General features: G+C 54.4%; 4 protein-coding genes across 8 annotated transcripts; all 4 read right to left on the reverse strand.

Moving 5' to 3' along the window:
* Nucleotides 1-11,940: 11,940 nt before the first annotated feature.
* C1QB (complement C1q B chain) lies at nt 11,941-15,166 on the reverse strand. 2 transcript variants are annotated; one of them, XM_030463730.1, is made up of 3 exons: nt 15,070-15,166; nt 13,470-13,629; nt 11,941-12,647 (listed from the first exon to the last, which is right to left on the reverse strand). In XM_030463730.1, the coding sequence occupies exons 2-3, from the start codon at nt 13,627-13,629 to the stop codon at nt 12,073-12,075; spliced, it is 735 nt and encodes a 244-aa protein (XP_030319590.1). In that variant the 5' UTR covers nt 15,070-15,166; the 3' UTR covers nt 11,941-12,072. The 2 variants fall into 2 exon arrangements, with proteins under 2 accessions (XP_030319590.1, XP_030319589.1); XM_030463729.1 differs by having other exon boundaries at nt 13,470-13,632; nt 15,070-15,124.
* Nucleotides 15,167-16,112: 946 nt separating this feature from the next.
* On the reverse strand, nt 16,113-22,301 carry C1QC (complement C1q C chain). Of its 3 annotated transcripts, XM_030463728.1 has the most exons (4): nt 17,773-17,881; nt 17,259-17,448; nt 16,618-17,039; nt 16,113-16,487 (listed from the first exon to the last, which is right to left on the reverse strand). In XM_030463728.1, the coding sequence occupies exons 2-4, from the start codon at nt 17,437-17,439 to the stop codon at nt 16,431-16,433; spliced, it is 660 nt and encodes a 219-aa protein (XP_030319588.1). In that variant the 5' UTR covers nt 17,440-17,448; nt 17,773-17,881; the 3' UTR covers nt 16,113-16,430. The 3 variants fall into 3 exon arrangements, with proteins under 3 accessions (XP_030319588.1, XP_030319587.1, XP_008489391.1); XM_030463727.1 differs by lacking the exon at nt 17,773-17,881 and adding an exon at nt 22,224-22,301 and having other exon boundaries at nt 16,113-17,039; XM_008491169.2 differs by having other exon boundaries at nt 16,113-17,039.
* Nucleotides 19,781-22,315, reverse strand: C1QA (complement C1q A chain). 2 transcript variants are annotated; one of them, XM_030463732.1, is made up of 3 exons: nt 22,224-22,315; nt 20,891-21,118; nt 19,781-20,774 (listed from the first exon to the last, which is right to left on the reverse strand). In XM_030463732.1, the coding sequence occupies exons 2-3, from the start codon at nt 21,051-21,053 to the stop codon at nt 20,206-20,208; spliced, it is 732 nt and encodes a 243-aa protein (XP_030319592.1). In that variant the 5' UTR covers nt 21,054-21,118; nt 22,224-22,315; the 3' UTR covers nt 19,781-20,205. The 2 variants fall into 2 exon arrangements, with proteins under 2 accessions (XP_030319592.1, XP_008489426.2); XM_008491204.2 differs by having other exon boundaries at nt 20,891-21,067; nt 22,224-22,303.
* A 35,059-nt stretch (nt 22,316-57,374) lies between these two features.
* Nucleotides 57,375-104,465, reverse strand: EPHA8 (EPH receptor A8). Its single transcript, XM_030463511.1, has 17 exons — nt 104,350-104,465; nt 89,070-89,134; nt 78,408-79,071; nt 70,098-70,253; nt 68,879-69,214; nt 67,055-67,179; nt 66,098-66,260; nt 65,531-65,627; nt 64,977-65,044; nt 64,419-64,544; nt 63,212-63,397; nt 62,548-62,609; nt 62,031-62,240; nt 61,427-61,576; nt 59,705-59,895; nt 59,015-59,170; nt 57,375-57,489 (listed from the first exon to the last, which is right to left on the reverse strand). The coding sequence occupies exons 1-17, from the start codon at nt 104,432-104,434 to the stop codon at nt 57,375-57,377; spliced, it is 2,955 nt and encodes a 984-aa protein (XP_030319371.1). The 5' UTR covers nt 104,435-104,465.
* Between the last annotated feature and the right edge of the window lie 34,728 nt (nt 104,466-139,193).

The following is a 139,193-nucleotide window of genomic DNA, read 5'->3' on the forward strand; positions in this document are numbered from 1 at the left end:
CTCCTGCTGACCCTCAGTGCTGTCACTTGTCACCCCAGCTCTGCACACAGAGAGAGCTCTGCTGGAGGTCACTGGGAGTACTGGGTCCAGTTCTGGGGTCCCCATCAGCAGAAGGACACGGAGCTGTTGGAGCCAGTCCAGAGGAGGCCCTGGAGCTGCTGGGAGGGCTGGAGCAGCTCTGCTCTGGAGCCAGGCTGAGAGAGTTGGGGGTGTTGAGGCTGGAGAAGAGAAGGCTGCAATGGGGAGACCTTAGAGCACCTTCCAGTGCCTGAAGGGGCTCCAGGAAAGCTGGGGAGGGACTTGGGACAAGGGCCTGGAGGGATGGGATGAGGGGGAATGGCTTGGAAGTGGGAGAGAGAGGGGAGATTGAGGTTGGAGATGGGGCAGAAATTGTTTGGGGTGAGGGTGCTGAGCCCCTGGCCCAGGTTTCCCAGAGAAGCTGTGGCTGCCCCATCCCTGGCAGTGCTGAAGGTTGGATGGGGCTTGGAGCACCCTGGGCTGGTGGGAGGTGTCCCTGAGCATGGAACAGGGGTTGGGATGAGATGATCCTGAAGGTCCCTCCCAACCCAACCCATTCCATGGATCTATGATTCTCCCCAGCAGCTTTGCTCCCAGAAGAGAGACATCCATGTGTATGGAAAGCCAGGAAAATGGGGTGGCCTGAGCACAGCATGGCCCCCAAGGGCTTCTCTCTGCCTCCAGGCTTTGGGGTGCTCATCTCCTGGGGCCAGGTTTCCCAGGGAAGTTGTGGAAGCTCCATCCTTGGAAACATTCCAGACCAGGTTGGATGGGGCTTGGAGCACCCTGGGCTGGTGGAAGGTGTCCCTGAGCATGGCAGGGGGGCACGGGATCATCATTAATGCCTCTTCCTTTCTGAACTAATCTGGGATTCTCTGCTTCTGTGATCACCCAGCAGCTGAGCAATGGTAGGGGAGCAAACTGGAAGGCTCCATCCTCTTCCTTCAGGTGAGTGGTGGTCATGCTCCCAGAAAACAGTGGAAAACAGGGCTTACACCTCCTCCTGGGATAGGCTGTGGTGTAGGAGAACCCTCAGAGCTGACAGAAGCAAAGACATCTCTGGACACATTTCCAGAGGTGGTGTTGGGTGAGTGGGAAGGGGGCACTGGCACAAGCTGAGGGTTTTGCTCTCTGGCTTCACTTGCTTCACTTCTCTGGATCCCCAGCAGACAGAGTGAGCAATCATGTTCTCCCACCCCTCCTTCCTCCTGCACACCTCACACAATTTTTCGTGATAACCAGGCAGAACAACCAGAACTTGTTCTCCTACCTGGGGAAGAACTGCTCCAGCTGGCTCCTCCAACTCCATCCTGGGCAGTCAAAACTCCGAGTTATCTGATGGTCAAATTCAGCAGCTAAATGGAGCTTGTGCAGGAGTCCTCACAGACCTTGCCTTCCACCATTTGAATGGACCAGGCTGTGCCATGACCCAGCTGGCTCTCTAGATGGATGCCAAGGTAGATGGATCCCCAGGGTCTGACACAGTGCTCTGGAGGCTCAGTTAAGTGTTGTGCAGCCCTTTGTGTCAGCATCACTCATCAGGCTGGGGTGGGTGGCATCTGGTGCCCTCCTTCATCTTCCTTATCTCCTCCAGTCCATCAGTGTTTGTACCTCAGGCTGTCTCACACACACACACACACACACAGACTGTCTGACCTCCATCACCAGCTTGGCACCAGGACTTACCCAACCTGCTCCTGAGTCATTTCTGCACGCAGCATCCTCCAGATAAAGGACAAACGTGTTGCTATCCACCTCTGCTCACAAGACTTTGGAGCTCCTCAGCTGCTTCACCCCTGGATGCTTTGTTCAGCCACAGGTTTGGAAGCCTCAGAGACTGCCCCAAGCAGCCACATCACAACCTCAGCTCCAGTCCTGCTCGTATCTCTGCTCCACCACCTGCCCAGGACACCCTGAGGCACCCTGAGGCTCTTTACTTCTCCAGCACTTTGTCCTCCCCTCCCTGACATCCCCACCCAGCTGCAGAAAAGAGATGTTCTCGCAGTACATGACCCAACCACATCAGAGCCAAATTGGAAGGACTCCTGGAGCACTGGCTCTGGGCCACCAGAGAGGAAGGACCACTCCCTGGACTGGACTGCTGCCAGGCTAGAAAGAGACACAAGCTGCTTTAGCTGGAGTAATTAAACTCTTGGCCCACACGAGAGGGAACATCACGTCTTCCCCCACTCTCTCCATCTTCCTGCAGTGCGTGCAAGCCACTGGCCTCACTAGACAAGCACATCAGCCCTCCCCAGGAGAGGCAGATAACTTAGGTTAGCTTGGGCTCTGTTCCTTGCTCTGCTTTCCAAAAAACATCCCCGTGGCTGTGACCTCCTTGATCTGCTCACCCGTGTCCGAGCACTGCAGAGCAGCTGCCTGGGGGGATCAGATCCTGGGGGTGGATGGACTCGGTGCAGACACATTCCTGAGCTCACTAATACTCAATGCAAAGAGAGATGAGGCTGCAGGACGTGTAGGAAAAAAGAAAAGGTTCAGCAGGTGCAAAGCCATGGGACACATGGATGTTTGCTGTCCTGCAGCACCCAGGAGTGAGTATCAACTTGTGTCATCTACTGTGTCACCTTCATCCTCTGCCTCTGGGGAGGGAGGGATGGATGGTTTCTCTAGACTGGACTTAGAGCATCCCTGGCTTTCCCCTGTCTTGGCAAGCAGTACAAGTCCTGTTGCCCGTGTTTGATCTCCATAGAAGCTGAAAGTGCCCTTGAACTAAAGCACTGCCTTGGCACTCCTGGGAATTTCCTTCTCCTGCCCCTCTCCAGGTCTGAAAGCTGCTGGCCACCTCCTCCTGTGGCCCATGAATGGTTCCTCTGGTCCTGACAAGTGATGCTTTTGCTTCAGGCATCTGCTCCCACCCTGGTGATGGGCAGATAGGATCCTCATGGCCTCATTCCCATGAAAGGTGCCATTCCTTGGGTGATGCCCATGAGCCTGCCCAGAGTTGTGCAGCAGGACTACAATGTCCCCCGTGCCTTGGATCCTCTGGCCCAAGCACCATCATCAGGATACCACTTTCCCAGTCAACTTCACCCCTCTGCAGCCCCCACCAGTCCCCCCACTCCACTAAACCCACAGAGGGTGCCAGGGTGGCTCTTCTGGAGTCTCCAGACTCTCCCATTCCACTGGGAAGGCTCCCCCTGTGCCCATCACATCCCTGGGGGGCTCAGGGGGGCCAGCACTCACACAACCTCCACCAAACCTGCCTCCTCCTTCCCCCAGGAGGCTGACCCCCTCCCCACAGCCTCACCAGAGCTCCATTTACCACCGTGCCTTTTTTTTTTCCCCCTTTTCATCCTTTTTCTCCCTCCCTGAATGCACTTCTCTTGCTTTGGCGGGCAGGGAGAGCCCCGTTTCCATCCCCCCCCCCTCTCCATCCCCCTTACCTCCCCTCCCCTTGCTCCCGGGGATCCCCCCCCCCCAGCAGATGGGGCCAGGAGCTGAATGTACCCAAACCCAAGCCCCCTCTAAGCGGATTTGCTGCCGCCCCTTTCATCCCCCTCCTTTGTGCGCTGCTCCGCGGCGCTGGGACGCCCCCCGAGTTCTACCCCCGGCTTCTTTTCCCTTCCACTCCAAGAAGAAAAGAGGAAAAAAAAAAAAGAAAAAAAAAGTGCCTATAAAGGGCTTGTTTGTCCCACTTGTTTGAGGGGACCATATTGCTGTAGGTGCCGAGGGTCCCGGTGTGACAGCGTCGCCCCTTTGAGAGAAAGGGTGACGGGCGGCTCCCCCCTGGGAGGGTCCGGATCGGCGGCTTAGCCAGGCTCTGGGAAAGGGAAAAAAAAGAAAAAAAAAGAAAAAAAAAAAAGGTTTCAGTTGCATTTCAATGTCCATTGAACCCTGAATCCCCGGCGATGGTTTTTCCAGAGGCTCGGCAAGCAGACAAAGCCCTTGCAAGGGCCACCGAGGTGGAGGCTGGGAAGATGCTGCGTGGCCGGTGGTGGGAGAAGGGCCCTAAAACCCCCCCAAAATCCCACCCCAAGAGGGCCGGCAATGTTGCTTTTCCTGTGACATCTAGTGGTAAAGGCAGGGAAAAAGGAAAATGTCGGCTGGGTATTCCTGTCCTGAGCATGGGCAGTCTCCTAGTGGGCATTTTGCCCTTTGTATGGCAACAGACAGTCCCCAGCTAAGAGGGAAAATAAAAAAAAAATAAAATTAAACACAGTGGTAGTGGATTAAGGGTTGGACTTGATCTCAGAAGTCCCATCCAAAGTGGATGATTCTGTGATTCTGCTGCACGACAGCCCCAAACAGCTCAGGGATGTCCCAAACAGCTCACCCCAAAACCTCTGCTCGCCCCACGCCTTGCTGTGGATTTTCAGGGCTCACAAGGCCCTGAAACCTTGGCTGGGGCTGGAAATGGAAGCAAACACACACACACACACACACACACACCTCTAAGCCTCCTCGCTGTGCTCTCTGCTCCAACATGTCCCTCGGCTGCTCGCCAGATGCTCCAAGGCACTTCCATGACATCTGTGTCAGGTTCAGGAACGTTTCCAGCTGAGTGTAGGGCAGGCACCGGGGCTGGCAAAGCAGGAAAAGGTTTGGAGCAGCCAGAGAGGGGCTTTCCAGATGAGTGTCCAGTGACAGAACAAGGGGAAATGCTTGGAAACTGAAGGAGAAGAGGTTCAGACTGGATCTTGGGAAGAAATTCCTTGGTGTGAGGGTGCTGAGCCCCAGGTTTCCCAGAGAAGCTGTGGCTGCCCCATCCCTGGCAGTGTTGAAGGTTGGATGGGGCTTGGAGCACCCTGGGCTGGTGGGAGGTGTCCCTGAGCATGGCAGGGGTGGCACTGGATCATCATTAATGTCCCTTCCTTTCTGAAATAACCTGGGATTCTGTGCTTCTGTGATCAGTCAGCAGCTGGGGAGGGACTTGGGACAAGGGCCTGGAGGGATGGGATGAGGGGGAATGGCTTGGAAGTGGGAGAGAGAGGGGAGATTGAGGTTGGAGATGGGGCAGAAATTGTTTGGGGTGAGGGTGCTGAGCCCCTGGCCCAGGTTTCCCAGAGAAGCTGTGGCTGCCCCATCCCTGGCAGTGCTGAAGGTTGGATGGGGCTTGGAGCACCCTGGGCTGGTGGGAGGTGTCCCTGAGCATGGCAGGGGGGGCACTGGGTGGGATTTAAGGTCACTGCAACCCAAAACAGTCTGGGATTTTGTGACTGGGCAAACGGTGCATACAGGAAGGACACTCCTGCAGATCCATCAGGGCATGAGGACTTCAGGAGAACACTAACAGTGGGACTAAAGAGACCAGGAGTAAGGATGAGGGAGGATTTGGGGCTCCTGGGCAGGGGTACAGCAGCTGTAACCTTCACTGAAGCTCAGAGGTGAGGCTGGGATCCCCAAGGATGGATCCCTGGAACTGGGGTCACCTCACACCACAGATGTCACCTCTCCAGGCAGCCCATGGGGGGTGTTCAGCTCCAGCCCAGCACTGCTGCCCCTGGGGATGTGCTGCTTGTCCTGGGATTTCTCTCCTTCTCCCTCCCCCTCTTCTCTGGGCAGTACCAAGGATGAGCTGCCCCTGTCCCCATCTCCTTGGTGACCACACATGGCAGCAGCCCCAGGCAGAAGCTCTCCTGGCACATCCTGGGGACAGGGGACAGTGACATTCAGCTCACCCAAGGGCTCTTTCTGAGTCCCCCAGGGCTGCTGGCTCACAGCAAATCCCCCTGGGCCTTTCAGGTTTGTGTCCCTGCCTGTCACAGACATTTTCCTGGGGACCTTTCCATGGAGCAGCAGCCCTGGTGATGCCCCACATAGCAGTGTCTCTCTCTGCTGTGCTCTCCTTGCTGGATTACTGGGTTTTTAGTATTTAATTTTAATTTCAGTATTTAATTTTCCCCTCTGCATGATGTCAATGGAAGATTTAGGGCAATGGGAGGCTGGGGAGGGCAACCTTGGACTCTTCCATCCCCAACTTTAGTGCCCACCCTGCTCCTACCTACTCCTGGTTGGGTGCTGGGACCTCTTTGTGCCCATGGGGTTGGGGTTTGGTGCCTGTGCCCACGGTGGACCCCACGTGTGACTCCACATGAGCCCCTGACATGTGTGGCACATGGTTACACACATGAGGAGTGTGGGGCTGGGGGCTCCTCTGCCTGATGTGTGCTGCAAAATGAGGGCTTGAGACCCAAATACTTCTCCAGAGAGGCTGGAAACACAGCTGGGGCTGTCCCTGTGGGGAAACTGAGGCATTCAGGGGGCTTTGTCACTCCCAGGAGTGGAAGGAAAGCAAAACCTTTGCTTTTTTTCTTGCAAAATACAGAAAGCCCTGGAGGGGAGAGTGGGACTGTGTGTGGGGCTCTCCCAGCCCCGTGGGGGTCACATCTTCAGTACTGGTTTTGGGGTCTTCCCATCAGCCTGGTCCCCAGCACCTCCTCATCCTGCATGTAGGGGGTGGGGGGCAAACCCCATCCCAAATCCCCCCCTCTGCCCTCGCAGGGGTGCAGGTCAGGGGAGATGCTGGAGCTCAGGGTGGGTGGGAGACAGTGGGAAGTGGAGTGGAAGGAGGCAAAGCTGAGGTGGGAGCTGTGCTTGGAGCTGAACAGGGGCCAGGCTTCCATCCCCTCCCACCCCCATGGAAACCTGGTCCCACCCCTTGGAACCCAGGCCGGATTGCAGGGCATCCCTGACCACCAGGGACCCTCCCACGGGGGACCAAGTCCCCCCTGACCACCCAGAGCTGCAAAACCTCCCAAGGGACAAGGGGCTGACCCTTTGCCCACCCCCCAGCCGTGGGGTTGGGAATATTGGAGCATCTTTTTCCTCCCCACAGCATCCCCTCCCCCAGCAGCAGCATCCCACCCACCCACCCATCCCTTCTGGTCCTTCCCCCCTCTCCCCTCCCGGCCCTGCTCTCCCTTCCCTGCACGAATCCCTTGAATGCTCCATTTGAAGCTAATTCCGGCTGAAATCTGGTTTGCTTTCCAACGTTGCTGCTTTAAATTGGAGAGATTGACCTTGTAGCAGGAGGTGACATGCAGATGCACATCAGCAGCCCCGGCAGAGGGGATGGGGAAGGGGGAGGAGGGATGGTGCGGGAGGTTGGGGGGGGGGGGGGGCTGCGGAGCTGCCTCGGGGCCAGGCCAACTATTTTATGAGTAATTTAATATCTGGAACACAGACTTTTCATTCCCATAGATCTGCAGGGGAAAGAAAGAGCCTTTCTGCAGCCCCGCAAAGGCTGTTCCTCATAAGGAGGCAGAGCAGAAAGGGAAAAAAAAAAGAAGAAGGAGAAGAAGAAAAAAAAAAAAGCACAACACAGGGCTGAGATTTAACCCCTTGGTGACCAGCATAGAACAAACACTTCTGTAGCTCCTGGACCCTGCAGAGGAAAAGCAGGAATTCCCTCTGCAGGTCCAAGTAGGAGCCAGGCCAGCCCCTGAGTTGCTCCAGGCAGAAAAACAATTGGTTTCTTGTTCTAATTCCAATTCAAGCCTGAGTGAGAATGGGGGAAACAAACTTCTGTGAAGCCCTAAGGTTAGATTTGGGGTTGGAGGTGCTGTCTGCACTCCCTTCCCTGTCTCAGATGGGTTCCAGGGATATCAAGCTCCTCAGGAGTTCCAGTGCAACCAGTCCCATCACCTAATGGAACCACTGCCCTCCTGACAGCCATAGAAGCCCACACTGGTTTGGAGGGGATGAAACCTTCAAGCTCACCCAGTCCCATGGCCAGGGACACCTCCCACCAGTCCAGGGTGCTCCAAGCCCCATCCAACCTGGTCTGGAATGTTGACCACCACTCATCTGAAGGAAGAGGATGGAGCCTTCCAGTTTGCTCCCCTACCATTGCTCAGCTGCTGGGTGATCACAGAAGCAGAGAGTCCCAGATTAGTTCAGAAAGAAAGGGGCATTAATGATGATCCCGTGCCCCCCTGCCATGCTCAGGGACACCTTCCACCAGCCCAGGGTGCTCCAAGCCCCATCCAACCTGGTCTGGAATGTTTCCAAGGATGGAGCTTCCACAACTTCCCTGGGAAACCTGGCCCCAGGAGATGAGCACCCCAAAGCCTGGAGGCAGAGAGAAGCCCTTGGGGGCCATGCTGTGCTCAGGCCACCCCATTTTCCTGGCTTTCCATACACATGGATGTCTCTCTTCTGGGAGCAAAGCTGCTGGGGAGAATCATAGATCCATGGAATGGGTTGGGTTGGGAGGGACCTTCAGGATCATCTCATCCCAACCCCTGTTCCATGCTCAGGGACACCTCCCAGCAGCCCAGGGTGCTCCAAGCCCCATCCAACCTTCAGCACTGCCAGGGATGGGGCAGCCACAGCTTCTCTGGGAAACCTGGGCCAGGGGCTCAGCACCCTCACCCCAAACAATTTCTGCCCCATCTCCAACCTCAATCTCCCCTCTCTCTCCCACTTCCAAGCCATTCCCCCTCATCCCATCCCTCCAGGCCCTTGTCCCAAGTCCCTGCCCAGCTTTCCTGGAGCCCCTTCAGGCACTGGAAGGTGCTCTAAGGTCTCCCCATTGCAGCCTTCTCTTCTCCAGCCTCAACACCTCCAACTCTCTCAGCCTGGCTCCAGAGCAGAGCTGCTCCAGCCCTCCCAGCAGCTCCAGGGCCTCCTCTGGACTGGCTCCAACAGCTCCGTGTCCTTCTGCTGATGGGGACCCCAGAACTGGACCCAGCACTGGAGGTGTTGGAGCTGTCAGGGAGTTGTAGAGAGCAATCAACCTCCTCTTCTCCAACTCCAACAATCCCAATTCCTCATTTTCTTGCAGGCTGTTTGGAAGGGCAAAGGAGAAGCATCCCTGGTTTTGGGATAATGTCCCACCCATCCCTGGGTGAGGGAAGGGTGTTGGGCAGGGTTTTCTTGGGTGACTGTGCTGGGAAGGACCCATCAGGCTGGGTGGGTGCTGACAGCAGGGAGTGGGTCCAGCCCAGGATGGTTTGGGGAGGGCAGCAAGAGCTGGGGACTCAGCACAAATGCACCAACATCTCTGAAGGTGAAGGTGGAGCTTCCCCTGTCCTCACCAACCTCTGGCACAGGTTTCTCCCCACCCCTCCTTCTCATGCTCCTGTTACTCCAACACTTTGTTTGCCATGGAATCATTCATTCCTTCCCAGAGTGCAGGGTGGGTGGAGGGTTGGGAGCAGGGCTGGGGCAGTCCTGCCTTTCCTGGGCTCCAGAGCAGCTCTTGGCTACCAAACTCAGTGTTGATTCCTCTTTTGGTAGCCCTTCTGGCACAGGGCCTGTCCCTAGGAGGGGACATCTGCTTCCTGGCTCAGCCCCAGGGGGGGCTGCAAAGAGAGGGGGGGCTCTGGGGTGTCCTGCAAGCTCAGGAGCACACTGAGCACATTGAGCAGACCAGGAGGATGATGAAGGGTGATGAAGGGTGTCACCACCCCCTCCAGCTGCTTGTGGGCCTCTTTTCTCATTGATTTTGGACCCCTGAGCTCATTGCTGCTCCATGGCAGCTCCAGGGGAGCAGAGCTGCTGTCCCATGAGCTGGAGCCTCAGGTGGCCTTGCCAGGTGGTGGAGGGGGATCAGAGGAGGACACCATGCCCTGTGCTTTTGTTTTTTGGCTCAAGAAGCATCTCAGAGGGAGTTGGTACCTGCATTGCCCTCTGACTCCCTCCAGGTACAGTCAAGACCTGGAAACCCTTTGGCTTTTGCTGGCGTTAGGTCAGATGTTAGTCCTAAAAATAAAGACACACCAGAGGGGTCCTAACAAAGACCTTTTGAAAAGTCCAAAGTGATTATTCTGATTATTCAGCAAGGCAGAAAGCTTCAACCTGCTGTCCAGGAGCATCCCAGATCTCCTGAAAAGCTTCCCCCTGGTCCTGTCCTGTGGGGTCACCCCATGCCAGAGGAAGGGATGCATTTGGCTCCATGAAATGGCAGCAGGTTCCTGCCAGCTCCTTTCTCCAGCCTGCCAAGCCCTGACCCCAGCACAGCCACTGCCCCTTGGTTTGGAGGGTTCAGGAAAATTCCCTGCTTTGTGCTGCTCAGCCTCTGGGGTTTTTTTTTTTTTTGGGGGGGGTCGAATCTTTCCTTCTTCCTGCCCTGCAGACCCCGTTTTATTGGGGATGCCACCTGCAAACTGGCCTGGGAATTGTGGCTGCGTTTTCAGAGCAGCTTTGGGAGGCACCTCCCAAAATATCTGCTCCTATTTCCTGAAGGGTCTGGGGACAGGGGGTGTCTGCACTGGGTCTGGGGACAGGGGACACAGGGTCTGCTGGGGACACGGGACACGGGTTCTGATGGGGACAGGGGACAGGGGTTCTGATGGGGACAGGGGACACAGGTTCTGATGGGGACAGGGGACACAGGTTCTGATGGGGACAGGGGTTCTGATGGGGACAGGGGACAGGGGTTCTGATGGGGACAGGGGACACGGGTTCTGATGGGGACAGAGGACACGGGTTCTGATGGGGACAGGGGACACAGGGTCTGATGGGGACAGGGGACACAGGGTCTGTTGGGGACAGGGGACACGGGTTCTGATGGGGACAGGGGACACAGGGTCTGATGGGACAGGGGACACGGGTTCTGATGGGGACAGGGGACAGGGGTTCTGATGGGGACAGGGGACAGGGGTTCTGATGGGGACAGGGGACACAGGGTCTGATGGGGACAGAGGACACAGGGTCTGTTGGGGACAGGGGACACGGGTTCTGATGGGAACAGAGGACACGGGTTCTGCTGGGGACAGGGGACACAGGGTCTGCTGGGGACAGGGGACAGGGGTTCTGATGGGGACAGGGGACACAGGGTCTGATGGGTAAAAGCCCAAAGTGGGGAGGAGGAGGAGAAGGAGGCACCAACCCTGCCCCTGCCTCCTCCCAAACCTGAGCCCTCCCCCCCCCAGCCCAGGTCCTGCCAGCTCTGCCCTCCCCGTCGGGCGTTCAGGGGTGGTCCTGCTGGGGACGTGGGGACTGAGCCAGTCTCCGGTGCCACCTGCTGGCAGATCAGCCCGGACACAAACCAGAGCCACCAGTACGGTCCTCTGTCCTGCACTGGGCCAGGGGGACCTGCCCCCAGGACCAGCTCAGTGATGATGCTCCATAAAAGCCACCTCCCCACACCTCGGGGGACCAGGACCCTGTCCCTGCAACCAGTCCTTGTCAAATCCCAAATCCCCCCAAAACCTCTCCTGAGCATCCCATGTCCACCCTCAAGGTTTCTCATCCTGCAGCCCTTGCTTGGGATGGGGGCTGTAGGCAAACCCCCCCCGAGGTGCAATGCAGTATTGTCACCTGCTCTGGGGACATGGACATCCTTGGGGTCCATCTTTGGGCCCTGGGGTCTTCAGTAGGGCTTGCCTGGGCTATGGGATTTGCACAAATCCTCTGCTGGGTTTTGGGGCTGCTCTGGACTCTGCCAAGTGGCACCAGAGGACATCTGTGTGTGCCACACCAGGGGACAACCATGTCCCCCACACCTCTTCCACCACAGCACCAAGCTCTTCCGAAGGCACACGTGGCTCATCCTGGCAAAACTTTGACAAGATTCTCTGGATACTGTTGTCATCAGCAGCTAAAAAAAATAAAATAATAATAATAAAAAAAAATTCAAAAATGTCTAAGAGGAATTGGTGTTCCCAGATCCCACCAAACTGGGGTCTCTCCAGTGCAGCACCATCTCCAGGATCTCCCTGTTTACCCCCAGTCCCACGTGGATGGTTTTCCCACTGTGTTGTGTGTCCTGCTCCCAACCAGAGGCTGGGTGGCCTCTCCACGTTTTCCTAACCCTGTGCTGGGACTTTTACTGGGTGGCTCTGGAAGGAGATGCTCAGCCTGGGCTGCAGCAGGAGCTGAATGAATTATCTGGCTTTGCTCTTCCCTAATGAGATGCTAATGAGCCCAGGGGTGTGGGAGCCAATGCCTGAGGTGTCTGAGCATTATCTGGGGGGGGAAGAGGCAAGACCTAGGCAGGAAGGAACCAGCAACAGGAGGAGATTTCATTTAATGTGCAAGATGAGTAGCGCTGGGCTTGGGGCACCACGTTTGGAGTGAGAGGTCATCTCCTGGGGCCACCTCAGCCCCGTGTGGGCCAGGCAGCAGCAAGGAAGGGCTGCAGAGAGCTTAAGCCTCGGGGAAGATGAGGAAACCAGAGAAGATGCTGTCAGAGCCTTCAATCCCCACCACCGAGTTCTTCTCAGTGGGCTCCAGCCAGACGGACTCGTTGGCTGCCACGGCGAGGACCACGCCACCCGTGGTGACCTGGTAGCTGCCGTGGACATAGTCACAGAAGGTCACCACCTTCTCCCCTCTGCTGCCACCTTGTCCCTTTTTCACACTGAGGCAGAGGTTGGCCCTGGAGGTGATGTGGTAGGTGAAGTAGTAGATGCCCGGGACCCTGCAGAGGAAGCGGCCGTAGCGGCTCTCGTAGTGCCCGTCCCTGGGGGTGAGGATGCGGTCGAAATGGATGGGTTGGTCCCGGCGTGGGTAGGAGCTGATGGTCCTGGCAGCTGAAAAGGCAGACCTGATGGTGGCCTTGTAGTCCCCAAAGTCCCCCCGAGGGCCGGGAGGTCCCATGAGACCCGGTAAGCCAGGGGGACCAGGGGGACCTCTGGGGCCGCTCTTGCCAGGATAGCCTGGATCTCCCGGGGCTCCTTTCTCCCCCACTTCTCCTTCCTGCTCCACCTGGCCAGGGGGACCTGGGGAGAGGGAGGAAGAGTCACTGTGATCACAGCTGAGCCCCATGGGTCTGCAGAGGGGGCACTGGTCTGGGACTACTGGGACCACTGGGACCGCTGGGACAGCTCCAGGTGCCAAGACAGGATGGGGGGTGAAGGGATGAAGAGGTGGCCCTGAGTCCTGCAAAGGGGGACAGGAGGAAGCCCTGTGCCTGTGTGCATGGCAGAAGCCAAGCATCTACCAGGCTGCATCACCAACAGGGAGAGGCAGGGGATTGTCCCCCTCTGTTCCCCTGGCGTGCTGGGTCCAGTTCTGGGGTCTCCATCAGCAGAAGGACACGGAGCTGTTGGAGCCAGTCCAGAGGAGGCCCTGGAGCTGCTGGGAGGGCTGGAGCAGCTCTGCTCTGGAGCCAGGCTGAGAGAGTTGGGGGTGTTGAGGCTGGAGAGGAGAAGGCTGCAATGGGGACACTTTATTGTCACCTTTCAGTGTTTAAAGGAGGCTTCTAAAAAAAATCAGGACAGCTTTTCACCGGGGCTGGTGTGACAGGACAAGGGGTGATGGTTTAAAATTGAAAGAGAGGAGATTTAGATATTAGGAAAGAATTATTTACAATGATGGTGGTCAAACACTGGTCAAGGTTGCCCAGAGAGGTGAGTTCCCCATCCCTGGAAACATTCCAGATCAGGGTGATGGGGATCTGAGCTACCTGGGATAGCTGAAGATATCTCTACCTTTGGAAGGGGGCTGGGACTTGATGGCTTTAAAGGTCCCTTCCAGTGACCATCCTCTGAACTGTTTTTCCCTCTCTCTGTGTTCCCAAGATGATGCAGTCTCCTCCTTACCTCTCTCACCCTTTGGGCCATCCTCCCCATCTCTGCCATTGCTGCCAGGCTGTCCTGGTTTCCCTGGGATCCCTGGGATGCTGCCATAGGTCTTGCAGAGGGTGGCACTTGCCAGCTGTCCCCCAGCCAGGCAGATCAGCATTGCCCACAGGGGCTGCATCTGCTGGAGCACAGAAGATGTTGAGGGGTTGGCCTTGGGCATCAAGAGGGAAAATATCCTGCTCCAGAGCCAAATTACCCACCCTGGGGCACCCCTGGGGCATCTCCCACCTTGGAGCCCCTTGGGGCATCATGTCAGTCTCTTCCCACTCCCAAGTTATCAGTTTATAAGTGCTCAGAGCTTCAGCACCTGAGGATTTGGGGACAGGCTGTGCTGTCCCAGAGGTTTGGTGTCCACCCTGGCTGTGCTACTGCCCTGGACATCTCCCTGCTGTCCTCGAAAGAGGAGAAATTCTCCATCACAACCTAATCCCACAGCTGTAAGGTAAAATCTTTCCCCAGGTCAGCTCAGTGGTGCCATCTGCTCTTGCTTCCTACCAGCACACCTGAGGGGCAGTTTTAGTCCTTGCAGATGCTGATGGAATCTCCAAAACTACCCCTATGGGGTCCCCTTGTGCCCTGCCCCATTCCTGCCTTCATCCCAGGAGCATTCCTGGATCCAACCACCCAACTCAGGTGGGACACTCACCTGAGCTCCCACGATCTTCCTGCCCTCCCTGCATCCCACAGCTCAGTTCCTTCCCCCCATTTCTTGGTGCAGGGGGATGTGGGGTGAGCCCTGGGCATTTGGGGGACTGTAGCTGCATAACCACATCACCCCAACCCCACTCCCTGGCCTGGGGTGGGATTTCCCAGCACAGACACATGGGGGGCAGCAAAAAAAGAGGTCTGTGAGTTGGATCCTCCAGCTCTGATTGGGATGTCACAGGTACAAGGACCACTCTGGAGGCTTCCAACCCAGCTCCAGGCAGGTGACAAGAGCATCCCAGGGCTGGAGAACACCCCAGGACACCCTTTGCATTGATGGTCACTCCCTGATCACCTCTCTGCCCTTTTCCCATCTCCTCATTCCACCTCCCACTTCCCCCAGGTGGAGCAGGAGGGGTCAGGGTCCCACCACATCACCCCAACCCCACTCCCTGGCCTGGGGTGTTATTTCCCAGCACAGACACACGGGGAGCAGCAAGAAAAGAGGTCTGTGAGTTGGATCCTCCAGCTCTGATTGGGATGTCACAGGTACAAGGACCACTCCGGAGGCTTCCAACCCAACTCCAGCTCCAGCTCCAACTCCAGGCAGGTGACAAGAGCATCTCAGGGCAGGAGAACACCCCAGGGCACCCTTTTCAGTGGTGCTCACTCCCTGATCACTGCTCTGCCTGCTCTGCCCTTTTCCCATCTCCTCATTCCACCTCCCACTTCCCCCAGGTGGAGCAGGAGGGGTCAGGGTCCCCCTGGGGATCACCCCCAGCCCAGCAGCCTCCTTGCTTTGCTTCCCCAAGGCCCAGGCAAGTGCCAGTGCTGCAGAAGGTGACTGTCACCCTGCTGTCTTCCCTGCCTGCTCCTAACTCCAGGGAGGAGCTGGGGCTCTGCTTGCTCTTACCTTGAGCTTCTCCTTGCACAGATGGGGAGCTGGAGCAGGAGACACCAGTGCCCTGCCTAGAAATGGCCCTGGAGAGAAGCAGAAGTTTGCTCCAAGGCTTGTTGTGAAAGGCTGTGGGCCACATCCCTTTTTTTTTTTTTTTTTCTTTAGCTCCTGCCCTTCCTTCAGTGTCACTTTCATATCCTCCACCAAGGCTCTGGTGACCATCAGCTCAGCAGATGTTGTCCCCCAGCACCCCAACAGCACCCTGGGGTGTGCTCCTTGGGGATCAGAGGGTTGTCTGCTCTGTCCTGCAGGCTCCCTGTGTGTTCTTGCCATGGGGAATTCTCCAGACACCCCCTCAGCACTTCAGAAATGGGAATGCACTCAGCTGGCACCTCCCAGGCTCCTCTGTCCATCCCCAGCTCCCTTGGGAAGCATCAAGCCCAGAAGGGGCTGCAGGCTCTCAGCAGGCATCACTTTGCAGCTCTCCCCCAGGATCTCCTAAACCTCTGCTGGGAAGGAGGTGATTTCACCACTCAATAAAATATTTCCAGTCCTGGTTTCTGCTCACGAGGATGTTCTGGGGAGATGATCTTTTAGTGTGTGGCACCAAGGGGAATCTCCATTGGGTTTTGGTGGGTTCTGTAGCCACCAGAGCCACCAACTCCTTTGGTTTTGCTGTCCCAGGTGAGGTTGGGACCCTGGGGGTGTCCCAGCTGCCATGGCTGTGGCCATGAGGTCTGCATCCTCTGCAGCTGAGTTGTGTCCACTTGGAGAAGGGGAGCACCAGAGCTCCTGCCTGGAGCATCTCCCCCTTGGTGGGAGTTTTGTGCTTGGGAACCATCCCCTCCCTGCAGGCTCTGCCTGTCCCAGGGTGTGTGGGGCTACTGAGCATGGTTGAGCCAACAAGGATGTGGGGACCTCCTGGTGTCACCCAGATGTCCAGATGTTGTGCACACACTCGTGCCAGCACACCAGGGCAGTTCAGCCACCTGTGGGCTCCACCTGCAGAAAGGCAAATGATGGAGGGCACAACACACTGAGCCAGGTGCAATGGGAAAGGTTTTATTGACTTTTTTTTTTTTACAGTTGGGTGATGGTGAAGGTGCTGCTGCAATCCTGTGCTCCAGGTCACCTCTGTGTCCCTGGCAGCACCCAGGTGGGAAGGGAGAGAAGCAGAGAGACATCAGGCTCTGCCAGCAGAAGGTGATGTGAGCTTATCCAGATGGGCGCAGGTGGCAGTACCAGCAGGACCTGGGGGCTTGGCAGCATCACCTGTGGGGATCCAGAGGGTCCTGTGCTCCTTGGGCAGTGGTTGCTGCACTCAGGGCTTGGGTCCCCTCACTGGAGCTTCCCACATAGCAGAGAAATCCGGAGAATCAGCAGCAGGAGGGGTTGGTGTGCTGGGGGATGGGATGCTCTGGTGGTCCTCTAGTCTGGGAAGAGCAGAAAGCCTGAGAAGATGCTGTCAGAGTTGGCCATGCCCACCATGCCATTGTAATCATTGACCTCCAGCCAGACCTGGTCCCCAGCAGCCAGCTGGAGGAGGCTCCCCCCAGAGCTGACCTGGAGGCTGCTGGTTTTGTGGTCACAGAAGCTGGCCATCCTCTCCCTGTTCTTGGAGAGGATGACACAGAGGTTGGCTGTCTGTGAGGTGTGGAAGACAAAGTAGTAGAGGCCAGGGAGGCTGCAGGTGAAAATGCCCGTGGTGGTGTTGTAGTCCTGGTTGGTGTTGGTGATGATGTGGTTGAACACCACGGGGATGAACTTGGGGGGATGCTCTGCTGTCTGCCTGGTCACCGAGAAGGCTGATTGGTGGTTCTGCTTGTAGCTGCCTGGCAGACCTGGCTCTCCAAGCATTCCCACCATCCCAGGCTCTCCAGGGGCACCAGGGGGACCCATGGGACCAGTCTTCCCAGGCAAGCCAGGGATACCTGGTTCCCCTTTGATGCCTTTGGGTCCTTGTGTTGCCGGAGTGGCCGGGATGCCTGTGGGGCAGTGGGGAGTGAGAGAGAATCAGCATCAATGGCAAAACGTGGGGAGAGGCCCCTCCAGCCCTTTCCTTGGAGCAGGAGAAGATGTTTGCCACTCTCCAGCTTCCTCTCCACCTGGATGCTCTCCAGGGCCTGCAAACCAAGGCAGAGAAGCCATGGAGGACCCAAATCCCCCCACAGCATCCCTCCTGGTTACCCCACTTGCTGACTCACCTGGGTCACCCTTGGCTCCCTTCATCCCATCCCGACCATCCTTGCCTGGCACACCTGGCAGTCCTGGCAGGCCTGGAACCCCATAGCAGCTGTGAGGGGCATCTCTGGTCACAGCTGAGCCCAAATTCTGGAGTAGGAGGGCAAGAACCAGCCCGAGCTGCTCCCAGAAGCTCTGCCTCATTTTGGTGCCCTGGAGGATGGAAAGGGAAAGAGAAACAAACGACGGGGTGAGGGGCCACAACTTCCAGGCTGGGGGGCAGAGGAGATGCTGTGCTGGGGGCTGATGGCTGATTGCTCCCTGGCTCCAACCTCCTCTCAGGGGGTTGCAGAGAGCCAGAAGGTCTCCCCTCAGCCTCCTCTGCTCCAGGATCAGCACACACAGCTCCCTCAGATGCTTCCCGACTTGTTCTCTACTCCTCCTCCTCCTTCTCTCCCACAGCCCAGCCCTCTGCCACTGCTGTGGGACCCCCAAGCAGCCCACCCCAAGAGATGTGCCCTGCAGCACCCGCATTACCTCTGAGAGGAAGAGCAGGGGGTCCCCGAGTCCCCTGGCTGTGGTGTCACTGCCTCCCTGCTCAGCACAGCCTGGGTGACTCCCTGGGACACCTCCTGGAGGAAGTCAACGAGTTGAGACAGGACTTTTGGGGACCCGGAACCCCCATCTGGCCCCAACCCAGTTTCACATCCTCCTGCCTGATGGTTCCCTCTGAGAAAATCCTTCCCTGGCTGTGCAGGGAGGGCTGTGCTGGTGCCACTGCAGGAGCAGGGGCTGCAGGGACAGAGGTGGGGACAGCCCCTGGCAAGAGATGTGCCACAACCCCTCCTTCATCAGCCATGGAAGTGTCACTGCCAGTTCCTCATCCCCAACTCACTGCTGGGCAGGAGGGCACCAAGGGGATGGGGAGCAGAGCTTCCTGCAAGCTGTGCAAGGAGGGAATCCTGTAGGGCTCAGTTCTGGGCTCCTCGGGAGCAGAAGGAGATTGAGGGGATGGAGAGTGTGCAGAGAAAGGAATGGAGCTGGGGAAGGGTCTGGAGAGCATGGAGAAAGGTCTGGAGAGCATGGATGAGGGTCTGGAGAACATGGAGAGGGGTCTGGAAAGCAAGGAGAAGGGTCTGGAGAAGGGTCTGCTCAGGCTTTCCTCACCTCTTTCTTTTCATCAGGGGCTTCTCTGTCAGCACTGGGGTGAGGGACACAGAAACGTCTTCATCCAATCCCCCCTCCCAAGGATGATGCGCCCTGGGCTGGGCACTGTGGAGGCTGCACCCCAAATCCTGGGGTCAGTTCTGGGACCCTCAGGAGCAGAAGGAGATTGAGGGGATGGAGAGTGTCCAGAGAAGGGAATGGAGCTGGGGAAGGGTCTGGAGAAGTTGTGAGGAGCATCTGAGGGCCCTGGGGATCCTGGAGCAGAGGAGGCTGAGGGGAGACCTTGTGGCTCTCTGCAACCCCCTGAGAGGAGGTTGGAGCCAGGGGGGGTCGGGCTCTGCTCCCAAGGAACAAGGGATGGGACAAGAGGAACTTTTGGCACAACTCAAGTTGTGCCAGGGGAGGTTTAGGTTGGAGCTGGGGAAGAATTTCTCCCTGGAAAGGGTTGTCAGGGCCTGGCCCAGGCTGCCCAGGGCAGGGCTGGAGTCCCCATCATCCCTGGAGGGGTTTCAGAGCCCCAGAGATGTGGGGATGAGGGACATGGGACAGTGCTGGGTTACTGGTTGGACTGGGTGATCTTAAAGCTCTTTTCCAGCCAGAATGATTCAACAGTTCTATGATTCCGAGGTAATTTCCTGGCTCTGGAAGGAGATGCTGCAGCCCCAGGCAATGGGACAGGACATTCCTTCTCAAGGGTTTCTGCCCTACAGGATGGATCCCCCCCTGCTCCATCAGCTCTGCAGGGTGCTGTGTGTGCACTGGGGCCCCACCAGCTCTGCTTGGTGTTTTGCCCCTCACAGATGACCTGGCCTCCCCCTTACTGCTCCAGAAATGAAGATATTTGGCTATCCAGCCCTCCAGGAGCAGCAGTCCCAGGCTATGGCACCTTCCTGGCTTCCCTGCTGCTCTTTGTCTGCCTGATACCTGACCTGCTCTGCTCCCCACTAATCTCACCTCAAGCTGAAAAGAGAAAATCCATCACCCCACAACCATCACCCCACCACCCTGATGTCCCCTTCCTTCTTTCCTGAAAGGCTGGAGGACCACACCAGCTCTTCATCTTTTGAGGAAGAGTTGGGGAACCAAGAAAGGAGCATGCTGGTGAAACCACCATCTCCTCCCTGTATTTATCCACCCACAGGTCACCTGGCCTGGCCTCAGCAGGGGAAGGGGACACAGAGGTGACACAAAGTCCCAGAGATTTCCCATTTCTGGAAGTTCCAGCTCTGCTTGCACGCTCAGCTCCCTCCTCTCCTTCTGCCTTTGCAGATGGGCTTGGCCAGGGATAAAGAGGGAATTACTGCTCTGAAAGGGACCCAGGAACCATTGATGGTTTGGGAAAGAGACAGGAATAAGACTGAAAAACCAGGCTGCTGTTATGGAAGAGGTTTTTATTTACAGTGCTGTGGGATGGGATGGTGTGAGGAGGACGTGAGAGGTATCCAAAAGGTGGGTGCAGTGGTGGCAGGAGTGGGGACACACAGGGGGGTTTCTTCTTCAGGAATAAAGACCCCAAAGTGGTGAATGGCCCCAGGCCCAACTCTTCCCCTCTGCTGTGGGGTTTGAGTGCCCAGGGACACAAAAGGTTGCTGGGACCTGGGGTCCTCCATCTCCAGGATGGGGTGGGCAGGCTCAGCATCAGTGGGGTGTCCCCCCTGAGACATCAGGGGAAGCACAGGGACCACTTTGGGGCCATTTCCATTTGTTTTGGTAGCAAACCATCCCACGCACTGACAGAGAGGAGCAAACACCCTGCTGACAGCTATGCCAGGATGCTCTGGTGCTGAGTCCCCCAGGGTCCCCTCAGCCCCTCTGAGGGAAGAGCATGAAGCCACTGAAGACACTGTCTGCCTCGGAGCCCCTGGAGATGCTGCTGCCACCGGCAGGGTCGGTGGTCAGGGCCACTCTGTCCCCCGGGGCCAGGCTGAGGACGGTGCTGCCCGAGTTGACCTGCAGCACCTTGTGGCTGTTGTAGTCGCAGAATCCGACCACGTCCTCCTGGTTCTTGGTGATGCTGAGACAGAGGTCCCCGCTGGACACCACCTGGTAGGCGAAGTAGTAGATGCCGGGGGTGGTGCAGGTGAACACCCCCGTCTGGGGGTTGTAGGAGTCCTCCTGGTTGGTGATGATGTGGTCGAACACCACGGTCCTGCCCCCGGGGGGTGGGGATCTCCGGGCGGCAGAGAAAGCGGGACGAGGCTGCTCCTGGCTGCCACCGGCTTCACCCTTGGTCCCTTTTGGCCCCGGTGGTCCTGGGAGCCCGGGGGAGCCGCTCAGGCCCTGGTGACCCCGGTTCCCAGGGATTCCGGGGAGCCCTGGCTCCCCGGAGTCCCCTTTGGGTCCCTGGATGCCCGCACCCCGCGCTGATTTCCCTGGGGAGAGGAGAAGCAGCTGATGCTCATCTGCCAGCCCAGCTGCTCCCACAGCCCCTCAAGCTCCTTCCAAGGGGCTCCCACATCCTCCCTCAACCCACCCGACTCCCACTCACCTGGCTCTCCTGTGTCACCTTTCTGTCCTGGCCTCCCATCCAGGCCAGGGACTCCCGGGAAGCCGTCCTGACCATCGGGAGCCCTGCACATCCCCTCCTCCAGCAGAGCCCTGCCCAGCACTGCTGCCAGGGTGGTGGGAAACAGCCAAAACCCAGGTTTCATCCTGCTTCCCTGGGCTGAGGGGGTTTGGGGATGGAGAGAAGCAGACAGCAAGCCCAGGGATGCACCTTGGACATGAGACATGCAAATGCTCTCATCAGAGCTACCCAGAGAATCACTGAAGGGTTTGGGTTGGAAGGGACCTTCAGGATCATCTCATCCCAACCCCCTGCCATGCTCAGGGACACCTCCCACCAGCCCAGGGTGCTCCAAGCCCCATCCAACCTTCAGCACTGCCAGGGATGGGGCAGCCACAGCTTCTCTGGGAAACCTGGGCCAGGGGCTCAGCACCCTCACCCCAAACAATTTCTGCCCCATCTCCAACCTCAATCTCCCCTCTCTCTCCCACTTCCAAGCCATTCCCCCTCATCCCATCCCTCCAGGCCCTTGTCCCAAGTCCCTCCCCAGCTTTCCTGGAGCCCCTTCAGGCACTGGAAGGTGCTCTAAGGTCTCCCCATTGCAGCCTTCTCTTCTCCAGCCTCAACACCCCCAACTCTCTCAGCCTGGCTCCAGAGCAGAGCTGCTCCAGCCCTCCCAGCAGCTCCAGGGCCTCCTCTGCACTGGCTCCAACAGCTCAAAAACCTTCCCATCAAAGGTCTGTCCACTGCAGGTCCCGACCTCACAAGCAGTGGGGAAAATAACATCAAAAAGAAGATTTTTGTGTCATCTGAAATCGTTGACAATACAGAAGGTCTCTGACAGCTGCCCATGGCCCTCCTATGGGACTGGAAAACCCAGGACATGGAGCAGGACATGACCTCTGTGTCCTGGGGAGGGATGGTGGCACAGAGGATGCTCCTTCCAGTGCCAGGGGATCAGGCAGTGGGGTACAGGGCTGGGGCCTCATGGAGAGCACGAGTGGGGAAAGGATGCAAAAAGGCACAACAAGAGGAGGGCTGGACAGGAAAAGGATAAAGGGGATCCAGATCTCCAACAGACAGAGCTGGGAGAGAAGAGGGATGGCCTGAGCACACAGACCTACCCCAGAACCTGAGGTATCTCAGCCCAGAGATGTCCTCAGCAAAGCCAGGTTCCTGCAGCCCTTTACAAACCCACTCCCTGCAGCATCCTCTCTCCTTTTTATTCACTTTAAACCCTTATGGAGGAGGAAAGGGAAGAAAGGGAAGGGAATAAGGCCTGGAGACATATCCCCAGCTGTTTGGGGTGACTTACCTCTCTGCTGGGGGTGAAGAGAGATGCTTTGCTGGGAGCTCTGCTTTGCTAGGAGCTCCTCCTTGGGAAGAGGGAGGAAGAGGAGCAGGGTGGGGGATGTGTTTGCACACACAGAGGTTTTCCTGGGTGGGGAAGGGAAGCACAAAGTTTTGCTTTCTCTGCACGTTTTTCTCTGTTCCTCTTCCCACTCTCTGCTGGTGACAGTCAGGGAACAGAAGCCCCATCTGGGTGCCACATCCTGATGCAGCTGAGCTCCAGCAAAGTGCTCGAGTGGCTCAGCAGGGCCTTGAGCTTCTTTGATGAGACATCTGCTTCCTCCTGTCCTCCCTTCAGGGTCTTGGGGGCCTTCTCTGTGTAATAGAAAGAGAGAAAATGGGGTTCTCTGGCACCCAGGATGCTCCTGCTCCCCTTTGGGTGGCTGTGCCTCACACCAGCCAGACCTGGGCAACCCCATGGCCTCACCCAGACCTGCAAAATGAAAAAGCCAATCCCTCAACACCAAGGAGCCCAGGGAAGGTGCCCATGGATGAGCAGACAGCTCTGCCAGGAAGGAGAGGCAGCACATAGATGTGCTGCAATGACCCCAGCAGGTGAACACCCTTGGGATGCTGGGGACCCCTCACACCACCCCGTGGGTGTCCTGGAGGGGCTTTCTGACCCATATCCACCTGGACCCTCCTTTCAGAATTCCTGTGACAGGAAAAGAGGCATTGGGGTCCCCAGGGTAAGGGCAGCAGCAGCTGGAGTTGGAGGGGAGGATGCTCATGGAAAGGGGATGCTGTGCAGGCCTGGGGTCACTGATTCCAAAGCCAAGGAAAGCTGGCAAACCTTCCCTTCATCTTGTCTGCTGCTTCTAGGAGTCCCAAGGATGCTGTGGCTTCCGAAACAGCTGGAAAAGGGAATGGCTGGTGGGAAAGGAGAAGTCAGCAGAGAGACCCTTGCCAAGGCAGAAGTTTGCTCATCAGTGCCTCTCCACTAACAATTACCTTTGGAGATCTGTCACCAAGCTGCTCTTTAATTCCTTGAATATATGCCCCCTTAATGCAATATAATACCCATTTTTAATCAGAATGTCTCCCTGTAATAAATCAGATGCCCAGAAGAAAAAGCAATTTGATTTTCTCAGCAGAGTTCCTCTATCAAGCAGACCTGTAAGCACATCAGGAACAGATGACAGGTGAGTTGGAGAAGCTCTGCCTTCCACACAGCACTGCTCCTGGACACAAATTGTATTTCTGCCCTATTGCCCTTTTTTAATACACAGCCCAAAGGAGGCCACTCCATCACTGCACTCAGGAGTGATCGATGGCAGTGTCCTCCTGCTCCTGTCTCCTTTGGTGGTCCCCTGAACCCCCTTTAAAATCTGAATGATGGGGGAGCTGCCTACAGGGTCCCAGCATCCCCTGGAAGTTGGGTTTGGTCCAGGCAGCACCTCATCCAGGGTCTTGAGACCTCTGAGCAGAACTTTGCCCCATGTGCTTGTCTTTCAGTGTTACTGCCTTCAAGCCAAGCCTTCCTCTTCCCTCCTCTGAGCATCTCCTCCTCCTCCTCCTCCTCCTCCTCCTCCTCCTCCTCCTCCTCCTCCTCCTCCTCCTCCTCCTCCTCCTCCTCCTCCTCCTCCTCCTCCTCCTCCTCCTCCTCCTCCTCTTCCTTTTCCTCCTCCTCCTCCTCTTCCTCCTCCTCCTCTCCTCATTCTCTTCTTCTTCTTCTTCCTCTTCTTCTTCCTCTTCTTCTTCCTCCTGCTCCTCCTGCTCCTGCTCCTGCTCCTGCTCCTGCTCCTGCTCCTCCTCCTCCTCCTCCTCCTCCTCCTCCTCCTCCTCCTCCTCCTCCGCCTGGGCATCGCACCCAGGGGCTTCTGCAGACCTCATCTGGCAGCAAAAAAAAGATAAAAATAAAATAAAAAACAAAGTGGCAGACTCTTTTTCGGGACCCTCCGGGATGTGGCAGTCCGGGGGACACAGGCAGGGATGTGACACACCACGAGATGGCACTGCTGCCTCAGCCATGCCCGATGTCCCCTGCCCATCAGCGCTCCTCTTCCTCCTTCCCAGAAGGAAAACGTTGCGATCCCTCCGGCCATCCCCGTGTCCTCAGACCCCCTCAGACCGATGCAGCCTCAAGGACAGCTCGGTGAGGCCACCAAGGTCCCTCCCCAGGGGACAGCCTGGCACCCCTGAGGCTGGAGGAGAAGTGGTGGGTGCTGAGGGAGCAGCAGATGATGGATGGGGTGAGGGTGCTGTGGCCCTGAGGTTGTCCCTGCTGCCACGGGACACATCCCAACCCCTTTGCTCCTCTGCAGAGCTGCTCCAGCCCTCCCAGCAGCTCCAGGGCCTCCTTTGGACTGGTTCCAACACCTCCCTGTCCTTCTGCTGATGGGGACCCCAGAACTGGACCCAGCTTTACCTCCCAGTACCCCCACCTGCAGGGCTGGCATGGAGAAGGGACAAGGACAGCAAAGGTGACCCTGGGGTGACATGAGATGTGCCCATGGCCAAGGCAGGGTGCAGGCTGGAGTAGGCAGAGGATGTGGGTGCTCTGCAGAACCCCAGGGAACACCAAACCCAGTCCCAAAGAGGACTCTTGGGGCAGGGAGCAAACCTGACCCCTCTGATGAGCACCCACACCTTGCAGGGCACCTCCCATGGCCCTGCTGCACATCCAGGGACAGCCTCACTCCAGATTGTACCCTGCACATCCCTTCTCCTTCCAGGATGGGCCAGGAGGCAGCTCCTTCACCACCTTGTGGTGCCAGGCAAGCCAGGTGACACTCACAGACCCTTCCTACACCCCCAATCCCTGAGGGCTGCAGGATCCAACGGGATGAGGTTCAACATTCCAAGTGCCGGGTCCTGCACTTTGGCCACAACAACCCCATGGGGAGCTCCAGGCTGGGCACAGAGTGGTTGGAGAAAGGGAGCTGGGAGTCTGGATTGCCAGGAAGGTGACCATGAGCCAGCAGTGTGCCCAGGTGGCCAAGAAGGCCAATGGCATCCTGGGCTGGCTCAGGAAGAGCGTGGCCAGCAGGTCCAGGGAAGGGATTCTGCCCCTGTGCTCAGCTCTGGGGAGGCCACAGCTTGAGTCCTGTGTCCAGTTCTGGGCCCCTCAGCCCCTCAGGAAGGAGCTTGAGGTGCTGGAGCAGGTCCAGAGAAGAGCAAGGAGGCTGTGAAGGGATCCAGCAGAATTGCTGTGAGGAAGGGCTGAGGGAGCTGGGGGTGTTGAGGCTGGAGAAGAGGAGGCTCAGGGGAGACCTCATCACTCTCTGCAACTCCCTGAAAGGAGGTTGGAGCCAGGGGGGGGTTGGGCTCTTTTCCCAGGCAACTCTCAGCAAGACAAGAGGGCAGGGTCTCAAGTTGTGCCAGGGGAGGTTTAGGTTGGAGATGAGAAAGAATTTCTTTCTGGAGAGGGTGATCAGGCATTGGAATGGGCTGCCCAGGGAAGTAGTGGATTCTCCGTGTCTGGAGAGATTTCCAAAGAGCCTGGATGTGGCACTGAGTGCCATGGGCTGGGAACCACGGGGGGAGTGGAGCAAGGGTTGGACTTGATGAGCTCTCAGGTCCCTTCCAACCCAGCCCATTCTATGATCTCTCTGCTCTCTCTGCCATGGGCAGCTTTCCCTGACACAATGCTCTGAAAATGGAGTGGAAGTTTCCTGCAGGGAGGTGTCAGTGCTAAGTGGGTCAGTGGCAGCTGGAAGCCTGGGCTGGCTGCAGACTATTACAGCTCATTTCCATCACAACTCCCTTTCCACAGGGGCTTCTCCAGGAATTCAGCTTCCCTCCCGGTGACCTTGGCTGATGGATCGATCCCAAGCTGCAAGCTCCCTACTCACATCTGCCTCATTTAGAGAGGGTCTGATTGCTGCCTGGGAGGTGCTGATTGCTCCAGTTTAGGGGCTTTGCTGGGGCACATCCCAGCCAGGAGGCAGTGACTCTGCAGAGTGATTTCAAGGCAGGTGGCAGGCTGGAGGTCATGGAATCAGAGCACTGTCCTGCTTGGACATTTAAGATCCCCCAGTCCAACCCAGCACTGCCAAGGACACCACTAAACCATGTTTCTCTGCACCACATCTACAGGTTTTCTTTTTTAAAAATCCCTGCAGGGATGGGGACACCACAAAGCCCCAGGCAGCCTGGATGCCTCCTGGTCCCTCTGGATGCTGCTTGAGCTCCTTGGCAGCATAAAAAAGGTTTGAATGTTGGTTCTGGGTGTCCTGGCAGGCAGAAGGCAGCAGTGCTGGTATCAGCACACATATCAGGTGTTTTCTTTAGCTCAGGAGCTCATTGCACTTCCTGGGCACATCCCAACCCCTTTGCTCCTGCTGTGCTCTCTCTGGCTCCAGAGCAGAGCTGCCCCAGCCCTCCCAGCAGCTCCAGGGCCTCCTCTGGACTGGCTCCAACACCTCCTTGTCCTTCTGCTGATGGGGACCCCAGAACTGGACCCAGCTTTACCCCAGAGCAGAGGGGGACAATCCCCTCCCTGTCCCTGCTGCTCACACTGCTGGGATGCAGCCCAGGACAGGTATGGGGAGGTTGCAGCCTATGGTGATTTTTTTCACCTACCAGCACCTTAAATGCTGCAGAGTTGTTCTCAACCTCTTCACGCCCCCCCAGTTCCTCCCAATAAATCTGCAGCACTCACTCCCTGTGCCCTGTGGCTCAACTCTGCACCTGATCCCAAATGGTCCTTTGTGGGGTGAGCCCTATCAGGGGCAAATTCTCCCTCCAGGGTCCTAAACCCAGAGTCTGGAAGGAGGAGGTGGTCAGGCTGAGGGGATGGTGTTTGGATCAGGCTGAGGACAGACAAATCATCTGCATGCAAAGTGCCTCCTGCAGCCCCAGCTGGCTCACGGGGCAGACAGGGGGATGGGGACTGGGGAGGGTTTGTTATACCTGGGATTAGAGCAGTGTCTGACAACTGCTTGCTGCCAGCCAGCCAGAGGAGCTTGCTCTGCATTTCGATGAGGACCCTGCAGGAGGGAGCAGCAGGAGGTGGGATTGTGTCTCTCCTTGTGGACCCCCCAGGACCCTGCAGCACCCATGGGACATTCCCCAGGGGATGCTGAGGGATAAGCAGGGCTGGGGGGGCTCTGGAGGAGGGGATGGAGCACATACCTCCCAGCCTCTCCTGGGGATGCCATGTGGGGACATGGGGGACATGGCTGTGTCCCCTCCTCTGGGCTTGGTGGGGGGCTCTTACCTGGGCTACAAAAGCCATGGCAGACACAGAGCTCTTTGCTTGAACCTCCATCTCTGCACAGGAAGGGCAAGAGGTTCATATTCCACAGGACAAGCTCGGTTTCCTGAAGTGCAAGAGCTGCTTTTCTGCCCCAAATCAGACCAGAGAGCTGAGCAGCTCCCTGGGAAGCCAGGATTGGGGTTGTTCAGCCGGGAGAAGAGGAGGCTCCCAGGTGAGCTCAGAGCAACCTTCCAATATCTGAAGGGGCTCCAAGAAAGCTGGGGAAGGGCTTTGGACATGGGGGAGTAGGGAGAGGACAAGGGAAATGGGTTAAAACTTGGAGAGGGGAGATTGAGGTTGGAGATGGGGAAGAGATTGTTTAATTTGAGGGTGCTGAGCCCCTGGCCCAGGTTTCCCAGAGAAGCTGTGGCTGCCCCATCCCTGGCAGTGCTGAAGGTTGGATGGGGCTTGGAGCACCCTGGGCTGGTGGGAGGTGTCCCTGAGCATGGCAGGGGTGGCACTGGATCATCATTAATGTCTCTTCCTTTCCAAAATAATCTGGGATTCTGTGCTTCTGTGATCAGTCACCAGCTGAGCAGCTGGGGAGGGACTTGGGACAAGGGCCTGGAGGGATGGGATGAGGGGGAATGGCTTGGAACTGGGAGAGAGGAGATTGAGATGAGATCTTAGGAAGAAATTGTTTGGGGTGAGGGTGCTGAGCCCCTGGCCCAGGTTTCCCAGAGAAGCTGTGGCTGCCCCATCCCTGGCAGTGCTGAAGGTTGGATGGGGCTTGGAGCACCCTGGGCTGGTGGGAGGTGTCCCTGAGAATGGCAGCGGGGGCACAGGATGGGATTTAAAGTCCCTTCCAACCCAAAGCATTCTATGAAAATTGTGAGAAAGAACTTTACCATTATTCTAGCACTCCAGGCCTGGTTAACCAGTTCCTCACTTCCACTGAAAATGGCAATGCTCAAAAACCTCACCATGCTCAAAGAGTCAGGGGTTTTGTATTAGCAGGAGTCCCTCTAGCCTGTGGGAGGGTATTTTAGTGTGCTAATCGCTCATTAATATGCTAATCATATGTTAATACAGTTAATCCAATTAATGGTTTTCTCCCCAGTGCTCAGGGCTGTGACCAAGCTCAGTTGTGGGGAGCTGTGGGCAGTGCTCCTTCCCATCCCATCCTGCTCTCTTGCAGGTGTCATGCAGGCCTGTCTCAGGGCCAGGCTTGACTCCTTGGGATGTTTTTTTCTCTAATCTAAATCTAATTTTATCTAATTCTTACTATTTCACTCTTAGGTGAGCCCCATTTTTAATCTCCACATTTCTTTTGTTCTCTTTTCTGGGATTTTTTTCCCCCCAAATATGGTTTTTTTCCCCCTTAAATTTTTACCTATTTCCATTACTAGCTGACACCAGAGGCATTTGGCTGCTCACCCCTTTCCTGGGCATCCCAAACCTTCTCAGTGAGCTCCCTCCTTGCCTCCTCTGGCCCTGCAGCATCCCCCTCACCCTGCAAGGGATGCAGCTGCATCCTCTGCAGTGGCAGCAGGCAGGGAGCAGAGCCAGCTGCAGCTGGGTGAAGGCAGCTGGAAATAGCCTTTTCTGAACCATTTTTAGCTGCCCAGTAGTTGTCTTTTGCCAGCAAACCTTCCGTGTGCTGTTTCCCTCCTTTAGGGGAAGGTTGGGATCAGTGCAGGGCTGGGGTCACTGATGCAGCAGGAGGGACACAGGAGGAGCCCAGGGAGTGGCTTCCAAGTGCCATTAGTGACTGGCACTGACATTTATTTTAATAACACCTTGAATTGTGGTTAATTTGGCTGGTGGTAAGGACTCAGTGCAAGCTGAGGCTTTGCAGGGGCACCAGATGTGCAAATGCAGCCCTAGGCTTGCCCAGTAGAGCAAGAGTACTGGTTTGACTGGGTCCCTGGCAGTGGTGGTGGTTTTGCTTCTCATCAGCAGCTCAGACCCCAAGAGCTTCCCCTGAGCAGGCACAGAGGTGACATCCTGAGCTGCCATCCTGTGGGCTGTGGACAAAGATCTTCATGGGATGTCTGGGATCATCTCCCAGACTTTGATCCTCTCCTGGCTCTCGTTTCATTTATAGGTTCATAGAAATCACAGAAAAGTTGGTCTGGAGTCCCCAAAACAAGGACACAGAGCTCCTGGAAGGTGTCCAGAGGAGCCACTGGAATGCTCAGAGGGCTGAGCAGCTCCCTGTGAAGCCAGGCTGAGGGATTGGGGTTGTTCAGACTGGAGAAGAGGAGGCTCCCAGGTGAGCTCAGAGCAACCTTCCAATATCTGAAGGGGCTACAAGAAAGCTGGGGGAGGGCTTTGGACATGGGGGGGTAGGGAGAGGACAAGGGAAATGGGTTAAAACTTGGAGAGGGGAGATTTAGGCTGGAATTTAGGAAGAAATGCTCTGCTCTGGAGCCAGGCTGAGATCCATTCCATGGATCTATGATTCTCCCCAGCAGCTTTGCTCCCAGAAGAGAGACATCCATGTGTATGGAAAGCCAGGAAAATGGGGTGGCCTGAGCACAGCATGGCCCCCAAGGGCTTATCTCTGCCTCCAGGCTTTGGGGGTGTTGAGGCTGGAGAAGAGAAGGCTGCAATGGGGAGACCTTAGAGCACCTTCCAGTGCCTGAAGGGGCTCCAGGAAAGCTGGGCAGGGACTTGGGACAAGGGTCTGGAGGGATGGGATGAGGGGGAATGGCTTGGAAGTGGGAGAGAGAGGGGAGATTGAGGTTGGAGATGGGGCAGAAATTGTTTGGGGTGAGGGTGCTGAGCCCCTGGCCCAGGTTTCCCAGAGAAGCTGTGGCTGCCCCATCCCTGGCAGTGCTGAAGGTTGGATGGGGCTTGGAGCACCCTGGGCTGGTGGGAGGTGTCCCTGAGCATGGATCAGGCTTGGAATTGGATGAGCTTTAAGGTCCAACCCAAACCATCCTGTGGTTCCCTTGTTTAGCATCCCCACGTATGTAGCAGGATGAGCCTTTCTTGCTCCTGAGGCTCCACGAGCTGCTGATCTCTCCACTGCCTCACACCAGAGTGAGCTTCTCTCTGTGGGTGTGTGTCCCACCTTTATTGGCCCCCTGGTAATAGGGGGCCTGCCCTAACCAGGCACAGGTGGACTCACACCCACTCTTTGGCAACTCCAGGCACCTGGTTTATCTTGTTTCTCTACACATGTAGGTGACTCCTCTCTCAGACCTCAGTTTCTTGCTCCATGAACTCTGCAGAGCTCCAGGTCCCCCTGCCCAGCCTGGCAGAGCTGCACAAGTGCTGGCTTTCCTGGAGCCACTAATTTAATGATGATTAATGACAGGTACACTGCCCTTCCCTTCCTCCTTTTATCGACGGGGGAAAGAAAAGAAACCCAGAGCTGGGCCAGAGATTAATTAATTCTCTCAAGTAGAGGGGAAGTAATCAGACTGAAATCAGATCAAATGCAGGGCTCGTGGGTGGGCAGGGGGTGTGCTGAGTGACGTGGACAGGAGACAATCCCCAACCCCTCTGCCAGATCAGGGGTGATGTCCCAGATGGCCCAGGAAGGGCAGGAGGGACAGAGGAGCCAGGCTGAGCCTGGAGCATCCAGCCAGGCCCCTTCTCCTGCTTTGGGCCAAGATAAAACTGATTTTCTGTCTTGTAATTTTACTTTCAGTCTCTTCTAAGCAGCTGCCCCTGCTGGAATGAACTCTCAGTGTCCCAGCCAGTGTCTGTGTCACATTCCCAAGGCTGGAATTGTGGAGGTTCCTCTTGGATCCCACCATGGCAAAGCAAAGAGAAAAAAAACTTTGGGTGTGATTACACAGATTTATTGGACAGAGCTGGGAGTCTCTTCTAAGCAGCTGCACTTGCTGGAATGATCAGTGGCAGTGGTAATATTCCATGTTTATGGCTCCTGCTTGGGGCTGTGGGGCATTTTGTGCTCTGGAAAGAGAAAAGGGGGTAAAAGGATCTGTCAGAGTTTAATGCTGGAATGGCAATTCATTGAATGACAGATGCTCCCTATTAATCCCCTTCCCTGATAAAGAAAGGAGAGAGAATAAGGACTTAGGGGTTGGAAAGTAAACTACCCAGCTTTAATGAAACAGTGATGATGAAAAGGAGAAAAAATATTAAATCAATACAAATATACAGGAAAATTGATCCCAGGTTCCTCCCCCCTTTCCCCCAATAACTCTCCCATCCCCACCAAGGCTGCAGGGCAGCCCTGGGACAGTCCAGGCTGGAATCCTGGGGTCAGGAGCAGTTGGGAGCTGGAGGCAGAACACAGAGGTTCAGGCTGGGATGGATCAGGAGCACAGGGAGAGGAAGGGATGGAATCCTCCCAGGATGCTGAAGCAAAGAGGGGAAGAAGGGGAATGCCCACTGGAACCTCACCTCCTCCTGCCTCTCAGAGCCCAGGGGTCCAGGCAGGGCTGGGCTCCCAAAATTTCTCTTCCCAGGGCTCAGTTCCTGGGGTTTGGCAGAGGAGCCTTGGCCCTGCTCAGGAGGAGGAGTTTATCATTTATTATTGATTGTCAGGAGTGGGGAGTGCCCTGCTGGGCAGGGACATTGCCTCTCCCAGCACCTCTGCAGCACGGCTGCTTTGTGATAAAAGTTTAATAAATTGAAAGACACAGTTTCCATTCCACTGGTAATTAACTTCTGCTGCTGTGTTCACTCCTAATTGTCTCTATTACTCCAGATAAAACTGAGATCAATAGAAACCAAAGTCTGGATGCTGGGAAAGTCACAATTAATTAATGATCTCTCTCTGGTGTGCATCCTCCATCTGCTGGTAATCAAACAGGATTCACACAGGTCCTGGGCACTCCATGGCTCCTGGCCTCTTGTAGAAGCTCACAGTGGGCTGAGCAGAGGGTCTTAGGATCACAGAATGGTTTGGGCTGCAGGAACCTTAAAATTCATCCAATTCCAACCCTGATCCATGCTCAGGGACACCTCCCAGCAGCCCAGGGTGCTCCAAGACCCATCCAACCTTCAACAGAACCTCCCTGCCTGCACGCAGGGGATGCTCGCATGGAATTTGTGCTCTCAGCAGCACCAAAATCCATCCTGCTCCTCTCCAAGGACTGGGTGAGAGAACAAGCTTAGGAGATGGGTTTCTTCCCCTGAGTGGACCTGACACCAACTTTTGCTCCAGGGGCTTCAGCTCTCCCAGACCTGTGTGAACCTGGCCCTGAGAATGTGTCCATGCACTGAGTCACCAAACCCCAGACTGGTTTGGGTTGGAGGGACCTTAAATCCCATCCAGTGCCCCCCCTGCCATGGTCAGGGACACCTCCCACCAGCCCAGGGTGCTCCAAGCCCCATCCAACCTTCAGCACTGCCAGGGATGGGGCAGCCACAGCTTCTCTGGGAAACCTGGGCCAGGGGCTCAGCACCCTCACCCCAAACAATTTCTGCCCCATCTCCAACCTCAATCTCCCCTCTCTCTCCCACTTCCAAGCCATTCCCCCTCATCCCATCCCTCCAGGCCCTTGTCCCAAGTCCCTCCCCAGCTTTCCTGGAGCCCCTTCAGGAACTGGAAGGTGTTCTAAGGTCTCCCCATTGCAGCCTTCTCTTCTCCAGCCTCAACACCCCCAACTCTCTCAGCCTGGCTCCAGAGCAGAGCTGCTCCAGCCCTCCCAGCAGCTCCAGGGCCTCCTCTGCACTGGCTCCAACAGCTCCGTGTCCTTCTGCTGATGAGGACCCCAGAACTGGACCCAGCACCCCAGGGGACCTCCCAGAGTGGAGCAGAGGGGGACAATCCCCTCCCTGTCCCTGCTGCTCACACTGCTGGGATGCAGCCCAGCTCAGGGGGGTTTCTGGGCTGTCAGTTCATGTACCTGGAGCAGGGGCTCAAGGAGAGATGGACCAAGTGAGTTAGAGCCATCACTTCCCAGTCATCCTCATCACCAACCCTCACACATTCCCTGCCCATTCCCAAGGTCTGTAAAACATCAAGGCAAAGGCAGAATGGGTTTGAAATGCCAGACAGGTAACTGACAGCAGGTAATCTGTCTGGGGAAAATTCCAGCTAATCCTGGGAGAATCCTGGGCAAAAGGTATCATCTGGAGGGAAAACCAGCAGTGTCCCTGCCTCTCTGGCTGGGGGATCTTCCTTTCTGACCTCAGTTGTGGTGACAGATGTGTCAGGCCTGGCTGCTCTTCTCTTGTGCAGCATTCCAGCTGTTTCAGTGCTCCTGCAGGGAAGAGAAGCAAGAGGCTGAGTTATGAAGGAGAAAAACCCCACAAACAACCAAACAAGAAAACACAAAAACAAAGGAGAAAAATGGTTTCTGGCCCTGCAGGTGGTGAGCAGGACCTGGCAGATGCTGATGGGACCATCTTTTCCAGCCTGTCTGGGGGATGCTGTTATTTTGGGGATGCATCCCTGCCTTCCCAGCCCCAGGCTCTCTGCTGCTCTGCCCCAGTGTCAATCCCAAACCCTTTGTCCTCTTCTTGGGAACCTTTTCCCCTTTGTGTCCTTCTGAATCTCTTCATTTCCTATGTTGCCGTGGTGCCAGGCAGTTTATGCAGATTTTTCTGCCCCAACCAGAACTGTCACTGGAATGGGATTTAATCCCTTTTCCATATTTCAAAGGTCTCCACCCTCCCCTCTTGACCCTGGCTGCGTCAGGCCAAGCTTTCCATGCTCCTCCACTCCCCCAAATCCTTCCAGAACCCCTGGCAGCTGCCATGGGTGGAGAGAATGATGTGAGCAAGATCTGAAGACCCCGTGTACATCCCTGCCTCTTCATTGTGTGCCTGCATTAGCCACAGCCTCCTGGGAATCAAATTAGATTAGAGACAAAAAAAAAAAAAAAAAGGAGATATCAGCTCCCCTTGATCTCTGAGGTTTGAGACCAATTGTTTGTGACTCAGATCTTCACTAAGCCTGATTGGAGAGGCACACATAATTTGCCTGGAGTGAAACAAATTAATGGAAAAGCCTCTCAAATGAGGGAAATCTATTTTGGGGGGGGTTTGGTTGTGCTTGGTAGTCTGTAACTGCCTCTGTTTTCTTCCAGTCTGATAAAGCAGGATTTTAGGGCACTGCTTGATGACTTGGCAAAAAAGTCATAAAACCCTAAAAGGGTGGGTAGTGTTTTAAACTTGGAAAACCTCTGTGGTTCCACCAGCTGTGTAGGAGGGTGGGGAAATGTTCTTTGAGCCCCCTCCAGCATCACTGATGGGTTGCAAAAGGTTAAACTGCAAAGTGGAACAGTGGCTCAGAAACAAAATCGTGTCCAAATGCAGAAAACCAGAAACGTGCCCAGATTCCAACAAATTCAGTGGAAAACCTTCATAAATCAGATTAAATAGTTTTCAGAGTGACTTGCTAGCAGCTTCAAAGCTCAGGATGCAACTTTTGGTCACACTTTCTGAGGCCAGGTCACCAGGAGGCTGTCGGCTCCCCTTGATGAGAGTGGATAAAAGGGGGATGGGGAGGAGAATCCATGAAAAATAAAATTCCATTTTTGCAGGATTTTTTTTTTCTGCACATCAAGGAGGTTTCCACACCAGGGGATAAACCTGAGCAATTGCCTCAAAGGGAAGGGCTGGAGGAAGTGTTGGGCAAAGCCAGCACCAGATCTCCAGGTGGCTCTACAGGACTCCCCTGGAAGATCCAAATCCTCTTCAAGGTCCAACCTGGAGCCTCAAATTGGTTTGGAAAGTGACAGGATGTGACCCAAACTCTGGAAAACTCTCTGGGGCCATCTGAACAGCACAGGGGCAGCTGGTCTGAGGGCTACAACAAAAAACTGAGAGAAACTACAGGGAAGAACAGACCCAACAGGCACCCAGATAAATAGCATTTCTTAAGGAAGCGCCCTGAGATTTTCTGCAAAGGGAAATCAGATCTCCCAGACCCCAGAGACATCTTTGTAGAGGTCAAAAAGGACATGGAGAAGGACCAGAGGGTGAACATCATGGACTTGGGTCTCAAAAGGTGATGTTTGATGTCCTTCAGGCTCTTAGAGATGCTAAGGTGCCATGGTTCAGTCCTCTGACAGCTTCCAGGAGAGAAAAAACAAAAAGCCAGGAATAAATGCCCAGATTTCCTAGTGGGAAAGCTCATCACCAAAGGCCCAGGAGTTCAGGCAGAGTCCTGGGTTTGTTTGGGTGTTTGTAGCACCCAGAAAACCAGCAATGCAAACCTAGTCAGAACGTGCAGCTCTGGAAGCTGCAAACAAAAGGTGCAAACTGATGGTGGGTTGGGAGACATCATGGCACCCTGGGTCTATGTCAAAAGATTTAAATAATTCAGGTAGAAAAGCAACCCAAGCTGAACACATGGAGTGGCTCCAAATTAGCAATATTAATATAAAAAGGATTTGCAGGTCCCTGATAGTGCCTTGAAACTGTGCCCAGCAGCCAAGAGAAAGGCAAATTCATGAAAGGAAATATTGAGAACAACACAGAAACTTGGGTGCAGCTCCCCCGAGTTGAAGAGCGTGGGCAGCTCATTTTCTGCACCCCAAAAAATGTCTTACAACTAAGAAAGAGGGCCAAAGGAGAGAGGTGGGGTGATGGGTGAGACAGAAGAGCTACAGGAGGAGATCATAGAATCACAGAATGGGCTGGGTTGGAAGGGAGCTCAGAGCTCATCAGCTCCAACCCTTGCTCCACTCCCCCCGTGGTTCCCAGCCCATGGCACTCAGTGCCACATCCAGGCTCTTTGGAAATCTCTCCAGACACGGAGAATCCACTACTTCCCTGGGCAGCCCATTCCAATGCCTGATCACCCTCTCCAGAAAGAAATTCTTTCTCAGCTCCAACCTAAACCTCCCCTGGCACAACTTGAGACCCTGCCCTCTTGTCTTGCTGAGAGTTGCCTGGGAAAAGAGCCCAACCCCCCCCTGGCTCCAACCTCCTTTCAGGGAGTTGCAGAGAGTGATGAGGTCTCCCCTGAGCCTCCTCTTCTCCAGCCTCAACACCCCCAGCTCCCTCAGCCCTTCCTCACAGCAATTCTGCTGGATCCCTTCACAGCCTCCTTGCTCTTCTCTGGACCTGCTCCAGCACCTCAAGCTCCTTCCTGAGGGGCTGAGGGGCCCAGAACTGGACACAGGACTCAAGCTGTGGCCTCCCCAGAGCTGAGCACAGGGGCAGAATCCCTTCCCTGGACCTGCTGGCCACGCTCTTCCTGAGCCAGCCCAGGATGCCATTGGCCTTCTTGGCCACCTGGGCACACTGCTGGCTCATGGTCACCTTCCTGGCAATCCAGACTCCCAGCTCCCTTTCTCCAACCACTCTGTGCCCAGCCTGGAGCTCCCCATGGGGTTGTTGTGGCCAAAGTGCAGGACCCGGCACTTGGAATGTTGAACCTCATCCCCTTGGGATCATCCCAACTCTCCAGTCTCTCCAGGTCCCTCTGCAGAGCCCTCCTGCCTTCCAGCTGATCCACACTCCCCCCAGCTTGGTGTCATCTGTGAATTTGCTGATGATGGACTCAATCCCCTCATCTAAATCATCAATGAAGATATTGAACAGCACTGGGCCCAACACTGATCCCTGGGGGACACCACAGCCGCCATTTTGGACACCACAGCCGCCATTTTGATGCAGCCCCGTTCAGCACCACTCTCTGGGCCCGTTCCAGCCAGTTCCTAACCCAGCACAGAGTGCTCCTGGCTGAGCCATGGGCTGACAGCTTTTCCAGGAGGATGCTGTGGGAGACGGTGTCAAAGGCTTTGCTGAAGTGTTTGCTGAAGCGTTTGCTGAAGATGTTCATCCAGGGGAGATGGAAGTGAGAGGGATGTGCTGGCTGCAGGGATGAAGGGCTGGGAGATGGGAAGGGATGGGGACATGTCAGTGGGAAGGGGTTCCCTGGTCCCCAGGTACCATGACAGAGTGGTGACATCTCCTCTTGGTGCTGAGCAAGGCTGGGGAAGGGCAGGAGCTCCCAGCCAACCCTCCTGTGCTGGGGGTGCAACCTCTGCAGCAGAACCAGGGCTGTTTGTTCACAAATATCCCACCAGGTTCTGCTTTTGCAAAGGAGCTGAGCAGGGGGTGGGGGTGGGAGTACTTGAAAAGCAACTGAACTGATGTTTTATGCTTTTTAAGACATCTAACCGAGTACAAAAGTTCATCTTTAATAGGAGGGCAACACGGAGTGCTTAGAGCTGCGGTTTGACACAGATACAGAGCTCAAATGCCTTTGAAGTAGCTTCTGATTCCTCATTCTGCCTGAAGTAACTTTAGATTTATGCAGCAGATGGGAAATAGTCCCTGGTTACGTGGCTCTCTACTCCAGCACTGACTCCAAGATAAGGCAGCCCCGTCACATCTGCACGCCTTAGAAGAGCTCTTAGACAGAGCTTTAGTCTTCAGGGGCCTGAGTCTGTAGTTTGCATATTTTTTTTCTGTTGTTTTTTTTATTTTTTTTTTTCTTTTTTTTTTTTTTTTTTCCCTCTCTAAAATTAGTCTTGATAAGTCCAACATGTTGTGAGTATCTTCAAAGGGGAAGGAGGGGGAGAAAAGTTTTTCTGTGGAGTAGAGGTGATTCATTTAAATCCCTTTGAAAACAGCTCGGGGTGTTTGGGGGAAGAGCTGATGGAGAAGTGACAGGGAATGGCCTCCCAGTGACCCCAGCCTCCACCACTCTGCCTTTGAAGAAGTCACTCAAAAAGCTTCCCTGCCACTCTCAGAACTCCAATCCCCACCTCCTGGGTCCCTGCCAGGGGCTCTGAGGTGGGGATGCTCCCAGAGGGGGCTGCAGGGAGAGGCCAGCAGGTGCTGGGGATGGAGTTGGGGATGGGTTGGGCACGGGGAGGAGATGAAACTTTTTCAGCTTGGATGAGCCCCAGGCCCAGCTGCCAGCAGCAGAACCTCCCTGCCAGCAGCAGAACCTCCCTGCCAGCAGCAGAACCTCCCTGCCTGCACGCAGGGGATGCTCACACGGAATTTGTGCTCTCAGCAGCACCAAAATCCATCCTGCTCCTCTCCAAGGACTGGGTGAGAGAACAAGCTTAGGAGATGGGTTTCTCCCCCTGAGTGGACCTGACACCAACCTTTGCTCCAGGGGCTTCAGCTCTCCCAGACCTGGGTATGATGAAGCCCCTCACTCCCCACCTGTGTGAACCTGGCCCTGAGAATGTGTCCATGCACTGAGTCACCAAACCCCAGACTGGTTTGGGTTGGAGGGACCTAAAATCCCATCCAGTGCCCCCCCTGCCATGGTCAGGGACACCTCCCACCAGCCCAGGGTGCTCCAAGTCCCATCCAACCTTCAGCACTGCCAGGGATGGGGCAGCCACAGCTTCTCTGGGAAACCTGGGCCAGGGGCTCAGCACCCTCACCCCAAACAATTTCTTCCTAAGATCTCATCTCAATCTCCCCTCTCTCTCCCACTTCCAAGCCATTCCCCCTCATCCCATCCCTCCAGGCCCTTGTCCCAAGTCCCTCCCCAGCTGCTCAGCTGCTGAGTGATCACAGAAGCACAGAATCCCAGATTATTTTGGAAAGGAAGGGACATTAATGATGATCCAGTGCCCCCCCTGCCATGGTCAGGGACACCTCCCACCAGCCCAGGGTGCTCCAAGCCCCATCCAACCTTCAGCACTGCCAGGGATGGGGCAGCCACAGCTTCTCTGGGAAACCTGGGCCAGGGGCTCAGCACCCTCACCCCAAAGAACTTCTTCCCCATCTCCAGCCTCCATCAAAGATCCATCCTCTGCAGTGTTTCTGCCTCCCACTTTGTGTCCCACGTTCAGAGCAAGCTGAGAGCCACAGCATTAATTACTTGTTTGTAACAGTAATTGCTGCTGGAGATAAATGATTCATCTAAGTCCTACCTCAGCCTTGGGGATGGTGTGACCAGGGAGAGCAATGGGAGGGCAGCAGGAGGATGCTAATGAGGGACCACCCTGGGGAGAGAAATTGATGAAGAGTGAGGAGGAGGGGGATTAATCCAACCCCAGGGCTGGAGAGCATCCCACCTGCAGTGCTCACCTGCAGCACAGGGCAGAGCCCCAGCTGGCTGGGCAAGCAGGGCAAATGGTCTGAAGTAAGGTCTGGATAAAGGGAATTTTGGTTACCTGGTTTGGGCCAGGATAAAGGGGATTTTCTGTCTAATTTTGCTTTCAGCTCAGTCTCTCAGAAGGAGCTGCACTGCTGAAATGAACAGCAAGGTTCTCAGTGGCAGCTGCTGGGACTGATCCCACTCCATGGTTATAGTTACTGCTGGAGAATGGGCTGCAGAACCAAAGCACTGCTCGGCTCTGAGGAACATTTTGCCCTCCAGAAGGAGAAAATGAGTCAAGAGCTCACACCTGAAACCCTCCTTTGGGGAGGAAGGGACAAGAGAAATGACCAAAACTGACCAAACAGAGGATTCCATCCCATGCACCTCATCCTCAGGATAAATTGGAGGGATCACCAGGGTCAAACCCCTTCCTGCTTCCCCTTCTTTGCCTGTCCCTGTTTGCTTCAGCACCCTGGGAGGATTCCATCCCTTCCTCTCCCTGTGCTCCTGATCCATCCCAGCCTGAATCTCTGTGTTCTGCCTCCAGCTCCCAACTGCTCCTGACCCCAGGATTCCAGCCTGGACTTTCCCAGGGCTGCCCTGCAGCCTCGGTGGGGATGGGAGAGTTATTGGGGGAGAGGGGGGAGGAACCTGGGATCAATTTTCTGTATATTTGTATAGATTTAGTAATTTTTCTCCTTTTCATCATCACCGTTTCATTAAAGCTGGGTAGTTTAGCTTCCATCCCAGGACTCTTCAAGTGCTGGATCTGGCTGAGCTTTCAGGTGTGCCCAGAGAGCCACCAGCATTTGTCCCAAGAGGAACAGCCTGAGCATCATGCCTAGCAGAGGCTCTGCTGATCCCCAGGAGCTTTGGGACGAAGCAAATGACAGACTAGGGGGAAATTAATAGAGCAGAAAATTTGAAATGATGTGGAAGTAATTTCCCCCAGCTTAAAGGGAGCTCCCTGTCTGCCTAATTTCAGAACGCAACAGTTTTCCTGGTGCTAAATTACAGGATCAAAGCAATGGGCCTGGGGTGGAGCTTCTGGGACATGGGGACACTTCCATGTGGGTGGTGAGCTCTCCCAGATGGGTCAGGGGAAAGGCTGGGGTGACCTTCGTGTGTCACAGAGCTGGGGAAGTGGTGGCTGTGTTGGGAAAACCAGTGTGCTGCTGGGCACAGCTCCACGATTCATCCCGTTACCTTTTCACCCTTAATTTGGGTCTCTCGTCAGCAGCTGGTGGGTAAACATGGGAATAGGGGGGGTCTGTGAAATGTCTGCTTATCCTTTGCCCTTCCCCCCCACTTCCAAACCCTTCTCACTGAGTTTTGTGTCCCTTCTGCTGTGCCAAGCAAAGAGGATGAGGCAGAGCCAAGCACAGGAGCAGAATGGGATGGGAGGGATGGAAGAGGCAGCTGCAATGGGAAGGGGAGAGGGACACTCCTGTTCCATGGGAATCTCCTAGATTCTCCTGCTCTGCAGGGATCCCAGTGATGATCTGAGCTGTCTCCTTTGGCTGACACCAGGGACAGGTGAGGGTAGAGCTGACCCTGCAAAGAATCATGGAATGAGTTGGGTTGGGAGAGACCTTAAAGCTCATCCAGCTCCAACTCCCTCCCATGCTCAGGGACACCTCCCACCAGCCCAGGGTGCTCCAAGCCCCATCCAACCTTCAGCACTGCCAGGGATGGGGCAGCCACAGCTTCTCTGGGAAACCTGGGCCAGGGGCTCAGCACCCTCACCCCAAACAATTTCTGCCCCATCTCCAACCTCAATCTCCCCTCTCTCTCCCACTTCCAAGCCATTCCCCCTCATCCCATCCCTCCAGGCCCTTGTCCCAAGTCCCTCCACAGCTTTCCTGGAGCCCCTTCAGGCCCTGGGGGTGCTTTAAGCTGAGCTGAAGGCAGCTCTGAGATGCTCCATCACTTACAGGTGTCTGCAGGATTGAGTTTGTGTGGCTGAGCCTAAGAGGGAGTGAGCATCAGAGACCAACCTGTGCCAGGAGCTGTAGGACTGAGATGTAACTCTCTCACTGGCACCTACCCCATCCAGGGAGATGTGAGAGATGTCCCAGAGAGAAGAAACTGCAAGGATCCTGGGGATAAACCTGCATCCATGGTTCCCTCTACTCAGCAGCAGCCCCTGGGCATGCCGTGCTGGAGGTTGTCAGGGGAGGTGGCACAGGGAAGATGCTCTCTTAGATGCTGGAAATCTGTTGGGAAGTCCCCAAGGAGCCCTAGGGAGAGAGAAATCATCTTCTTTCCTGACAAAAGAAGTTTTCAAGGTGTCCTTTAGGCTTCAGAGAGCACATTGAGATTGATCTGTGCTCAGCCCCCCAGAGAAAATCACCAGTCTCTATTTTCTCTTTTCTCAGAAATAAGTGGGCAGGAGCTGTTCCTCCCTTCCCTGCCAGCAGAGTCAGGAGCAGAAGGGAGCAGGAGGAACAAGCTGGGTCCCCCACAGCCACCAGGGTCACATCCAGCCCTGCCCCAAGGCTTCCCCCTCTCCTTGCAGCACCCACAGAAAGAGGGGACAGACCCAGCCCTGGGGGGTGGGCAGAGGAGCAGGGACATTGCACCTGGCCACACCAACCCTAACCACCTCTTGGAACCCCAGGAAGGGGGAAAAGAGGTTTTTTTGCTGCTACAGCACTGCAGGCACATCCTGTGCATCCTCTGGTGCATGGCCCTGCAGAGCTGCATCCCTGATGGGACATTTCCAGTGAGGAAACTGGGGTGGCAGCTCCTTTGCTCCATGGCTCTGGGCATCCACCCAGGACAAACTCCCAGGTATCAGGGGGACACTGCAAAAATGTTGCTGCTGGTCCAGCTGAGTGGAGGTTTCAGCTTTTCCTGGGAAACACCCAAATTCTCAAGGCTGCATCCATAGCCCAGTTCATCTCTGCCTGCCCTGGTCTCCTCCTTCCCAGTGCTGAGCACCAGCAGTGCATCCCCCCAGCACAGCCAGCTCGGGGAAATTCCACTTTTATTTCAGCAGGTGGAGTCTGGAGCCTGATGTCCAGGAGATGAGAACCTCACCAAGCATCCCCTGCAGCCCCAGCCTGCACAGCACTGCCATGCCACCCCACAGAGCCCCCCCAAAGCATCCCTGGGCTTGGGGACATCCTTCTGCATGGCCCTGAGGACAATGTCACCGCTCTGGTGGCACTGAGAGGGGCAACCAGAGGTCCCCCATAACCAGCTCCTTGCACACTCTTGGTGAAGCAGCATGGGACAGGGCTTCTCCTGGGCTTGGGTGGGATATTCCTATTTCCAAACCCCTTCCATTTCCCACCTGGAATGGACCCTCAGGGGCAGCTCCTGTGCTTGGGTGTCCCCTGTTGGTGTTGCCTGTACAGTGTGCCTGCTGTCCTGCCCCTGGGGACAATGTCACTGTTCTGGTGGCACTGACAGAGACAACCAGAGGTCCCCCATAACCAGCTCCTTGCACACTCTTGGTGAAGCAGCATGGGACAGGGCTTCTCGTGGGTTTAGGACATTCCTATTTCCAACCCCCCTCCATTTCCCACCTGGAATGGACCCTCAGGGGCAGCTCCTGTGCTTGGGTGTCCCCTGGTATTGCCTCAAGAGTGTGTCTCCTGTCCTGACCTTCCAGTGACAGATTCACTCCCCATCACCCCCAGGGCCTCCTTCCCTCTTTCCTGAAGCCTTGAGCCCCAGGTGAGGCTTGGTCAGGGGCTGAGTGGGGTTCCTGGCTAAAGCTACAACAGATAAACTTCACAGGAGATGAAGACTGAGACACAGTTGGATGAAGACTGAGACAGAGTGGCCAGAAGAGCCATAATGAATGATAATTTCAGCTTGAAAAATAATCTGTTCACCACACTGGAGTGGTGGGGTGGTGAATTGCTTGCTGTGGCTGGGATGGTCACCTCCCACCAGTGACTGCTGTGGGAAGGTGTCCCCAGCCCTGCTACAGCATCACCAGGGACAGCCAGGCAGGGACAGGCAAAGCAAAGGGAAGGGTTCCCCTGGGGCTTCCCCTGGGCTCTGCTGAGACCTCTGCTTCTGGAGCAGCACCCAGGGGTGCCCATCCTCTGGAATATCTGGAATATTGAGTCCAGTTCTGAGCCCCTCAGCTCAGGAAGGAGATTGAGGTGCTGGAGCAGGTCCAAAGCAGGCAACTGGGCTGGTGAAGGGATCCAGCAGAATTCCTGTGAAGAAGGGCTGAGGGAGCTGGGGGTGTTGAGGCTGGAGAAGAGGAGGCTCAGGGGAGACCTCATCACTCTCTGCAGCTCCCTGAAAGGAGGTTGGAGCCAGGGGGGGGTTGGGCTCTTTTCCCAGGCAACTCTCAGCAAGACAAGAGGGCAGGGTCTCAAGTTGTGCCAGGGGAGGTTTAGGTTGGAGATGAGAAAGAATTTCTTTCTGGAGAGGGTGATCAGGCATTGGAATGGGCTGCCCAGGGAAGTAGTGGATTCTCCGTGTCTGGAGAGATTTCCAAAGAGCCTGGATGTGGCACTGAGTGCCATGGGCTGGGAACCACGGGGGGAGTGGAGCAAGGGTTGGAGCTGATGAGCTCTGAGCTCCCTTCCAACCCAGCCCATTCTAGGATTCTATGATAACAACCCCTCAAACCTACAAGGAACCCATCCTGCACCATGCCCAGGGGGTGAGGTCTGCACTGGAGCTGGTTCTTGTCCCTCTAGAATGTCACAGCCAGGGAAAAAGGAGCTGTGTGCTGGGCAGGCATAGCCCAGCCTGGTGACCCAACTGGCCAGGGTTGACCTGGGAGGAATCTCAGGGTTTGTAGAGATGGAAGAGGAGCTCCCCAGGCAGCATGGGCTGGGAACTGCAGCAGCGGTGGATCAAGGGTTGGACTTGATGAGCTCTGAGCTCCCTTCCAACCCAGCCCATTCTGTTATTCTATGATTCTATGATCCCCTTGGTCCGGTGGCCAGGAAAAGGAGAAGCCAGGGAGCTGGAGCCTGTGTCAGAGCAAGCCCGTGCTGCTGGCTGTGTTGTGGCAGCACTGGCGTGTAAAGCGTGGACTGTGGGGGAGGAATCGCGTGTCAAGTGCTCCCCAGGGCCATGGGATCACTGCTCGGATGCCTCCATCCCTGCTTTCCCCCTGCTGAAGCCAAAGGCAGAGCCGTGGAAGCTGTCTGGAAGCAGCAAGGCAGCAAAAAGCCTCACCTTGGCTGGGCAGAGGGGCAGCCAAAGCTGGGGAAGAGCAGGAATCACAAACGCTCCTGAGCTGGGGAGCTGCTTCCCAAAACCTCAGGATAAGGTGGGATTGGGGGGTTGGGAGTGGGTCAGTCCTTCAGAGGCTGAAACACCCATGTCTGTGCTTTTGGACTGCTCTGTCCCATCACTACTCCGTCTATTCCAGCAGGCTAATCAAACCCTGGAGGCTGTTCCTGCTCCATCCCATTGATTCCCCCCTCAGAGTGTGGGCAGAAGAACATGGAAAGCCCTTGGCTTTGGGGCAGGGAGCTGGCCTGAGCATTCCAGCCACATGGAATGGTAGAATCATAGAATCCTAGAATGGGCTGGGTTGGAAGGGACTCAGCCAAAGATTGAGGTTGGGAGGGCTCTCTGGAGATCCACAGTCCAGCTCCAAGCACAGCTAACTCCAAAGTCAGATCAGTTTGCCCTTGACCAACCTGAGAGCTGAAAATCTTCACAGATGGAGGTTTTTTTGGTGCCCACTGGTACTGCCTGGGACATTTTTATGCATGCACATCATTAACAGCAGAGATGCAACCCAGGGATGCAAAAGGCAGAGGGAAAGTTTTCAGCTGCAGAATTACTCAACCCTTTCCAGATCATCAAATATTTAATTCTTGTGCAAAGTCCTGGTGCTTTTGATGCCTCCTGCAGCTGGTCATCTGGGAAAGGGGCAACCAAGACCTTGCTGAGTGTAAGGCAGGTGTGAGATCATGGGATCACAGAAAGTCAGGGGTTGGAAGGGACCTTGAAAGATCATCAAGTCCAAACCCCTGCCAGAGCAGGGTCACCTCCAGGAGGTCACACAGGGACACATCCAGATGGATTTTGAATATCTGCAGAGAAGGAGACTCCACAACCTCCCTAGGAAGCCTGGGCCAGGGCTCCCTCACCCTCACAGGGAAAAAATTCTTCCTAATATTTCTATGGAACTGCCCATGCTCCAGTTTATAACCATTGCCCCTTGTCCTCAGGTCACCCCTGAGAAAATCTTGACTCCATCCTCCTGGCACTCACCCCTTACAGATTTATAAACATCACTGAGCTCACCCCTCATTCTCCTCCTCTCCCCAGCTCCCTCAGCCTTTCCACTCCCTCCATCACCTTGCTGCCTCTGCTCTGGACTCTCTCCAGCAGTTCCCTGTCCTGCTGGAACTGAGAGGCCCAGAACTGGACACAACATTCCAGATGTGACCTTCCCAGGGCAGAGCAGAGGAGGAGGAGAACCTCTCTCTCTACTGACCACCCCCTCCTGATGCCCCCCAGGTGCCACTGGGCTTCTTGGCCACCAGGACACGTTGTTGGCTCCTGGGCACCCTTCCATCCACCCACCAGCACCCCCAGGTCCTTTTCCCCTCTGCTGCTCTCCAACAGCTCAGTCCCCAGCCTATACTGGTACCTGGGGTTGTTCTTTCCCAGATGTCAGACTTTACTCTTGCCCTCATTGTAATACATTAAATTTCTCCCTGCCCAACTCTCCAGCCTGCCCAGGTCCCTCTGGATGGCAGCACAGCCTCCTGGGGGGGTCAGCCACTCCTCCCAGCTTTCTGTCATCAGCAAACTCTGTTCCCTCATCCAGGTCATCAATAAATATACTGAATAGGACTGGTCCCAGTACTGACCCTTGAAGGACCCCACTAGAAACACTTCCAACTGGATTCCATCCCAGTGACTCCACCTCTCTGGCTTTTATCCTTCCCCCAGCTCCTGATCCACCTCACTCCCCCATCATCCAGCCCCCACTTCTTCAGTTCAGCTCCAAGGATGCTGTGGGAGAGGGTGTCCAATAAAATCAAGATAAAACCCATGTTTCCTGCTCTGCCACCACCCAACCACCCAGTTACATCCCCATGGAGGAGATGGAGCTGGGGAGGAGTGACTGCTGTGCAGGAAAAAAACCTGAGGCAATTTGGGATGCACAAAGTTTTCAAACCTTTCCAGCTTCAAGGTGACCTTACAAAAGGACAGAGAGAGGGGGGAATTATGATCCTTGCTGTGTCCCCTTCCCCCTGCCCCACAGGGCAGGCTGTTAGCACTCACCTGGCCCCAGAAAACTGCAGAATCTGACCAGTGGGAAGGTCCTTGCTAGGCACAATTAGCTGCCTGAAATAACCCAGCTGAATCCTCAGGAGCCAGGCTTATTTTGCAGGCCTGGCCATTAGGAAAATCATCAAGGTTTTGCATTTATCAGCCTGCTGAGGAGAATCTCTAGAGCAGGAGCTGTGTCCTTCATGGAGGAGGTAACAGCTTTGCACCCCTCCACACCAAGAACCTCTTCCCCCAGAGCTGCTCTGTGTCCAGCTATGTCCAGACCCATCCCTACAGGCAGACAACTCTGCATTTGACACAGGAATTCGAGCATTGTTTTGGTTGGAAAAGACCTTTAAAGATCATCTAGCCTGACTGCTACCCCAACACCATCCCATATCCCTCAGCACCATCCCATATCCCTCAGCACCACCTCTCTCCAGTTCTGAAACCCCTCCAGGATCAGGAATTCCACCCCAGCTCTGCACATCCTGACTCAGAGACTGGAAATCCCTTTCAGGCAGAAATTGCTCCCAAATTCCTATCTAACCCAACCCCGGGCAACCCAAGGCCATTTATTTCCTCTTGTTCTGTCCATGGCATTAAAACCCAAAGCTGGCAGTAGGGTGAGGGTGGGCTCTGGAGTGGTGTGGGGTGTTGGGGGACAGGGACAGAAGGGAGGGACTGGAGGTCTGGCAGGCAGGGAGGAGCAGAGCCAAGCAGTGGGTGGTTAATCAGCCGTCTGCTTCCGTGACTGAGCTTGGTGTTTGTGGAGGAGAAGCTGGGGAGAGGAGAAAAACCTCTCACTCATGAAAGAAACATCAGCACTAATCGAGTCAGGGTCCAGCCCAGCAGCACGCGACAGACCGAGGAGCCTCATTCATATTTCATGTTCTGCTCCACTTCAGCAAGGAGAAAAAAAAAAAACAAAACAAAAAAACCCGGTGGGAAAGGTTGGGGAAGCACAGCTGGGAAGCCAGAACCATGGCAGGAAACCAGGGGAGAGGAAAACCAGGGTTGGGACAGCGCTGGGGAAGGGCTCAGGGGGGGACTGGGCTCCCCGATGCTTCCACATTGTCCCAGGGAAGCTCCAAGTCACCTGCAGGCTCTGAAGGTCATCAGAGCAGTGGGTTGTATGGGGCTTTTCTGTCTTTTCTGTGTCTGGAGGGTTTTCTTGGTCCCTGACTGTGAGGTGGTTGCTCCTTGGTGCTGGTTGGGATGGGTGGGAGCCCAGGTTTGGACGTGACAGGCAAGATGAGGAGATGCAGCACAGGGAGCAGGCAGCAAGTGTGCTCTGGTTGCCCCCAAAAAGAATCTATTCAGGGGTTTTGCCTTTGTATACGAGACCTTAGAGCACCTTCCAGTGCCTGAAGGGGCTCCAGGAAAGCTGGGGAGGGACTTGGGACAAGGGCCTGGAGGGATGGGATGAGGGGGAATGGCTTGGAAGTGGGAGAGAGAGGGGAGATTGAGGTTGGAGATGGGGCAGAAATTGTTTGGGGTGAGGGTGCTGAGCCCCTGGCCCAGGTTTCCCAGAGAAGCTGTGGCTGCCCCATCCCTGGCAGTGCTGAAGGTTGGATGGGGCTTGGAGCACCCTGGGCTGGTGGGAGGTGTCCCTGAGCATGGCAGGTTTCCCAGAGAAGCTGTGGGACTTTGGACAAAGGTCTGGGGGTATGGAATGAATGGGAATGGTTTCAAACTGGAAGAAGTGATGGAGATGAGATCTCCAAGCCCCATCCAGTCCATCCTTGAACACTGCCCCAGGGATGGGGCCAAAAGTGAGGTCTCCAGGGGCTTGGCTGCCAAAATGGGGATGTGTAAAAACTGAGGATTTCTGTCAGGTGTGGGAGTCAGTCCTGGGAGAGGCTCAAAGTGAGGGCAGGGAGGTTGCTGCTGTCAGCACCGACACCGAGGAGTTGCTGAGGGACAGGGAGGTCCCTGCAGCCCCCAGCTCCAGCCCCTCTGAGAGGTGAGGATCTGACAGGCACTCTGCAGAGAGCAAACAAACCCCAAGCTCCCCCCAGCTCAGAGCCCCTCCTGGCTCCCAGCATCCATGGGAAGGGAATTTCAAGGAGGTTGCTGCCCTCGGTGTGGCCAACTTGTGGCACACAGCTCCGTGTCCCCCTGGCAGCTGGCCTCAGGGAGGGAGGGCAGGGGAGTGAAACTTGGGGGAACTTGTGCTTGTCAGCCCCAGGAGATCCCACCAATCCCCAACCCGGATGGACCCTGCCCACTGCCCTCAGCAGCCTGCAGGAGCAGCCCAGGGTGCTGTGGGTGCTGTGGGTGCTGTGGGTGCTGTGGACTCTGTGGATGCTGTGGATGCTGTGGGTGCTGTGGATGTGGTGGATGCTTTGGTTGCTGTGGACTCTGTGGGTGCTGTGGACTCTGTAGGTGCTGTGGATGCTGTGGATGCCGTGGATGCTGTGGGTGCTGTGGATTCTGTGGGTGCTGTGGGTGCTGTGGATGTGGTGGATGCTGTGGGTGCTGTGGACTCTGTGGACTCTGTGGGTGCTGTGGGTGCTGTGGACTGTGGACTCTGTGGATGCTGTGGGTGCTGTGGGTGCTATGAACTCTGGATGCTGTGGATGCTGTGGATGTGGTGGATGCTTTGGTTACTGTGGACTCTGTGGGTGCTGTGGGTGCTGTGGACTCTGTGGACTCTGTGGATGCTGTGGATGCTGTGGATGCTGTGGGTGCTGTCAGGGAGCAGCTGAGGACACAGTGTCAGGAGAGCAGGGGTCAGAATACCACAATACCACTTTCCTCCAGTGTCTGTGTTCCTCTTTCTGAGCAGAGAAACCAAAGCTTTTGCTAAAATGTTGCTTTACTTTGCAAACCTCAGCAGCCCCGAGTTCTGCACAGCTCTTTTCCACACCAGGCACAGTTTGCCCACTCGCTATCACCTTCCCCCCACTCTGCTCTGAGCTCATCCCAGCTCCTTCTCCTTGCTCCATCTCTTCCCAAGCCTTCCAGCCACATCCTAGAGCACCCAACCCTGGCTCCCTCTTTTCCCCACCATTCACCCCTCCCTTCCTCTTGAAGAAGGTGCACAAGATCCTGACACCTCTCAGCAGGGCTCAGCAGAGGAAAAGCAGCAATGGAACCACTGGGATTCCTCTCTCCTCTGGAGCAGCTGGAGTCAAGGAAGCTGTTGCTCTGCTCCAGAGACCCCTGAGAATTCCAGATGCCCAGGTTTGCTCCTCCCTGCACCCCAGCACCCACTGACATCAAAGCTCAAACCCTTTGCTTGGGCCCTGTTTGAAGTTTGCTGCTCATTTTTGGTATGCAAGCAGCACGAGTTGGGCTCCTGCTCCTTCCCAGAATAAATGCTCCTTGCGTGGCTCTTAAATGATTGGAGACCTCCAATTTTCATCTTTTATTCATCATCTTCTTCCAGCTCAGATACAGGGGGAAAAAAAAAAACAAAAAAAAAAACAACCAAAAAAACCCCAAACATGTAAATTCAAAACCTGTGAGGATTGAAAATTTCATAAGAGCTGCTGACCCTTCACTGCCAGCTCTGAATGGGAGAGAAATAAAAGAATTGTAATGAAGAGCTTCAGCTTTTCTTAACAGGTTCAGAGGAGCCCAGCACTAAATGGAGTTTAATCCCTCCCTGCTGTGTGTCCCTGAGGATGGGGTCAAGCCCAGTGGACAGGGAGGCACCTTCCTGCCCTGCCCTAAGAGGATTCCCCATCCCTGGTTCTTGGTTCTGCCCAGCAGAGATAATCCACCGTCCCCCATAGCATTCTCCTGAAAAAGCTGTCAGCCCACAGCTTGGACAGGAGCACCCTGTGCTGGGTTAGGAACTGGCTGGAACGGGCCCAGAGAGTGGTGCTGAACGGGGCTGCATCCAGTTGGCGGCTGTGGTGTCCAAAATGGCGGCTGTGGTGTCCCCCAGGGATCAGTGTTGGGCCCAGTGCTGTTCAATATCTTCATTGATGATTTAGATGAGGGGATTGAGTCCATCATCAGCAAATTCACAGATGACACCAAGCTGGGGGGAGTGTGGATCAGCTGGAAGGCAGGAGGGCTCTGCAGAGGGACCTGGAGAGACTGGAGAGTTGGGATGATCCCAAGGGGATGAGGTTCAACATTCCAAGTGCCGGGTCCTGCACTTTGGCCACAACAACCCCATGGGGAGCTCCAGGCTGGGCACAGAGTGGTTGGAGAAAGGGAGCTGGGAGTCTGGATTGACAGGAAGGTGACCATGAGCCAGCAGTGTGCCCAGGTGGCCAAGAAGGCCAATGGCATCCTGGGCTGGCTCAGGAACAGCGTGGCCAGCAGGTCCAGGGAAGGGATTCTGCCCCTGTGCTCAGCTCTGGGGAGGCCACACCTCGAGTACTGTGTCCAGTTCTGGGCCCCTCAGTTTAAGAAGGATGTAGAGGTCCTGGAACAGGTCCAAAGGAGGGCAACCAGGCTGGTGAAGGGACTCAAGCACAGGCCCTATGAGGAGAGGCTGAGGGAGCTGGGGCTGTTCAGCCTGAAGAAGAGGAGGCTCAGGGGAGACCTCATTGCTGTCTACAACTACCTGAAAGGAGGCTGTAGCGAGGTGGGAACTGGACTCTTTTCACAGACGACCTTCAACAAGACAAGAGGACACAGTCTTAAGTTGTGCCAGGGGAGGTTTAGGTTAGATATTAGAAAGAATTTCTTCACGGAGAGGGTGATCAGGCTATGGAATGGACTGCCCGGTGAGGTGGTAGATTCTCCGTCCCTGGAGACATTTAAAAAAAGACTGGATGTGGCACTCAGTGCCATGGTCTAGCAACTGCTCCGGTGGGTCAAGGGTTGGACTAGATGATCTCTGAGGTCCCTTCCAACCCGGCTAATTCTATGATTCTATGATTCTATGATTCTATGATTCTATGATCCAAGAGGCCACCAATTTTTTTTTTCCTTTCCCTTTTAGTTCAGCCAAGCAAAGCCACAGGAGCAGGATGCCATCTGCTTCTAATCTAGACCCCATTTGGGCACCATTTGTGGCATTTAATTCATGGACCCACACTGAACCCTTGCTAAAACAAACTTCATTCACCTGTGGATCCTATTTATACTCTAAATATTCCCCAGGAGCCTCCCACAAGACCCTCCCAGGCTCCTCCTGCCAAAGTCTTGGTTTTTTTCCAGTTTTCCAATGCTATTCCACCATTCCTTTGCTGACTTTGGTGACTCCCCCAGCATAAACCTTCCTCATCACCCACATGAACTTTCCCACCTCCCACATCTCCTCCTTTCTTGCTTTAGCAAACAATTCCACGAGCTCATACAAACCAAAAGTCCACAAATATCACCAGAATGAAACCTAATTCCTCTTCATGGTTTTGAAAAAAAGTTTCCCTCCCTTTTCAGCTTCCAAACTTTTAGGCTCAGGCACACCAGGCATCAGAACCAGACCCATAAGCAAGTAATTCAGCAGCTCCATGGACACTCAGGGGTTTGTCAGTCCTTTTCCTTCAGGGTTGGCCTTATAGATCTTGCTGGGCTCCAACAAGGTCCAGAATCTGTGGAAACCCAAGCACATCCTCACCCCCAAGTTATTAAAGGCCCTTCCCATAAATGTGGATTAAGATCCCAAATTTTAACACAAGCTTTCCCTTACTTTGCACCTTTCCAAAGTGGTTTCTTATTGGGGCCACATCATTTCCTGCTCAGTTTAGGAAGTTTAAAGCACTGAGTCCTTTCTGTAAGCATTCATGGGGGGTGTATCCCAGGCTTTCCCTTCTCTCTTTTGCTAACGTGGATTGTTCCATGACAGCTTTTCCTGTTGGGAATGAGGAATGAGGAATTCCAGTGACACGTTTCATACCCCACTGCTGGAAAAACTCCAAGACAGCTTTTGATTTGTGTGCTGACCCATTACCTGTTTTTACCTGGGCTGGAACACTGCAAATGCAGATAGAAGAAGTCTCTTAACATCATAAAACTTCCCCAGTATGAGCAGACACAAAGATACAGGCTGAAAAGGGAGACCAGAACCTCTGGATATGGTTTGGGTTGGAAGGGACCTTAAAGCCCATCCAGTTCCACCCCCTGCCATGGTCAGGGACACCTCCCACAGCCCAGGGTGCTCCAAGCCCCATCCAACCTTCAGCACTGCCAGGGATGGGGCAGCCACAGCTTCTCTGGGAAACCTGGGCCAGGGTTTTTCCATGTTTCTAGCCCCTGGAACAGAGTTGCTGTGGCACTGAGCCTTCTGACACTGTCCTGATGGCAGAGCAGACACTTTTATCCAACCTGGGACCAACCCTGCTGCTATCCTTGCCCCTGTGCTCAGCTCTGGGGAGGCCACAGCTTGAGTCCTGTGTCCAGTTCTGGGCCCCTCAGCCCCTCAGGAAGGAGCTTGAGGTGCTGGAGCAGGTCCAGAGAAGAACAAGGAGGCTGTGAAGGGATCCAGCAGAATTGCTGTGAGGAAGGGCTGAGAGAGCTGGGGGTGTTGAGGCTGGAGAAGAGGAGGCTCAGGGGAGACCTCATCACTCTCTGCAACTCCCTGAAAGGAGGTTGGAGCCAGGGGGGGGTTGGGCTCTTTTCCCAGGCAACTCTCAGCAAGACAAGAGGGCAGGGTCTCAAGTTGTGCCAGGGGAGGTTTAGGTTGGAGATGAGAAAGAATTTCTTTCTGGAGAGGGTGATCAGGCATTGGAATGGGCTGCCCAGGGAAGTAGTGGATTCTCCGTGTCTGGAGAGATTTCCAAAGAGCCTGGATGTGGCACTGAGTGCCATGGGCTGGGAACCACGGGGGGAGTGGAGCAAGGGTTGGACTTGATGAGCTCTGAGCTCCCTTCCAACCCAGCCCATTCTAGGATTTTATCCCATTCCATGATTCTATCCCATTCCCTGATAGTGGTTTCCAAGCCATGCCCTATGGGATGAATCCAACCCAGCTGATTCAGAGCTTAACCCACAGCCCTTCTGAGGGTGAAAGCAGCAGCTGTGGGGGATATTTCTAATTTCCATCAGCTCATCCTGAGTAATTTGTTGGGCCATGATGCTAAATGACTGTGCTGAAAGCAGAGAGTGAGGGTGGGCTGGGAATACAGCTGTCCTTGGCAGATGAGGCTGCTGTGTGATCAGACAGGAAAGGGATCAGGAAATAGGAAGCAGAGTTCACCATCTGTTCACAACATGCCCAGTCCCATCTGACCCCTGAAAACCCTGTGTGTGGGTGCAGAGCTGAGATCTCTGGCTCTGTGCAGGGCTCTGCAGGTGCTCAGCAGGTTCAGGCTGCCACCTCCAGGCACAGGGAGCTCACAGAGCATCACTCACCAGTGCCACAGCCAGAGCTTTAAAGAGGAATTCCTGGTGGCTTGGGGGTAATACTGGGTGTGAGCAGAAAGGGAAAGCTGCTCTAGCAGAAAAGGACCAGCTCCCAAGTCTGCATGTTGGAATAGGAGCCTCTTGGGGGGATGTTTAAGAAGGTTTGAAAATCCTGAGGGGGTTTATTTGCTGTCAGACAGAAGCTGGGGTATCCATCACCTTTTCTCAGCAGTAAAAGTTTACCTCCTCAAGAGTTCCTTCCCCGGGATGCCTTGATGGGTTCCCCACATCCTCTCCAAAAGGGAGAGCCAGGTCCTCTCTCAGACACCAGGATCCCTGGATTAAAGCTTTGTCCCCCCCTGCCCAGATTGGACCCCCCAAGCCCATGGTAAGGTTCAGCTCTTGGGGATGTGTTGGGGGGAGGTTTGGGGTGGCTGGGAGGACAGGGCTGTGTGGCACCATGGGACTGCAGTGGGGACATGGGGCTGGGGGCTGCAGAGGGTGGGGACATGCCAGCAGGCGTGGTGGGGATAGACCCATTCCCACCCTGTGTCCTGGTGCCTTTTTGGTGTTCTGTGGCAAGGAAAAGAGCCTGTCCGGCTTCCTTCTTCCCTGAAAATGCTGCTGCTGGGCTGTCCCTGCAACTCAGACGTTGTTAAATCCTTCACTGGAGGGCAGCTGGGACCCCAGAGAAATTCTGCAAGGTGTGCTTTGCAGTCAGCTCAGGTTTTGTGGGACGAGGGTTGAAGTTTTACTGGGGTATTTTGTTTGTCTGGGGTTTTTCCCCCTCTTTTTTTTTTTTTTTTTTTTTTTTTTTTACCAGTCCCTGAATTCAAGAAGGGTCTGGGAAAACCTGCAGGAAACCCCTGAGGTTCAAAGGAACCTCTGCAGTCCAGACCTCCCCTGCCTGTAGGATCTCCTCCCCTCTCCAGCAATTACTTGGTTTTGGAACAATCCCATCTTGACCCTTCCCTTCATATATTGCTCCACCTTACAGACATTCCTGCTCCCCAGGGAAGCATCCCTCACAGGTGGGAGGCTTTTTGGAGTGGAGGAAGGTGGTGGTGAACTGGGCATCCCCATTCTGCTCCCCCTGCATGTCCCCAGGACTCACTCTGTGTGAGCAGCTTGCAGCAGAAGCTCACAGCAACAGGAGAGGAAGAAGGAATTTTATTGTCCAGAAGGAGTTACACACCCTGAACATAAAAGGTAAACCCTGCCCCACCACCCTGGCAGCAACCCAAAGACCCCAGGCTGGAGGATCTGACCCAAGAACCCCTTGGGAAGGGTATTTGGCAGCTCAGACCCTGCACCCACCTCCTCAGGATTGCCCAGCAAACCCTGGCCTCAGCTCTCCCCTGCTTCCCAAATGATGGGAAGAGGGAACAGGGATCATCCTGTGATTCCCCCTGCTTCCCAAATGGTGGGAAGAGGGAACAGGGATCATCCTGTGATTCCCCCTGCTTCCCAAATGGTGGGAAGAGGGAACAGGGATCATCCTGTGGTTTCCCCTGCTTCCCAAATGATGGGAAGAGGGAACAGGGATCATCCTGTGATTCCCCCTGCTTCCCAAATGGTGGGAAGAGGGAACAGGGATCATTCTGTGGTTTTCCCTGCTTCCTAAATGATGGGAAGAGGGAAAAGGACCATCCTGTGGTTGTAGGGAACCTGCATCCTGCTGCTGCCTGCAGGGTGGGTGGGTGACAGGGTGCAGGGTGCAATAGGAATGAAACAACACATTGCATCTGAGCCCCGTTACAAAGAGCTTCCATAGGAAGCAGAAAAGTCAAAGCCACAGTCAGAGAATCCATCAGGACACAAGTGCCCAGGATGGGAAGCTAAGCCAGCCCCAGGAGGGTGGCTTTAGCCAGGATTATTGCAGGTGAGAAATGGCTTTAACCCTCCCTCCCCCCACCCCTTGGGTGCCCAAAGTGCAGTGGGAGGAACAGACCCCAGGCCAGGTCCTGTCTCAGGGTGGCACCTCCTGTGCCAAGGATATCCTGGGACAAGGACCAGGGCTGAGCCCTGCTTGTCACAATGGTTCCCTTCCCAGCACTTCTCCTCCTCCCTCCCCAACCAGGCTCCCAGCAAATGTTTTTTTGTTTGTTTGTTTTTTTGTTTTTTTTTTTTTTTTTGCAGTGAGTTCAGCCCCACAACTGAGGCTTCTGTGCTTCAAGACCATGTGTGTGTGTACCTAACATCCTATTTCAGTAAAACAGCTCCCCCAACCCCTCAAAAAAATCTATTTACACCAAAGAGAAACCTTCCCAGCTCACAGCCTGCCCCTGCCACCTCTGTGTCTCAGCCCCTCAGACCACCTCCCCAAACCTTTGGAGGCACCAAACCAGATGCTCCTGTGGAGAAGAGAGGAGAGGAAAGGCCACCCTCCCAATACCTGGGCTGGGGATGAAAATCCCCTTGTCCAGAGCCCCTGTCCCAGGCACAGGACTGGGGGGCTGCAGCTGGACCTGTGTCCCAGGTCCCCTCCCCAGCAGGTGACATGGGAGCCCTGGGCACAGACAGGGAGGGTGGTGATGGGGCAGCTCTTGGGTTTCTCTAGGGAAACATAAGAACAAAGAAGAGGTTGGCAGAAGTCTTTCTGTCTCTCCATCATGTAAGGTGGGAGCAAGATCTCCCTCCACTCCTCTCTGCTGTGGTTCAGCTTTTAGGGGAGGTCAGGAGATACCTGGGCTGCTGGGGGAGAAACCTGAGCTTGTGGCCCTAGAAAACGTGGCTTGGCTGCCCTGGGATGTGAGTGCTGGATCCAGAGAGGGGCAGTGCTGGTGGGTCCAAGAGGTGGAGAGTTTCCTGTAGCACCCTGGGGCTTCCTGAGGCTCCATTTAGCAGACCCCAGCCACCTCTGCTCCATGCTGGGGAGGTCTCCTTCAGTCTCAGAGTCATTTGTCCCTGGCATTGCCAGCTTCTCCTTTGTCCCTTGCCCTCCTGGGCCATGAAGTCACCTGCAGGCTGGTGCCAGCTCAGGCTGGAGAACACTGGAACTGGGAGGTAATGGGAGCAGGGTTGTGCCTGCTATGTGCTGGCCCATGGGGCCCTCTTCAGTTCAGAGATCCAAACAGGCTCCCCAGATCCCAAGGAGTTGTGTGCCATGGAAAGCCTCATCCCAACCACTCCTGGTATTGCTGTTGTGTCTGACATCAGCTCCAGCTGGAAGTGGGGCTGGGGTCATCCCATCATGTGGAGGAGTTACCTCCTGTCCTGGAACTCCCAGACTCCCAGGGACACAGCAGAAGATGGGAGCATCATGACCTGTCCCTGGAACTCCCTAACCCATAGGGACACAGCAGAAGATTGAGAGCATCATGACCTGTCCCTAACCCCTTTGGAAGGCTGCTCCCCTCTGCAGGTGGGGCAGGGAGGCAGCAGGACCATCAGGGGGTCTGGGAAGACACATTTCCACTGACTCTGAAATCAAAATGATGCTGGTGGGGCTCCAGGTCCTGCTCTGGTGCCCCTTTTCCTGTTCACCACCCTCGCTGCCCCTTTGCCAGGGGAAGTGTTAGGGAATGCCTGATGTGGGCTCAGCTCTGGGATCAGAGATGCCTCCTGGGGCCATTTGTGTTCAGCAGCTGGGACCTCATGGACTGGATGCTGCTCAAGATCTTCTTCTGGTGTCCCATCATGGTGATTCCCAGACTCCGGACATCCCTGGAGAACAAAGACACTGTCAGGCACCCCATGGTTGGAGCTGTTCCAGGCCCCAGACACACACACAACACATGGATCCTCTCCTTGTGTGCTCCCCATGGACCAGCCCAGGCCAGCACTGCCTCCTCTCCACTTGCCAACCAGCACCAGGCTGCTACAAGGCCATGGGCATCATCCCAGGGAGCAAGGAAGGCATCATCCCAGGAAAAAAGGGAGGTATCACCCCGAGGAGGAAGGTATCATCTCAGGGAAGAAGTAAGGGAGGTATCATTCTAGGGAGGAAGTAAGGGAGGTATCATCCCAAGGAGGAAGGAAGGGAGGTATCCCAGGGAAGAAGGAAGGTATCATCTCAAGGAAAAAGGGAGGTATCATCCTGGGAAGGAAGGGAGGCAGGCAGGCATCATCCCAGGAAGGAAGGAAGGTATCATCCCAGGGAGGAAGGATGCCATGGACTTGAACACATCCTCCTGTGACATCCCTGAGGGCAGCAGGAGCAGGGAGGTCACTCCTGACAGGCTGCTGGGTGACAAGACCCATGCTCTGAAATTGGATTCAGATGGCCCCAGCTAACCCAATCAGAAAGGCAGATGGAGGATGAGCTTTCCCCACACCAAACCTTCCCTGGTGGGCATGAGGAGCAAGGAGCAGCCTCAGCCCAGTCCCACAGTGAAGGTCCCAGGTACAGCCCTCTGCCCCTGTCCCTCCATCTCCCTTTTACTGTCTCTGCCTGCCACACCTTGCCCAAGGTCCCCAGTGTCACATCCTCCCCCAGGCAGAGGAGCTGCATGCCTTTTGACACGGAACAGGGGTTCTGAGAGGCAGGAGAGGTTCTTGCCAACCCTGGTGCTACAAGGGATGGGGAATGGAAGCCCAGAGGAGGAGCAAGTGAAGTTGGTGCCTCTTCTGGTACTACTCGGAGCATCAGGCACCTCAGAGACCCCCTGGAGAGGTGGCAGAGCAAGCTCCTTACAGGAGGGGGGGTGGAGGGAGACTTTTTCTCCTTACTTAACCCAGCCTTGGACACTTCACTGTCCATTCACACTGATGCCTCTCTGCTCAGCTCCACCAAGCCAGCCCTCAGCAGGGTCTGCAGAAGCTCTGAGGTGTCTCCCAGCCTTGCTGGTTCCCCAACACCCCCAGAGAGGCGGCGAAGTGTGGAGCAGCCACACACTGCTCCAGAGATGCTTTTGGCAAGGTGAGAAGTTCCAGGAGACAGAGACTCTGAGGTTGGATTTTATGACCTTCTGAAAGACCCCAATTACCTATGGTGACATTGCAGAGCCACCACGGAGCACCAGAGGTGACTTGGTACTCACACCCTCTTGCTACACCTCCCACACCTTCTCTCCAAGGTGAGGACACCTCAGACACTGCCCCAGGTCTCAACACCCTTTCCTTCAGGTTGTGTCCCTGGCATCAGGGACCAGTCAGCTGGAGCTGGAAGGTCAGTGTTTGGGGCTGGCTGGGATGGGGAAGAGGAACCCAACCTGGGGGAAAAAAACCCTTTTTGTTCTCTGGTACTCACTCAATGTTCATCCTCAGCACCATGCCCAGGGAGGAGTACCCTGCCATGGCAAAGTTGTCCCTGTAGTGTCCCAGCCGGATGGAATCCAGCCAGTCCTCCACTGTCAGGCAGCTGGACAGGTCAAGGACACCCCTGTCCGAGCGTGTTTGGGTGAACCTGTGAGCAGGACAGGAGGGGTTAGACCAGGATTTGTTGGTTCTGAGTGACCTGGGACCCTGGGATCCATCCTGCCTGGGATGGGAGGATGCTGGGGGTGCCACAGTGGGAGCACAGCAGTGAAGTGCAAGATGCACCCATGGGCCCCAAATCACAGAATTGTTGGGGACCCCAGAACAGGACCCAGCACCCCAGGGGATGTCCCAGAGCAGAGCAGAGGGGGACAGCCCTGTCCCTGCTGCTCACACTGCTGGGATGCAGCCCAGGACAGGGGGGGGTTTAGGGCTTCCAGCACAGGTTTTTGGCTCATGTTGAGCTTCTCCTCACCCAACACCCCCAAATCCTTCCCCTCAGGGCTGCTCTCACTCCATTCTCCTCCCAGCCTGGATTTATGCTTGGGATTGCCCCAACCCCTGCCCATGGCCACAGGGCACCCACTGCTGCTAGAGCCAGACAGAAATACCCATTATTTGCTACAAACCCCCACGTTCTGCCCAACTCCAGCTGCCAGCCCTTGCAGGAGGGAGCCCTTACCTGTTGATGGTTGCTGTGCACTTGAGGTGCTCGGGGTTTCGGATGAGCTTGTCCAGGATTCCCACGATCTGGGGGAAGCGTGGCCTCTCACCACGATCCTTCTGCCAGCAATCCAGCATCAGCTGGTGCAGGGCTGTGGGGCAGCCCATGGGGGCAGGCAGCCTGTAGCCTTCTTCCACGGAGTTAATGACCTGGAAAGAAGCCACATGGCAAAGTGGGGCTCCCATCCTGCCCAGCTCCAAGGGCCCTGGAGCATCAGGTGCTGGGAAGCAGGACACAAGGTTCATGGTCAGTGATAAGTGTGTTTCCAGCCAGCTGTGTGAGGTCTCTGATTTCCTAAGTGGTGCAAAAAGGCTGAAAATTTGCAGCCTGGAGAAGAGAAGGTTCCAAGGAGAACTAAGAGTGGTCTCCCAGTAACCTGAAGGGGCTCCAGGAAAGCTGGGGAGGGACTTTTTTTTTAAGGGGTATGGAGTGACAGGATAAGGGGGGATGGTTTCAAGCTGGAAGAGGAGACATTTAAGTTAGATATAAGAGAAATTGTTTGGGGTGAGGGTGCTGAGACCCTGCCCAGGTTTCCCAGAGAAGCTGTGGCTGCCCCATCCCTGGCAGTGCTGAAGGTTGGATGGGGCTTGGAGCACCCTGGGCTGGTGGGAGGTGTCCCTGAGCATGGCAGGGGTGGCACTGGATCATCATTAATGTCCCTTCCTTTCCAAAATAACCTGGGATTCTGTTCTTCTGTGATCACTCAGCAGCTGAGCAGCTGGGGAGGGACTTGGGACAAGGGTCTGTAGGGATGGGATGAGGGGGAATGGCTTGGAAGTGGGAGAGAGAGGGGAGATTGAGGTTGGAGATGGGGCAGAAATTGTTTGGGGTGAGGGTGCTGAGCCCCTGGCCCAGGTTTCCCAGAGAAGCTGTGGCTGCCCCATCCCTGGCAGTGCTGAAGGTTGGATGGGGCTTGGAGCACCCTGGGCTGGTGGGAGATGTCCCTGAGCATGGGATTTGCATCTGGATGATCTTTAACATCTCTTCCAACCCAACCCATTCCATTATTCTCTGAAAATGTTGCAGCTTCCCTCCAGCAAAGCCAAGAGATGTTCTCCCATTCCACTGCTCTACAGCCAGGATTTGCCACCACTGGCAAGGCTGGAGGAAGGTCTGCATGGAGGAGGCAACCTGAGCCTCTGCATCTATGCCCTGCACCCAACTAAACCACTTTCTAAACCAATAAAAACGCTCAGGAGGAAGGGGACTCTCAGGAGACCCAGAGCAGGAAGAAAGCAGCCAGGTTTTGAGTCCCCACAGGTAAAAAAGAGGAGCCCTGGCAACCTGCAGAGTCAAAATATTCATTTTACTGCCCCCTTTTAGGAATTTTGCCCCCACAACCTACATTTTCCTACATAACCTACATTTCCCTACAGGTTTTCTGCTCCTTGATGTAAGAGTGTCTCCCCAGGGCTCTGACAAGCCCAGTATTGGTGGAAACCTGGGGCTGCCAAGGCAATGGGAGGGTTGGAGCAGAGGGGCTGTGGGGATCCTAGGGAAGCTCTGACCCCTTCCAGGGAATGGCAGAGGTGGCACAACAAATCCCAAAGCTCTCCAGCCAGGCTTGTAGGGCACAGCCATGGGTTGGACCTCTTGGCTGCAAGGAGGGGCCTGGCACTGGTGTGTCCTCCAAGGGGACAAGGCTGCTCTTTGGGTCCCTCTTCCCCCGGGGTCACTCACATCCCGGTTGCTCATGTTCCAGTAGGGTCTCTCCCCATAAGCCAGCACCTCCCACATGACGATCCCGAAGCTCCAGACATCACTGGCTGAGGAAAACTTGCGGTAGGCGATGGCTTCGGGGGCTGTCCAGCGGATTGGGATCTTCCCACCCTGAAAAAAATCATCAGAGGTCAGGTTGGATGGGGCTTGGAGCAACCTGGGCTGATGGGAAGTGTCCCTGTCCATGCAGGGGGTTGGAACTGGGTGATATTTAAGGTCCCTTCCAGTCCAAACCAGTCTGGGACTCCATCCCAAGACAAGTGATGTGCTGGAATGGCACCTTCTGAAGAGGCTTGGAGCAACCTGGGCAGATGGGAAGTGTCCCTCTCCATCCAGGGGGTTGGAACGGGGTGATATTTAAGGTCCCTTCCAGTCCAAACCAGTCTGAGATTCCATCCCTATCTCCAGCAGATCAGACAAGTGATGGAATGGCACCTTCTGAAGAGGACCGAGGAGGTTTGGAGCAACCTGGGCTGATGGGAAGTGTCCCTGTCCATCTCTCAGTGGCCTGGGGCAATAATGGTCAGAAAGGCTCAGTGACACAGCCATGCCAGGAGCCACCCACCGTGGTGGTGTAGGCAGCATCAGGGTCATCCTCCAGGATGCGGGAGAGGCCAAAATCAGAGACTTTGCAGACCAGGTTGCTGTTGACCAGGATGTTTCGGGCTGCCAGGTCCCTGTGCACGTAGCCCAGGTCAGCCAGGTACCTCATGCCTGCTCCAATGCCACGCAGCATTCCCACCAGCTGGATGATGGTGAACTGCCCGTCGTGTTTCTGCAGAGGAAACAACCCAGAGTTCATTCCTGCTTCTTCTTAGCAACTTGTTGGTGCTGCTCTTGCTGGACTGACCCCCTAGGACACCTCATCCTTAGCTCAGTCCCTCCCTTAAGCCTCTCTCTTGTCACCCCCCTCACCTCCTGCCTCCTTTGGCAGGTGCCTGATGGAGCTGAAGTGCCCTGGAGCTCCCAGAGCATGTTGGTCCCATGCAGGGGGGTGAGAAGCAGGAGCCAGCCTCTCCTCCAGCCACTCAGACCAGGAGCAGGGATGTGCAGTGTGTAAAACAGACAAGTGAGCTCCTTACCCTGAGGAAGGTGTCCAGGGAGCCATTCTCCATGTACTCTGTGACAATCATCACCAGTTTGCCTGCAGGAGACAAGGGAGGGGGAGTTAGCAGGGAAGTCACCTTCCTTCCTCCAGGAAGCCCTGGGAAAGAGATGGATCCAGCCCAGTGGATCTCCTGCAGCCCTACAGATCCTTATGTATATATATATATTTATATACATAAATATATCACCATATTGCTAAACATTCTTTGGAACCACCCTAACACTGTGCAGGGCAGTGGAGATAAGGCCATAACCCTGACACTTACCCTTCCCTCCCTGTGATACTGATGTGGCTGGGTCAGAATCATCATTCTGCTGAAACCTGCACTCCATCAGCTTAGCTCTTGGCATCAGAATGTGCCCCTTTTTGAAGGAAGACTTCACATTCAGCAAAGAAAGCCTTTAAAATAAATGCTAACAGGTAGGACATCTCCTATACCCCAACAGCCCTGAGCTGGGGTGCCCTGTGGGGCAAGGTGAGGAACTGCCACGTGGAAAGAAGGCACAAAAGTGGGATGGAGGTGGGCAGCTGAAGGATGGAGTGCACCCAAAGAGTTCCCTGACCCCCACCTCCCCCTAGGAGACACCTTCCAGTCCTGCCACCCCCCCTGGTGTGTCCCATCCCCAGCAGCCACCTACTCCTGGTCACCACCCCTTCCAGGTGGATGACATTGGGGTGGTCAAACTGTGCCATGATGCTGGCTTCACTGAGGAAGTCCCTTCTCTGCTTCTCTGTGGAGCCTGCCTTCAGGGCCTTGATGGCCACGGGGAGCTCCTTCTTCCCTGGCAGCTTCAGGTGGCCGTAGCACACCTCTCCTGACTCCCCTGCAAGGCAAGAGAGGGGCAGGGAGCATCATGGACCATTCCGTGGGCAGCTGACATCTTCCTGGGACTCGGGACTCCTGGGCTCTCCCTCTGCATCATAGAATCCTAGAATGGGCTGGGTTGGAAGGGAGCTCAGAGCTCATCAAGTCCAACCCTTGCTCCACTCCCCCCGTGGTTCCCAGCCCATGGCACTCAGTGCCACATCCAGGCTCTTTGGAAAGATCTCCAGACACGGAGAATCCACTACTTCCCTGGGCAGCCCATTCCAATGCCTGATCACCCTCTCCAGAAAGAAATTCTTTCTCATCTCCAACCTAAACCTCCCCTGGCACAACTTGAGACCCTGCCCTCTTGTCTTGCTGAGAGTTGCCTGGGAAAAGAGCCCAACCCCCCCCTGGCTCCAACCTCCTTTCAGGGAGTTGCAGAGAGTGATGAGGTCTCCCCTGAGCCTCCTCTTCTCCAGCCTCAACACCCCCAGCTCCCTCAGCCTCTCCTCATAGGATATTTGCTTCATAGGATCGCTGCCCCTGAAAGGGTTTCCCACCTCCTGCTTCCACTGCCCCTTTGGGAACAAGGTAGGAATAGCAGGAATCACCTCCCTGGTGCATTTCACTGAAGGCAAGAGGCCAGGAGCAGTGGTTACAGTGCCACTGGCTTTACTGCCTTGAACCAGCAAATTTGGGAGTTTCTCACTGCAGCAGAGCTGTCTCTCCATCAGGCTTCCTCCTTCTTCCCTGGGGAGCTGCTGGGAAAGTTCCAGCTCCCATTCTTGCTCCCCTCTGAGCTGTGCAAAAAAAAAAAAAATCCCTTTTCTTCACAAAAAATAAATAAAAAGAAATCCACCACTTGGCTTGCCAGTTTCCTTTGTATCTTCTCAGCCCCGGTGCTGGCTCTGAGGTTTCAAAGCAGGGTGGAGCACCCAGATGGCACAGCCTGAGCCCATCAGTTCCACACCATCTGAACAGCATCCCTCTGCCCCAGGCTGGCTCCAAGGAGTGGATTCCCTGCCCTGGGGACTCACCAGACCCGATGACCTTCTCGATTTTGATGCGGGAGGCTTCGATCTCCCGGGTGAACTCCTGGGCAGCCTGGCAGGGATCCTCGTAGGTGTGTGGGTCCAGGTAGAACTTGGACTCAGGAAATTTCACTGCCAGATTTCAAAGGGGAGAGGAGACAAAATCTTTCAGGGATTCCTGCCAAGAAGGGGGGAGGCAGAGGATGCCTCAAGGTAGCGGATGGGCAAGGGCAGGACCACCAAAGCTGAAGCCCCAAGCAAACCCAAGGCAGAGCAGTGGCCTTAGAGCAGCCCAGGAACTGGGGATCTCCTTGTGATCACCCCCTTCCATCATCCCCCCGCCTTGTGATGAATTTTCCACTCCTCTGGGATGAAGGTCTTGCAGTCCCACCTCACCCCATGAACCTGAGCCCCCCTTCAGCTCTCCCAGACACAACCCCAGAAGCAGGAATTGGTGAAAACCCTTCCTCCTGGGAACCACCTGGGAACCACCAGGTCCAGGTCCCCCCTGTCCCCAGGTTGGGGCTGTTCACACCTCAGGGTCAGCAGCAGGGAAGGTCCTACCTTGCCCGTTCTGATAATGCATCTTTTCCTCATCAGAGTCCTGGAAAGCTTTGCTGTACCCACAGTGTCTGCAGGGGGACAGAAGGGTCAGAAGAGGCCCCTCACTCCCACCATTCTATTATTTCATTTCTATTATTTATTTCTATTATTTCTAATTATATTTCTAATTATATTTCTATATAGAAAGTGCCTATCACCACACTGACAAACATCCTTTGGAACCCCTCTGCCAGCAGAGGTAAGAACAGGAGCTAGCCCATTAGTACCTCAGCACTTCTGTTTCCAACCAATTTAAAAAAAAAAAAACACCCAAAAAACCCCCACAAAACTTTGCTGCCTGCCTGGCTTCTCCTCCAGCAGGCTCAAAGGGAGACTTATTGTGAATGGCACCAGTTTGCACCAGTTTGCTGGCAGCAGGGCAGGATCTGTCAGCACAAACCCCTCACCTGTGGCTGCTCCGGGCAAAACCAAGAGGAAAAAAGTTGTGTTTAAGCTTTCCCAGCCTTCCTGCTCTGCTTGGTGCCATGGGAGGCAGAGCTCCAGGGAGCACTCACCTCTTCTTGCAGATGAGGAGCAGCAGCAAGGTGACAAGGCCAGTGATGAGTGTCAGACAGATCCAGACAATTGTCATCGTGTCATAGCGGAGAGAAACTGGGAAAAACCAGAGCAGAAAAAGCAAAGAGCTTCAGCAGGGACTCATCTGCTCAGCTCACAAACTCACCTACCCCCAGTGTGGTGGTGATCTTAAAGATTAAGCACCCCAATCAGTTTAATCAATGATTAAGCTTCCCCAATCAGCCCCAGCTTTGGAGCTCTCCCAGTTTACAGGGACCATTGACACCTGGGGAAATCCATCCCAGATCTGGGAAAGCCATCATGATCCAGCAGACCAAAGCCTCAGGACCTCACCAGGTCTTCCCTGCTCCAACTTCTGTCCTTTTTTCCCTTTTTCTTCCCCATGCACACACACACCTCAGGAGGGCAACCTCAACCTGAAGCCCCAGGGGATGTCCCTCCAGCCTCCCTCCTGGTGTGGCAGAGGAACGATGGCCACAGGGACATTATCACCCCCCATGCTTCCTGCCCCACACTTCCCACACCCCACAACTCCACAAACTCACCCAGCTTCCCTGTTTCCACTTCCACAGCTTGGCTGAACCTCCCACACCCAGCCGAGGTCCGAGCCCGAACCTGGAAGATGTAGCGGGTGGCAGGCTTGAGCCCAGAGATGGTGGCACTGGTGGCCTTGGATTTCAGAGTCGAGTAGCTCTGCATTTCCTTGTCCTGTGGAAAAGCAGCCCCAGAAAATTTGCTGCATCAGCCACAGGCAGCCAAAAAAAAGTGCTCTGAGCAAGGCTGCTCTGATGGCAGCGATTGCACAAGCAGGATTTAAACCAAACTGGTCTAAACAGGGGCTCTGGTGAGACCTTAGAGAAGCCCCAGGAAATCTGGGGAAGGACTTTGGACAAGGAGCTGGAGGGATGGGATAAGGGGGAAGAGTTTCAAGGTGAAAGAGAGGAGATTTGGGTCGGATATTAGGAGGGTGCTGAGCCCCAGGTTGCCCCCAGAAGCTGTGGCTGCCCCATCCCTGGCAGTGCTGAAGGTTGGATGGGGCTTGGAGCACCCTGGGCTGGTGGGAGGTGTCCCTGGGCATGGCAGGGGTGGCACTGGATCATCATTAATGTCTCTTCCTTTCCAAAATAACCTGGGATTCTGTGCTTCTGTGATCACTCAGCAGCTGAGCAGCTGGGGAGGGACTTGGGACAAGGGCCTGGAGGGATGGGATGAGGGGGAATGGCTTGGAAGTGGGAGAGAGAGGGGAGATTGAGGTTGGAGATGGGGAAGAAACTGTTTGGGGTGAGGGTGCTGAGCCCCTGGCCCAGGTTTCCCAGAGAAGCTGTGGCTGCCCCATCCCTGGCAGTGCTGAAGGTTGGATGGGGCTTGGAGCACCCTGGGCTGGTGGGAGGTGTCCCTGAGCATGGCAGGGGTGGCACTGGGGGGCTTTAAGGTCCCTTCTAACCCAAACCATCCTGGAATTCTGTGCAAGCCCTTCTGCTGGGACTGCTTTGTGGTGTTACCTTCTCGTAGTACTTGATCTCATACTCCAGGATGATGCCATTGGGCTGGTCTGGCTCTTGCCACAGCAAGGTGACACTGTTCTGTCCTGTGCTCTCCTGATGGACCACAACCACCTGGGATGGGGCTGGGGATGCAGAGAGCAGAGGGTGAGGTGACTGCTGGGGTTCCCTGCCTGGCTGGGGATAAGGGGACGCAATAGGGAAAGGTGGCACCAGAGCCCTGTGCAGGATTCTTGGTTCCGATCCCATTTCTGGTTCTGCTCACAGCCACGAGTGCTGTGGAGAGACTTCCAGGTGGGGTTTTGTTTGCCCTGTGGGGTGAGCAGACTCCAAGGAGAGGAAAGAGGAGAGCATTGCCCTTGGGATTTTGTTGTGATGGAGGCCTCTGAAGGAGGAGGGGCTGCAAGAGGTTGGGGAGATCCCTGGCAGGACCCTGACTCCTCCTTCCCCACCTGGAGAAGGGTGGAAGGGAAATGGGAAGAAGGAAAAGGGAGATGATGAAGATCTAGAGGAATTGTCAGGGACTAAGCATCCATCTGAAGGTGCCTTGGAATGCTCTCCTGCCCCAAGATGCTGTCACCTGCCTGAGCCTGGCCTCGGACACTGCCAATAGGTCCTTGTACCTCCCATGCCTGAACTGGAGCTGCCACAGCTGGAGGTGCCAAACCCCCAGCTTCTGCCTGCTATGAAAATTTCCCCTGGATGAACCCCAGAGAATGCCAGCCATGGGGTCTGACCCCTGGGCACCCCTGAGGATCCCAGTTGCTGGGTGAAAAATGGGATTTGGCAGCTCTGGGGAGGAGGGAGCTGCAGCTCTGGGGGGGTCACTGGGGGCTGCAGCAGTGGAGGGGCAGCCAGGGACTGAGAGGCAGCAGCTCCAGCTCTGTTCATCTTTGGGCTGGCTCCTTGGAGAAGCAGAAATCACTGTCAGCTGAACCTCAGCCCCTGCCAAACTCCTGTCCCCTCGGGTTCTGCAGCACCTGTCCCAGCGGAGAGGCTGATGTGGGAATATTCAGCCCTTCTCCTGTGTCCCCCTCCCAGGCAGGACACTGCTGCTAACCCAGCCAAGCTCCTGTCTTTCCTCTGCTGGCACCAGTGCCACGAGAGCAGAAGGGGGACAGCATCCTGAGCATCCTGGGGGCTCATCTCTAACTGGAAGGATCAAGGAGAGGGAAGAATCCCTGCCCCATCCCCTCTGCCTCCAGCATGGAAAGGGACTTGGCTGAGCTCAGCTCTGGGCACACGCCTGAGCTGACCCTGGAGCAAGGTCCTGGCCCACCTGGGTTAGAGCATTGCTCAGGTGTATTCCCTGTGGAAAGGGCATTTCACAGCAAAGGATTTGCAAAGATGAGGCTTCTCCCAGAAAAGGTTGTTGTCATCTGCCAGGGCCTTAGTGTCAGCTTGGAGCAGAGCACGAAGTGCTGCTTGGCCCTTGGGGAAAGGACAGAAGGCTGGAGGAACAGCCTGAAAGATTCATGCTGCACTTAGTGTCCCTGTCAACAAACACATGTCCTCCGTGCCCCCTGTCTCCTGCAGAAAAGGAGCCTCCACCAGTGGCCACAGGCTGGAGGATGGAAAAGGAATCCATGACCCAGAGAAAGGAGGGGTTGCCTTGGGCAGTAGCTTCTCTCCAGCCCCCCCAGCTCCCTGAACCCACCTCCAGCAGCTCAGAGGAGAGGGGGTCACATCTCCTGGGGTGGCAGGAGGATGTCCACTACCCATTACCCACCCAGTGATTCCTAGTGCAGGTTCTGTCTCCTGGCAGGAGCAACCTCAGCATCACCCCCGTGGGCAAAGCTCGGAGGGGGTGTCTGCTCCTCCTACCTGCCTGGTTCGTGGTGATGTTGGCCACAGCAGCTCTCCTGGCCTCCAGGCTGAGGTCAGACACTCCGTTGACAGCCTCGACCCAAAAGGAGTAGTTGGTGTGTGCCAGGAGGTTGGTGACTGTCAGGGCTCCCTGCACCAAGCTCATCTGCTGGGGCAGGAAGCGGATCCCGGAGCCGCAGGTTTCGCAGTGCCCGGAGTCCCCCCCGCAGCGTCTGCAGAGCACGTTGTACATGATGTCAGCTCGGCCCCCCTTGTCCAGGGGGGGTCCCCACTCCAGTGTCACCGAGGTGCCGTTCACACTGGAGATCAGGTTCACAGGGGCAGAGGGAGGCCCTGGAAAAGAAGTGGAGGGGCAGAGTGTTAGGGCTGGAGGAGTCTGGGACCACAGGGGGCACCCAACTGCACCTACAGATGATGCTAGAGAGGAGACAGAGGGAAGGGATGCTCCAAACAGAATACAGGAAAGACACAGAGAGGGCTGGGGGGGAGGGAGGAAGGGTTGTGCAGGACCACAGGGGGGGTGGCACCTGGGGCAGCACCCAACTGCACCTACAGATGATGCTAGAGAGGAGACAGAGGGAAGGGATGCTCCAAACAGAAGACAGGAAAAACACAGAGAGGGCTGGGGAGGGGGTAAAGGGCTGTGCAGGATCACAGGGGGGGTGGCACCTGGGGTGGCATCCAACTGTACCCACAAATGATGCTAGAGAGGAGCAGAGGGAGAGGATGCTCCAAACAGAAAACAGACACAGAGAGGGCTGGGGGGGGGGAGGTGTTAAGTGCTGTGCAGGAAGAGTGCTCTGGATCAGGGTGCAGGTGTGTTCTGGGGGAAGCAGGAAGAAATGGGTGTATGTGAAGCTTAGGAAGGAAGAGCCAAGGTGTTGAGGGGTGGAAAACAGAGAAGGTCTGACCCCCATGGGACTTTCTGCACAGGTCAGCAGCTGGGGGCCAGCACAGTGGCTGGGGGGTGAGCAGGCAAGCTTGCCATGATCTCAGCATGCTCCAAGGGCAGGATAAGGTCCTGGGAAGGGAGCAGAGCCTGAGCATGGATGTTTGGAGAGCAGCAGGCTGAGAAGAAGACAGAGGACAGTGAGGATGTGCAGCCAAGGGTGGGGGGGGGCTCAGCTTGGGCACCCCAGGGAGAGCTGGGGCTGAAAGGCAGGGAGGGGAGGGTGACGCTGAGCTGGGTCTGGGTGGGTGCTGCGTCTGTACTCACGGGTGCAGGCAGCAGAGGGGGGGTCCTGCAGTGCCCGGTAGAAGCTGCTGTCGCAGTGGCAGACACGGGCAGCCCGGCTCTCCGAGTGGCTGTGCAGGGGACACTTGGCACAGAGCTGGTCCCCGGGGGCGGACTTGTAAAAACCCAGCTGGCAGGCTGCGGGGAGGGAAGGAAAGGCCAGAGCTCAGAGGGATGTGTCTGGACAAGGAGCACCCCATGGCTTGGCAAATCCCACCAGCACAGAGCCTCCACCCAACCTCCCGGCTCTCATTCTCATCCCAGTGCCTGGGAAAACACCCAGCATACAGAATGCCCCCTCCTGTCCAGCTCCCCAGCTGGAAACCTGGTCCTGCGGAGGGCCAGCAGGGATAGATGGAACTATTTCCAGCAGCACAACCTCCCCCGGTGGCTCTGCCTCCTTCCCTGGGCAGCCCGGGAGCATCCCCAGCCGGGAGCATCCCGGAGCCCCTCAGGGGAATCATTCCTCATGCAACCAAAGAGCTCCTCTCTCGTTTGGAAAATCGATGGGCCCTGCAGTGACAGAAGGGGTGTCAGGTATCTGTCTGGGGGTGGAAGGATGGCAAGAGATTGGGATTCCAAGGAAGGAAGCAGAGCTCTGGCTGGGTGCCCGTATTCCGCACATGCAATTCCAGGGCTTCCAGTGCCTCAAACATTAATCCTGGCTCTGACATATTTCTGGTTTTTCCTGCTGAGGAAGTAATACCTTCATTTTCCCGTCTTTACCCCCACTGGCCAGCTCTGCAGACTGCCTCAAATTTAGCTTCCAAGCATGTAGAAAGTTTTTTTGTGTGTGTGATCCAACATCTCCAGGGGTCTGGGTCCCTCTGTGCTGCCTGTTTGTTCTGCTCATAGGTGCTGATTGGTTTTCTAATTAATAACACCCCTTCCCTTGCCACAAATCCCCCCCTGGGCTGATTGCTACCAACATATTCCAGATATCACACTCTGCACAGTCCCACAGTGGCCTCTTGGAAATGGCCTCTTCTGATGTGGCACACACATCACTGGGGCCTTCCTGATCCTGTCACCAACTCCCACCACTGTTTTGCCCTGGATTTTCCCATAAAGATGGGAGAAATGCCACCAGCAGGTGTTGGAGTTGTTGGTATCTCAGGTTGTTAGCACATCCAGGTGCAGCAGGTTGGATGAACCAAATGGCAGCAGCTCCAGGGTTTATTCCTCCATTGCTGCTCCTCTGCTTCCCAACAAGCATCAGGAGCAAGGAGCAGAAATGCCCAAACTTGGAGGTGCAAGGGGAGGGCAGAGGTGATGCCCAAGCCACCCCTGACACTTCCACCTCCTCAAGGGCAACAAAAGAGGAGAGAAAATGGGGGGAGCTGGGATGGATTGCTGTCCCCAACCTGGGACATTTCCCAGGTTCTGCTGCTGGGTGGTCCTGATGCTGCAACCCCTTGGGTTTGGGTGTAAATCTGGGAGGTAGCCAGGTGAGGAAAAAAAAACCAAAACAAAACCCAAGCAAACCAAGCAGAAAAGTAACAAACAAAACTCTAAGAAAGGAAGTTTTTCCATGTGGGGAAGGAAGAAGACAGCATGAACACATCCTACAGGAACCAAGCAAGGGCTTTAGTGTCAGCTAAGAGCAGAGCATGAACCTACCTGGAGGGTAACAGGCAGGTTAATGCCAGAATTAAAAAAAAAAACCAAACTGTTTCCAAAGCTCAGGCTTGTCAGAGGGTTTTGATAAGAATTTTCCAAGGTTGCTGAACCCTCCCCCCCAAGTTTTCACCAGACCAAAACCAAACTCAGAAGAGGCTGTGGGCAGGGAGGATGTGGCTGAATGGGAGCCACCCCTACAGGTGACAACCTGGGGCAACCCTGCTGCAAGGCTGGGGGGAAAAAAGGGCATAAAGAAGGGGAGAACATCCCAAACCCCCAAGAATGTGAGCCCAGCTCCTGAGGGAACCAGCACAGATCTTTGGGGGGGCTGTGACCCCTCTCACCACCCCCAGGTAGGGATGGATGGACACAGAGGGGCTGAGCATCCCAGGGACCAGGCAGAGCTGAGCACCATCAGCTTTTGGATCCCTTTTCCCTTTGCTGGGAAGTGTCAGAGGCAGCAGCTTGTTTTCAGGAAGGAGAAAAAAGTCATCACATGGTGACACGGGTGGGATCTGGGTTTCCTGCCAAGTACAGAACAAATTTTTTGGCATGGTTCTGTGGAAACAAGGAGCATGTTCACCATGCAAGGCAAGCACACCAAACCTCTGAGGATGCAGATTTAAGGTCCCCAGCTTCCCACTGCATTGCTCTGGTGTAAATGCTGGTGCAGAACACCAGCTCTTTCCTGCAGACTTGTCCAAAAAATCCCCAACAGGTTCCCAGGCACCTGCCTGCTGGTGAGCCAGGGCAATAATCTGTGTTCATGGCTTAAACCTGGCCAATTTCTGTGGAGGAGGTAAAATAAACAAAAAAAACCCCAAAAAACCCCCAAACCCAACCTCCTGTTCCATAAGTGGTGAAGGTTTTCAAACCTTCTTGTTCAGTCACAGAATGGTGGGAGTTGGAAGGGATCTTTGGAGATCACTGAGTCCAACCCCAAAGCTCAGGTCCAGCTGCCCTCTGGCATTTCTTAAAAGGCCCCCAGCAACCCACCAAGCAGAAATGAAATTATTTTCATCCCCTGAGCTCCAGCCTAGCATCGTTCTCACCCTTCCTTGCTCTCAGTGGCCACACTCAGGAAACTCCCAGGAAAAGTGGCCAACAATAAAACATTCAGCAAGGGGCAAGATCAGAGTGTTCTGTTTGTTGGGAAAGGGCATTTCTGCAGCCATCTCTCCTTCTCCTTTGCTCTTAACTATACAGAAAAAAAAAAAAAAAAAAAAAGGTTTTAGGTGTTTGGGGGGGTGGTGGGATGCTTTTCCAAGTAAATAAAGTTCCTAGGGGTTCCTAGGGCTTCCTCTGCCCCTCTGTGGCCAGGGCTGTGCCCCCCAGGAGGGTGCATGGGTGCAGCTGGGTGGGTTTTTTCCCCCTTCTCCCCCAGCTCTGCTCCTGCCTTGCTCCTTGTCCATCACCACTGCTTCTCTACAGCAAGGCCCCTGGATCCCAAAACTATGTTCACAAGCACATAATTACCAAGCTGGGTGTTATTAGCAGTGCTGTGGTGTTTTAATTGCTCAATTAAAGTTGCCCACAAGGAAGGTTTAAGGGACATTAAATTTCCTGATTGGTTCATCAGCACGGAGCCCACCAGCTGGAAAAAATGAGCTGGCTTCCAGATTGCAAACCAAGCCTCTTCCCAGCCATTTCCCCCATCTGTGTGCCACAAGAGGCCTGGGAGAGCCCAGCAGAAGAGGAATTTCCATGGGGATCAGTCCTTCTCCTGCTCCCACCTCTTCTGCAGCTTGGGAGGGGGATGAAGAGGTCCCTGCAGTGACAGCCTCCATCTCCTCTCCTCCTCCAGAGCACACACATCATCTTTTCATTCTTTGCCAGCCAAAGGCAAGAAAGAGCCAAGCTGAAGCCCTGGAGCATGGCAGGGAGAAAGCAGCCAGAGGGAGCAGGACACCCAGGAGGCCAAGATTCCTGCTTCCAAACTTCTGACTAAAATGTCTTTTAACTGCCAGCTCCCCTCCTGAAAGCCATGGATCCGCTGCAGAGATGCTCTTTGGGAACTGCATTTCTGCCAAAGACCCATCCACCCACTCTGACAGCAGGGACAGAGGCCTCTCCCTTCTGTTTCACCCTTTTAAAATTTTTGTTCCATTTGTTTGTTAAAGAAAAAAAATCTTCCTGGGAGGTTCTGTGCTCCTGGATGTCTCCATGGTTGGTGGATGGATGGGTTTGTGAGCCATAGCCATGGCACTGCTGCCAGGGGTCTGAGCTAGCTCTCTGGGCAGGTACAGCTTGTGATCAGCTGCACAGGTTTTAGCCCAGCTTCCAGTTTAGCTCGTGGATAACTGGTGAGAGGCACAGCCCAAGAAATAATTCAGATCTGCTCCAAAAGGATGACCCCAATGCAAGGACTGGCCCCAAAACCTTGGTGGGTCTGAAGCCCTGCAGCCCTCCCCAAAGAGAGGCTGATAGGAGAGGGGGAGTGAAAAGCCACTGTCAAAAACCTCCTTGCACACCTCTCCATCCATCCATCCATCCATCCATCCATCCCCCAATCCATCCATCCCCCAATCCATCCACCCATCCATCCCTCCATCTATCCATCCATCCCTCCATCCACCCACCCATCCATCCCTCCACCCCTCCATCCCTCCATCCCCCCATCCATCCCCCCATCCATCCATCCATCCATCCATCCATCCATCCCTCCATCCATCCCTCCATCCATCCCTCCATCCCCCCATCCATCCATCCATCCATCCATCCATCCTCCAATCCATCCCTCCATCCATCCATCCACCCATCCTACCATCCATCCCTCCCTCCCTCCATCCATCCATCCCTCCCTCCACCCATCCATCCATCCATCCATCCATCCATCCATCCATCCCTCCCTCCCTCCACCCATCCATCCATCCCTCCATCCCTCCAAACATCACAAACATCTTGGGCTGGGGGCTGCTGAGTTTCCAGGAGGAAAGAGCAGCAGAGTGGAGGCTGCCTGGGGATCAGAGGGGTTGAATGAGGCAAAATCCTTCAGAACCTTGAAACCAGAGGAGAAAAGCCAATGGGGCAGCAGGGCTGTGCTGCCTGCTTGAGACACCTTGAGGGGTTCCATCCTTGGGGTGGCTGTGGCAGAGGATGCCATGGCACTAGGATGTGGGGATTTGGGGAGCTGGCAGAGCCCAGGATGCCACCAGCAGCTGTGACAAGTGATGGTCAGCCCTGGATTCTGCTCTGTGAGGGACATCAGTGCCCAGGCAAAGCTGGAAAAGGGGATCCCAGGCCTCTGAAGGTAAAGCAGGGAGATGCAAAAGGGACAAATGTCTCGTGTGCTGCAGATGTGACACATCTGATGCTGGGTTCCTCATCATGGTCCTGGTCCTCCAGTCCCATGGAAAACACCCTTCCCCAGGGCATCTCCACAAAAAGTGTGGATTCCACCAACACCCCCACATCCCAAGGGGATGAAATGTGTGGATCTCACCACCCAGGTTAAGTGCAAAGCATCAGAGATGCCACCACCACCCTCCTGCCCAACCAAGGTGGCACTGAGGGGACAAGAGGAAGAGAAATTCACCAGGTTTTACTCATCCTCCATGTCCCACCTCACCCCATCCTTCCCAGCTCTATGGCACAGCCTTCCTCCTCCTCCTCCTCCTCCTCCTCCTCCTCCTCCTCCTCCTCCTCCTCCCTCCTCCTCCTCCTCCTCCTCCTCCTCCTCCTCCTCCTCCTCCTCCTCCTCCTCCTCCTCCTCTCCTCCTCCTCCTCCTCCTCCTCCTCCTCTTCCTCCTCCTCCTCTTCCTCCTCCTCCTCCTCCTCCTCCTCCTCCTCCTCCTCCTCCTCCTCCTCCTCCTCCTCCTCCTCCTCCTCCTCCTCCTCCTCCTCCTCCTCCTCCTCCTCCTCTTCCTTCTCTTTCTCTTTCTCCTCTTCTTCCTCCTCCTCCAAAGAGCTGGGAACAGCTCTGGCCATGATCTGTGTCCCTGAACTGTTTTCCATCCCTCTGGCAGGGCCTTAGAAAAATGAACATTAGAGAGGAGGGGGAGAAACCTCCACTGTTCAAATATCTTTAGCTTTGACAAATAAAGTGTCTGTCTGTGAAAGGCAAAAGGAAATTAATTTGGAATCACATTTTAAACAGTGACATAGAAGCAAAGTATCTGCTCTCTAATTTTTTTTCCCCCCCAAGCAAAAAAAAAAAAAAAAAAAAAAAATTAATTTCCCTGATATTTATAGAAAGATTATTAGGGCCACAAGAAGTGATTTATATCATCTTATCCCTGGGATGGAGAATGAAAAACTGCTGGGGCGACGGGCCCTGGAATCCTGCTTTTGTCTGCTTGACAATTAAACCAGCTAATTTCCAGCTCCAACAGAGCCACCAGGGTTATAAATCATTCCAGAAAGGCACTTTTCACCCTGAAAAATGAACTCTTCCCCAGTCAAGCACAAGCAGCTTAGATCAGAGATTTGCATCCGTTTGTAAACACCCCTACCCCAGCCCCACACCCACCCAGGGAGATGCTGGGAAGGAGGTGCTGCCCTTGAGCCTGGGATGGAAAATACAGTGCTAGGAGCTGCTGGGGACACAGGGGACAGGGAAGGCAGGAGAGGAAGACAGCACTGAGGTCAGAAAAAGTCCAGTGATGTTTCAGTCCCTGTTTCTGACACCGTAACCCCTGAAGGTTTGAGCATCACAGCTCTGAGCCTGGCTGCCCCCAGCAGGGACACTTTCTGCCTGTGTTCATCCCATCCCAGGAGGTAGGTTGGAGTATGATTCCTCCTCTGCTCCACCTCTGGATGGGCACTATCCCAGCAGGAAGGAGAAGGAGGGCAGAAAAGGAGCTCACAGTTTATGTGCTGAGAGCCCCCCTGAGCTGGGCTGCATCCCAGCAGTGTGAGCAGCAGGGACAGGGAGGGGATTGTCCCCCTCTGCTCCACTCTGGGAGATCCCCTGGGGTGCTGGGTCCAGTTCTGGGGTCCCCATCAGCAGAAGGACACGGAGCTGTTGGAGCCAGTCCAGAGGAGGCCCTGGAGCTGCTGGGAGGGCTGGAGCAGCTCTGCTCTGGAGCCAGGCTGAGAGAGTTGGGGGTGTTGAGGCTGGAGAAGAGAAGGCTGCAATGGGGAGACCTTAGAGCACCTTCCAGTGCCTGAAGGGGCTCCAGGAAAGCTGGGAAGGGACTTGGGACAAGGGCCTGGAGGGATGGGATGAGGGGGAATGGCTTGGAAGTGGGAGAGAGAGGGGAGATTGAGGTTGGAGATGGGGCAGAAATTGTTTGGGGTGAGGGTGCTGAGCCCCTGGCCCAGGTTTCCCAGAGAAGCTGTGGCTGCCCCATCCCTGGCAGTGCTGAAGGTTGGATGGGGCTTGGAGCACCCTGGGCTGGTGGGAGGTGTCCCTGAGCATGGAACAGGGGTTGGGATGAGATGATCTTGAAGGTCTCTCCCAACCCAAACCATTCTATGGATCTATGATTCTCCCCAGCAGCTTTGCTCCCAGAAGAGAGACATCCATGTGTATGGAAAGCCAGGAGAATGGGGTGGCCTGAGCACAGCATGGCCCCCAAGGGCTTCTCTAAACCTCCAGGCTTTGGGGTGCTCATCTCCGGGGCAGAGACTGCTGTCCAGGAGTGCAGGAGAGGAAAACAGGGAAGGGGTGTTTGGATCTTCTGAACCCAACCTGCAGCTCACAGTTCCCTGCTGAGCAGCATGTTCCAGTGCCCCTTCCCATGGCCACATGTGCCTGGCCCCATGCATGACCCCATTGAGACCCTTTCTGAATCATCAGCTTTATCCCAGGACTGAAAATCACTGGTTGCTGGCAGGAGGAGTTTCAGGTAGAAGCATTTATTCTGACTTTCCTTCCTCCTCTGCATAGCTGGGGATTGCTCAGGGTTGGCACCTGGATCCACCCCAAGTCCAGTGCTGGGCATCCTAACCTTGTGGTAAAAGCTCCACTTGACATTCCCAAGAAAGTCAAACAAAAACCCCAGGCTCCTCTTTGTGCTGCTCCCCTCACCACGTCCTGTAAAGAAACTCAGAGCAAACAAATCTGTGTGGAGGGCTCCCCCGGGGTCTTGTGCTCTGTACACACACATCCCTGAGCCTGCTGCTGGTCACCTCCCATCCTTATCAGAGTTTGTACAGATGGCACAGCTCAAAGTCTGCACAGAGGGCCCCAGAAAGGCTCCTCACACCTGGGACATCAGCTCTGCAGCCCTGGGAGGGCTGATGGATGGACACAATGACCTTGTTTCATTGACAAAGTGCTTTGCTTTTTGCTTGCTTCCTTTCCAGATCCCCTGCAAAAAAGGGAAACCAGGGGCAAGGTGTTCTGGAGAAGCCAAGCTCAGCTTTTCTAGGGAGCATCAGCAGAGATCTCAGCACCCAGCAGAGGTGATCAGGGCTGGGAGCTCTGGGCCATGCTGGTCAAGGTGGAGCCAGGACAGCCCTTTTCTGATGCCAGCCCCTGTGGCAAAGCCTAAAGTCATCCCAAAACCATGGCCAAGCTCCCAGGATCTCCCAAGGGGCTTCTTAGTGGCACCCACCATGCCCTTTGGAAGCACGAAGGCTTAGGCAGCCCTTGACCTCCCCAGAGGCCATCTGTCCCTGATTTAGGAGGCAGACTTCTGTCCTTAAAAGTGCCAAGAGCCCTTTGCAATCATCAACCCCCCTCCTAGGCACTGCATCCTTATCTTTCTTTTCCCAGCAGGGACTCACCCGTGCAGGAATCCCGCTGCTCCTCGTAGCCAGCGCTGCAGACACACTTCCCGATGGGCACCAACCACTCTCCCTCAGCACTGCAGTACATTTTGGGGGTGTCCCTCTCTTCCGAGTGACCCACGCACTCTCCTCTCACTTCCACCAGGGAGGAGGAATCGGCCCCAGTCACAGCTTCGGAGAAAGAAGCCAAATTCCTCACCATGGCCGGGCACTTCTTGTAGTACACCCGCACCGAGACGATGGCAATGCAAGCCCCTATGTCCTGGAAGGCCAAATAAAAACCCCTCTTGCTCAAGGGCCCCACGCCCCTCACCTCGGTGTTCAGCTTCAGCCTCCTCACCCCCAGGTCCACGTTGGTGAAGCTCTCGTCGGCTGCAATGGTGTCGATCTTCATGAACTGGTTCTCCCGGGTGCTGGTGCCCAGATCCCGGTCAGATTCCAGGTAGTAAAGGTTGAAAGTCTCCTTGCAGGTTCCCAGAACCCCCGGCATGCTGTTGCAATCCCTCAGGGTGAATTTAATCTCGGCGTAGACCCTGCGGGCTCCATCCCGTTGGACCCAGCTGGTCCTGAGCCAGTTGTTCTGGTTGGGGGTCATGACATTACAGACCTGGTAGGTGTGGATGGGGCTGAAAAACTCATCCATTTCATTGATGGAATCCCACTGCGGGACAGAGAGAGAAGAGGTCACTCCAGAGGTGGGCTGAGCACAGGACATGCAGGAATCTCTCCCATTTTCTCCACCCCAGGGTGAAATCCCTCTGCTCCTGCAGCCGGATGAGAAATTCCTGTTGCCACATGCCAATAATGGAAAATGAGGGTGAGCAGGCAGGGTGGAGCTGGGTTAATGATTGGACTCGGTGATCTGGAAGGTCTTTTCCAAGCAAAATCATTCTGGGATGTGACCAAGCCCTCATTTTGGGCAGTGACCCTCCCCTGGATGCAGTGCTGTGGGAGGTGCATCCCTATTTGCAGACAGGATTTCATGGGGCTGGTCTGAACGTGCTTGGGAGGGCTTAAAACCCTTCAGGCCATGTCTGCAAATCCCTTTTCTTTTTGGGTTCAGCCTCCTGTTTGCAGCAGCAGGAAGGCCCCAGTGTGGTGCTCAGCTGGGTCTCTTCTGGTTCATGCAACCTCCATGCATCAAGTAAAGAGTTCCCAGCTGGAGGATGATTTCTGGGGTGAAAGGGAAGCATGCAGCAAACAAAGGATTTCCATCAAGTAACAGGGGGGCACAGGGCTCAGAGCCCCCTTCTTCCCAGGGCAGTGGGGTCAGTGTAGTTTGGACTGATGAGAAGTGAGAAGTAATGAGGTTTTGGATACAAACGAGGTCCATAGCTGGATTTAGTAGTGAAGAGATTAAGGACACTTCTCCTCCTTCTCCACCCTCTCCAATTCCACCAACTCCTCATCAGGATCCTTCCCTTCTCTGGGGTTTTCCCATCCATTCCCTATCCAGACCAGGCACCTCGATCTCATTCCCCACGGATGTGTCTGGGATCCCTGAATTCTTCTTACAAGAGAGGGAGGAGAAGGAAGAGGAGCAGAGGAGGACTTCAAAGCCTTTGACTTTTTCTTGAGCTTAGCCACAGGCTTTGAAGATGTCTGAGTCCCATCACCTGGCCTGAGTCCCCCTTGTCAGGGGCAGCCCCACGTGCAGCCCAGCAGAACCTGGGGATGGCACCCTTGGGGATGGCACCCCTGGGGGTGGTACCCCCGAGGATGGTACCTCTGGGGATGGTACCCCTGGGGGTGGCACCTCTGGGTATGGTACCTCTGGGGATGGATGCTCTGGGGGGTGGTACCATGGGGATGGCACCCCTGGGGATGGCACCCCGGGGGATGGTACCTCTGGGGATGGTACCCCTTGGGGTGATACCCCTCGGGATGGTACCCCCAAGAATGGTACCCCTGGGGGTGATACCCTGGGGATGGTACCTTTGGGGATGGCACCTCTGGGGATGGATGCTCTGGGGATGGCACCCCTGGGGGTGGTACCCCTGGGGATGGTACCTTTGGGGATGGCACCCCTGGGGGTGGTATCCAGGGGATGGCACCTCTGGGGGTGATACCCTGGAGATGGTACCCCTGGAGATGGTACCTCTGGGGGTGTTACCCTGGGGATGGTACCCCTGGGGATGGTACCCTGGTGATGGTACCCTGGTGATGGTACCCCTGGGGATGGCTCCTCTGGGGATGGATGCTCTGGGGATGGCACCCCTGGGGGTGTTACCCTGGGGATGGTACCCTGGGGATGGCACCTCTGGGGATGGATGCTCTGCCCACCAAACCATCTCCCCCCAGCCTCAGCACCCCCCTGCCTGCACCTTTCCTGAGCAGCCACCCCAGGGACTCCAGAACTGGACACAGGACCCCAGCTGGGGTCTCAGAGGAGCAGAGAAGAGGAAGGAGGAGAATCACTTCCCTTGACCTCTGTCTGTGCTGCTTTTGATGTCATGAGGCTGCTCAGGCGGTGGAAGTCATTGGGACAATTAAAGGAGCACAAGGGACACAGCAGCTGCCTCCTAACTTCCCCCTGCTGAGTTTCCCAGGGGCATTGAGGCAGAGCTGTGCCCAGGAGGGGACAGAGAGGGGATGGCAGAGCTGGGGTTGCAGCAGGGATGCTCCCTGCCACCCACAGCCAGGTCCCCTCTGCAAAACCTGGAGCTTTCCAGGAGTGTCCCAGGTGGGAAGTGTGAGGTTATTGGCTGCACTTTGGGCTCCAGCTAAGCCAGGGGTCTCCAGACATTCCCTTCTCTCCTGAGCCTGGCAGAGGAGATGGTGACCATGGTGACAGCCATCTGGTAGTGTCCTCACCTCAATGTCCCTCTCCAAGGGACCAGGAATGGTCAAGTGCTCTGCCACAGGTGGAAAGGTGTGGGGGGAAGCTGGGCCACCTGAACTGCTGGCTCTGATGCCACTGGTGCATCTTCCCAGCATCTTCCCAGTTCCAAGGAGCTCTGCCAAGACCCAGGACCTGCTGGGCATTCCAGATGGAGGGACCCACTTCAGGAATCCCCCCAGTTTGGAGAATTAGAGTTTCACCCTCATTACAAGCTCCTGTGGGCAGGGAGAAACCTCTGCCCATCATCACCTTTGAACTGTGGGTTAAGGAGATCAGGCAGGGTCCATGCTCCAGCCTCCTGGCACTGCCCATGCTCAGCAGAGGGTTGGAAGTGGCTTTTATTTAAAAAAAAAAAAAAGAAGGATAAGATCCCCCAGTGCCATGGAAATGAGGACATCATAATGAAGGTGGGGAGTGCAGGCTCTGAGGGGGAACACGGGGCCACGATTGCATCGCTGTGCAGGGGGTGCCTAGTGGTTGAAATTCAAGTCAACACCAGTTATATAAAAAAAAAAAAAAAATTGCCAGATTATGAAAGGCAAAAGATGCAAACACCAGATATCTGGGAAGCTGAGCAAGGTCTTAGAAGTCTCCCAGGGCTTGTGCAGCATGGAAGAATGGGGAGGAGGAGGAGGAAGAATGGGAGCAGAGGGGCTGGATACCCAAGGGGAGGCCACATTCCACTGGAGAAGCAGCTCAGCTTCCCCCCACCTTCCCAGTGGCCATGGAGAGAGCCAAAGGAAGAAAATTCCCCAGCCCTGGGAGAGAGCTGCTGGGACATCCAGCTCTTTCCTTCCTCCCAGGAGCAAACCCCGAGTTACTGCACCTTCCCTGGGTCCTTTGCACCACTGCCATTGAGAGAGAGGGAAAAGGCAAGAGAAGGAGGTTATTGCAGCACTAAATGATTAGAAGGGAGGTGTTAATGGGGATAATCCCCGTGGAAGCAGTGAGTGCTGTGGCTAAGGAGGGATTTGGCTGCCCTGATCTTCCCTGCAGGTGATGAACTCCTGGTAGTGACCAGCACCTGGGGAATTAGCAACAACCCAGCACTTACTGCACAAGCACTGGGAGATGAGCTTTTATCTCAATTATTAGTCTAAATCTTTATTTTCCAACGTTTTGTTCCTATGAATTTTTTTTTCCTTCCAAGAAAATGAGTTTCACTGCAGCTTGCCCTGTATCCCTGCAGAGACTCTGGGCTGGAAGAAAAACCCAATAACCAGCACAAGGTTATCAAAGTGATGGAGAGCAAAAGACATGGCCTGGGAAGGTAGGAAAACCCCAGTTGCTTTTGTTGTTTCAAGGAGAAAGATGTGACCCTGAGAGCTGGAAACCCAGCTTGGGCTTGGAACAAGAGTTTTGCAGGGTGGGTTTGGGGCAAAGATCTCTGCAGCAAAGCTGGCATGTCAAAGGGGTTCAGCCAAGCCATGGTCTGGCTGCTGCTCACAGGAACAGAGCCAGGGAGAAGGAAAAAAAAAATAATCCTTGCTGGGTCAGGTTTACTCTGCAAAGGGTTCAGTTCTGGGGCATTTACAGCAGCGTGAAATCCCCAGCCCTGATGTGCAGCCTCTGCTGAGAGACCCTTTCAGAGGCAGAGTGTGTTGGCCCTGCTCTCAGCTGAATAAATCTGGAGCCTTTTTTGCTCATTTTCTTCCTGAGCTACTGCAGAAGGAAGGAAGAGCACCCAGGGTTCATTATGCCCAGAGTCCTCAGGACACATCTCTTCTCCAGGAGCAGAGAGACAGAGATCATGGAGGGAATGGTTTGGGTTTGAAGGGACCTTAAATCCCACCCAGTCCCATGGCCAGAGACACTTCCCACCAGCCCAGGGTGCTCCAAGCCCCATCCAACCTGGTCTGGAATGTTTCCAAGGATGGAGCTTCCACAACTTCCCTGGGAAACCTGGCCCCAGGAGATGAGCACCCCAAAGCCTGGAGGTTTAGAGAAGCCCTTGGGGGCCATGCTGTGCTCAGGCCACCCCATTTTCCTGGCTTTCCATACACATGGATGTCTCTCTTCTGGGAGCAAAGCTGCTGGGGAGAATCATAGATCCATGGAATGGTTTGGGTTGGGAGGGACCTTCAAGATCATCTCATCCCAACCCCTGTTCCATGCTCAGGGACACCTCCCAGCAGCCCAGGGTGCTCCAAGCCCCATCCAACCTTCAGCACTGCCAGGGATGGGGCAGCCACAGCTTCTCTGGGAAACCTGGGCCAGGGGCTCAGCACCCTCACCCCAAACAATTTCTGTCCCATCTCCAACCTCAATCTCCCCTCTCTCTCCCAGTTCCAAGCCATTCCCCCTCATCCCATCCCTCCAGGCCCTTGTCCCAAGTCCCTTCCCAGCTGCTCAGCTGCTGAGTGATCACAGAAACACAGAATCTCAGATTATTTTGGAAAGGAAGAGACATTAATGATGATCCAGTGCCCCCCCTGCCATGGTCAGGGACACCTCCCACCAGCCCAGGGTGCTCCAAGCCCCATCCAACCTTCAACACTGCCAGGGATGGGGCAGCCACAGCTTCTCTGGGAAACCTCAGCACCCTCACCCCAAACAATTTCTTCCTAAGCTCTAACCTCAATCTCCCATCTTCTAGTTCCAAGCCATTAATGGGGAGGTACAACTCCCCCTCTGAAAGTCTCTTGTGGTGCTTCCACCAGCACAGAGCACTGGGACAGCAGCCTTGGGGACAGATGTCAATGGTGGGGTGACAGCAGCCTGAGCTTTGGGGGGTGGAGGTGTTGGTGTGGGCACCATGGGTGCCTTTCTCCAGCACTCAGGGTCCTCCCATCATAATCAGCTTTTGCAAGGCATCCTTTGAGGTCCTTGGGTCCCCCCTGTCTGAACAAAATCATTTCCTGTTTGACTTCATAAATCAAAGCAGATAGAATAATTATTAATAATATGTTGACTTATCTCATCAGTGTTTTAATTAGTCAGGAGAAAAGCAATTTGCAGAGGGGCTGATCTGGCTCCCTCTGATCCAGCAGTTCTTGTGCCCAGCAAGGAGAAGGGCACTGGGGCACTGGGGCATTTTGCTGGGGAGAGCTGGGAAAGCAGAGGCAGGGAAGGGGAAGGTGCAGCCTCTTTAACAGCAGGGATAAGAGTTTAATTTTCAGTGCCCAGGGAATTGTTCTGGAGATGCAGGACCTCCAAAGCTCCTGGGCACCCTTTGAAGTTATAATTGAGAGGAGCTGCAGCCCCTGGGACAGGGATGCTCCCTGACCCTTCCACTTCTGCACGTGGCTCTGGGGTGGAGGAAGGGGGGGAGGGGGTTTACACAATTAAAGCCCTGAGCAGCAATTACAGCCAATTACCCCTCAGTTAATTGTCTGGAAAGAGGAAATGTCAAAACAGGCCAGGCTTGCCTCCCTGATGGTTCTGCAGCCCCCCAGGGCTGGTGGAGCTGCTGACACCCCCCCATGCCCATCACTCCCTGCTCCTCTGCTTTGCTGGCCACAGAAACCCAGAGAAAGGGGGTGGAAAAAAATAAGCAACCTCTATGAAAACATCATAGAATTGTTTGGGTTGGAAGGGACCTTAAAGAGGCTCCTGGCCTCTTGTGGGAGCTCACAGTGGGCTGAACAGAGGGTCTTAGGATCACAGAATGGTTTGGGCTGCAGGAACCTTAAAATTCATCCAATTCCAGCCCTGTTCCATGCTCAGGGACACCTCCCACCAGCCCAGGGTGCTCCAAGCCCCATCCAACCTTCAACACTGCCAGGGATGGGGCATCAACAACTTCCCTGGGCAACCTATCCCAGTGTCTTACTGCCCTCATGGGGAAGAATTTTTTTCCTAATATCTAACCCAAATCCAGCCTCGTTCAGTTTAAAACCATTCCCCCTTGTCCTGTCACCACCCTCTCTGGTGAAAAGCCCCTCCCCAGCTTCCCTGTAGGGCCCCTTCAGGTACTCCAAGGCTGCTATAAGGTCTCCAGTTGGGGTTGAATAACACCAACTCTCCCCAACGTTCTCCCCAGGCCAGTGGTACCTCTCCAGTTTTGCAGTGCTGAGGCTTTGGGATGGTGCAGGCAGCTCTGCCACCTCCCAGAGCAGAGGAAGAAACCTCTGAGCCTGCTGCCTTCCCTCTGGCATCCCCAAGAGCCTCAGAAAGATGGGAAGAGCAAACCCAAGGGCACCATGGACTGAGCTGAGATGAGAAACTTGGGGGCTCAATCCCTTGTCTGCTTTGGGAGAGCAGGGTCCTGCCCAGGGATGTGTCCCCAGGACAGTGATGTATCCCCAGGGATGTGTCCCCAGGGATGTGTCCCCAGGACAGGGATGTGTCCCCAGGACAGGGATGTATCCCCAGGACACTGATGTATCCCCAGGGGATGTGGGGGAACCCCAGCTGCATGTCTGAGAGTGGCAATGAATGGGTCAGGGGGCTGGAGTGATGGAGGATCCAGAAGAAGGAGGGTCCTGGGCAGTTTGGAGCAGTGGGGGATCTGACCTTGAGGAGGAATTGTTTAGGATGTGGTGAAGGGCAGAGCAGGGGAAATGGGCAATGGAAACCAGTCCTGAGTGGCAGGGACACCCCAGGAACATCACAGAGTTATCAGAGTTGGAAGGGACCTCTAGAGATGATCCAGTCCAAGTCTTCCCCTAAATCAGGGTCCCCCAGAGCACATTACACAGGACTGCAGCCAGGCAGGGTTTGAATGTCTCCAGAGAAGGGGACCCCACACCCCCCCTTGTCACCCTCCCAGTAAAAAGGTTTTTCCTTTATTGAAATGGAACTTCCCATCTCCCAACCTGTGCCCATTGCCCCTCATCCAATCACTGCAAACCAGAGGGCTCTGCAGAGGGACCTGGAGAGACTGGAGAGTTGGGATGATCCCAAGGGGATGAGGTTCAACATTCCAAGTGCCGGGTCCTGCACTTTGGCCACAACAACCCCATGGGGAGCTCCAGGCTGGGCACAGAGTGGCAGAAAGGGAGCTGGGAGTCTGGATTGCCAGGAAGGTGACCATGAGCCAGCAGTGTGCCCAGGTGGCCAAGAAGGCCAATGGCATCCTGGGCTGGCTCAGGAACAGCGTGGCCAGCAGGTCCAGGGAAGGGATTCTGCCCCTGTGCTCAGCTCTGGGGAGGCCACAGCTTGAGTCCTGTGTCCAGTTCTGGGCCCCTCAGCCCCTCAGGAAGGAGCTTGAGGTGCTGGAGCAGGTCCAGAGAAGAGCAAGGAGGCTGTGAAGGGATCCAGCAGAATTGCTGTGAGGAAGGGCTGAGGGAGCTGGGGGTGTTGAGGCTGGAGAAGAGGAGGCTCAGGGGAGACCTCATCACTCTCTGCAACTCCCTGAAAGGAGGTTGGAGCCAGGGGGGGGTTGGGCTCTTTTCCCAGGCAACTCTCAGCAAGACAAGAGGGCAGGGTCTCAAGTTGTGCCAGGGGAGGTTTAGGTTGGAGATGAGAAAGAATTTCTTTCTGGAGAGGGTGATCAGGCATTGGAATGGGCTGCCCAGGGAAGTAGTGGATTCTCCGTGTCTGGAGAGATTTCCAAAGAGCCTGGATGTGGCACTGAGTGCCATGGGCTGGGAACCACGGGGGGAGTGGAGCAAGGGTTGGACTTGATGAGCTCTGAGCTCCCTTCCAACCCAGCCCAGTCTATGATTCTATGATTCCTTGCACCCACTCCAGAGGAACCTCTGATCCTTGATTCCCTGAACAGTCTGGACTCCAGGATTTGGGAGCAGGGCTGGGAGCAGCAGGGTGAGGGGACAGGGAGGACAAGCCAGAGCTCATGGCCTCCTCCAGACAAGACCAGAAGAGGGGATGGGGGCTGGGAACTGAAGCCAGGCAAACCCAAGTAGTGATGGATTTACCACCACTGGCAATTTTGTAGTCAAGGATGTTTTTGGGTTGTTTTTTTTCCCTAAAAGCTGGGCTTTTCTAAGATGTGAGTGAAGTGACAGGTCTGAAGGGCTGGATTTATGCAGGAGATCACATCACATGAGGTCCCCTCTGACCTTGTGCCTCTGCAGCTATTACATTGCTAGGATTGGCATCACTGCAACAGCTAACTGCTAAAATGAGGGCTGAGTTAGTGGTTTAATGTATTTACATGCATGATAATGCCTGATATCAATCAGATCATTGTTATTATGATTATTATTAATTCACAGTTCTGATGGCTCCTGCTCAAGCAGCGCAGGGACTGAAAGTCTCAAGCAACAGATCAATGAAAATGATTAGGGGCCTGGGTAGATTTCTGTAGGAGGTGGAATTGGAAAGATTAGGAGCATTTAATTCAGAGAGGGGATGAAAAAGAGTGGAGATGGAAAATCGGCGCAGCAGGGAAAGCCAGGTAGGCACCCCAATTTTGCCCATTTTGTACAAGCAGCAAACCCCACTGTGCCTTGCAGTTGGTCCAGTGTGTATTTATGGGATTGTTTCTCTTCACTAAATGAGCAAAATCCCTCCAGCCAGGTCACTGCTGCTGCCTGAAACCCACAATTCCCAGCAAGCTGCTGCAGCAGGAAAAGCTGGACATGAAAATCCCAGGGAAAGGATCCAGACATCTCTCCTGGCCAGGCTACACCCCCATTCCCAGTAAGAACCCATTGCAGGCTCTGCTCCTCTTGCAACAAGGAATAAGATCCCCCAGGGATCAGTGTTGGGCCCAGTGCTGTTCAATATCTTCATTGATGATTTAGATGAGGGGATTGAGTCCATCATCAGCAAATTCACAGATGACACCAAGCTGGGGGGAGTGTGGATCAGCTGGAAGGCAGGAGGGCTCTGCAGAGGGACCTGGAGAGACTGGAGAGTTGGGATGATCCCAAGGGGATGAGGTTCAACATTCCAAGTGCCGGGTCCTGTACTTTGGCCACAACAACCCCATGGGGAGCTCCAGGCTGGGCAGGGAGTGGTTGGAGAAAGGGAGCTGGGAGTCTGGATTGCCAGGAAGGTGACCATGAGCCAGCAGTGTGCCCAGGTGGCCAAGAAGGCCAATGGCATCCTGGGCTGGCTCAGGAAGAGCGTGGCCAGCAGGTCCAGGGAAGGGATTCTGCCCCTGTGCTCAGCTCTGGGGAGGCCACAGCTTGAGTCCTGTGTCCAGTTCTGGGCCCCTCAGCCCCTCAGGAAGGAGCTTGAGGTGCTGGAGCAGGTCCAGAGAAGAGCAAGGAGGCTGTGAAGGGATCCAGCAGAATTGCTGTGAGGAAGGGCTGAGGGAGCTGGGGGTGTTGAGGCTGGAGAAGAGGAGGCTCAGGGGAGACCTCATCACTCTCTGCAACTCCCTGAAAGGAGGTTGGAGCCAGGGGGGGGTTGGGCTCTTTTCCCAGGCAACTCTCAGCAAGACAAGAGGGCAGGGTCTCAAGTTGTGCCAGGGGAGGTTTAGGTTGGAGATGAGAAAGAATTTCTTTCTGGAGAGGGTGATCAGGCATTGGAATGGGCTGCCCAGGGAAGTAGTGGATTCTCCGTGTCTGGAGAGATTTCCAAAGAGCCTGGATGTGGCACTGAGTGCCATGGGCTGGGAACCACGGGGGGAGTGGAGCAAGGGTTGGACTTGATGAGCTCTGAGCTCCCTTCCAACCCAGCCCACTCTAGGATTCTATAAGATGCTTCTCAGGGTGAGTGCACACAAGATGACCCAGCTCTTGGTTTCCCCCAAAGCTTAGGACCTGGTGACAACCCCCCAGGGGACATGGAAGGTTAAAATGGGTTTGCAGTTCCACTTGCAGGCTTCCAGGCTGGCATTTTCCCAGCAGCTGTGGTCTCCTTGCCCCATCTGCACTGACCCAGGCACCAGGCTGGGACTGGGATGTCCATCCAGCCCATCCCATTGGGGTCTGCCATGTGCCCACAGCTTGCTCCATACTTACCCCATGGGGGGGATAAGTCATCCAGCCCCAATCCCCTGGGATTGTTGACGTGTCCAGCAAGTTCACTGCAAAACAGAGGAGAAAAATGCTGCATTAGAAAGCTTTGTCCCTATCCCTGAGGGACAAAGAACCAAGACACCATAAAGGAACCCTTTTCACCCCCAACTCACTTGATTGTCCCCAGAGCTCGTGGTCTGGGGTAGAGCTCATGTAGGGGGGAGTCTTACCCTGGGACTGGGGGCAATTTGTCCCAGAGCAGGTTAAAGGAGATGCAAAGCAGGGGGAATCTGGGGAAACAAATCCAACCATGTTGGGCTACCAGTGATGGCACTAGAGATGTCACATCTTTCCTTGCTTGGCCACTTCTCCTCCAGAGAAGCCCTTTAGGCTCCCATCTCTCCCAGCATCACAGGTTTGAAGTCTGCACCCCCAGAGCCACTGTAATAACACCACAGAGCCTGACAATGGCACAAAGTCACCCCCCAAGGTCCTGCCTAACCCCCCACGCCCCCAAGGAGAGCCCAGACTCTGGGTGATGGGCTGCAGGAGGAACCATCAAAGGCAACTGTTCAAAAGCTCTGCCACCACTGGGAGCCCAGCTTAATGAGGAGATGTGGGCAAACCTGCCAGGATCTGCCAGGAGAGGGGAGCAGCTTCCTTGGGGGGCTGGGTGGGGGGTGAGGGTGTGTTTGAATCATAAAATCATTCTGGTTCCAAAACAGCTTTAAGGTCACCCAGTCCAACCAGTAACCCAGCACTGCCCAGGCCACCCCCACCCCATGTCCCTCATCCCCACATCTCTGGGGCTCTGAAACCCCTCCAGGGATGATGGGGACTCCAGCCCTGCCCTGGGCAGCCTGGGCCAGGCCCTGACAACCCTTTCCAGGGAGAAATTCTTCCCCAGCTCCAACCTAAACCTCCCCTGGCACAACTTGAGTTGTGCCAAAAGTTCCTCTTGTCCCATCCCTTGTTCCTTGGGAGCAGAGCCCGACCCCCCCTGGCTCCAACCTCCTCTCAGGGGGTTGCAGAGAGCCACAAGGTCTCCCCTCAGCCTCCTCTGCTCCAGGATCAACACCCACAGGGCCCTCAGATGCTCCTCACAACTTCTCCAGACCTTCTCCATATTCTCAAGATCCTCCTCCTTCCTCTCCAAACCTTCTCCACATTCTCCAGACCCTTCTCTTTGCTTTCCAGACCCCTCTCCATGCTCTCCAGACCCTTCCCCAGCTCCATTCCCTTCTCTGCACACTCTCCATCCCCTAAATCTCCTTCTGCTCCCGAGGAGCCCAGAACTGAGCCCTGCAGGATTCCCTCCTTGCACAGCTTGCAGGAAGCTCTGCTCCCCATCCCCTTGGTGCCCTCCTGCCCAGCAGTGAGTTGGGGATGGGGAACTGGCAGTGACACTTCCATGGCTGATGGAGGAGGGGTTGTGGCACATCTCTTGCCAGGGGCTGTCCCCACCTCTGTCTCTGCAGCCCCTGCTCCTGCAGTGGCACCAGCACAGCCCTCCCTGCACAGCCAGGGAAGGATTTTCTCAGAGGGAACCATCAGGCAGGAGGATGTGAAACTGGGCTGGCAAAACTTGTTCCAGCTCCTTGTTCAATGTTCAGTGTGTGCAGTGCCAGCAGCAGGAGGGGACAGGGGGGGACACAGCCTGCACAGGGTGAGCACCTGGAGTGTCACCTTCTGCCTGTGAGCCCCACGTCCCCCCAACACCAGGAGGAGGGGATCTGGACCTGGAGGCAAACACTGCAGCATCCCCAGCACTGCCTGGGGCTATGCTGGGTTCTGCAGGAGTGGGGGTCTGGGTGCATGTTGTGTTTGGGACAGGGATGTCACAACAGCAGCTCCAGCCCCTGTCTAAGCTGGGTTCAGCACGGTGCTGGTGCCAGCAGCTGGAGGAATGGGTGCCACTTGGATTTAACATTACCAGGCAGGGAAGGAGGTGGGGATGGGGATGGGGGGGAGAAGCTGAGACGTGAGCTGGCTGTGAAATGCCCAGACGTCATGCTCCTGCCAGAGCAGATTAGGAGCTTCTGAGGCATTTATTAATGTTAGCAGGACAATTTGAAAGAATTTCCAGGCTTTCTTGTGTGACTCCATTGGCCCAACAGCAGCCTGAGCCCCTCCACTCCCCACTCTCCAGCAGAGTTCTCCCCCCTTGCCCTCAGCACAGCATAATGACCCCCGAGATCTCCAATCCAGTTTTATTTGTTATTGTTAATCTGAAGATTTTCTGCCTATTTTCCCTGGGTAATTCGCCCAGTAGGAGCCCGGGCTGGGGACTTTCCCTGCTCACCACGAGGGATCACAATCCCAGTGACCCTCAGGAGCCAGGCTGCCTGGAGGGGAGCCCCTTTGCAGCCCCCCTGGGGTCCCTGCATCCTCTTTCCCACGCTGGGATGCTCAGTGGTTTAAGGTGCCTGCTGGGCAGGCAGCACAAGGAGCTCCTGCTGGAGCATCACACCTTTCAGCAGGTATGGTGGGACATCCCCAGGCTTGTCTGCACAGGGGGATGTGGGACCTGGAGCCACCCCATCCCACTCAGGGATGTCCCACAGCCCAGGGAGGTGAAGGAGCTGTCTCCCTGTGGATGCTTTGGTGCTCAGATAACCCCCCAAGCTGGCACTCCCTGCAGCACGGGGAGGGAGTAGATTGCTCCTAGCTCTTGGCAGAAGGAAAGCCAAATTATTTCTTTTATTCCTCAGCAAGCTTTCCAGCCAAGTGCCCCTGAGCCCTACATGTTAAACCCACTGCAGTGGACATTGCACAAACAGAAAAGAATTGTGTGCTCCTGTGTTCACTCCTGTGCAACACACGTGTCTGGAGCTGCCAGCATCCATCCAGATGTGTCCCTTACAGATACAAGGACATCCATACTTCCCAAACCCCAAGCACACATGTTTGGAGCTGTGAATATCCATCCAGCAGCACCCTAACAGATACAGGGAGATCCAAAGTCCACAGACCCCAAGCACACATGTCTGGGGCTGCCAGCATCCATCCAGCAGCACCATAACAGGGAGATCCATACTTCTCAAACCCCAAGCACATGATTCTGGGGCTGCCAGCATCCATCCACATGTTTCCCTTACAGATACAGGGACATCCATACCTCCCAAACCCCAAGCACACATGTCTGGGGCTGCCAGCATCCATCCAGCAGCACCATAACAGGGAGATCCATACTTCCCAAACCCCAAGCACATGTTTCTGGGGCTGCCAGCATCCATCCAGATGTTTCCCTTACAGATACAGGGACATCCATACTTGCCAAACCCCAAGCACACGTGTCTGGGGCTGTGATCACCCATCCAGCAGCACCCTAACAGATACAGGGAGATTCAAACTCCACAGACCCCAAGCACATGTGTCTGGGGCTGTGAACATCCATCCAGCAGCACCCTAACAGATACAGGGACATCCATACTTCCCAAACCCCAAGCACACGTGTCTGGGGCTGTGATCACCCATCCAGCATCACCCTAACAGATACAGAGAGTTCCATATCTCCCAAACCCCAAGCACACATATCTGGGGCTGTCAGCATCCATCCAGATGTATCCCTTACAGATCCAGGGACATCCATACTTCCCAATCCCAGCTTTCCATCCCAGGGAAAGGCCAAGGAGCACCACCAAGGGCATGCAACAAGTGTCCCCATCCTGCTTCCTGCAGCATCATTCCTTTTGGGGGATGATGCTCACAAAGGGCTCAGCCTCAGTGCTGGGGGACAAGTGAGGCTGCCACAAAGGACCCTTTTCAGCTCAGCAAATGTGCTGGTTTGGGAGCCCTCTCCTACAGCTGGGCGATTCTGTTTGATGTTATGGACTGTCTGCACCAATCAGGCTCAAACTCCGAGCTCCATTTTCTTCTCCTGAGCACCATTTTCTAGTTCCCCCTTTTCTCTGCCTCGGCCTTGACTCGGGGTATTGAGCCAAAACTCCAGGAGCTGCCAGGGAGATTTTTTTGCACTGGTGGCAAAGCTGTCAAGCTGGATTGCCCATTCGAATGGAAGCACCTAGGAGCAAGCAGGTCACTTCTCCAGCCCCAACTGGGGGCTTGGGGAGGGGGGAGATTCCCACCAGGCAGAACCTGGATGAAACTACATCACGGATTTTGGGGTGAAAAGCACTGACTGCAGGAAACAATTATGCAGGAGGCAAAGCCCAGCTGAGGGTATGTGGATACAACACATATATAGGTGTGCAATTTACACCTAAATCTGTATTTTTAGATCCACAGCTGCACCTAGACCTACCAAATCCTAAACACTGCTTGGGTTGAGTGAGGAAGGCCAGGCAGGGAGCAGCAGGCAGAGGATGGGCTTTTTGCCTGGGTCCATATATCTCTTGCCATATAACTAAATTATATCTTTATCTCTATATCTCTAACTCTATCTGTATCTCTATCTGTATCTCTATCTGTATCTCTATCTCTATCTCTATCTCTATCTCTATCTCTATCTCTATCTATATATCTGTAGCTATATCTATATATCTAAATCTCTATCTATATGTATCTATATCTCTATATCTATATCTATGTATCTAAATATCTATCTCTATCTCTATATCTGTATTATATCTCTATCTCTATATCTCTAACTATCTATATATCTGTTCCTATATCTCTATATCTATATCTATGTATCTAAATATCTCTATATCTCTATCTCCATATCTGTATTATATCTCTATATCTCTATCTCTATCTCTATATCTCTATCTCTATATCTCTAAGTATCTATCTATCTGTTCCTATATCTCTCTATCTATATCTATCTATCTGTATATCTATATATCTATACCTCTATCTCTCTAGATATCACATATATATATATCTATGGAAAGTGAGTGCTCAGAAACCCTTCCCAACCCTTCCCTGATGGCCACAGCTGCTGCATGGGATGCATTACATCCCTACAAACAGACCTGTAGCCACCTCCTTGTCCCACATCCAAGCATCCTGGGCTCAGGAACAACGTAGGAGCCAGGGCTGCACCCCCAGCCCATCCAAGGGTGCATGGGATGAGCCTTGGGGTGGGAAGCTTGGAGATGCCCTGAGCCTCTAGAAGAGCAGTGGGGGGCTCTGAGCAACTTTGCTAATTGTTAACCCACTGCTGGCCTCACTCTAATTACTCCCCCATCTCCCTCCTGGGCAGGGGCTTTGTAGTGCAGGTGTGAGGAGGAAGGGTCAGTGGGAGCAGCCCTGTTCCCTTGGGCTTCAGTTCCTCTCCATCCCAACTTCAAAGGCCTCCCAGGATTCCCAGCAAGGCTCCCCCCATGCCACGATGCCTTTTGCATGGATAATTAAACTCTAATCAGCTCCTGCCTGCCCAGACACAGGTGAGTTCAGCCCCTGCTGCTCCTCACACCTCTGCACACCCCATCCCCACCCCATGCCCACCCCATCCCCACTGCATCCCTACCCCATCCCCACTGCATCCCTACCCCATCCCCACTCCATCCCTACCCCATCCCTACCCCATCCCCACCCTATCTCCACCTTATTCCCACCCTATCCCCACCCCATCCCCACTCCATCCCCACCCCATTCCCACCCCATCCCCAACCTATCCTCACCCTATCCCCACCCGTACCCCATCCCCACCCTATCCCAACCCCATCCCCACCCTGTCCCCACCCTATCCTCACCCCATCCCCACCCTATCCTCACCCCATCCCCACCCTATCCCCACCCTATCCCCATCCCATCCCCACCCTGTCCCCACCCTATCCTCACCCCAGCCCCACCTCACAGATCCCTGCAATGGGCAAGCAGCACTGGGATGGTTACTGCAGCAGGAAGAGAAAGTCTGGTATGGGAAAGGGACAGGGAAAAACTCCAGGAAAGGAGAGGAACAAGAGCAGGGCCACTCATTACCAGGAAGCCCAGGCATAAGGAAGGTGGGATCAGGGTGACTCACCTGTTTGTGGTCTGCTGAATCCATCTCCTTTTTAATTTGGGATGCAAAGCAGGGAAAAACTCCAGGAAAGGAGGGGAACAAGAGCAGGGCCACTCATTACCAGGAAGCCCAGGCAGGATCTTGCAGAGGGCAGGTGGGATCTGGGTGATTCACCTGTTTGTGCCCTGCTGAATCCATCCCCTTTTTAATTTGGGATGCCAAGCTGTGTCCTGGTGGGTTGGATCAGGGTGATTCACCTGGTTGTGCCCCACTGGTGTGCTGAATCCATCCCCTTTTTAATTTGGGCTGCCAAGCTGTGTCCTGCTGGGCTGGAAGCATTGTGAGGGGACAGAGAGGGATGCTTCCCATACAGCTTCCCCTTCCCCAGACCAGTATTTATTATTTAAGAAAGAAAAAGCCATTTATTGGACCCCAGGCAAAGCAACCCATTGAAGGGATAGTGGAAAAGCCTCTTTTCCCAAGGGAGAGCCATGGGCAAAGGATGTGTCCCATGGACCCAGGGCTGGTCCCTGAGCTTGGGTGTGGGAAGGACACAGTAAGGATGGTGCTGGCATCAGCTCCTCTGGCTTCTACTGCCCAGAGAGGAAATTTAGGGAAGTATTTAGGGAAATATTGACTAGTGGAGTCCCTCAGGGGTCGGTGCTGGGACCGGTGTTGTTCAATATCTTCATCAACGACTTGGATGAGGGTATAGAATGTACCCTCAGCAAGTTTGCTGATGACACTAAGCTGGGAGGAGTGGCTGACACACCAGAAGGCTGTGCTGCCATTCAGAGAGACTTAGACAGGCTGGAGAGTTGGGCAGGGAGAAACATGATGAAATTCAACAAGGGGAAGTGTAGAGTTTTGCATTTGGGGAAGAACAACAAGATGTCCCAGTATAGGTTGGGGGTGACCTGCTGGAGAGCAGTGTAGGTGAAAGAGACCTGGGGGTCCTGGTAGACAAGAGGATGACCACGAGCCAGCAATGTGCCCTTGTGGCCAAGAAGGCCAATGGCATCCTGGGGTGCATTAGAAAGGGGGTGGTTAGTAGGTCAAGAGAGGTTCTCCTCCCCCTCTATTCTGCATTGGTGAGGCCGCACCTGGAGTATTGTGTCCAGTTCTGGGCCCCTCAGTTCAAGAAGGACAGGGAAGTGCTTGAAAGAGTCCAGCGCAGAGCTACTAAGATGATGAAGGGAGTGGAACATCTCCCTTATGAGGAAAGGCTGAGGGAGCTGGGGCTCTTTAGTTTGGAGAAAAGGAGACTGAGGGGTGACCTCATCAATGTGTTCAAATATGTAAGGGGTGAGTGTCAGGGAGATGGAGTTAGGCTCTTCTCAGTGGTGACCAGTGATAGGACAAGGGGTAATGGGTGTAAATTGGAGCACAGGAGGTTCAAGTTGAATATCCGGAAACATTTTTTTCCTGTAAGGGTGACAGAGCCCTGGAACAGGCTGCCCAGGGGGGTCGTGGAGTCTCCTTCACTGGAGACATTCAAAACCCACCTGGACACGTTCCTATGCGAAGTGCTCTAGGTGGCCCTGCTCTGGCAGGGGGGGTTGGACTAGATGATCTTTCGAGGTCCCTTCCAACCCCAAGGATTCTATGATTCTATGATGATTCTATGATTTTGAGTAGATGTCATCAAACCCGACAGGAAAGTGGGGTTTCCACCTAACCAGACTCAAGCTGGGAAGGAAAAAATAAAATTAAAAAAAAAAAAAATAAAAAAAGAACAATTACAGTGAAAAGGCAGTGTTGCTTTTGGGCTGTGCCCTAATTCCCATTTCAGGATTTCTTCTCAGACGTCCAGATTGTTGCTGTGAACTTTCTGTATTTAATTTTCTATCGTTTTGTAATGCAGCAGGAGTGATGATGCCTGTAAGGACTGCCCAGAGGGTCAACCCTTTCCAGCATTCCAGGAGCAGGAGATCCTTTGAAGCTGGAAGAAAGCTTGTTTGTTCAATCAGTGCTAACAAAAAGCTGCACTTCAGGTTTTTAAAATAAAATTATCAACCTGATCCTTCCAGAGCCTGCATGATATCACAGAAGATAAAGTGCAGCACAAAAGCACAACCCGTGGTGGGACTGAGGTGTTGTGAAACAGTGTTAGGAATGAAACAAAACAAAAAAACCCCTTGAATAAAGTTTCTTTCTGAGGCTAAAACCCTGGAAATTAGGGGTGACAAACCCAGGGCACTGGGTTATTTTTTCCACCAGGAAAAAAAAAATAAATTTTTCACTAGGAAAAAAAAAACTGCATCAAAAGCAAAAAAGCCACAAAATGCTCCCTGACTGAAACAGAAAGAAGAAAATAGAGGTGGGTGAGAGAATAGAGGTGTAAAATGCTCCTGGTTGGGTGTCCTGACACTTCTGTGCAGGGGGGACATCCAGGACAACTAGGTGACAGTGATTCAGGTGACCCAAATGAAAGCATTAGCAGGGGGACAGTGCCAGTGTGTAACTCAGAACCCAAAATACTCAGGTTTTAGTGCAAGGCAGGGGCAGCTGGACCCAAATAAATGGCTGGAAATGTTTATGGGTTGTGGCAGTGATGGGCAGGACCCCAGGCTGAGCTCCTGCTTCTACATCTCTGATCCAGTGATCCAGGAGCTGGTGCCAGTGGGAAAGGAGCTGGTTTGGGGCTCCAGGGGCAGGCAGGCTGGTTGTAATTCAGGGCAGAAGGCAGAGGAAGGAGATGGGAAGGCTCTGGGGATGGGGGTGGGTGAGAAAGGTCAGGGAGGGAAGAAATTCCATGGAAACACCTGATGTGAGCAGAGGAAGGAGCAGTGAGGCTGGGAGAGGGGACATTGGGGAGCTCCAGAGAAGGGGGATTGGGGATTGGGTCTGGATTTGGGCATCTGGGAGTCTCTCCATAAGGATGTCCCCAGCCTAGGGAATGGCAAGATGACACAGAGCCATCCATCAGCAGAGAGGAGCCTTGCACAGCCCCCCCTTGGCATAAAGCCCTGGCAGAGCTGAGCCATTCAGCCTAAATGCCACTGCAGGACAGTGTTTGGTGTGCCTGAGCAGTGTCCCCAAATCCAGAGGCTCCAAGCAGGGATAACAAGACCTGAACCTAAATCAGGAGCCTCCCACCTGCCACCAAGCTGCTGTCCAAGGCTCAGGGACAGAGTGTGTGTCTGACACCATCAGTGACATAAGATTGTGATGGGCTTTAAAAAGGATACAGGAGTTTTCTAACATAAAATACAACATTTCTTGCTTGTGCTGAACAAAACCTGCATGGCACAGACCCTAGGAGATGAGAATCCTCTCCAGAGGAGTTTGTGCTGATGTCCTCACACCAGTCCTGACTCCCTCTTCTCTTTTCTTAGGTTTTTTTGGCACAGCAAGATAGAAACAAACACATTTCTCCTTTAGCCACTTGAGCTTTCTGACTTCTGCTGCAGTTTTAGGAGCCAAAGCTGGGCAAGCCCCTCACACCATCCTGGATCCTTAACCCAGAGCATCTCCCACCCCAAGCCCATACACTGGGTGCCTGCTCCTTATCTTCTGCCCTTCTGGGATTTTGCAGATTTTTTACCCAAAACTGGAACTCCCTGCTATTATTCCTGGCTTTAAAAATGATACAGGAGAGTTTTCTAATATAAAATACAACATTTCTTGCTTGTGCTAAACAAAACCTGCATGGCACAGACCCTGGGAGATGGGAATCCTCTCCAGAGGAGTTTGTGCTGATGTCCTCACACCAGCCCTGACTCCCTCTTCTCTTCTCTTAGTTCTTTTTGGCACAGCAAGATAGAAACAAACACATTTAAACACATTTCTCCTTTAGCCACTTGAGGTTTCTGCAGTTTTAGGAGTCAAAGTTGGGCAAGCCCCTCACACCATCCTGTATCCTTAACCCAGAGCATCTCTGCTCTTCCACCCCGAACCCATACGCTGGGTGCCTGCTCCTTATCTCCTGCCCATCTGGGATTTTACAGATCTTTTACCCAAAATTGGAGCTCTCTGCTATTGTTCCTGCTTCCCATGCCACCCAGAACAATGCAGATGGCCCAAGACCCCACTCCTGAGCACTGCTCCTGAGTCCTTTGCCAGGACCCCAGCCAGACACCCCCTGATTCCTGCACCCCAGACCTGACAAAAATCTGATTTTTCTTCTCTCTGGAGGTTTCACTGGGGAAATGGGGATTTTTGCACATGTGCCCACTTATCTGGATTGCTTTGGATGGCAGTTTTTTGGGCTGTTGGGTGCTTTTTGCTTTATTTCTTTGAGGACACCTTTTGCTCTGACACCCGTTGGCCACCCTAAACCATGCTGAGCCATTCGAACCCCAGCACCATTTTTAAAGCAAGTTTTTTTTTTTTTTTTTTTTTTTTTTTCCCTTAAAGCTAATTGCTCTCTTAAAAATAGCTTTCTAAACCAGAACATTTTCACAGGCAAAAATACCAGTACTAAAAATGTTTGAGGGGACAGGCTGAATATCTTCTGCCACGGGTAAGGAAATATCATCAGAGTCCTTAAAAACCATACGGGAGAATTTCCTAAGACAAAAAAAAAAAAAAAATATTTAATGCAATGGATGGATTTCTGCATGCCCTGGGATGAAGCTGTTCTCTCCAGCTTCAGCCTGGGCTGGTGCCCCTCAGGGATATGGTTAAATCATTTTAAATATGAGAAACTGGAGGTGGAGGAGAAGGTGCCACAGGAACAGTCACGATACCAGGGGAAAAAAAAATAAAAGAGAGGAGGGAAGGTGCAGAGCCTGACCTGGTCGTGCCCAGGAGCAGTGTGAGGCACAGGGTAAGACTCAGCACACATCAGAGGAGGAAAATATGGGCTTTGTCACCCAGCAGGAAAATCCTACCAAGAACAAAGGGCTGGAAGGAGAAGCCAAGAGAATTTGTGTTAAGGAAAAGAAGGGGAGAATTTTTTTCAAGGCTGAGGCTGTTGAGCTGCTGGAACAAATTATTAAAGGCAGGGATGGGTTTGACTTTACCGATGTCTCCAGATAAATATTGGAACCTTTCTGGACAAATCCCTGTGCCAAACATCATTCGTTTGACTTTATTGGGGTGGCTGGAGCTGATCCATAAAGCTCCACAGCCTTTCCGTGGTTATTCACGACCTCAAGTCCCGCACATCCCAGGACAAGGGGGAGATATTTTTGTTTCTTTTTGAAGTTAATATGACTGCATGATCCCACTACTCTCTTTCTAACTACCAGGGCAGAAGGGGTTAAGAGTTTCTCTGTGACAGAGAACTAATTTTGAGTGTTGGTCGTGCAAACACTCGGGGCTTCAGAGAATGAACTGCCGCGAACTGAAGAGAGTTACCAGCCAAATGGATTTTCCCTTGGAGATAAAGGCAGCACCAAAGGCTGCCAGGGACCTACAAAACACTGGACCTGAAGGAAACAAAGAGCAGAGGTTTCAGGATGCCTGGATGAGCCCAGAATTCCATGGAGTCCTTCCTGCTGGGACCCGTGTCCCGATCCGGCAGGATGCGCAGGACGAGGCATCTCCCTCCCTCCCTCCCGGGCTCAGCATCTTCTGAGGCCAGAGCTCATTGCTTTGTTTTGGTTTGTTTATAAATTTCTTTTGGAGAAATCATTTTCCACAACTGAAAAATAAAATAAATAAAATAAAATCAATTCCTTTATCCTGGCAGCAATTAATGGAATTTTCAGTTGTGCTTCAATCTGGATTCCGCGGATCCATTTCCCCCGCTACCAAAATGGGTGCCAGTTTCTTTTCAGGGTAAATAAACCCCTCATGATTCCAGGACAGAGGAATTCAAGGAGAATGAAACCAAGCTCACAGAGAAGGTGCTTTATGTGCCATTGTGCTATTTTCCTGCAAATTTGGGGGTTTGATTTTCCAGAAGTTTTATAAGCCGTTAATAGAAGAAGGACGGAAAGGAAGATGAGACTAAAACCATATCCCCATGAGCCTACTTAAAACCATGCAACTATTTGTTTTATATCAGCATTTTGGGAGCAATCAAAAAAAATGACATGCCTGAAAACTAATTTTTATTTATTTTTCTTTTTTGCAAACACAGCCCAAATCAAACCCTTGTTCCAAACCGATGCTTCTCCATCCCATCACCTCCTTGTTCCAAACTGATGCTTTTCCAGCCTGCCACCATCAAAACCCAAAAATCCTCGTCCCTAAATCTCATTTCCTATTCTTACAGAGACACACAGCAAACCTCGGAGCATTTTTGACAACTGAAAAAGAGATTTCCTCTCCCTTTCAGAGCTTTGCTTCCTCTGCAGCCCCCAGAGCCGAAATCGCTGCAGAAAAGGGGGGAAAAGTCCCCTGGAATAGGCAGAGTTTTTCCCTATTTTTTTTTTTTTCTTTGAGCAGAGGGGCAATTAATGAGATTACAACAGAGCGATCAGAAGGGGAGACGGCCACAAACCCTTCCTCTGGCCCCCGTTTCAGCCACGCTGGGTTTTTTTCCAAGGACCCTCTTGCTCTCCCACATCCCAGGGAGGAACCCAACGCCTCCATCCCTGACCCCACGGCACGGGGAAAACCTGAGCATCCTGGTGAGCATTTCCACCTCCCCACTTTGCTCCTACCAAGGGAGATGGCCCCAGATCCCCATCCCTGCTGCCCCACGGGGGCCGTGGTGAGGAGGAAAAAGGCTCAAGGATGGAGGGAGATCTGGAGGCATCACCTGGGAGCCAGCAAGAAAAAATTCTGTCACCGCCACACCCAAGCCCCAAACGTGGGCATTTCTCCTGATCTGATTTCCTTCCAGTCCAACAAAGATATTTCCTTTTTTTTTTATCATCTGGCTGCAATTTATGGTGTGGTGTAAAACAGCCCCTTTAATATTTTTACCTGTGAAGTGTGTAATAGTGAAAAGATTTTTAGCTTATCACACAACCTTCACGTTACTGGAAAATAACTTCTCTTCCTCCTTGCTCTAAAGCGAGTGAACAATTTCAGACAAAATTTCCCCCACTGTTCCCAAGGAAAATCTTTCACATCCTGCAAATTTCCATCCATCTAGGGGGAAAAAAAAATAAATAAAAAAAAATCTGAGTTTTGGCTTTTGGAGCATTTTGCAATGGCTGCCGCGCTGGAACACGAGGATTTCCCCTGTCACAGCCATTCCCTTTTCCTCCCTTTTCCAGGGCACCCACTGAATACAAGACTGAAGGGAATAATAATAATAATAATAATAATAATAATTTTAAAAGCTCAAAACTTCTTGGAACGAATCCTTCAGGAAAGAGGAATGCACTGGGAGCTTTAGGAATGGAAGGAAAATCAGACTGAAGCCATTTTTTTTATATTAATCCATGTCTTTATCTACCCATTACCTCCCAAGCTGCTCAGGCAGAGCACAGCCCACACCAGCCTGAAATATACTGAATTTTGGCTGTAATTTCCTACCCCCTGTCTCTTCAGCAAGCCCTGGGTTTGCTGTCAGCTTGGCCGGAGGGGCAGGAGGGTGGCTCTGGCAGGAGGTGACATCCCCAAGGCATCGGGACAGCCCCCTGTACCCTCAGCTCGTGCAGGACCAGGGGGCCCAGTCCAACAGAACCAGAGTGAGGGGACACAGGGCTGGGCTGACACCATCTCTCCACCTTGCTGGGCTCATCCCTGTGCCCAGGAGCACCATGACTGTCACCACGGCCGCTGGGACAGGGATGGTGGCACCATCACATCCCTGGTGGCTCTGAGCTGCCCTGTGCCACCTTGGAGCAGCCTCCTGGTACCCACAAAGCAGGAGGAGACCTGAGGGTGGGGGCCAGAGCACCAGCAGCTCCCTGCAGGGGCTCAGACTGTGTCCTGATGCATCTTCTGCCTGCTCTAACACAGATCTTGGGGACAACTCTTGGTGTCCCCCACACCCCAGCTCATGCCCAGCCACAAGCATTCCCCTGGCTAAGGGTGATACTGAGATGACCTTTCCTTTCCTTTCCTTTCCTTTCCTTTCCTTTCCTTTCCTTTCCTTTCCTTTCCTTTCCTTTCCTTTCCTTTCCTTTCCTTTCCAGAAAATCTTGTGGGAAACCCAGGTCTTTCCCAGCCAGGATCAGGCAGACAACAACCCAGGGCCTGGCTGTCCATCCAGATGCCACAAAACCCACGCCAGTGACCTCCTCTTCCATGGAAAGCAAAGAGGCCCCAGGCTCACCTGGATAATCATCCAGGATTATCTGGGGCTGGGCTGCTGGGATTCACAGCATGAGCAGCATCCTGCATGGCAGAGCCCAGATCTGGAGGTGCTGGGATTCTGGGGGCTCAATCTGCCCCTTCACAGCCACCCATCCTCAGCAGTGAGACCCCCAGGCACCCCCCTGAAAGTGGGGAAAGTGCCAGGAAGCAGCCAGCCAGCAGCAAAGAGGGGCCTGGGCCAGCAAAGAGCTGGGGATGGGTGGTAGGGGTGAGGAAGGATGGGAGGGGAGGTGGAGGTGGGTGTTTGGAGATGACAATATGGGCAAGGATCTGGCCCAGTGGGGGGGATGCAAGATGCTGGAGGCATCCTGGTACCAGCCCATGGCCCGGGGGGTGTCAGGGATGCAGGGGCAGGAGGAAGGGGGATCCCACTGCCACCATCGGGCAGGGACATGGGCAGCAGGGCTGAGCTGTGCTGGGCATGGCTCTCAGGCAGAGCAGAAAGGAGGAAGGAAGGCAGGAAGGAAAGGAGGAAGGCTGCTGGTGGTGCTGAGGGTGCAAAGGACACGGTTAGGAGTGGGAATGGGGGAATCTCTGGGTGGTGAAGCTCAACAGAGCCGGGAAGTGGCAGGGGGCTGGTGAGCGGGTAGGGGCTGGCAGCAGGACCAAGGGGCCTGAGATGCCAGGGCAGGGCTGCAGTGCTGAGCAGGGCTGGGGATGGGCACAGCTAGCAGCAGGACACAGAGGTTGGGTGGAGGGAGCAGGCCTGACACCCAAATATCCCGAGAGAGCCCCTGGCTGCATCCCTGCTTCCCTCTTCCCAAGTTTCCAGCCCTTTCCCTCGTGACAAGTTTTCCCCCTGAGTGTCCTTCCAGCTCCCCCTGTCCTCATCACACATCCCACACCCACCCGAGCGCTGTCACAGCCCACGGCAGCCAGCATGGCCCCCGCTGGGATGTCCCTGTCCCCTCTGCAGCCACCCCCGCCGCCAGCAGCAGAGCCCGGGCAGGGCGGGCTGGGCAGAACTGGGAGCACTGGGCTGCTGGGCTCCAACCCTCCTGCCCAGCTCTGAAGTTTATCCTCCTGTGCCAAAGCTCCAGGATCGGGAAAGTCAGGCAGGCAGGAAGCAGGAGCCGCACTCCCCCGGGGAGCAGGGAGAAGCCAAGCCAAACAGAGCCAGGAGGATCGGGTGGCCACATCCCAGGAGCCGCAGCCACATCCCCCGGGTCCCCCCTCCAGGCTCTCCAGGGCCACCCCGGTTCCTACCTTCGCTGGTGGTGGCCGAGAGGCAGGCAGCCAAGGCGATGACGATGGAGAGGGAGGATGTCAGATCCCCCTGTGACCATGCCATGGTCCAAGGGAGGCCACCAGCTGTGGGACAGGGCCACCAGGGTTGTCCCAGCAGCTCAGCGAGGCGGCAGCAGCGGCAGCCCCGGCTCCCGGCACCTCCTGCACGGGCACTTTGCGCACATTGCCGGGAGCCGGAGCGGCAGCGGCTGGGCAGGGAGGGAGCAGCCTGCCTGTCACTGCTCACAAGCCAATGGGCTGGGTGGGCTCTGCAGAGAGCCCCCCTTCCCACAACACACGCACAGACTGTCCCCCAGCCCCTCCAGCCGGACACCGGGCTCCTGCTCCCCCCGGGAACCCCCCCCTTCCCTCCCTCTTTCCTTCCTCCCATCCCTCCCTCCCTTGCCCCTGCCACTTCTCACGCTCCCCATCCCTCTTGGCTGCTCTCCCCCAGCTCCTGCCGGAGCCAAACTTCCAGCCCAAGCTGTGGCTGCTGGGAGATCCATGCTTGGTCGGGGCCAGGAGTGAAGGAGACAGCGTTGTCCCCATGATCCCCCTGGCAGATGTCCCCCTGCTCCCCTCGTGTCTCTGGGCTGGGGTCTGCCATCCCCTCCCTCCTCCTTTTTCCTCCCCTTTTGGGGCTCCTCACAAATCACCATCCTGGAATGGACAGATTCCACTCAGCCTTGAGCTGGGGCAGCAGGAGCTGGGGACACCCTGGCCAGGTCTCCCAACAAACATCCCGATCCCAAGAAAATCTTGGAAGGAGGTCCCAGGGTGGGCAAGGCCAAGCACTGGGCAAGGGGACACTGGGGAGCAGCCAGCACCCTCCCCACAGAGGTTCTGAGGATATTCCAGATATCACACTCTGCACAGTCCCACAGTGGCCTCTTGGAAATGGCCTCTTGTGATGTGGCACACACATCACTGGGGCCTTCCTGATCCTGTCACCAACTCCCACCACTGTTTTGCCCTGGATTTTCCCATAAAGACGGGAGAAATGCCACCAGCAGGTGTTGGAGTTGATGGTATCTCAGGTTGTTAGCACATCCAGGTGCAGCAGGTTGGATGAACCAAATGGCAGCAGCTCCAGGGTTTATTCCTCCATTGCTGCTCCTCTGCTTCCCAACAAGCATCAGGAGCAAGGAGCAGAAATGCCCAAACTTGGAGGTGCAAGGGGAGGGCAGAGGTGATGCCCAGGGAAATGGCAGCAGCTCAGGGGGGGCTTTGCTCCCCTGACACTTTCACCTCCTCACCACCTCTGCCTCCCTCTCACTTGGAGCCATCAAAGTTGCCAAGTGAAGACCCTGCTGAAGACCCTGCTCAGCACTGGACACTCAGTGACTGTCACCAGAGCCCTGTGGCAGCCAGGGCTGCTCCTCCATCTCAGCACTGAGCCATCACAAGGACCTCCCCACCCTCACCACCTGTGCCATGGGCAGGGGGGGGGTTTCAGTCCTTCCTGCATTTATGGCCAGGGCACCAATGTGTAGCTGTCACCCTGCCCTGCCCTGGGCCACTCTCTCCCAGAAAAGGCACGTGAGGAGGAGAGGCATCTCCTATCCCCTTGCTCAGTGTGCTCAGGGGGGGCTGACACCACCATCCTGGGTCCTATTGTGCTCCCTGGCGGTGTTGGACCCAGTGCTGAGACCCCCCCTGGTACTGCCAGCAGCTTCCTCCATGCTGGGACAAGAGGAGCTCCCTGCCTGTCCCACTTTGGAGCAAATGAGGATTGATCCTGCAGGGACACAGCTGCACTGCTCAGCATCAGGGCCTGGGAATGGCCCAGGGCTCCAGGTCCCTCCAGGGTTTTTTCTCTGCCTTTATGGGAGGATGGCAGACTGGAGATGGTGCTGGGAAGGTCCATTCTGTCAGCAGCATCATGGGTCAGGCTGGCAGAGTGGCTCAGGCAGGGAGAGCTGTGTCTGGGGAGCATTCCAGAAGCTCCCAAGGCAGCAGGAAAAGGCTGAGCAGGGGTTCTGGAATCAGCCTTGGAGCAAAGGAGTAAGGGCTGATGGTTCCCTGATGAGCACCAAGCCACCAGGAAGCCCCAGAGCAGTGCTGGTGGTTGCTGATTTTTCCCCCAGTTCTTCTCCAACCCAGCAACCTCCTTGTGCTGAAAGGGCAGAGCTGGATCCCTCCTCTCTTTGTCACCAAGCAGGGCCAGGCATTCCACAGGGACACCTCCACACTGGGAATGAACCTCTGGGGAAGCAGCTCTGGGATTCCCATTCCCAGTGCCAGGGGAGGTTCACCCTGGGGACCCTCAGCATCACCCAGGCACCTACACAGGTTCCAGCCCCCTGTGTCCCAGGAATATGGGTGCTGCAGGTTTGCAGAGGTGCCCAGGCTTAGCAGATGTTGTACCTCCTCCCCAGGCTTTGGATTTGCCACCACCCAGGATCCTGGGGAAGCTGAGGTTGTTGGGCACTGTGAAAAAGGTGCAAAGCAGCTTGGTACACAGTGACTCCAGAAGAGCACATCCCAAACCCTTCCCAGGAAGCAAGAGGCCTCTCAGACACACCCTGAGCTTTGGGGACAGTGGGTGGGGTGTGCTGGGCTTCCTGCATGCCATGGTGGGTGCACGCATGGGCTCACCCACAGGACACCTGAGGAGCCAGACACATGGAGGGGATCCCAGCAGATCCACTGCTCCCCACCCACCTCCCTCCTCAGCCTCCTGCTCACCCCCTCCTGCCCCTCGCTGCCTCCACTCCATGGGGAGCCTCCTGCCATCTCCAGGTTCCTCAGATGTGGTCCCACACCTGGGTGCCAGGGGGTTTTGGACAATATTTACAGATGGTTTGGGAGAGAGGGAAGCATGGCTCAGTCATGGAGGATCTGTGAAGGAGAGGAGCCAAGCCTGGCCATACTCCCCCCTTTTTAGCATGGCCCAGGTGATGCTGTGTTCACCAGGGAGCCCACAGCCTCCTGGTCCTGAGTGTCTGCTGTCCTTGTCACCCAGCTCTGCACCCAGGGAGTGTCCATCACAAGAGCTCAGCTGGGTCTGAAGGAGCAGGGAGGGCAGCTCAGGCTGCAGCACATGTCCCGGGGTCAGGAAGGACACATCCAGGGGCTGCTGCTCTCCCCCAGCACTGGCAGGGCCAGGGGTGGGTGGTGCAGGCAGGGACATCAAGGGAATGGCACTGGAGCCACCCTGGGTTGTGTCCCCAGCAGACCAGAGATGCTCAGCGCAGAGCCATGGTGCTGGAATCAGCGTCTCCCAGAGCCCTGCAAAGCCATCATCATCATCATCATCATCATCATCATCATCATCAATCTTCCCCTGCAGGACATGTGTCCCAGGACACATGCAGGACATGTCATGTCCATCATCTTGCCCCTCAGTTTAGGAAGGAGATTGAGGTGCTGGAGCAGGTCCAAAGGAGGCAACCAGGCTGGTGAAGGGACTTAAACACAGATCCTATGAGGAGAGGCTGAGGGAGCTGGGGGTGTTGAGGCTGGAGAAGAGGAGGCTCAGGGGAGACCTCATCACTCTCTGCAACTCCCTGAAAGGAGGTTGGAGCCAGGGGGGGGGTTGGGCTCTTTTCCCAGGCAACTCTCAGCAAGACAAGAGGGCAGGGTCTCAAGTTGTGCCAGGGGAGGTTTAGGTTGGAGATGAGAAAGAATTTCTTTCTGGAGAGGGTGATCAGGCATTGGAATGGGCTGCCCAGGGAAGTAGTGGATTCTCTGTGTCTGGAGAGATTTCCAAAGAGCCTGGATGTGGCACTGAGTGCCATGGGCTGGGAACCACGGGGGGAGTGGAGCAAGGGTTGGACTTGATGATCTCTGAGCTCCCTTCCAACCCAGCCCATTCTAGGATTCTATGATTCTATGACATCCCTTTCCCAGGACGAGAAGTGCTGAGATATGAGGAGGTTTGGCCTCTTTTTCAGGAAGGTGTCAGTCCTGAGAAGCAGCTGGGCTGGTGCCTTGTTCCCAGGGCTCACCAGTGTCCCCATCACATGAGGGACATGGTGGTGATGCCACCCTCAATGTGATGCCACAGGCAAGCATCTCCAGTGGCATCTCAGCAGGGCCAGGCAGAGGGTGATGTCACCTTCACCCTGACCCCAGGGGACTGCCAGGTTCCTTTTATTAACACTTAGCCTCCTCAGGGTGAGGTACAACTCTGGGAGCAATCAGCACCTGATTAATTCAGGTCAAGGCTGGGGATGCCTTTCCTCCTTGTCATTATCAGAAATACTGTATATTAATATCCCTTCTATTAAAAAAAAAAATCATCTTCTCATAATTTTTCCTCATTGAAGGAGATGGCTTGGAATGGGAATTGAGTCAAACACAAGTCAGGGGTATGGGCTGCAGAAGGAGAGAGTTTAGGAAAGGCCTTTTGGTAATATCCATCGTTGCCTTATCTGTGAGGATATTAAATGTATTGAAATGCTAAGCAGCTCTTTAATGGCTGTCTCTGATTTTCATTAAACAAGCAGGGGATGAGCAGGAGGGAAGGGGATGCAGCACTGTTCCCTCTCTAAGAAATTCTGATTGCTGCATATTAGCAGCATTAATGGCTTTTTATCCATGAGCACCAGGGCTGAGCTTTCCTTCTTGCCTCCTCGCTGCCAGGCTGGAGTGGAACCAAGTCCCTGCTACCTAAGGTGGCTGCAGGGTTTCCATGAAGCTCTGAGGGACCAGGGCTGTACAGAGCCACCCAAAAAGTTGGTTTTTTTTTTCTCTTTTGGTATCCAAGCCCCACCAAATCCATGCTGCCCAATGAGGAGATTTATGGTCATGCCTCGATGGGGCAGAGGAGATGCAGTCAGAAGAAGTTTACCCCAAGTGAAATGACAGCAGCACCCCCAGTCCCAGGCTGGAAACATCACCTGCAAGCCTGGGCAATTCCCCAGTCCTTATCCTGAGGGATGGTGAAGGATGGGCTGCCCCTTTGCAATGGATATGGCAGCAAGCCCTGGAAATCTCCATGCAACTCCCAAGCATGAAAAAGATACATCTGTGCCCTGCCTGGAGGAGAACTGGGAAATTCCTCTGCCCCTCTCTGCATCCAGTTCTGTGACGACCTCAAGAACCATCTCTCAGCTTCCAAAAAGAGGACATGGCTGTGTGGAACACTGAAGGAGAGGCACCACAGCTTGCAGAGCACCCAGCAGGGCTGGAACCACACAAAATCCAGAGCAGAACCTTTGGGGGGCTCTGCAGAGCACCCAGCAGGGTTGGAACCACACAGAAACCACAGCAGAACCTTTGGGGGGCTCTGCAGGGCACCCAGCAGGGCTGGAACCACACAGAATCCACAGCAGAACCTTTGGGGGGCTCTGCAGAGCACCCAGCAGGGTTGGAACCACAGAAAATCCACAGCAGAACCTTTGGGGGGCTCTGCAGGGCACCCAGCAGGGCTGGAACCACACAGAATCCACAGCAGAACCTTTGGGGGGCTCTGCAGAGCACCCAGCAGGGCTGGAACCACACAGAATCCACAGCAGAACCTTTGGGGGGCTCTGCAGAGCACCCAGCAGAACTGGAACCACACAGAATCCACAGCAGAACTTTGGGGGGCTCTGCAGGGCACCCAGCAGGGTTGGAACCACACAGAATCCACAGCAGAACCTTTGGGGGGCTCTGCAGGGCACCCAGCAGGGTTGGAACCACACAGAATCCACAGCAGAACCTTTGGGGGGCTCTGCAGAGCACCCAGCAGGGCTGGAACCACAGAAAATCCACAGCAGAAGCTTTGGGGGGCTCTGCAGAGCACCCAGCAGGGCTGGAACCACACAGAATCCACAGCAGAACCTTTGAGGGGCTCTGCAGAGCACCCAGAACAGCTGGAACCACACCAAATCCACAGCAGAACCTTTGGGGGGCTCTGCAGAACACCCAGCAGGGTTGGAACCACACAAAATCCACAGCAGAACCTTTGGGGAGCTCTGCAGAGCACCCAGCAGGGCTGGAACCACACAGAATCCACAACAGAACCTTTGAGGGGCTCTGCAGGGCACCCAGAACAGCTGGAACCACCCCAAATCCACAGCAGAACCTTTGGGGGGCTCTGCAGGGCACCCAGCAGGGCTGGAACCACAGAAAATCCACAGCAGAACCTTTGGGGGGCTCTGCAGAGCACCCAGCAGGGCTGGAACCACACAAAATCCACAGCAGAACCTTTGGGGGGCTCTGCAGAGCACCCAGCAGGGCTGGAACCACAGAAAATCCACAGCAGAAGCTTTGGGGGGCTCTGCAGGGCACCCAGCAGGGTTGGAACCACACAGAATCCACAGCAGAACTTTGGGGGGCTCTGCAGGGCACCCAGCAGGGCTGGAACCACACAGAATCCACAGCAGAACCTTTGGGGGGCTCTGCAGAGCACCCAGCAGGGCTGGAACCACACAGAATCCACAGCAGAACTTTGGGGGGCTCTGCAGGGCACCCAGAACAGCTGGAACCACCCCAAATCCACAGCAGAACCTTTGGGGAGCTCTGCAGAGCATCCCAAGCCTGGCAGCAGCACTGCTGTGGCCAGCTGAAGTCTTGCAGGAGCTCCAACCCACAACTCAAAGGTCTGACCCCCAGCCAGGGCTGTGCCAGGCTCTGCATCTCCCTGCAGACAGCCCAAGTAATGATGCTCTGCTGGCTGAAGGAGCAGAGAAGCAAGACAGTCAAGTTCAAGCACTTCAAAGACACATTAGGAAACAAAAGGCATGAATCAGGTGCTAAAATGGCACAAGAGCCACAAATAAACCTCGGTGCTCTTAATATCTCTCCTTTGCCTTTCAGTTTCTAACCTTGGTGTGTGCACAGCTCGGTTCTGCACAGTCAGAGACCAGAGGCTTTGCTGGTTTAATCATCTGCCTCCAGGAGCTCGGGCTTGAAAGCATCCCTAAAATAACAAAAGGCTGCCCAGGCTATTGTGAGAGGCAGCAACCATGGAGGAAGGAAGCAGAATCCTTCTCCCTACCCAGTGCAGATGCATTTGGAAAAAAAAAAAAAAAAAAAAAAAAAAAGGAGGACCTGGGGACAGTGCTGGGGGAAAGGCTGCTGCAAACAGAAATGAGCTGGAGCTGACAAAACAGGGGCCACCACTTGCCCAGCCTTGCTGCAGGGGTTGAATCTGTGTCTCCAGAGCACAGAAACTCTGATCTTCCAGGAGGGAATGGCTTTGGGGGCTTTGGGGGCTTTGGAATATTCAGACTGAAGGGATGACACAAGATAATGAACCTGCAGCCCAGCTCACTGCCCCTCTGTCCAAAAGCACCTTGCCCATCATCCTGTTCCGGGCATCCCTTGGAATTCTTGACCAGAGTTTGGGTTTCTTTCCTCCCAGTTTATCCCACACCTTGTCATCCCTCCCTTTTGTCCTTGCTCTTTCCTTTCTTGTGGATGGGCTGTGAGTTCCCTGTCTCTGTGGCTTTGTCCCCCTTGGACAGATGAGCTGCTCTGTGTGGGACAAAGCAAACAGAAATGAGCTGGAGCTGACAAAACAGGGGCCACCATTTGCCCAGTCTTGCTGCAGGGATTGAATCTGTGTCTCCAAAGCACAGAAACTCTGATCTTCCAAGAGGGAATGGCTTTGGGGGCTTCCAGGTGGCTTAAAATATTCAGACTAAAGGGATGACGTGGGATAATTGGACCTGCAGCCCAGCTCACTGCCCCTCTGCCCCACAGCACCTTGCCCATCATCCTGCTCCGGGCATCCCTTGGAATTCTTGACCTGAGTTTGGGTTTCTTTCCTCCCAATTTATCCCCCACCTTGTCATCACTCCCTTTTGTCCTTGCTCTTTCCTTTCTTGTGGATGGGCTGTGAGTTCCCTGTCTCTGTGGCTTTGTCCCCCTTGGACAGATGAGCTGTTCTGTGTGTGCCAGATGGTGGGGACACCTCCATCCCCTGCCACCCCTGGCTGCATCTCTGCTTGCACAGCCAGTCACTGCTCTGCTCCCTGACACCAGATCCCTCTGTATCCAACACCAGAAGGACACAGAGCTCCTGGAAGGTGTCCAGAGGAGGCACTGGAATGCTCAGAGGGCTGAGCAGCTCCCTGGGAAGCCAGGCTGAGGGATTGGGGTTGCTCAGCCTGGAGGAGGCTCCCAGGTGAGCTCAGAGCAACCTTCCAATATCTGAAGGGGCTGCAAGAAAGCTGGGGGAGGGCTTTGGACATGGGGGGGTAGGGAGAGGACAAGGGAAATGGGTTAGAACTTGGAGAGGGGAGATTTAGGCTGGAATTTAGGAAGAAATGCTCTGCTCTGGAGCCAGGCTGAGAGAGTTGGGGGTGTTGAGGCTGGAGAAGAGAAGGCTGCAATGGGGAGACCTTAGAGCACCTTCCAGTGCCTGAAGGGGCTCCAGGAAAGCTGGGCAGGGACTTGGGACAAGGGCCTGGAGGGATGGGATGAGGGGGAATGGCTTGGAAGTGGGAGAGAGAGGGGAGATTGAGGTTGGAGATGGGGCAGAAATTGCTTGGGGTGAGGGTGCTGAGCCCCTGGCCCAGGTTTCCCAGAGAAGCTGTGGCTGCCCCATCCCTGGCAGTGCTGAAGGTTGGATGGAGCTTGGAGCACCCTGGGCTGGTGGGAGGTGGCCCTGAGCATGGAACAGGGGTTGGAATTGGATGAGCTTTAAGGTCCCTCCCAACCCAACTCATTCCATGATTCTATGGTCCAATGAGGTGAGTGCTGCCCAAAGCACCCAAACCTCCCTTTGGTTGTGCTCTGGGATACAAATCCTCCATAGGATCCAGGGTGGACACTTCAATTGTTGTTTCTCCCTGGACTTCTTGGACCAAAATCCAAGCCTGTCTCTGTTCCCTAGAAATGGGATGGTGTCACGGGAAGAGCCTTTCTTGCTCCTGAGGCTCGACGAGCTGCTGGCCTCTCCATTGCCTCACACCAGAGTGAGCTTCTCTCTGTGGGTGTGTGTCCCACCTTTATTGGCCCCCTGGTAATAGGGGGCCTGCCCTAACCAGGCACAGGTGGACTCACACCCACTCTTTGGCAACTCGAGGCACCTGGTTTATCTTGTTTCTCTACATTTCCCCCCCCCCTTTTTTTTTTTCCTTACACTTATAGCTTACAGGATTTAACCCTAGCTTACAAACATACAAACATAGACTTTTCACAAAGTCTCTGCCTTTCCGACTTGAGTTGTTCTTCTCTCCCCTGTATCTGCTCTTCTCTTGGCTTCCCTCTGCTCAGGGGTTTCCAAAGAGCTTCCTGGTTCCTCATGGGTTTCTGGTTCCTCATGGGATTACAGGATTTAACCCTTCCTCATGGGATTCCATCCTCCTGGCTTCCCTCTGCTCAGAGGTTTCCAAAGAGAGAATCCTTATCTTGGCTTCCCTCTGCTCAGGGGTTTCCAAAGAGAATTCTTATCTTGGCTTCCCTCTGCTCAGGGGTTTCCAATCCAAAGAGCTTGCTGGTCATACCTTTCAGGGAGAGTGTTAGCCCAGGCACTTTTTCAAATCAGGGAGAATGTTCCTGTTGCCAGCTCCTCACACTGCTGCTGCTTTAGACGTCTGTATGTTGCCCGCATTCTCCACCAAATGTAGCAGGAGGAGCCTTTCTTGTTCCTGAGGCTCAATGAGCTGCTGGCCTCTCCATTGCCTCACACCAGAGTGAGCTTCTCTCTGTGGGTGTGTGTCCCACCTTTATTGGCCCCTGGTAATAGGGGGCCTGCCCTAACCAGGCACAGGTGGACTCACACCCACTCTTTGGCAACTCGAGGCACCTGGTTTATCTTGTTTCTCTACAGGATGGAAAGCAAAGCAGAACAACCCACAGCAGCCACCTCCAGGTCCTGCAGACTCTCCTCTGAACACCCTCCAGCATCTCCAGCTTCTCCCATCCCAAGCAAAAAAATCTCTGCTTGGGAGAGATCTTTTGTCAGCACAGCCACAAGACAAGCAGGACAGCCCCAGCTCAGACAAACTCATCCTTGGTGCTGCCAAAAGACTACAGCCACTGATAGCTGCCTAAGCTGATGGCTTTATTTCAAGTGCTTTGTTTCTGCTGGAACTGGAAATCTCAAAGAGACTTAATTAGAGAGCCAAGCAGACACAGGAGTAATCCTTTTCAAAGCTTACAATAAGACTCTCTCCCAAATTAATTTGGAGGCTGCAAAAATAACCAAACAAAGCTCCCTTGAAAATGGGGTCAGGGAACAGGGGGGAAGCAAAGGGGAACACCCAGAGCCACTCCAGAGCTCAGCCAGGGTGGTTCCTTTGCAGGGAGGGCACTGATGGGACCTGAGATGCTCATTGATTGCATCAGCTCCTTGCCAGCAGAACCTGGGTCCTGCTTCCCTGGGCAGGTTCCTGTCTTGGTAATTTATCACCTTAGGAAACCTGGGAACAGCCACCAGTGAGCAAAGGAGGGGCTGAGACCAGCAGTGGATGGGCTCAAGGTCTTCTCCTCCATTTTGGGTTGCACATCATGGAATGGGTTGGGTTGGAAGGGACCTTAAAGCCCAGCCAGTCCCATCCCACACCTCCTACCAGCCCAGGGTGCTCTGAGCCCCATCCAAGGGCTACCTTGGGTAAGAACTGCAGCCTAAATTCCCCCAAAATCCACCTCTCTACATCATTTCACTGTGAATTAACTCCTCGTGGGGTGTGAGGGGTCAGGGAAAAGCCCTTTATTAGTTCAGGGGTCAGCAGGAGATGAACAAACCAATGGAAAACTGGTAGCGAGCATGTATTTAATTAACACTGTCTCAGGAGCTAACTAACTGATCCACTTGGGTATTGTCAGCAATATAATCTGTGTGGCAAGGGTGGGCAGAGGTCAGGGAGAAGATGCTGGGTGTTCCAGGTGGAGAGAAGGAGACAGAGCTGGGCAGCAGATGGAGGGAAAAGCCCCCAAAAAGCTGGGAGCTGCAGGAAGGATCACGGGAACCCCCCCTGGAGCTGCATCCAGAGGCAGAGGAGAAGCTGAATCTCAGTGCAAACTGAAGTCCAAGAAGCTGCATTCAGTTGGCAGCCAGTCACTACTGGTGTCCCCCAGGGATCAGTGTTGGGCCCAGTGCTGTTCAATGTCTTCATTGATGATTTAGATGAGGGGATTGAGTCCATCATCAGCAAATTCACAGATGACACCAAGCTGGGGGGAGTGTGGATCAGCTGGAAGGCAGGAGGGCTCTGCAGAGGGACCTGGACAGACTGGAGAGTTGGGATGATCCCAAGGGGATGAGGTTCAACATTCCAAGTGCCGGGTCCTGCACTTTGGCCACAACAACCCCATGGGGAGCTCCAGGCTGGGCAGGGAGTGGTTGGAGAAAGGGAGCTGGGAGTCTGGATTGCCAGGAAGGTGACCATGAGCCAGCAGTGTGCCCAGGTGGCCAAGAAGGCCAATGGCATCCTGGGCTGGCTCAGGAACAGCGTGGCCAGCAGGTCCAGGGAAGGGATTCTGCCCCTGTGCTCAGCCCTGGGGAGGCCACAGCTTGAGTCCTGTGTCCAGTTCTGGGCCCCTCAGCCCCTCAGGAAGGAGCTTGAGGTGCTGGAGCAGGTCCAGAGAAGAGCAAGGAGGCTGTGAAGGGATCCAGCAGAATTGCTGTGAGGAAGGGCTGAGGGAGCTGGGGGTGTTGAGGCTGGAGAAGAGGAGGCTCAGGGGAGACCTCATCACTCTCTGCAACTCCCTGAAAGGAGGTTGGAGCCAGGGGGGGTTGGGCTCTTTTCCCAGGCAACTCTCAGCAAGACAAGAGGGCAGGGTCTCAAGTTGTGCCAGGGGAGGTTTAGGTTGGAGATGAGAAAGAATTTCTTTCTGGAGAGGGTGATCAGGCATTGGAATGGGCTGCCCAGGGAAGTAGTGGATTCTCCGTGTCTGGAGATCTTTCCAAAGAGCCTGGATGTGGCACTGAGTGCCATGGGCTGGGAACCACGGGGGGAGTGGAGCAAGGGTTGGACTTGGTGATCTCTGAGGTCCCTTCCAACCCAGCCCATTCTGTGATTCTATGATTCTAAGCTGAAGCTGCACGGAAGTCCAAGCAAGGAGACCCTTTTCACAGTCACTGTGCTTCAGGGAAACTGAGGCTGGCACCCACAGCCCCTCAACCAGCCCTGGGCATCTCCCAGCTCGGGATTTAGGGCTCAGTTTTGCCTCTGGATGCTCTTCAAGGGCTTGACCAGAACGTGTTATCAGTAGGTAGTGGCATCAGTGAGGAGCAAAGGTCCCTTCTCCAGATCCTGGCAGTGCTTTGCCCCATCTTTTCACTCCTGAGGTTCACCAGGAGTGAACCAGCATGGATTACATTCAGTTGCCTTCTGGTTTGGGGAAAATTGGGCTAAAACAAAGTCCAGTGGTTTCAGGAGGGAGCTCCATCCAACCCCAGATTATTCCAGGGCCCAGGAATTGTCAGGACAGCTCCAAGTGGCAGGAAGGCAGCTCTGCTCCTGAGATACCCACAGGTTTGCCCCTTCTGTCTGTGGAAAAAGGATCCCCCACAAGGCAAAGGAAGAAGAGCCCAAAGTGGAGATGATTTCATCCCTCCCCATGGGATGTTCCCTCCAGCACCCCATCCCATCCTGAGGACACAGCTCCTTTTCCATGGAAAAGCCCCTGAATGGGCCCTGTTGTGTTGTCTGAGGTCCCATGGGGCAGCATGGTCAAGAGCTGGTTATTATTATTTATTATTATTGTTATTATTATTATTATTACTATTATTAATTGATTGTCAACTCTAATTATTAACTATTAAATCATATATGCTTCTAATCTATAAATAATTACATTATAAACCTAACATAATGATCACTTCTTGCAATTAATAATTATGAGCTATTATCAAATCAGTGGTAACTGCAAATTTATTAAAGTATTATTATTTTTATTAGCCCCCAGTCACAACCCCAGCACCAAACCCAAGGGTTTTTTCTGCCTGCAAGGCACAACACTGCCTTGAGCCCACCAAGGCACCACCCTAGGACCATCTCTTCTTTCCAAGCCATCTTTAGAAATGCTTCTCAAAGAGCTTCACAACAGTGTCCAGGGGCTCCAGGGCCCTCAGAGGGGATTTAGGCACAAATTAGGATATTTTAGGCACCCTCTGAAAGCAGCTCTTGTCCCTTTAAGCTTTGTGGGTGACTCCAAACCTCTTGTCCTGTCCATCTGCCCAGGCAGGGACATCCCCAAGCATCTTCCCCTCCCTGAACCTCCAGTCACAGCACTGATGCTTTGAGGAGGGGATGATGCCAGCAGAAAAAAAGTTCTCCTTTGGGCAGTGGCCACTCAGGGGATGTCCCCATGATGTCCCCAGTCTCTTCACCACTGCCAGAGGTGGCTCCTTTCACAGAGAAACTTTCCAGCTTGCTCTGCATTCAAAGTCCACCAAGATTTCGAGTCCTTTTGCCTCCTGCTGCAGCCCCATCCTTCCCTCCTTTGAAGAAATCATCCAAGCTAACAGCATTCTCACCTTCTTTATCCTCCCTCTCCATCTGCTGCTGCTTGCACCCTGCTGCCCCCTCCCCTTATCACAGCACCCACAGCACCCAGGTGCTGGGCTGGCTTCATTCCTGCTCTCAGATCACCTCTGCCCAGAGTCCCTCTGGAGCTGTCAGAGGTTTTCAGCCCTGCCTGGGAAGCTTGTGCACTGCTCACCCTTCAAAGCTCTGACTCTGGACAAGGGGGGAACTTTTGCTGCCTGGTAAATCCTAATTTCCCTGCCTGGAGTCAGCTCTGCAGCCAGAGCCCTCTCACCCACCTCTGCCTCTTCTCCAGCCACGCATCAGTCACAGCTCTTCTGAGACTTCTCTCTCTTTCAGTCCCCTCTGATTAAACCACATTTTTTAGATGTTCCTTTTTTTTTTTTTTTTTTTCCCCTGTGCTGTTCCCTCCTGCCCCAGGTCCTTGTGCTGCATTTCTGTAATGAGCTTCCTCGACCTGACTCAGCAGAAAGCTACCAGAGCAATCAAATGCTTCAAAACCAGACAGTGTCAAAAAAAAAAAAAAAAAAAAGAAAAAAAAAAGGTGTCTGAGCTGACATCTTCCTTTTTACTGCTTACAGCAGCTGGGAGGAAAGCTGCTTGGAGAAGTCCAAGCTCACAGGATGCTCTCCATCCTTCCATGGACCTCTCTGCACCTCAGCAAGAGGAAAAATCCCTCTTATCCAAACTCCTAAGAATCCAGAGGTCTGTGGTGTGGGACAGAGCTTCAAAACCAGTGTCAAAAAAAGAAAAAAAAAAAGGTGTCTGAGCTGACATCTTCCTCATCTTCCTTTTTGCTGCTTACAGCAGCTGGGAGGAAAGCTGCTTGGAGCTCCTTCACCATGCTGGAGAAGTCCAAGCTCACAGGATGCTCTCCATCCTTCCATGGACCTCTCTGCACCTCAGCAAGAGGAAAAATCCTTCTTATCCAAACTCCTGAGAATCCAGAGGTCTGTGGTGTGGGACAGAGCTTCAAAACCAGTGTCAAAAAAAAAGAAAAAAAAAAAAGGTGTCTGAGCTGACATCTTCCTTTTTACTGCTTACAGCAGCTGGGAGGAAAGCTGCTTGGAGAAGTCCAAGCTCACAGGGGAGCATCTCCATCCCTCCATGGACCTCTCTGGACCTGAGCAAGAGGAAAAATCCCTCTTATCCAAACTCCTGAGAATCCAGAGGTCTGTGGTGTGGGACAGAGCCATTACCCCTCCCTCTTCCCCAGAGGATTTACCCCCCAGCTCTTTGCCATCCCCAATCTGAGGCAGGAGATGTTTGTCCCAGAGGAACCTCTTGCTCAGTGCTTGCAGATGTGGCCAGATGTGGCTCAAAGGCAGAGCCTGATGCAGCACAGAAACCTCCTGCAGGGCTTGGGGAGACAGAATTTGGCCTGGCAAAGTCCCTGAGAGCTCAGGCCTGGGGACCAAACTCAGATGATAGCTCTGGAGTTGGGATCATACCTGAGAGGTGCAACCCAGCCTTGGAGAGAGTGGGAATTTTGGCTCCTTAGTTTTCCCAAGCTCCAGAAAACTCCAGTCTCTTTCAGTGTTATACCAGGTTCTTGGACTGGGAAGGTGGATTGGGCCAAGCTTGGTTGGTTTTGTGGTGTCAGGATCCCAGTAAAGGTGTTGCCTGCATCAGGCTGAAGTGTAACCAGCTCTAAGCAGCCAAGTGAAAATTCTCTCTCCATCTTTCACAGCAGAGCATCTGCAACACGACCAAGGCTGAGGAGTTCCAGATCATTTTTCTCCTCTACCCAGAAGAAAACCCTGCTATGAAATCAAGTGATTGAAGGTGTCAGTGCCCCAAAGAGGAGGGAACAGCACAGAGAGGACAGAGCTGTCTTTGCACAGCAGATGAAACATGAGTCCTGCTCTTTTGCTTGCAGGTTTACACCCCAAATCTTTTCCTGCCTTAAAGACCAGGCAGGCAGATGTCCTGCTGGGGCTCCCATCTCTCAACTGAGATGTCCCTGTCCTTCCCATGGCATTGGAAATGCTCCCAAGAAGCATTTTCTATCAAGCAAAGGAGAGGAGCAGAGGACAATCCATAGTCAGGGGGAGCAGATGTCCTGAATCCTGGATCCTGGCTCAGGGGGAATTGCACCAGGATCTGCCAGGCAGAGCAAAACCTCCTGGGTGGCCACTGGGGGTTGGTAGGTCCTAAACCAAAGCACCAACATTTCTCATAATTTAGTGAATGTGGATAAGAGGCATCGTCAAGGAAAAGGCTCAGAAACCAAAGGGATTGGGCCAGGAACAGGACCTGATGGATCCACATTCCTCCAGCAGAGCTCCTGCTCACATCTCCTGCCTGTTGTCATCCCAGGTGTCACGGTTTTAATATTTACTCCACTGACCTTCTCCCAGAGGCATTCCCTGCTCCAGGAGGCAGAAGGAAGGCAGGAGAGGGGCTGCTGGGGCTCTTAGGATGCAGTCCCCCAGCATCCCTGAGGCCCTGGCACAGCAGAGCAGCAGCCCCACAGCTCAAAGTGTTCCCAGAAATTGGGGGTGACACTGGGAGGAGGTGACAGCAGACACTGCACCACCTGGGGGGTTGCTCAGGGTCCACTGAGTTGTGCCAAGGGCACTGAGCTCAGCTCACAGCATCCCCACAGACTCAGCAGGGTCGGGGGGGTCAGAGCCCCAGGTGGGATGTGGACAAGTGTTTGGAGCACCGTGGTGAGATGCTCTGCCTCTCCTTCCCCCCCCCCCAAACCAGCTTGTCAGACCTTCTCCAGAGAGCCTTGTCAAAGGCAGCAGGCTCTGGTGTCAGGTTGGGGGCAGCAGGACCCACAGGGACAGCCTGATGGACAGGAGATGGTGCAGACATGGAGGGCAGAGGTCCCAGGGTGTTGCTGGGGCTGCCAGCAGCACATCAAACCTCAGCCTGGGCTGGGAGCCCTGTCCCAGCACAGCCACGGATGCTGAAGGACAGGACTGGTCCTGTGGAGGGGATGGGAAGGTGGCAGAGGGGTGCTGGGATGATCCCAGCCCCAGCAGGATGCACCCACCCATCCCCTGTCAGGGTGGGGATGGTACCAGCCCAGCCACCCCCCCAGGATGGGGAATCAGGAAAAGGAAAGGAGACCTGAGGGTTGAAATGGATATAATGGAATAATAATAATAGACTCATATTATAATCATATAATAATAATGTAATATATCATACTTATAATATAGAATAACATATTATATTATATAATGTAAATAATAATAATAATAATAATAATAATAATAATAATAATAGACCCAGTTCCAGTATAAGAGGTGAAGTTATACTCAGGTCCCAGTCCAAGCTTTGTGGTCCCAGGGCTGAATGGTGGGTGCCACCAGCATGGTCACAGCAAGCAGAGGAGGTCTCAGGTGCAGGACAACTCCTGGCATGGATGGGATTCTCTCAGGAAAGCAGCCAGGGCAGAGAGAGACCCCTCCATCCCCACAAACATCCCAATATACAGCCAGGGGGATGTTTATGGAGCAAAATAATTCACCTGAGCTGCTGGGGTCTGATAGAATCCTAGAATGGGCTGGGTTGGAAGGGAGCTCAGAGCTCATCAAGTCCAACCCTTGCTCCACTCCCCCCGTGGTTCCCAGCCCATGGCACTCAGTGCCACATCCAGGCTCTTTGGAAATCTCTCCAGACACGGAGAATCCACTACTTCCCTGGGCAGCCCATTCCAATGCCTGATCACCCTCTCCAGAAAGAAATTCTTTCTCATCTCCAACCTAAACCTCCCCTGGCACAACTTGAGACCCTGCCCTCTTGTCTTGCTGAGAGTTGCCTGGGAAAAGAGCCCAACCCCCCCCTGGCTCCAACCTCCTTTCAGGGAGTTGCAGAGAGTGATGAGGTCTCCCCTGAGCCTCCTCTTCTCCAGCCTCAACACCCCCAGCTCCCTCAGCCCTTCCTCACAGCAATTCTGCTGGATCCCTTCACAGCCTCCTTGCTCTTCTCTGGACCTGCTCCAGCACCTCAAGCTCCTTCCTGAGCTGAGGGGCCCAGAACTGGACACAGGACTCAAGCTGTGGCCTCCCCAGAGCTGAGCACAGGGGCAGAATCCCTTCCCTGGACCTGCTGGCCACGCTCTTCCTGAGCCAGCCCAGGATGCCATTGGCCTTCTTGGCCACCTGGGCACACTGCTGGCTCATGGTCACCTTCCTGGCAATCCAGACTCCCAGCTCCCTTTCTCCAACCACTCCCTGCCCAGCCTGGAGCTCCCCATGGGGTTGTTGTGGCCAAAGTGCAGGACCCGGCACTTGGAATGTTGAACCTCATCCCATTGGGATCATCCCAACTCTCCAGTCTCTCCAGGTCCCTCTGCAGAGCCCTCCTGCCTTCCAGCTGATCCACACTCCCCCCCAGCTTGGTGTCATCTGTGAATTTGCTGATGATGGACTCAATCCCCTCATCTAAATCATCAATGAAGATACAGAACAGCACTTGATGCCCTGGGCTTTGCCCCCTCCTCACCTTCTGCGTGGTTCAAACCCACCCTGCCAGTGGGCACTGCAGAACCCCCCACACCAGAGCTGAGGACAGATAAAACCCACCACATCTTATCCTATTTCTCCCAGACTTGGGCTCTGCAGCCTCTCCCAACAGAGATTTCCCACAACAAGATAATGATTTTAGAATTCTGTCCCAGCAATACCAGGAGATCCTCTCACTGCCCTTCACCACCTCACACACAGCTGCCAAAAGCCCAGCCCAATGATGGGCTTGCCCCAGGATGCTCCTGGTTGCCCACCCTGGGGTAACCCAGGAGCTGAGAGTTCTCCCTGAGATGCTCCCTGGCAGAGGAGAGCTCTGCAGCTCCAGGCAGGGCCTCATCCCCTGTGCTCTCTGCTCCTCCCTCCAGCATAGAAGAAGGTAATTACAAGTGCTAATTTATTCATCACTTCTTAACCCCTTTAGTCTGTCTAAGCCTCCTAATTTGAAGCCAGGACCAGGCTGCCTCTCCTAGGTGGTCTCTTTCCATAAGGAATTTCCATTAGAAATGCCCCTTGCTAAGCAGATGGGGTGGGGGAGACAGGACCCACTCCCTCCCAGAGCCCAGCAGTGGGATTCTGAGGATTCTGGGGAGGTGAAAGGGATCCTGGATGATTCAGGGAAGCCACCAGCAGGTCTGTGCATCCCAGGACGTGCTGGAGCTCACTGCAGAGGGATCATGGAGATCATGGTTTGGGTGGGAGGGGTTTTAAAGCTCATCCAGTCCCAAACCCCCCTGCATGGGCAGGGACACCTCCAGCTCCAAACCCCATCCAACCTGGCCCTGAGCACCCTTGGTGAGTGCTGCCTGCATGGCACCAGGGCTGGGGTTGGGAGGGAACCAGGGCTGGGGTTGGGAGGGAACCAGGGATGTGGTTGGGATGGCACTAGGGATGGGGTTGGGATGGCACCAGGGATGGGGTTGGGATGGCACTAGGGATGGGGTTGGGATGGCACCAGGGATGGGGTTGGGATGGCACCAGGGATGTGGTTGGGATGGCACTAGGGATGGGGTTGGGATGGCACCAGGGCTGGGGTTGGGATGGCACTAGGGATGGTTTTGGGAGAGCACCAGGGCTGGGGTTGGGATGGCACCAGGGATGGGGTTGGGAGGGCACCAGGGATGGTTTTGGGAGAGCACCAGGGCTGGGGTTGGGAGAGCACCAGGGCTGGGGTTGGGAGGGCACCAGGGATGGGGTTGGGATGGCACCAGGGATGGGGTTGGGAGGGCACCAGGCCTGGGGTTGGGATGGCACTAGGGATGGGGTTGGGATGGCACCAGGGATGGGGTTGGGATGGCACCAGGGCTGGGGTTGGGATGGCACCAGGGCTGGGGTTGGGATGGCACCAGGGATGGGGTTGGGATGGCACCAGGGCTGGGGTTGGGATGGCACCAGGGATGGGGTTGGGAGGGCACCAGGGATGGTTTTGGGAGAGCACCAGGGCTGGGGTTGGGAGAGCACCAGGGATGGGGTTGGGAGGGCACCAGGGATGGGGTTGGGAGGGCACCAGGCCTGGGGTTGGGATGGCACCAGGGATGGGGTTGGGATGGCACCAGGCCTGGGGTTGGGAGGACACCAGGGATGGGGTTGGGATGGCACCTGGGATGGGGTTGGGAGGGCACCAGGGATGGGGTTGGGAGGGCACCTGGGATGGGGTTGGGATGGCACCAGGGATGGGGTTGGGATGGCACTAGGGATGGGGTTCGAGAGTACCAGGGCTGGGGTTGGGAGCATCCCAGGTGTTCCTGGATGCAGAGATGCTCTGGGATTTGCATGCAGGAGAGGCTGAGACAGATCCACCCCATCCCTGCCATGGTTGGTGGCTGGCACAAAGCTGGCATTGGCCACCAGAGCCTCTTCAGCATCCCACCCAAACCCTCCCCCCTCTCCAGGAACAAGGAATGGTGATGCCCGGGGGTTTATGCCAAGATTTTCTCCTCCTCTCCCCATGGTGGCTGAAGGGGGAAGGAGTTGGGGTCAAGCTTGGGGTGAGGCCACTGGCACAGCCTGCACACAGCTGCTGCAATCACCCCATGGGCACCGATCTTCAGCTCTTTGAAAACCCCATTAAAATACATGAGCCCCACTCTCTGGCCAGGGCTCCCAGCGCTGGATAATTGCTTCTTAAGTGCTTTCTAAATGCAAACTGCGTGTCATTCTTACCACCTCCCCTGCACCCAGCCTTTGATCTCCTCCATGTCACGACAATATTGCAATTAGCCCATCAGTGACCAAACCTGGAGATGCTCCCGACTGGAAAGCAGGGGGATGATCCCAGCCCTGCCCTCCGGATCCGCTCCTAAGGGACCACCAAGAGTCCTCTGACCAAGCTCCCTCCTGCTGCTGGGTCCAAGAGAGGATTTGGGAGTCAACACCGAGGATCCCTGGTGCTTTTCTCCTTGGTTAAAGAGCTGGGAAGGAAATGAGGGACAGAGCTCCTCCTGCTTGGAAAAGTTCTGGGTGTGTGATGGTTCCCCCTGGCAAGGCAGCTGCAAAGCCTGGAGCCTTTAAAAGGCAACCCCAGATCCCCTCTTGTGCATGGGTTTGGGGGTTTGTGGGGTTTTTTTGGTTTGGTTTTTTGGGGTTTTGGTTTGGTTTTTGTGACCCCTTTAGGCTTCAATGATGCCAAAACCCCAGAATGGCTCCAAGCTCCAAGAGGAATTGCTGGCTGAGTTTTTGATTTAGGGGGAGATGGCTGAGGGGAAGAAAGACACACACACAGAAAGCCCCCAAATAGATAAAAGCATAAAAATTAAAAAAATAAAGAAAAAATCAGTATTATTCTGGATTGGTCTCATGGAAGATCAGGAATTTCCCAGGAATTTCCCAGGGTCAAAAAGGGTCAGGAAGAGCCCAGACATCATCACTGTCCTTAGGGTTGGGGCAGATTTCAGTTGGGATGTTTTGCATGTCTGATAGAAGCAGATCCTCCTCACCCAGGCTGTTCCAGTGCAGCAGGGACAAGCTGAGATGCACACCGAGGGAGCAGGCAGCTGCCAGCATGATTAGCCACAAAATAGACTTTTCAGGATCCCACAATGACAAAGAAATAAAAAAAAAAATAGTGCAGATGGGTTTTGGGGTCTTTTTGGCCAAATGATGATGGAGTGTGGGCTCCAGGTCGTGGCCACTTGTCACACCAGCAGCTCCAGCAGCCCCTGACAGTGATGGGGCCTTAAAGTGTCCACCATACTCACCCCTGGGGAATGAAAGCACAGGGTTAACCCTTTGCACCCTGTCCCAATCCTTTAGAGCAAAGTCAGGTACAGAAAGGGCCATCCCCAGCTCACCACAGCAGAGGGAAAATGACCCAGAGAGAAGCTGCTCTGCCCATGAGCTTGCTGGGCTTTGGGAGACTTTCAGAAGGGCAGCAGGGACCAAAATGTCACCTCCTGGGTGAGGAATGGGTTTAATGCCTGCCCCACATCTCCAGATGCTGGAAACAACCCCCAGCACTGGGTGTCCCTGTGCCAAAGCCCACAGACACCAAGGGCAAGTAGCTGGGTAGGCACAGGGGAGAAGGGGAACAGATCAGAACCCCACCTTGGTCATTGGGTAACAGAATGGTGACATCTGCCCAAAGATCCCTGAATCCTGACAGGGACAGAGCAGGACATGGCTGGGCTGGAGGAAGGAAAAGGATGGCCATGATTTTATGGTCAGTGTTTGCAGGGACCTTCTCAAACCCTGACACATGCCAGAGCCCCCTTGCTGCCACAGGAAAAAAAACCCATCCATCCCTCAGGCTGTGGCAGGGAATTTCCCAGGGTCAAAAAGGGGCAATTGACAATGACAAAGAAATTTAAAAAAAATAGTACAGATGAGCTTTGGGGTCTTTATGGCCGAATGATGGTGGAGTGTGGGCTCCAGGTTGTGGCCACTTGTCACACCAGCAGCTCCAGCTGTGATGGAGCCTTAAAGTGTCCCCCCCCACACCCCTGGGGAATGAAGAAAAGCCCATCCATCCCTCAGGCTGTGGCAGGGAATTTCCCAGGGTCAAAAAGGGGCAGGAAGAGCCCAGACATCATCACTGTCCTTAGGGTTGGGGCAGATTTCAGCTCGGATGTTTTGCATGTCTGATAGAAGCAGATCCTCCTCACCCAGGCTGTTCCAGTGCAGCAGGGACAAGCTGAGATGCACACCGAGGGAGCAGGCAGCTGCCAGCATGATTAGCCACAAAATAGACTTTTCAGGATCCCACAATGACAAAGAAATTAAAAAAAAAATAGTGCAGATGGGTTTTGGGGTCTTTTTGGCCAAATGATGATGGAGTGGGGGCTCCAGGTCGTGGCCACTTGTCACACCAGCAGCTCCAGCTGTGATGGAGCCTTAAAGTGTCCCCCCCCACACCCCTGGGGAATGAAGAAAAGCCCATCCATCCCTCAGGCTGTGGCAGGGAATTTCCCAGGGTCAAAGAGGGGCAGGAAGAGCCCAGACATCATCACTGTCCTTAGGGTTGGGGCAGATTTCAGCTCGGATGTTTTGCATGTCTGATAGAAGCAGATCCTCCTCACCCAGGCTGTTCCAGTGCAGCAGGGACAAGCTGAGATGCACACCGAGGGAGCAGGCAGCTGCCAGCATGATTAGCCACAAAATAGACTTTTCAGTATCACACAATGACAAAGAAATAAAAAAAATAATAAAAAAAAAGGCCTGCGTGCTGCTAATTCCTCCGTGCGCCTCGGTGACAAGGAACTGGGACAGCCCCGAGCTTCCACTGAGCTTTCCAGAGGAAAATGTCTTTGGAAAAAAGCAGATTATCTGGTTAAACAGAGGGCAGGGGGCTGAGCTGAGAGATAATGGGGGTGTCTGTGACAGCTTTATTAGGAAGTGCCTAACGTCAGAGGGATTTCACAGCAGGCTCTCAGACTCCAGGAACTGCCTGGGCAGCATCTTCCAGCACCCACTGACCTTTCCTGCCTGCTGCGGGATTCATGGAAGCAGCAGGAATGCTGGCAGGGGGTCAGCAGCCCCTCTGTACCCCTGGGGTACTGCCTGGGGGGGTGTGGGGTGTGTATGGGTCCATCAGTTATAGTTAGGAGGGGAGGGGAATGCACATGGGGCATGGGACAGTCCTGATCCCGGGAACTCTTGGGCTCAGCAGGAGCAGGATAGATCCCATATCCCATATCCCATCCTTTGCTTCCAGCCCTGCTCCCAGGAACTCCTCAGCTCAGCAGGAGCAGGATTTATCCCATATCCCATATCCCATATCCCATATCCCATATCCCATATCCCATATCCCATATCCCATATCCCATCCTTTGCTTCCAGCCCTGCTCCCAGTAACTCCTGGGCTCAACAGGAGCAGGATAGATCCCATATCCCATCCTTTGCTTCCAGCCCTGCTCCCAGGAGCTCCTGGGCTCAACAGGAGCAGGATCTATCCCATATCCCATCCTTTGCTCCCAGCTGCCTTCCAGGACACTCTCACCCTCCTGCTCTCCTTCCTTGCTGGGTTTTTCCTCTCTGCTCCTGTCCTTTCCCTTGCTGTGCCACCTTCTCCCATGGTGCCAAGACCCTTGCCAATCCAGCAGGGCATCCGTGCAGCCCATCCCAGCCAAGGTTTGACCCTCCCCACCTCTCCAGCCCCTCCATATCCAGAGCCTGCAGGGAGATGTCACCTCCAGCTATCGGGGTCCTTCTGCCAAGGCCCACACCAGCACCTCCTGGTACTGGTCCCAGTAAGAATGGTCTCCCAGAGGCTTGGGAGGGCAAGGCAGGACTTCACTGGGATGGGGCACACACTTTCCTTCTCTAGGCTTTCCTCCAGGGCAAGGACACAACTTGTCACCAGGTTTTTTTGGGGGGAGGGGGTGGGTTACAACCAGCAGGATGCTCAGCTCTGAGATCCCTGACCTGGGAGCATCCCATTCCCAGCCATCAGCCTGGAATGCAAGGTACCAGAGAGGATGCAGGAAAGGATGCAGAGGATGAGGGATTCCTGGTTTAGGTCTCTGGGAGCAGCTGCAGCCAGGAACGGGGGCACTTGACTCAGTCTCTAATCTCAGGTTTTACATGAGCTGAACAGGTCCTGATCCTCTTGCCTGGGGTTTACAGTGGGATTGACAGCTGCTCCTGGATGCCCTGCCTGGCCAGAGCAGCCCCCAATGGCTCCTATCCCCCAGGCCAGGGATTTCCTGGGATTTGGGAGCAAGTTTGAGGTGCAGGGGTTGGTGTTTATCTGTGCCCGGCCGTGGCTTTGTCCAGGGGCATCAGAGGGAGGATGTAAATCCCAGACTCCAGGAACAAAAGGCTGCAGAGCCTCTGCCCCTAAAGCTGCCAGCTCAGGCTGAGAGGAGTCCCCAAGGCACAGGGGAGCCCGAGATGAAGCTGTCTCTGACAAGGGAAACTAAAGATGTAAGAGGGAGCATGAAATCCTGGGTGACAACCATGACAGGGGCAGCTCCAGAGTTGAGGAGGGAAGAGGGAGAGGAGCCACGTTCACCCAGGAGCTCTGCAGCCTTTGAAATGTGTGTGGGGATGGGCTGGGGGACCAAGGGATCAGGTGGAGATGTCCCCTGGCTCAGCAAGTGCAGATGGGTTTTGGGGTCTTTTTGGCCAAATGATGATGGAGTGTGGGCTCCAGGTCGTGGCCACTTGTCACAGCAGCAGCTCCAGCAGCCCCTGGCAGTGATGGGGCCTTAAAGTGTGTGTGTCCCCCTCACCCCTGGGGAATGAAAGCACAGGGTTAATCCTTTCCACCCTTTATCTAAGAAAAAGCCATCCCCAGCTCACCACAGCAGAGGGAAAACGACCCAGAGAGAAGCTGCTCTGCCCATGTGCTTGCTGGGCTTTGGGAGACTTTCAGAAGGGCAGCAGGGACCAAAATGTCACCTCCTGGGTGAGGAATGGGTTTAATGCCTGCCCCACATCTCCAGATGCTGGAAACAACCCCCAGCACTGGGTGTCCCTGTGCCAAAGCCCCAAAGCAGGGGGGGTTCTGATCCCTTCAGCAGCACCAGGGCTGGGTGAGGTGCCCCCAGTCCTGGCCCTGCTGCAGCTCCTGGGTTTTGTCTTTGTGTTGCTGGGACTCCCAGTGAACCCCACTGGGACTGCAGCACCTGAGGGATGGATTACAGGGCTCAGGGAGGGGGCAGTCACTGATAGATGAGCCCCCAAACCTTCCTGCCATCATCCCCTGCTTCAAAACCTCCTTATCCCAGGGCTGCTGGCCTGGGGAGCCTGCTCAAAAAGAAAACACTTGCTAATTTCCCTAGGAAAGCATTTTCTGTGCCATTATCCATTTAACCTGGGTTGCCTGAACCATCCCACTGCTCTGTCAGCCCCCCTGGAGGTGCTGATCCCAGTGCCTGTGCTGGCAGGGATGCTCCTGGCAGTCCCAGTGCCTCCTCCCAGCCCACAGCTCCCCCAGGTCCCCTTTGTCCACTGCTGCACAAGGGCACCAGACTTTCACCACCCTGCCTTTCAACTTTTCCCCTCTCTCCTTTCCACCCACATCCCCCCCCCCCCTGTAACAAATCAGTGAAAAGAGGGAAGAGAAGAGGCTCCAATGACAGATGGAGCTGGTGCTATCATCTCTCTTAACTGTCACCGAGAAAATCACACGGCAGCCACTGAAATTCAAATTAGAGTTTTGCTGAAGCTGCTAAAACTCATCAAAAGATATCTTTGAAGTCCACTGGCAGGCTGGTCATTTCTTTTAAATTAGTCCCTGTTGAAAATGAAATTGCAGGGAGTTGGTGCATTAGCATATTGGAGTGCAAGAGGCAGCAGAATGCTCCCTTTCCAGGGAGCAGAGGCAGTTTTGCTCCTGCACAAAGCCCACACTCCAACCAGGCTCTTATTGCATTAGGATAAATGAAGGAGTGATTTCAAAGCTCCCCACTCAGGGGGATGGGCTGGCACTCAGAGAGGAGATGGCAAAGACAGGTCAGTGCTGTCCCCACATCCCTGTCCTCCCACTCAACCTCCCAGCATCCCATGAAAAGGAGAAGCTGGCTCATTAACAGAGCCAAACCAGTGATGAGGGCAGAGGGGTCCTCTCCAGTCCCAACCCAGTGGTTCCAAAGTTGCTGTGATGTGCAGGAGGTGCAACTCATCACATCCCTCTGAGGGATGCAAAGCCAGGATCAGTCCTTCCGAAGCAGATCCAGTCCCCTGAATGCCCCTTTCACACTCTGCTTTCTTCCAGCACCATCCAGACAGCCTGAGAATCAGCATCCTTCTTCTCCAGAGATAGCTGAGCCCCAAGGAAGGACCCTGGAGACCCCAGACCATCTCTGGGAAGCTGCAGCAGAGCCAGCAAGGGCTCAGGGCAAAGCACCCAGATCATTGGTCTGAAAAAGAGGCTCAGTACCTGCACTGGCTCCTCCTAACCCAAACCCCATGTGCCCTGCATCTCAGAGGTGCCTGCAGGAGCTGACTACAAGCACTCCTGATCCCTGAGATCCTTAGGAGCCAAAGAGCACAGTGGGACTAAGGGATGCTCACCAAGACAGTGGAAAACAGGGACTGGCCACAGTGGGGGGGTGGCCAGTGGCCCTAAGGACATCTGCAGCATCCCCCATTGCTGAGCATTTCTCAACATGGACAAAAGTGGGTTCATCTCCACACAGATATCTGCCCAGAAATAATGGTCCATAGGATGAGAACCAACTCTCCTCTCTTCTCCCAAGCTTTGCATCCCTGCACCTCCCCTCCCCAGGGGCTGAGCACACCCAGCAGCCCCCCCAAAAGCAGCCCCTGCCTGCCCTGAATCCCTAAGCAGAGGCTTCCCTGTCAGCCTGAAACCTTGAGCTGTCAGCTGCTTTTGGACAGAGCTCTTTCTTTCCTGCCTGAGCTGATGTGATGGGATTTTGAGTGGCAGAGCTTTACACTCCCCCATCCTCACTGTCTGGGAGCCAAGAGCTTTTTGGCTGCAGATCTCCCCCTGGCTGGGCGAGGGGTTGGGAGCAGGGCAGAGGCAGGCAGCCTGGCCAAGTCCTCTGGGAGCTGCAGGAGAAGACAGAGCAGAACTTGCCCCAGAGCATGTAACCTGTGACATTTTCCTGGGCTGATGCAAATCGCAGCAAGGCAGATGGAGAGATGAGTTCCCTCCATCCCAGGCACACGTGGCACTTGCTGAGCCTCTGCTTTCTCTGCAGGTTTTGTTAAAAAGGTCCCTGCAGTCCAGGGCTGGATGTATCCTCCAAATTGTTAGCTGCTTCCTTTGGAGCTGCCCTGGATTTCTGAGCAAGTGGCAGGAGGATGTGTGGAGTCTGTCCAAGAACAGGGTGCATTCTGAGAAGGTTTTGTTTTTTTTTTTTTCCACCTTCCTGGGTAGTTCCTGGCATTTATCTGCATTTCCCAGCCACGGTCAGATCCAGTTCCAGGGTCTGGATGGAGGGGGAGAATTCTGGGCTTCCTGCAGGTTGTTTTGTGTAGCACATCCCCCCCAGTTCCCCAGGCAAGAAAAGCAATCAGGGAAGCTGGTGTCAGGGTTTTGAGCATCTGGTTCAGTCCTACAGCTCAAAACCCACTGGGCAGGAGGAGGATCCTGAAGCAGCAACTGCAGATTGCCCAGAGTCATCAGCTCCACCTTGGAAGGAAAAGCAGTGCCCAGGAATCACTGGGTGAAGCCACCACTGGTGTTTTTGGCAAGCTGGTGATCAACTGGTCTGTAATCAGACCAGTAAGGGTGTAAGGGTGTTATCACCCCCTGCTCACCTTGGGGAAGGAGCTTGGAGGCTCAAACCTCTGAACCTGGTGTTCAGGGTCTCATCTCATCCCTTTGCATTCCCCCCAAAGCCTCAGTTATGCAAAACCTCAGCAGGAAGAGTGCAGGAACAGCAAGGAGATTTTATTTAATGCCATTTTCAAGACGAGTCCATCCACTCACCCCTTTGCACCCAAATGCACCCAGCTGGCCAGGTCCCTGCCATTCCTCTCCCATGTGCATCCTGCCTGGGACAGCCAGAGGTGTTCACATGGAGCAGCAGCAGCTTCACATTGCATTTTGTCTCCTGTAGGGAATCTTGGTTTTCTCTTTAAGACCCCCAACTCTTCCTCCCTGAGGGACTCTGATGCCTTCTGGTGCTTGGAAGGTTCCACATCACCTTGCTTGTGAAAGCAGCAGTCATGTGGGACAGCAATGTCTCATCCTACCAGAAGATAAAACTGAGATATTTTGCCATAGATAGGATGGTGGGCTGGTAAGGATCACTCGTGTGACACTGAGGACACAGGACATCATCACCCAGTGACCTTGTCTCCATCACTGGTGATAACAAACTGGTCTGAAAGCTCATTGGGACACAGAGGTGACCACAGGCTGATCTTCCACTTTAGGTCTTTCCTATTTCTGCCCTCACAGACACACTCCAGCTTGCTGCCCATCTCATCTGTGTTTCTTGTGGTTTTATTCTGCATATCTGTGGCTCCTGGAGGTCCTCCCCAGGACCAGCTCCAACAGGAGTTTTTATTCCCTCATAATCCTCCCTCCTCTGCTGTTCCCTGGAGCAGGGCAGGAAGGCTGGAGAAGGGATATGGAGGGAGAAGCCCAGGTCAGGAGCAGTTTGAAGGGGGGTCTGGTCTGTGCCCTTGGGAGGAAGGAAGATTTAGTCTGGATTTTCACAGGACGGGGAGGATTGAGCATCTGCTGCTCCAAGGGGACCTTCAAACCAACCCAGAGAGGACACCCCTCCACACCTTGCCCAAAGCCAGGATTTCTCTGAGAAGCAGTCATGGAAAGCATGACCATGGAAAGCTTCAGCATCTGCTTGGCTTTGGCACCTGCCTTGGTGGGGAATAACCCAAAGTCCACTGGGGAAGCTTGGGAGGCAGATATTGGGTGAGTGCCCCATGGATGCAGGTGTGTGACTTTGAAACAAAGATTTATTCAGTGCTCCCCAAGAAGGAGCCAGGTTCTCTGGAAGAGCTCAGTCTGCTCTGGGCAGAGGGAACCATGTGCTCATCTCTCTGCTGTGACATTTTGTCTGCGTGGGGACAGCCAGGTCTGCTGTGACTGATGGCCTTGCTGCAGCTCCCCATGCTGCTGTCTCTGGGAGCTGCATCCCCCTAATGAAGTCTGACAGCACCACTCAGATCTGCTCTCCTGCACAGTGTCACAGTAATGAGGGGGCAGATGAAAAAGAAAACTTCATAGATCTCACCTGCCCGTTCAAGAGATAAATAAACAACCCCCTGAGCTGAGCCAGCAGAGGTGGGAAGGGCTGGTGCAGAGCCTGATGCCACACACAGCATCAGCTGGAGCAGCACATCCCAGCTCTGCTCACAGGTACTGAGTGGGGTTTTTTTCCCTTCCAGAAGCAGAAATAACATCTGCAGGCAGCACGGGGCCAGCAAACAGGACCCACTTCCCACAAGCACATGAAGCTCAAGCTGGGAATGAGCCAGAAGCCTTTGGCCACCAGGTTTTGAGGCCACCTTCAGCTGGAGGAGCACTTGCAGATCCAGAGCCAAGCTTGGCTAAAAGGAAGGAGCCCTGGGAGCCCATGATGCTGGATCCCCTTGCTCCAGGCTGCCTGTAGAAGCAGGGAAGAGAGAAAACAACCTCTATTAAGCAGGTTAACATCATGCCAGAGTAGAAAGGCCACTGAAGTGCCAGAAGCAGAGCTGGGAGTCTGCACAAGGCAGCTCTCCTGGAGCAGGTATCATCTGACCCTCCCTAGCTGGGAACTGTGTCGGCCCCCATCATCTCAAAGAAACAAAGAGAAGAGGTTGTCTCTTCTTCTTCCTGAAAGATAAATGCCTCCAGATCGCAGCCACTCGACAGGGCCACTGAAATTCATCTGTGCTGACTTGAAATGAAAGCTGTAATAAATCTTCCCGTTGAATGGGAGATCAAAGGCAGATCATTAGAGCTCTTGGATTACCCAGTGAGAGTGCACTTCTTTCTATCAGCTTCTCTGCTCCTGGTGACCCCTGTGTCCCAAATGACCCCAGAATGATGGTGGAGCTTTGACCCTTCAGAAAAGGGCATTTTCCCTTGGAAGAGGTGGGGCTCTGGTCCTTTCCTCACCTCTTCCCATGCTCTGCATGGCCCATGGCTCCAGCAGCATGGATGGGGACATCGTGCCAAGCCAGGAGACAGAGCAGAAGAGCTTGGTACTGACCCAGCTCTCACGAAAAGCTCTTCCCCACATTACAAAACCTCCTGCAACTTCTTCTCAGGGAAGGAAAATCCTCCTTGAGGTCTGGGAACGATCCCAACTCAGTTGCCTCCTTTAAACGAAGATGGAAGCTGCAAGATAGAGCCCTGGAACACTTCAGTGTGTAGCAGGAGGAGCCTTTCTTGCTCCTGAGGCTCGACAAGCTGCTGGCCTCTCCATTGCCTCACACCAGAGTGAGCTTCTCTCTGTGGGTGTGTGTCCCACCTTTATTGCCCCCTGGTAATAGGGGGCCTGCCCTAACCAGGCACAGGTGGACTCACACCCACTCTTTGGCAACTCGAGGCACCTGGTTTATCTTGTTTCTCTACATCAGTGGGACCAAGTTTCTCTCAATCCTGGTTCTGGAGAGATGGGTGAGGACATCCTGCTGATTTCAGACTCCACCCTACAGTGAGTCTCAGTGAGCCCTGACCTGTGCCCATCAGGGATCAGGAGCATCCCCTATGTCAGCCTCTCCAAACCCCTCTGGGTAGCAGCTGATGATGTGGCCATGGTCCTTTTCTCTCTGCTTGGACCCTGAGACCCCAGAGTCAGCCAGTCCCTGCCCTTCCTCCTTCCCTCTTTTCACACTCAGCAGCCACATCCAAGTTGGCAGCTGCTTGTGGGTGCAGGGGAAGGTTGTGTAGCAGGAGCAGAAGGTAAAGGAGGCCTCAGACCACGGGTGGGGACATCCTATTGGCCATACAGCTGCTTGGCCACCCTTCCTGCATCCTTGGTCCTGCCAGGGATGAGCTTTTCCCAGCCTAATGCTGATCTGGTGAGACAGCTGCACCAGGGCCAGCTGGAGGGATCCTGGAGAGCAGCTACAGCAGGGGCAGCCCTCAGTCTCTAAATGTTCTTATTTCTCTTGCAGCATAAGGCCAGTTCATCCTTCCCAATGCCCTGGCATGCAGACTGACAGCTTTTCACCAGAACAAGCTGGCAAATCCCCTCTGATGTCCTTTGCTCCAGGTCTGGGAGCAGCAGGGCCAGAACTGGACCCTGAGCTACCTGCCCAGCAGTGCCAGGAGAGCTGGGGGAGGGACCATGCAGAAAGACACAGAGGAGTGAGGTTTATTTCCATGTACACCCTGCTGCACCTGGCAGGGTGAATTTAACTTCTGGAGAGAATTTTTTTGTTTGTTTTTTTGGTTTGGTTTGGGTTTTTTGGTTGGTTTTTTTTGTATTTTTTTGTTTCCCCACCCCAAGCCCAGGTTTGCTGAGCTTAGCTCTGGAATGAGGGACCAGAACAAGTCCATTAGCTTCAGAAAAGTTCTCCTGAGCACAGAGTTCTGCCTCTGAGTCCTTATTTTACAAAGGACTAAACAGAGAGGGGATGCAGCAGCAGGAGGAAGGGAGAAACCCTCTGGTTCTGTGCTCAGGAGGAGGATGGTGGTGTAAAAATCAGTATTAGGGGATGAAGCAGGGCCAGGGACTTGAAATGTGCAGTCCTGCTAAACAAACTCTTTGCATAAAACAGGTAAAAGGTGTCTGGGGACATGGGGTCCATTTATTGGGGTGCCCCAAGCTGTTGGGAGTCCTCAGATGGGGGCTCTGTGATACAAGGAGGTGCCTCAGATATAGGGTACCACCCCAGACTGGGACATCCTGAGGATGTGGGTGTTGGTAGAGGACAGAGAGCCCTGAGAAGAGGCACCAGGGCTTGGTTTTTACCGGGTACAAACCCCGCAGGCTGCAGGGAAAAGTCTGCAGCAAAAAGAAGGGTCCCAGCTCTCCAACGAGGCAGAAACAGCCCTGCAATTTTATAGGGTTTGGAAACCCATCGGGGTTTGAAGTGCAAACAGACACAACAACCCCCCCGGAGCAGCTCAGTACCCCATAAAAGCCCCAAACCCCCTTGTGCTCCCTTTCCCGGAGCAAAACCCCCATCGGATCCCGGAGCAGCTGGAAGTGCTGAGATCAAACACGAACCATTCCCCACCCCCTGCCCGGATAATCCCCCAAACCGAAAGGAAACCTGAACCCTGGGTGTTTTCGTGCAAAGGGAAAGCGAGCTGAGCCCCCCCCAACCCCTTTTTGTGCCGGGATAATGGTGAGGGAGCCTCCAAACCCCCTCCCCATCCCACTGCAAAGGGGACGGGATGAGCTCGGGAGATGTCACGGCTCCGAGTTTCAATGGGGTATAGAAAAACCCTGAAGTTTCTGATGAAGGTGGGAGTGAAAAAACCGAAACAAAGGAAAAAAAAAAAAACCACAAAGGAAAAGAAACAAACAAAAAAAAAAACCCCAGCAAAAATAAAAAGAAAAAAAAGAAAAAACCGAAAAAAAACAGAAAAAAAACCCGAAAAAAAAACCAAACAAAAAAAACCCAAAAAACCAAACCACCCCAAAACAACAGGGGAAAAAAAAAAAAAATTAAAAAAAAAAAAAATCGCATTTGGCTTTGATCTTGACTAAAGCTTTTATCACAGAGCCTTCATTCCCGGAGAGCAAAGGGGATTATCTTCCCCTCACACAAAAGTTCACCTCCTGGTGCAGGTCACAGGAGGAGGATTTCCCGTGGGCCTTTCACCTCAAGCCTGGCAGCTTTGTTACCCACTGCCTCGAAGCCTCCCAGGTGCAAAGGGAAGTGGGAAAAATGCAGCCTCTGAGAGGAAAAAATGGGTGCAAACTCCTTGACATTGGCTCATTTAGCAGGAGGGACCCCAGCCCAGAACCTTGCTGGTTACCCCAGACACTCAGATGCCACCTGAGGATGTTTCTGACCCAAACCTCCCCCTTCCCATGGGCAGGACCCCAAACTCCATCCTGCCCGTGATGCTGCTCCCACGCAGGGCAGGATGGACCCACGGGGGCATCTCCATCCCCCGTGGTGGGTTAGTGGGGGAGGTGCTGGATACCCACAGTGTGGGGAGCTGCCTGCAGCCCTGGGCAGCATCCCTGTCCTCACCTCTCCTGCCCTTGTAGCAGGCAGGCAGCCCAGGATCTAGATCTAGATCTCTATATGTCTGTATCTATATCTATATCTGTATCTATACCTAATCTATATCTGTATCTCTATCACCTATATCTATATCTATATCATCTATATCTACATTTTTATCTACATCTTTAGCTATGTCTATATCAGTATCTATATCTATACCTATATCTGTATCTGTATCTATATCTATATATCTATATATCTATATCTGTCTCTATATCTATATCTATATCTGTATCTTATCTGTATCTATATCTCTATCACCTATATCTATATCTATATCATCTATATCTATATTTTTATCTATATCTATATTTGTATCTGTATCTATATCTATATCATCTATGTCTATATCACCTATATCATCTATATCTATATCTACATTTTTATCTACATCTTTATCTATATCTATATCAGTATCTATATCTATACCTATATCTATACCTATATCTGTATCTGTATCTATATCTATATCTATATCTATATCTTATCTGTATCTATATCTCTATCACCTGTATCTATATCTATATCATTTATATCTATATTTTTATCTGTATCTATATCTATCTATATCTATATCTATATCTATATCTATATCTATATCTATATCTATATCTATATCATCTATGTCTACATCACCTATATCATCTATATCTATATCTACATCTTTATCTACATCTATATCTACATCTATATCTATGTCTGTCTATATCTAGAGATAGAGATATATAGATATATAGAGATAAATAGATATAGATAGATAGATAGATATAGGGTACATATACACATTTTTATCTATAAATGCCTGGAAGCTGCTGCTGGCTCCCAGGGTCTGGAAAGAAGCAAGAGAAACAGGCAGCATCCCTGCAGGCTGCCCCAGGAGGACCCCCAGCCATGGGGGGACTCCCCCTCCTCCTGCCCAAGAGCCCCCCAGAGAGCTGTGGAGCCCCTCTCCCCATGCCATGGCTGGAAGGAGGGGGACAGGAGGGCAGAGCCAAATCCCCCTCTCCTGGGACATTAATGGAAGTGACAAATATGCCTTGACATCAATTATGTTGCTTTCTTGTTCAGCCAAGGAGTAATTAACTTAAGTGGAGCAATTAGGTAAAGTCATCAAGTGAGGTTTTGAAGCAAACAGCTCACGGGAGGATAAAGGGAGGTGGGGAGGGGACACCCCTAACAGGACCCGGGGGTCCCCAGGGGCTGTGACTGCCACAGCCATGAATTCAGGGGACAAATCCTGCCATGGGAACACCTGGAGTGAACCACCCCTCCTTACCTTAACCTCTGGCATCCAGAGCAGGTCAGACTCCCCCTCCCCATCCCTCCTGCTTGTCTCAGAAGAGGAAAAAACCCAAGCCCAGGGGTCTTTTGGGAGCAGAGGTAGGAAATAAAAGTGTTCAGTGAGGAGCCCTGCCAGGTGCAAGGGATAAACACAGACAGGCCACAAGGGGTTTGCTGATAACAGCAGGTGAGGCAGGGGATGGAGACAGATGCTCAGGGATGATGAGTAAAGCAAAGGCACAGAGGTGTCTCTCTCCCAGCCTCCTAGACCAGAGGAGAAAGAGCAAGGGATGGAATGGGATGGTTGGGATGGGATGGGTTGGGATAGGATGGGATGGTTGGGATCAACCCCATGCAGCACTACAGGCTGGGCACAGAGTGGTTGGAGAGCAGCCAGGCAGAGAGGGACCTTGGAGTTTGGGTTGCCAGGAAGGTGACCATGAGCCAGCAGTGTGCCCAGGTGGCCAAGAAGGCCAATGGCATCCTGGGCTGGCTCAGGAACAGCGTGGCCAGCAGGTCCAGGGAAGGGATTCTGCCCCTGTGCTCAGCTCTGGGGAGGCCACAGCTTGAGTCCTGTGTCCAGTTCTGGGCCCCTCAGCCCCTCAGGAAGGAGCTTGAGGTGCTGGAG

Source organism: Calypte anna, chromosome 21 (assembly GCF_003957555.1).
Source record: "Calypte anna isolate BGI_N300 chromosome 21, bCalAnn1_v1.p, whole genome shotgun sequence".
Taxonomy (NCBI): domain Eukaryota; kingdom Metazoa; phylum Chordata; class Aves; order Apodiformes; family Trochilidae; genus Calypte; species Calypte anna.

Bases quoted from the DNA above. Each gene is read 5' to 3' on its own strand.
- C1QB (XM_030463730.1), bottom strand. From the start codon at position 13,629: ATGCAGCCCCTGTGGGCAATGCTGATCTGCCTGGCTGGGGGACAGCTG. The intron at 12,648-13,469 runs GTAAGGAGGAGA...CCCTCTCCCCAG, and splicing joins TGGCCCAAAGGGTGAGAGAG to GTCCCCCTGGCCAGGTGGAG.
- C1QC (XM_030463727.1), bottom strand. From the start codon at position 17,439: ATGAGGCAGAGCTTCTGGGAGCAGCTCGGGCTGGTTCTTGCCCTCCTA. The intron at 17,040-17,258 runs GTGAGTCAGCAA...ACTGCCCCACAG, and splicing joins GGGAGCCAAGGGTGACCCAG to GCATCCCGGCCACTCCGGCA.
- C1QA (XM_030463732.1), bottom strand. From the start codon at position 21,053: ATGAAACCTGGGTTTTGGCTGTTTCCCACCACCCTGGCAGCAGTGCTG. The intron at 20,775-20,890 runs GTGAGTGGGAGT...TCCTCTCCCCAG, and splicing joins AGGTGACACAGGAGAGCCAG to GGAAATCAGCGCGGGGTGCG.
- EPHA8 (XM_030463511.1), bottom strand. From the start codon at position 104,434: ATGGCATGGTCACAGGGGGATCTGACATCCTCCCTCTCCATCGTCATC. The intron at 65,045-65,530 runs GTGAGTGCTCCC...GTCCCCCTGCAG, and splicing joins CTCCTCATCTGCAAGAAGAG to ACACTGTGGGTACAGCAAAG. The intron at 57,490-59,014 runs GTGAGTACCAGA...TTTGTTCTCCAG, and splicing joins GTGCTGAGGATGAACATTGA to GGATGTCCGGAGTCTGGGAA.